We start from the raw sequence: 121,896 nt of genomic DNA, 5'->3' as shown, positions 1-121,896 counted from the left end.
ATCTTGCTGCGGCTCCTGATTTGGCTTTAATCCTTGACAGCACCGCACCTTTATCTCATAATTACCCTTAAGAAAATATACAGGGATCCTATCGGTTTGGGTAGGAATTAGAGGAAAGGCACAGAGAACGCTGTGCTGTGCAGACCCTGACAACCATCCAATCTTTGGATTATATAGTTAGAGAGAGGAATCAAAGACAAGCAGAGGATGATTCTGGGCAAATAAATGGATGTTTAAAAAAAAAAAAAAAAAGTAACCAGTGCTTGAGGATTATTGGACTTGAATATAGAAGTTGTAGTGTGACTATATCACCTGTTCCAAATCATCAGGCAGAAAAAAAATGAAAGCAAAAGTGACACTTTTATTACTTTACTTTTTTAGCAAAAGAAAACAACTTAATATCTGTTCAGTAACATAATTCCTTCCCTAATTGTATTCAAAGCACAGCCTTCCAGGTTATGGTTACAAACTTTTGATTTAATTAAAAAAAAAAAAAAAAAAAAAAAAAAATATGAATGATACGAACAATACATTGCCTTAATTATTCGAACAGCAGTTAGAACGCACAACACATGAACAATTAAAAAGCTGAGAATACATCTTTAAGAGACATCCTCTCCAAAAGCACACCCCTTATGTGAATACCACAAAGCCCAAATGAAATCCAAAAGGCACACACAAGAACCATCAATAGGTACAGTATGTGAACATGAAATGTGCAACTAGTGACTAGATTGATTTTCATGACTACTAATTGTGGATAGCTACTGAATGCTGCTTGCCAAACGCCTAGGGTCAAGAAATAGTGATGAAAAGTCTGAAATGTTTTGGAATACATTCCCTTGGCACAAGATATTTCTGTGTTGATGGGTCACTAACAATGTCTGCTTGGGATGCATCAATATCACCCTTTCACTGCCGATTTTTTGATCCATTAACTTTCACCGAGCAGTAAAGACAGAGACAATTATGTTGTTTTTGGTGGGCAAATATCTGAATTAAACAAACATTCTCCAACTGAGATTTAATCAGAATCAACCTGTTTTGCTTTATATAAACATGTCAGAAAATGGCTCTCGGTATTGTCTCTGTTCAGTGCATCCTTGGCATCTACTGTGCAGTTTCTGCAAAAACACACCACACAAACCATGTTTTGCCAACAACAACCAAATTAACATAATAGCCAAAAACACATACTTTATTTCAAACTGCTGCAACAGGGGCACTAAAAACAAACTGCAGAGAAACACTCGGGGCCCCAGGTGAAACTCACTTTGATAGAAAACATTTTTTGATTAAAAGTCATGATTAAAATGAAAGCACAGGAGAACATATGGTAGACGCAAAGATTTGGAACATAGCATATCATGTAGCCTCAAAGAGCTAACAGAAAAAAAGGAACACTTATTAGATTATAAGAGCACAGTTTGGTGCGGCCTTCTAACCCTTCAAAAATAGAACATTTAGTGAGCTTTCAGGAATAAATAGAAAAGGAACACTGCCTCGCCCAACCAAAAACACTATTCTATTTTCTATTTTCCTTAAAACATTTGAGATTATAGGGTGTCCAAAAAAAATGAGCAAGTAAACTTCTTAAAAAAAAAAAAATTACTTGTGACGACAAACAACACACACATGCGTGCACACTCACCACATGCATGTTCAGTCATTCTCTCACTCTCACACACACAAAGGAGCACGCTACTGATTAACTTGACTGACTGATTTCACGACACATTGATAAACTGACAGTGCAAATCTTCAGACGGCTGCAAAGAACTAAATTAAGAGCAAGAGGATACACCAACAGGAAAAAAAAAAACTTTCAGCTGGTAATGAAATTTTGTACAGTTCTTTATCCACTGACAGTTTTATCTTCTTTTTTTTTGTCCCATCTGTAAAGTGTTCTGCTGAAGATAGGATGAAGCTCCAAAGAAGCAGTGTGGAAAAACAAACCGTGTTTTTGGACTCAGCACTCTTCAGAAGATTAAATAAATGCCTACACACATTGTTGTATTGATTATGTTATCAGTAGATCTGAATTGAGTTTACCCTTCATCAAACAAATATTATTATTTTAAAATGTTTTAAAACGATAGTGTGGGTTGTTTACTACATAAAACACTCTAGGGCACCAGTATCAAATAGATGGATGGAAACTTTAAATCTGATCAAAACTGGTGGCATGGATCAGAGAAATGGAATTATGATCTAAAAACAAAAACAAAAACAAACAAAAAAAAAATGTAGGAGCAAAACGCTGATTCTGGCCATTCTAAAGGCAGCAATCTTGACTGGTGGCACTAAGTTTTGACTTTAATGTAGACAAGTCAATCCAGTCAACCGACTACAGTGCATTATGGAAGTGTTCCTTTTTCATTTGCAGGGTTTTACTTGATGATCTCTGACCTCCCGTGGTGGGGCAGGTCAGGTCACCCTGGTCCACTACACCTGTACGGATGTGAAAGTACCAATGGAAGTGAATTCAGACAGGAAAGGGCGGACAAGCCTGGGAAAACAAACACAACAACAAAAAAAAAAGCTATGTTCACAGGCTTTCCGTTTCCCTGGAGGTCTCTCATCCCGCAAGGCTAGTTGGGTGTCACTGACAACACCCGGGTTTTACAGTACCTCACAGTCTTTTGGATTTGTCAGAGGTCTCAGAGACTCGGAGCAGGTTTCCTAAAATTATTCCAGTCACAGGATATGGAAGGATATTAATGTCCATGTTAACTGGATAGAAGTATTACAGAGTTCCTGCTCCTGTCCCTTAATGTGTTTTTCTTTTTTTTTCCCTACTTCACCATTCGGCATCCCCAATGGCTTTGGAGAAGACATAGTCTCTCCCGTTTAAATTCATGATCCCGTCCTTCAGGTGGAATTTCCATTTGTTCTTACTTCTGTGGATCTGGGGAGTAAGAAAAAGGAAATGAATGGCGTGGGTGTCAAGGGAAGACAGACACTGTTACCGCTCACAGTGCACTTACCGTACTTGCATGCACACACACTCAGTCAAGGGCCAGACAGTTATAATGGGACACTGGGATATCATCCAGCATTGTCCTACAGCTCTTTACTGGCATCAGATCAATGCTCTCGTATACAGTTATTTATACTATAATGAAATATATAAAGCCAGATCTCCTTTCCCATTCAAATAGGAAAATAACATGTGGAGAACTATTTAATTTACCCCCCCAAAAAAGAGTATCAGGACCTGTTTTTTTTTTGTTGGTTTTTTTATATGAATGTAATCTGCTGTTTGCATTTGTTTAGGTGTTAAGTGTTATCTGGGAGCCTGTTTTGCTTTGGAAGTGAAGAGAATAGTGGAGAGATAGAAATACATTATTCTAGATAAGCAGCCATGGGTTGCACAGAGTAACTAATGAGGATATTTCGCCACCATGTGGAATCATCAAACCCAGGTAAAGATATGATGCAATACTCTACCAAGTTCAGTTTTGCTTTTTTTTTTTTTTTTTTAACTTTAGCATATGCATGTAAAGTATGTACAGAGCCAACACGGCATGACAGCGCTTTGTTTCATCTCTCTGTCTCTCTTTCTAACACACCCTAGGCTTATGACAGTGTGCTGCATCTCTTACCTTGTCGTACTGGCACACCACTACATTCTCTGTATCAAACAGCTCCTGGTCCTCCTCGTCACTCACATCGTCCCCACTGTTCAGCGGCTCCTGACAAGGGAACAAAAGGACTGGTTTGAACCAAGCACATGTAAAATGTTTCTTGGTCAGGTGAAAAAGTATCTGAAACAGAATCTGGTCTATGCAACACTGAAATACCAACTGAAACAGAGTTTGGCTTTCTATATGAAGTGTTGCTCTAATTTCTTTTCTTCAAACAGAAACACTGAGTGAGAGCAACACTCACCAAAACAACGCCAAAATAAAGCCAACTACAGTTTCTGCTGATTTACAGCGTACATATTGTAAATCACAATATTGGCAAAGTCCTTGGCAACATCCACAGGATCTACTGTTCAGCATTAAAACAAGTGTTGACTTTCCACCAAAGCTTTATGGTTTCTCCATTGCCTACCTCCTCCACCTGCCCGTCCTCTCCACCATCCTTATCCTTCTCCTCCTCCTCGTCTTCATCATACTCCTCCTCTTCATCCTCGTCCTCTTCTGAGGAGGTGTCGCCGGGTCCATCCACCTGCAGCATCATGGGCGGCTGCTGCGGCTGTGGCTGTGGTTGGGCCTGAGGCTGAGGCTGCTGCTGTGCCTGTGGCTGCACTGCAGCCTGCGGTGCAGCTGCACCCTGGGCCTGCTGGACCTGAGCTGCTGTCGCTGCCTGGCCGGGCTGAGGCGCCATGGCTGCCGCCGCCTGCATCACCTAGCAGACAGAGGGGGTATATATGTCACTCGATTATACAGGGTCCAAAATTAACATCTGTCAAATGCCAAATACCAGCTCAATTAACACAAATAAATCAATAAGGGTCACACACCACACGCTGGCCAGCAACCTTTTAAGACAACATTTAAATGCTTCAGCTGTAGAGGTCTCTCTTTTATTTTCACACTTTGTCCCTGTGAATCATGGTTCACACATGACCGCTGCACTGTGCGTCTGTGTGTTGAGCTTCCTGAGAAATTACAAACATCACCAGCTCTTAAGGTAAACAAGTTTTAAAATGGATAGAATTATATTTCTACCATGGTATATCTTTTTCATTTCTGCTGATATAAATAATTGCTGCTAGATTTTGTTTTTATGTTTCCCAGCCATGGGCGGGTGAGTCAAAACATTAAAGTGGACACACATGCTGCATATTTATTGCTTTTGTTTCTACAAATATCAATGCCCACAATATAAATTCATTCACAAACATTTCTAGTCACAAACTAGAAATGTCCTGCCATAAAGTAGCAGTAGATTGTGCAGGTGAACCTAATATAGTGGCCACTGAATGTATATATATTTTAATGACATAATCAGGACAAGAAAAAAAGGCAGGAGATATGGCAGGGCAACAGTGATATCTATTAGAGAGGAATCAATGTTATGTTGCAAAATTTCCAGAAAGAAGCAATTAAATCAGGTATTATAATGAACACTGACCTGTGTATTGCCCTGGACCTTATTTCCTGGAGTGAGAACGATCTGCTGGGGCTGGATAATGACTCCTGTTTGCTGTGGGAGGCCTCCCTGGAGAGGAGCCAGCACCTGGACAGATAATTAATACAAAGAATTATTATTTTTCCCCAGAATAACAATACCAAGGGTTCAACTGCCACTTACTAGGAGATTTTCAGGGCATTACAGAAGAGCAAAGATGGCACAAAGATTTATTTTATGTCAAAAGCCTCATCACTCTAATCTGCAAGCAGCAGTGCCATTTTGAAAGCAGTGAAGTGTCATTTATTGTGTTAAGATGCTTTTCAAACTGCATTTTATTATTGTTTGTAAGATTGAAGATGCTACTGATAAACAGTTTCAGAGACTGTGATTCTTTAGGGAAAAGAGGAGAGTTTTGGATGTCGGTGCCTTTCTGATTTTCTAGAATTACTTTGAGTTTTCCGAGGCATTTATTTTCCCATGTTTCAGGTTTATTTTTCCATAATTTGGTTCTTCCACTAATTCAACACCAGAGGACCCACCACTATGTTCGTTTTCCCAGCCAACAGTTTAATTCATCGGTCTGTCATGGACAAGTTTTGTGCTAATTAGATAGAGGATATCTCTTAAATCCTAAGAACTGCTAGTTGTGCTTCAATCATTTTTTTTTTTTTTTTTTTTTACCCGTGTTACAACAACATGCCAACATGGTACAACATGAAGAGTTTTGGATTTCCAGCTCCCAGAAAGCACTCTGGGAGATTTTTTTGTTTGTTTGTTTGTTTAAAAAAAAGCTGAGTACCCTGAATTGGTGTGTCTGTGTAATGGGACACACCTGTTGTATGACGGGGGCCTGCACGCCACCAGGCTGCATCTGCTGCTGCAACAGGATCTGCTGCTGGGGCTGCTGGATGATGTACTGAGCTCCATTGGGAGCACGGACCACCTGCAGGATCTGGCCTGATAGACAGAGAAGAAGAGGGGACCAAGAGGTTATCTCTCAGCTTAGCTTCAACTTGCTAATGTAACTCATCTCAGTTCAATACCATGTATTTTTCAATACAACAGTAACAATCACAGAACATGGAAATGAAATGTGCAGAGGGTCTGTAACTGAAAAATTGAAAAGCACAAGGAATTTGAGGCTATTTTTTATTCTGCCAGAGGAGTCTGAATGAGGTTTAGATTTAAACTTCCGTCTGTTTACTGGTCAACATATCAGCTAAATAACTCGAAATGTGTGGATGTGGCTACATTTTGGTGAACATACAGGCTTTTGCCTATTGGTGGAGATCCAGGTCTGTTATTTTTAAATGGGGTGGGGGGATGAGGGGGTTCAGGTTTCATAAAACATTGACTTTAAGTGAATTTAGTTCAAATTTGCCCCATAACTGCTCTTTGTTCATCAGCATTCCTCATTTGTGTGACACAACCAAAGAGGATGTAGGGGTAAGGTGAACACCTCTAAATTAAACCAACTAGTCAATAAATACGCTTGAGGGGGACAAAAGGTCAAATAGATTTGGAAACTGAATCGAATTTATTATTGACTTCTAATAAATAACTGTCAAATCTGTGGAAAAGTGTGCAGGTTCACTTTGTTTCTATTACTGACATGTATTCAACCCAGCAACTACTCTGACATGCATGGACCAGCTCAGAATGAATTCAGGACAATGAGGTGTGTTACACAAAACGTATATGTGGATCTGAGCATATGATTGTGATAAATCCATAAGATTAACAGGTGTTAGCAAACTGTGAGGACACTAATCTAAAGACTGGAGATTTAGGAATGATTCATAGTAGACCACACACGTAAAAAGCATCATTCAATTTATGAATTTATCGGGTCAATTTGCTTTAAGTGTGTATGTGTGTATGTGTATTTTACCTTGGCTGGTGATGAGCTGTTGGTATGGGGTGACTCCTGTGGGCAAAGCAAGGGTTGCTGCAGTAGCTGCTGCACTCTAGAGGAGAAAAGAGGAACATACAACAAGACCCGTAAAAAAGTGTAATAGACACATAAGCACATACACTTAAAAGCATAAAACCTGGGGCAGAATAATATATCTGAATATAGCCTCAAGCATAAATTCCAGTGTACAAGAACGATGGAGGAGGAACGTTAAAGATTTAAGGCTGTCAAGGGTGAAAAACTCTACAGATGTTAAAAACTCACAGGTGTTGTTGGCAGTTACAAATTTCATGGTGATACACGCATTCCTGCAAAAATATACTAACACTAATGAGAACTGATTAGCTCAACAATCAAAGTGATCATATTCATCTCGCCTTGGCTGATTCGTTAAAAGCAGGTACGTGTGTCCAACTGTGTTTGTGCACCTTTATTCATTAATTCTGTCTGCCAAGTTTAATAATGACAGGTATTATCATTCAGTTGGCTTGAAAGAGAAAGACATTAAAAAAGAAAATTAAGTGTTTTTATGAGAAAGCAAAAAATAAAACAGCAGAAGTAGAATTATGTGGTTACCTACACTGGCACAGATGTGAGCTTTGACACTAACAGATGGCTTGTGGAAGAGACATAATGTTGAGGAGGAAAAGACAAAAGGAAGACAAATCAAGACACTGCATGAGGGAGATACAGGGAGAAAGATAAAGGAAAAGGCTGTACGTTTATTTGTGCGTGTATGTGAGTGTGTGTATGTGTGTGTGTGTGTGTGTGTGTGTGCCTGTGTGTGTGTGTGAGGGAGGGAGAGAAAGGGAGCGTGTAAGAGGATGAGATGCTCTCAGCTTTATATCTGTGCTGTAATCCAGTCCAGAGCCTACGGCCCCCGCTAAACGATTTCCTGAAGGTCCTCCCTCTCCTCTACTCTCGCCTTCTGTCCCCTCCTGCTCCTCCATCTGTCCCCCTGCTAGACGAGGCCCAGTCACGCTCAGGCCTGCAGAGACGCTGCAGGATCCTTAGTTGGCTACTTCTTCTCTTTGGCTGACTAATCGGGTATGTTTTTGGGAAAAAATGGTAATTATTTTGCACTCTTGCCCATTTTTCAATAAAAAATGAAAATCCGATGAGAACAGAAAAGTGCTCTGTGTTATAGGGTGCTCTTCAATTTTTTCTGGTATTTTGGAGCACAAGTGCAACTAAGTTAAAAAAAAAAAAAAAGAGAGAGAGAGGCCTCTATAGTGTCTACAGGCATCGAGAATTAAATTAAATGTTTCATAAAACCTTTTCAAGGCTTTTGTAATTAAATTTAAGACTGATTTTTACATTTGTCTTCCTTATATCAGTATTTGCCGTGTACATAGGTAAATGCTGTATATTTTGTCCAGTGCAGAGGTAAGTTTTAGTTTGGAATGTGGTTTTTACTTGAGATGATTCTACTAACTGTTATTATAAATGCTTTATTTAGATAAGACAGCAACTATACAAAACGATTTATTACGATTTATTGCACAGGTGAAGTGCAATATTTTCTTAAAATTATCTCCACGGGTAAGTGTAACTGATAAGCATAAAGTGAGATGGATTCATTTTCAATAGGCATATTCCCAAAGGTAGCAGGTAAGGCTAGGGACGAGGAACAGGTCCATTGGTGGGCTCAGAGTTTTACAACATCAAAAATATTGATCGGATGCAATGATCCAAAAACTTTTACGTTGGGATTAATACCTCATACATTCAAATACGAGACTACTGAATGACTTTTAATGCCTAATACTTAGAAAAACAAATTTAAGACACATTGAGACTTTTTAAGGATCTAATGGGGATATGCGATTGGTTGTACTTCTTCCTTACCACTGCCAAATCACAGATATTATCATTCAGTTGGCTCTCTACACCCTGTATGTACATTCACTTACCATCCCTGTTGCACTCATATGCTGCAGAATCTTGGGATCCTGAACAATGACTTGCTGCTGGGGAGCTGGGGAGAGAAACATCATGTTCAGCCAATGCAATTATGTGCATCAATACCACTGATAAATCCTGTGCAAATTAACTAATTTCATCCGTCTTCTTTCATCGAGTCATATTTTGATACTGTTGATCTGCCTTATTCTTCTTTGTCTCAAAATAATGACACTAGTTTCTAGAAAATTCCTGAAACAACTTGCATTGCGGGATTGTCTCACCCATAATGGCACTACGAGATTAAATGATGCTCAGATTGACATTTCTGCTGATGACAGTTGTAATTATGGTTACAGTGCAGCAGTGCCAGCAGTGACCAACCTTGCGGCTGTGGAGGCAGGAGGACTTGCTGGGTCTGTGCTGGCTGAGTGACCTGCTGGACTTGCTGGACCTGCTGCTGCTGCTGCTGCTGTTGCTGCTGCTGCTGAGCGGCCTGCAGGGCTGCCTGCTCCTCAGTGTGGAAGCCCTCCACCGCCTTGGACTGCATCAGTTTGTTCTCCCATAGCTGGAGTACAACGAGCGAGCCACAGTGGTATATTTTGAGACTGTGTCAGGGCATTTCAGATTTATTCAACAGTGATTCAACACACAGGAAAGATGCAAAGCTACACTGGTCAGAAAACAGTCTCAAAATCACAAGCCAGGTCATGAACTTTAGGGCACTGGGCAACCAGCATATCCAAAGACACCCACACAAAGCAAAAAAAAAAAAATGTAAGACTGAGCGAAAGCTTATTCCTTATATAATAAATGTCATATTGATGTAAGCCTTTTTGACTCTCGGGTTAGAAAAAACTGGGAAATGCAGATGAAATGAGCATAGTTTCCTACTCCTTCAACAGCTACAGTGCAAACCAATAAGAAAGGGGATTTAATGAGTTGTCCTCTTATGCTTCACAGCTTAGTAGTTACACTTATGTAACACTTGTGTAATGGCAAGAGGCTTTAAGTCATTACAATGTAATTACAATTATAAAAAACTGAAATTATACAGTTCTTAGACAAACTAGTTAAAAACAGAAGCATTACTAGAAACATTTAGCCATGGAGGTTAAGTAAACTTCCACTGGCATCAATTTTGCAAAACAAAAAATGCATTATTATTATAATATACTAATAATGGCTACACTTGCTGTCACAATGTTGCAAATACTTCTAAGTTTCTCCTCTTGTTTACATTTTTGTGAATTACACTTTCACTGGATGACAATATACGCAACTACAGCTTTATTCAAATGAGGTATTCTTTAGTAATCGCTGCAAAAATTTCTAGGATGTAAAGTTTGGGTGTTGTGGAAACACAGTAAATGCTTGAAAACCCTTGCACTGAATAGGAAAACGTTGTACAGCTCATCAAATTTCACTAGAGAGGATTCCGATGGTCCAATACCTGTTCCTTTGCTATCACACAATGCTACAGCTTAGCAAGTTTAGCATTCACTATAAATGATTTGGAGATGACAAGCTCTCCCATAAGTAAAAGCAGTAAAGGTAGTGGTGGTGGTTACCGTCTTCAGCTCCAGTAGCACCTGCTCATCAACTCCCTCATCCAGGAACAGCTCACGCACTTCATTGATCACATCCTCAATCACAGACTTATAGAGTTTAGGCTAAAAGGTAGGAAAGAAAACACATTGCCAAATGAGTGCGTGCTCCAGCTTACTCTTAAACTCTGAAAAAAAAGGCTTTGAAAATGAAACAAGCCTTTGATACTATCATTGTTTATTCATTGGAACTTGCTTTCATTTTTTAAAAAAAGATGTTTTTTGGCTGTGCTAAAATGTGTTTCACTGATAGAAATCAGCCTTGAGAAATATGTTCCTTTAATCTGCTGACACAAGTGCAGGGAATAACAAATATGTAGGGTCTGTTTTTTTTTTTTTTTTTTTTTTTTAAATATCCCCTGTCCTCTGGGGGAAAACAATCCCAGATAAAGCCTTTGAAAATACAATACGGTTAATATCTGCTGTTAAAATATGTGGCCGGTAGTTCAGCACTGAACGCGGTTCATGCAGTACAGCCCTGTGCAGCTTTTACACGGCTTGCAGAAGTTAGTGCGCTTTCAGCTACCATACGGTCACACGCGGCTGGTAAATATCACGACCGTCCAGGTATAAAATCGGCATTTTGGTTGCCTCCAGAGATAACGCGGCCTGTACTGCGCATAACACAACACAACACAACACACCCATGGCGTTTAAATCGCTGCCACGGGACAACAGTCGCGGTCGCTCGCCACAAGGAAGCGGGCCCGACACATGCGACATGGGCCACTGCACTGCGCTGTCCCCGGTGTCCGCAGCACGGACCTCGGTCTCTCCTTCCCTCCCCCTCGCACTGTCTGCTCCTCCACTATTTAAAGCACACTCTGGTGTTTATATGTAGAGCCGGTGACGTAGCGTCGAGTAGCACCTTCCCATCCCGGCCAGTCTATATTAGAGAGCCAATATGGCTGTATAAAACCAGGCAGCGGAAAGGAGGAGGGCCAGAACCGTAGAGAGGGGAGACGTGGAAGCCATTTTACGGAGCGGCAACCTAACGCCCGGCAGCCTTGAGCATGAACTTTGTGGCGAATTATGGAGGATAACTGCGGTGTAAAATCTTTATGTGTGCTCGGCTTTAACTAAGTATTGTGGTTGTTGTCGATGGGGGAGCAGGATATCACTGGTATGAGATGGGTAAAAGTGGTGGTTTGGGACGGCTACCCTTGCCTTCTGGTCGTGGAATGGTGGACAATGAGGCTTTTGGCTGAGCATTTGAGAACAAGCAAGACGACTTTTCTGCTAAATGTATATATATATATATTTTTTTTTTTTTAATTTCCACGAACGAGTTGATTCATTCGCTGTGGATGAGAAGGTGCTTGGCGTAACATCTGTAAATTTACATTACTGCAAACTACTCAGCTAAAGTTGACCGGTTTGTCCCACTAAGGCTAAGTTAACATTACACTCCTGCCACCAAAAAGCAACCCAGCTTGAATATCCAACGCTAAATAATACACTAATGTCACACGCCGACGACAAAATGGACAAAAACTTGCTCGTTGACTTACTTAAGATAACGTTAAGTTATACTCAACCATAGGAAACCCTCTCTTAATTCCCATAAGCCAACTAACACTCAAACTCCCTAAAACCTTCAATCTCACAAACAGCCCGTACAGCTTAGAAACTGCAGTCTCATCTTTCCAGAATGATACGCCTCTAATTTGCACAATTCACCTATTTTCTGACTATTTTCAGCTCTTTTGATCGTCGGTCCTGACCAGATTGTTTGATCTGCCACAACTGTCTAGTTTCGAAAACTGGTTAAAATGGCCGATTGTCAATAGGTATCCTTTTTTATTATTATTATTAGAGAGACAATAGTGAAGTGTTTGCAAATACAGCTCACTTGTACTGCACTCAATAAAAAGCAGCTCGTCGACAGTTTTCCCATTTTTACTTTACCCCCATTTTCCCCACTGACAATCCTTAGAGATTGATCCTTACCACTGGGTTCGAGTTAGCCGAGCTCGCCATTATACGCGTAGTGTAAGAACCACACGGAAAATAGGCGAGAAATAGAGCCAAAAAACAACAAAAACGGTTTAAAACAACTGGGAACGATATTTTAAAATAGCCGGCATTACTTTTGTAAATAAAACACAGTTTTTGGCGGTCTTATTTACAATCCCGGGCTGCGCCTCCCCAGCCGTCCTTCCTCCGTCGTTGTCCTCCTTTATATACTGAGCGATGGAGCTGCGAATGCGCGAGACATAGGGCAGGGTCAAGCCGGTCATCACGCGAGATTTAGCGCGGGGTTTGAGTACCGATCCACGTCGCTACTGCTGGGAAATGTAGTTTAAATGCAACCTGGTGCACAAAAGCGGGACAGATGATCCTGTTGCGCAGACTTGACTTCATGACAGTAAATTTAACCTCTATGTAAACTGTGTGGTCTAAGCAGTATCTCACACATGTGGGTCACTTGTTATACATTATAACAATATACTATGATGGGAAAATTGTAAGGCCTGTCTATTACTTCAAAATAATAATAAAAAAGGACACTGAACATTCACTTTGTAGCAGGACACAGTATTGTGTTGCCACCATTTTACACGAGCAATGATCACTGTTCATTTTTTCTATGAGTTACTTTACATACTTCTTTTTGCCCATGCTATAAAATCATGGTGTGGTGGGGGGGCTCCTTGCAGTGTGTTGCAGTGTTAAACAGTTACACTGATTGGCTTAATGGGGGCACTCTAATTGAGGTCAAGCTTTGCGATTCAAATGTGACACCTCAGACACCACTGGGGGTAGCCTATTTCATTAACAACCATGGTGCGGAAGTGGTGTAATGTCCTTGCGTCACAAAGGTACGAAATGCTGGAATACTAAGCAGGCCTATGGGGAGTGATTTTATTCCAGCCTCAAAACAGAAACTTCCTCAAAAAAATAGAGAAATGAAAATAGTATCAGAATCAGAGTCATAAGAACGGTGACAAAAAAGTAATGATCAGCCTTCGGTGATGTTAAAGCCTTAACTGTTTTAACAAAGCTTGGATGAATTTTCAATCTATATATTGGCACTGTGGTTTGGAGTAAAAAAAAAAAAAATAGGATTAGCCTGAAGGGGACACTATAATAAAAGGTCAATATTTCCAACTTTGAAAGGTCATTACTGCTGCAGGAGCGCTCTGATTTTGCTGACACTCCTGATGCTGCATCTGGTTCCTGATTGGCCTAAAGGCACAAGGGGGGGCAGGATGACGTCTGCTTGTCCTAATTAGATTTTTACAGCAATAATTTCATTCCGCCTTGGGTCAAATTCCAGCACAAGGACCAGCTCTTGTACTTGTGTGGGATATTTCGGTACCCTCTCCACCTCTGTGCCATCCTGTGCGTTTGTGCTCACCTACATTTATGTCAAAAGCAAATTTCATGTAATAGCTCGGCTGTGCCACAAGAGTGTGATCACAGTACATACCACAACACTGGAGCTTAAGATCTCATTTTCTCATTCCATGACACACACACACACACAATCCATTCACTTTGTATAAGGTGAGCATTTCAACATAAAATTCAATAATGGAGAACTTATGTGCATCGCTCGATGAGTCATGGACTGTCCTGTAACCAAAAATGCACCTGTCCTGAGCAGCAGGGGAAAATTCCCAAAAACCATAAAGCTGTGCAATAAATGAGAGCTGACAAGAGAACCTTACCTCCACTTCTGTCTCCATGGAAACTTGCCTCAATGGTCATTCTGTGGATATGGATGATATAGACCACGGAACACACAGCCCTCTCTGCATCAATCCGCTTAATAGCCTACTTCAATCTACCTTCTCCAAGATGGTGTGTGAATGCCATAAACCAGAGAATTCATTTGATTTATGTCATTGGGAGGAAAATAAAGGCCTATGCCACACATTGACAAAAATGTGCTTTTGGATTTCACAGCGTAACCTATTTCTTTATCACAGTGAAAAAAGGGAAAAATTGAAAAATCTTTAAAATTTAACCAGCATGACAAGAAAGTGCATTTGCAGACTGGTGCCAAGATGATGACTGCTTCTGCAACTGTGAGATGTGAGCAGACATAACGCTGTCTTATCTAAGGCATGTCGCTACCTTTGAGTCTCACTCTCAGTAACTGAGTAGTATGATGCCCCCTAAAGATGTGGAGAATGCACCCCTCCCCTCCCCTTTCTTTGCTGTAGTTGCATAGCAACAGAGGAGCTGCTAGCTCCAGTTGTGTTGGTGATGGGAACGCGCAGCACAGGGGAGGCACTGGCTCATGATTAAGCCTGTCTCGGCTTCAATTATGAATGGGCTTCCACTGCCACATGGCTCCAAAATGGCAGCACTCAGATTGATAAGGCATTAAGGAACTCTATGGTACACTTAACTCTTCTACTTCTTTCCCTAAGGGGCAAGCAGAGTTTGACTTTCATCAAAAGTATTGGACTTGATGATTAGAGGAAGTAAATGAATAATTAACTGGTGGAAGAGGCCTGGTTATGATAAGACCCTTGTTGATGGGAATACGTGAGGTTAATGATTGGGGTCACTCTTGAGAGCAAATTAAAGAGTCTCCATTCTCACAAAGCTAGCACTTTACCAGTAAATGGGGGTAACTGTGTATTGAAATGTTATGTCTTATGCTGATGTGGTAAAATGAGGAGTTGAAATCCTCTTTGTTGTTACACAATATTAAGTCCTTGCCATATTTCGCTATACATTTTAGTGAGAAAGCGTGTTAAATTTGATTTAACAAGTCATACAATGCCTGCTAGTTCACTTGTACTGCCAACCAATGATGTCTCATAATTAACACAATGTCTGTATGCAGGATAGATTAGGCACAATTAGTTCCCATTTCTCATCATGTCTCTGTTATTATACTGTTTTTATTTGATCCGAGTCATAAAGGAGTCATAAAGGACAGCCAAACTAATCTTCTGCAACTTGTATTTTTTATTATTGCAACCAACTGGAAGACAATACATCACATAAACATCATTGTAGTTTTTCAGAAAAATGGAAAACAAAATAAAACAACATTTATATTTTTTTGCCACAGTATTGGACAACGTTGATATTTACATGTAGTGATGAAATAGTCTGAAATCGTTCTTTGGCAATATGATTGCACAATAAGGAGAGAATTGAACATTTACTGAAAAACCAACACCTGGGTGCACTCTGCATCACATCTCACATATCAATAATAGTTTTGCATGTTGACATCTCTAACCTATGGCTTTCAAATACTCAGCTCATACAGTCACCAAAAAGAACGGCAGTATTGTAGGTATTTTTGTCAGAGAAAAAACAAAACACAAAAATGAAAACGCTCATAAAAACATCAACAAATAAAATGGCAACCATTTTACAGAGTGCTGCACTGTACGTTTGGCAGATTTGAAAGAAACACTTGTTTTTTTGGGGGGGGTGGGGGGCTTTTCAGGCAGTGAAGTATATTTCCTTTGCTTAAATGTCCTACTTTTTGTGTTGCTCTATTTTTCCAGGACTCGTGGGTCAGGAGTTCATTTTTCCTGCATGTCACCGAGTGAGTCAGAGGAAAAAAGGTGGTTGCTAAAGCAACACATTCTCTCCTTGACATGCCTCTTGCTGACTGAACACATTATTAGTCACCACAACAGTGGTTTGTTACCGCAAATACAGCAGAGCGCTTGACCTGGCCTGTGGGAGCACTGAGATATCAGACGGATATCAGACGAAAAACGAATGGCACACAGCAAGGACACAGACAGCATCTCCTTCAGCCTTTTTTTTTTTTTTTTTTTTTTTTTTTTTTAAACGTTGGCATGGATACCATACAAAATGCAAAGCCAGTGATGCATGCTACAGGTGGTAAGACTGTACCGATGGATGGGACATGCGAGAAATGTCTGCATTTGTTTGCCTGCTTGGCTCACTGACAATCATTCAGCATCTATTCAGCTCAAACAAAACCACGTCTGACTCTGCTGCTACACCACTGCACATAATCTCCAACCAAACCCAGCGTATGCTTTCTCCCACAAAGATGTTATTCCATTCAGTTGATCCAGCTCAACTGTATATTATATGTACTGTATCTCCGGAGGTGAGGGAAAGAAATTATAGTTTAATGCATTTTTTGTTACAGCTTAAGCATACCAAGTAGTGGCAGTGCAGTAATTGTAACATATCACTTTTGACACTTGCTACTCGCTACTGCCCCTGGGAATTTCAATCAAGTCAGCTTCCCATGACCATAAATGAGATACACATACACACTTGTACAGCGAGTCTAAAAGGTAACCTGTAGCAAAACTGATAAAGAAATGCACCTCAGATCTCCAGGTTTCACCCTTTCAAGATAAATATGTGATAAACTATGCAAAATTCACATCCATGTCCCTTTCGTTTTAATTTAAGAGTTACAATATGGAGGTGTAAATAAGATATATATATATATTTTTTTTAAATTTAAGCCATCTTTTCCATTCCTCCTCCTTTTCCGTTCTGTCCAAGTGGCCTTTTCAGAGGTATGAGGTTCCTTCAGGACACCAACAAATGCAGGCTCCCATGCACAGCTGTTCCATACATTTACACTGAACAATGCCAAATGGAAAATAAGGACACATATACATTTACACAGAGGAGAAAATAACAATACTGTTATAAATAAAGACAAGAAACATTCTGTCAAAACATGTCAGAGACATGACAACAGAGGTATTGAGGGCAGGCAGGCAGGCACAATGTTAAAGGGTGTGTGTTCCTTGGTACGCAAACTCACACACTCTACAGACATGTTTTGAAATAACACTGGGATTAACATTGAACACCTATGTCACTGTACAGGCAGAAGAAGACTGAAGCCCACCCCTAAAGGGTGATTCAGCTGGCCTACATAGCCTGAATTGAAGCCCAGAGGTGGCACCCTTGGGCCTCCAATTGCAGAGTGATCGCCCACGTTCCTCCCTGAAGATGTGTCTTTGAAAGCCCGCTCAGAAAAAAAAAAAGAAAAGAAAAAAAAAAATCAAAATAAAATTTGAACGTAATCGAGGGTATAAGAATTGGCGGCAAAACTTTTTTTTTCTTTCCTCTAGGATCAAGGTTTATATGAAAATAAGTCATGCTTCATGCTAAATACATTGTTTATCTTACATGATCTTTGAATAAAAAAGATTTGCTTTTTATCTTATTTACAAGCACCCATGCAATATAACTGAGAAAGTCCTGCAGGTCAAATTGCTTCAATTAAGAAAGGAAAAAAATAAAATATTTTCTAACCTTTTTACAGAGTTGTCCACAGGGGACAAATTGCTTATATATTTATGAGGGTAGAGTGAGGGTAAACGGATACAAACAGAAATCTAAACCCACAGTTCATGTATATAGTTCTCTGACACTGTAAAATGAATAGGCAGGTGTGGTAGCTACTGATAGCTACTATATCTATACCAGGTATCTACGTCTATGGACAGAAGTACTGGAAAAGTTTTAGGGACGTTTACATTATGCAACAACAACGACAAAATGAAGGAGATATTGCCTCAGACCCGGCACACTATCCATCTCTATGGTGATAAACATGACCATGTTTTTTCTTTAATATAACTATTCTTAAATACTATGAGTGCTCTCGAAATAAACCATGTCTTTACCCATGATGCTTTTATTCTAAGTGGCGTAAAATAATCTGAAGTGCATGAATATATCACATTGGGTTTTACAATTATTTTGACACTTTCGGTCGTTTTTCTCTATTCTAGCTCTCTGACTTTACTATGCCTTCTGTTTTATTATTATTATTATTATTATTATTATTGTTATTATCATTATTATTATCATGAATATTATTATTATTATCATCATCATTATTATTTTAGCTGTCATATCGGCTACATGAAGCAACCTGGTCGCTTATCTTTGGCACAGTCTCACATTTGTGCTCATGGATGTAGAGAGTGATGCAAGTGAGCAGCCAAGAGAGCTCTACGTCTGTTAAATAGGCTTGTCTCACTGGCTCGGCTTTCTTGCTGGCATCACTGCAAGATTGCTACAGATTCACATATAAATAAACAATAAGACAAAGAGCCATCTTCTGTTCATATACGCTCCTCAATGTGATTCAGTTTTGTCATGTCCGACTCGTTCTAATTAATGACAAAACATGCTTTTGTATGGCTTTCATCCCCTTTTAAACAACAAAAACAACAAAGACGCATGAGAAATACCCCACTGATGTTAGTGTTGCTGAACATGTAGGAAAACAGAGATTTTTGATATTGCCACAAAGAAGTAGGATTCACCTAATGCCCTGCAGATAGATAGAGATAGAGGGAGATGAGAAGTGTCCGTTGAGACTAATGCTTCAGTAACATTACCTGTTGGCCTGTGTTTGTGCATGTGTCCATGTGTGTGTGTTATTCTGTGTGTGTCTGCATGTGTTTGCATGACTATATACTATATGTATGTCTTTGTATGTGTGTGTCTGTCCGTGCATGTGTGTGTCTTAGTTTCTCAGGGCCTCTTTCTGCTCCTTCTGGCCCTTGGCGGTGCGGTTTGTGATGTTGTTGAGGCAGGCTCTGACCCCTGCCAGGTGGAGCAGCGACCCCGCCGCCTCCTTCATCTCCTCGTCGTCGCTCTCCGGCGGTTTCTCCACCGCTGCCGCGCGCCGCTTCTTCAGCGGCAGCGTGTCGCTAATGCCCTTCATTCGGTTTTTGGTCCAGGGCAAACTGCTTCCCGCCAGTGTCCCTGCTCCCAGCCCTGAAGTGCGTCTCTGTCCCCGTGGGGGCTGCTGGGAAATGTAGGTAGCGGCGGCAGTGGTGACGTGTGAATCCAGCGGGATCTCCCGTGGCTCGGGTTTCACGTCAGACTGGATCTCGACAGCGATGATGTCGTCATCGTCCAGGGGAGAGGAGGGGGCGGCGACCTGGGAGGAGCACAGCCTGCTGGGGGATTTGGCGGTGCTGTAGGTGTGGTCATCCTGGAGGTCCTCGCCGCAGGGCGGGGGGGAGTAGCAGGATGCACTGTCCTCTCCTCGGCTTAGATAATCTCCCAGGGCTGATCTGCACCAAGCAAGGACACATAGCGGAACAGAGTATTGTTATCCCTGCTGTCAAACTGCAAGCCAGGTGGCCTGCCTATACACTGCAAAAAAATCTCCATCTTAACAAAACATCTAGTCTCATATGAAGGCCTAAAACCTTGTTTGTCTTAAAACAATTTCAAAAAATCTTCCAGTGGGATGAGATCATCCCCGTTTCCACTACAGTTTCAGGGATTTTTTTTTTTTTCAGGAAAAAGTATAAATACATTGAAACAAGGCAGAATAAGGCACATGAGCCCACAAGTATCGAGAAAATGACACTTGATTCAAGAAAATTCTGAAAACAAGTGGGAGTATTTCATCCCACTAGCAGATTTTTTTGGACTTGTTATGACAAAAACAAGATTTTAACACTAAATATAAGCCTAAATGACTTATTTCCAGACACGTTTGGCAGTTCATATTCACTGGCCAGGAAGTTAAAAAAAAAAAAAAAAAAAGTTGAGGTAATAATCTATCACATTTCAAATAGTCCCTGCAGGCCTGATCTACATAATTCTGATGTCAAATTAAAACCATGCATCTCCAATAAGCCAGCCTTTTAGCAAGGAGGGAGAAGCAGCCTAGTTTTGAGATTGCCGCCTTTGCATTTTCCAAATTATACAGTGCACTTTGAGTAGGTCTCATGGTCCCTAAGGTTGCGGATCTTGCTCAGCACATTAGGGACCTTGTAAAATTTCTAGTCAACACCACAGAATGATGGATCTGCCATGAAGCTATTTAATCACTGTACGCTACACATCAGGCTCAGCTCCTGTACATTACGCTGCATTTTTTTGTGCTGTTAGTTAGTCAAAAGACACTTTTCTTCTCAAAGGCATTAAGAACATGGGTGCATTCTGACACCCTATAAATCAAAAGGAGATCCAGCAGTCTGCCCTGTCCCCTGGACATCGACTCCTTTCAGAATGAAAGGGTTAGCATATTAATATCTTATAAGAAAAACATGCACCCCTCCCAGTGATCAAATATTCACTGCGTACCTTTAGTGAGCCTTTGGGTATGTTTAATTCATTATGCGGTGTGGGCCATCATACTTGTATGCTCCTGTGATGGATGTGCATGTCCATGCATGCTCCCAATGTTCTTTGAATCATGAGGCTTCTCCCACTAATAAACTGTGTTTGTGTGAGCGCATGTGTGTGTGCCTGCGTGAGACCATTATATAAACACACCTGGATAAAATGTTCTGAAGTGGGGGGGAGTGTGTGAACGCCTTTGACTCTCACACACAATAAAGATGTGATGATGTAAACTATGAGTGGAAAATTCTTGTGTCTGTTTTATTTGTGTGTGTGTGTGTGTGTGTGTGTGTGTGTGTGTGTTTGAAGACTACTGTATGTGTGTATGTGGGTGTGTCTGCGTGTGTGTTTGTGTCTGAAGGAATGTGTTTGTGTAGGAAAAACCCTGACTGACATAATTACATGGTTGAGGGCAAAAGGAGCAAAGTTTACCAACCTTATGGCCGAGGTTCTGCTCCCCACAGGGCTTATGGGTAGGGGTCTTATGACAGGAAACAGTGCCTGGCTCCTGACACGGGCGCCATTTTGGATCACACCCCGAGGAACTAGAGACAGAGCAGCAGACAAAAGGACTTACACAGAGCGATACACGCTGGCTGCCACACTAATCCACACCCTGAACAGAATCCACACACACCGAAATCAGTTTCAGAGTTAAGGCCGAGGAAGGGAGGGAAACGCCGAGGAAACTTCTCCAAAACAGAATCAGACCTTAACAAGACCTGGGAACAGCTCGATGAGCATTCACTGACCGTCTGAGAGGGCCGACAGGGCAGTATTGATGAGCAAGGCAAGGTTAAATTGAGCGGGAAAGCGTCATAAATGAGTTAAGACCGCTGCGAATCATTCAATTACCAACGACCGCTGGGCTCGGCTGAATCCAGCCTGTCTGATGCTGCGGGTTGAGCAGCAGGCACTCGGAACTTAAGGCAGAATACCACACAATTTGAGAATTTGTATACATCATTCCTGTGGTCGAGGGTAGTCCAATTAACATTTGTGAATGTAAATCATGCCCTCCCAAAGCCAGAGAGCAGAGAACTTTTCGGGTCAAACTTGCGACGACACTATTCCTGGAGATGCTCGTAACATTTTCCGGCGAGGAACTAAAAATGCCATAACATAAACCTCACTTGGGAGTAAAAACAAACCTTCAGTGCCTCCAATAATCACTTGTTTCTGATCCAACTCCAAGATTTTCCATCTAAATGTTATCACAGGTTGGTTTCTCAATTCTCTGCTTTCCAGCTTTGGCAAAGAGCTTCCCGTCTTCACAAATAACGACTCTCTTTATTCCAGGAGTTGTGGAATGCATGTATGTGTGTATCTGTGATGAACATTTGGGGGAAAAAAAAAAAAAAAAAAGAGAAAACACGGCTGGAAAAACTGTAGCTGGCTTAAGCTCAGTCTGCCCAACTTAGGCAGCTCTGACTCTCTTTTTCTGAGTTGAAAAAGAGGGGAAATGAATAGAGGAAGAGAAGAGAAGAGAAGAGAAGAGAAGAGAAGAGAAGAGAAGTGCATAACTGAGCCAAAAGCTCTAGTTATTCAAGGCTGGCTGCTCACCACAGCCATCCCCGTTCACTAAAACAGCTGTCATTTTCATCTCAAGGGTCAGTTTGCATTTCACAAAAAAAAAAGAGATGACCTGCTGCTTGCTTTGTCTGCAGCATGACAGTGTTTTTTTAGGTGAAAATTTTTTTGCCTCAAGCATTCATTGCCACAGCATCACCGAGGCTGAAGCAGACCCTGTTCATGAAGCTTTGGTTTTACGTCCTGGTCCATAAGTTTGTGATTGATGTTACACAGACATGTTTAAGCCAAATGAGAAATTGATGTTGGCCCCGGGAATCGCAAGCTCATTAAAACATACTAGTGCTCCTGTCATGAGGAGACCCACCCCTGAAAAAAAAAAAAAAAAAGAGCTCATTTTCGGCGCCAAGCCAAGGAACAATCGTAAAAGTTGTGTTTGTTATTTGTCATTGTTGATGTGTATCTGCTGGCTTCTGCGAGCTGCCTGTGTCCACAGTAATCTTATTGACTCCAGTTAGCGTGGGTCTGCCCCTGATATCTCCAGCTCTGCTCTCCATAACCTTATAAGTAAGTCCCTGCACAGAGTCTCTTTTGTAATCTTGATCATTCGCTGCATGCTTGTGTGTGCATGTGCGCGCGGTGCATTAGGTCTCCTTGGGTTGACATGCGCACCCCCAACAGCCCCACACTTCCCCTGGCCCTGCCTCCCCGCCTCCTCTCCTTCCCCACCTCTTGCTCCAGTCAGGCTTTGGGTTGCCATAGCAACGGCTCCCCTTCCACATGCCACAGAGTGGTAGATCATGCATCAGCAGAGAGTGATAGAGAGAGGGAGAAAGAGAGGGAGAGAGGGAGAGGAAATACCAAGCTCTGTTTGACATGGCCTCTCATAGCATAGCGACACGCTCCTGACCACCTCTGTTTACCCTAGATACACACACACACACACACACACACACACACACACACACACACACACACTGCTAGCACAAGTACAGACAACTCTCCTCTCTTTTCCCTGGTGTATGTGTGAGTGTCTCTGTATCTTCCTTCACCTCCTTCCTTTGTTCTTTGACTTCTTCAGCATATACCTCTCTTTGTCTTTCTCATTCCGCTCCCCCCTTGATTCTCTCTGTTGATTTTCCTCTCTCTCCCTCCCTCGCTCTTCCACTCTACTTCTATCAGTCTCACTGTCATTCTATGTGTACTGGTGACTCATATCTTCCAACTTAGCATGCACGCCATCTCTGCAGGTAAAAAGCCTGGGACATATGCTGAGGAGGTGAAGTGACGGACTGTAGATGGGAGAGAGCAGGCAAGTGCTCCCGTAGCCCATCCTCACTCGCTGAGATTGAGTAATACATTTTATGAGCTCAAAGCAATAAAAAAAGACAAAAAAAACAAAACAAAAACGCTTGGTTGCAGAAAGCAGGGCGCATGCAGAAAACAATATTGTAAATACTGGAAATAGGGGCGCGTGAGAAAGAGAGAAAGGCGACGGGGTGCGTTTTTCTGTCTGCCTCTCTGCTGGAGAGGAAATCTTCTCCTCCGTCTCCTTTCCTACGTCTGGTCAGCTGCTCTGCCTTTCTGTCTGCCTCCTACGTCTTCGCCTGCCGCCTGTCTCCCTGCCTGCCTGTTTTCCAGGGCAAAGCAAAGCCCTCGGCTCCCTCCCTCTCCGCTCTCATGTGCCGAACACACTCAGCCTCCTCTGCTCTTCTGTTAAATGAGTTCCACATGGCCCTGCAGGCTGCAGGCTCTGCACGGCCAGAGGAGGAGCGCAGCAGACACACACACACACGCACATAACTACACACGCTCACTGAACTCACACAGTCCAGAGCCAGGGGTTCAAAGGTCACTCCCAGCAGACCTTGAGAAAGCAACCGTTTCAAAGTGGCCTCTCACTCCGTCAAAACACCCCCCCTTGTATATCGTGCCTGCCCGGGTGCCGTGTGTTAGAGTGAATGCAGAGGCTGAGGGCAGGACGCATACAAATGTTGACTGGCTGACTGACTGGCTGACTGTGATGCTGGTGGTCTGAAATGCCTGCACATTCACTACACGGCTCGTTGGCTTGTTTGTTTGTCTGTTTGCCGCCGTGACTGACTGTCTGACTGGCTGCTGGACTGGTTTGTGCTATGACTTACTTAAAGGGGATTTGAGATTTGGTCCGAACGCTGGCCTGCACACGCCGAGTTTCAGGATCAGTCACACACTCACATCCACGTTCTGAACGTTGACAGTTTCGGTTTCAGGTATCGCGCCATTCACTCTTCCGTGTCAAACACAAAGGTTGAATTGAGTCATGATGATTCAGACTCAACTGACAAACATGTGGAATGAGCATAATAACAGCAATAATTTATCAGTGTGTCAGGCTGACCATGAGAACCATGTACTCTCAACCTTCAAATTTTGTGTTTATTCCACTTTTTTTTGTGAATTATTTCTAAAGGGTCCTCACTTTGATGCAATTTTACATAGAGCACCTTTAAAGCATTATCAAAAAAAGAAGTTGCACTTTTGTGATACTTTCCGAAGTTTATATTGACCTTGTGTACTTTCTAGGCTAGTCAATTTTCTCTGCGTCACAACACAAGGCTGTGTTAAATGGTTTCTAGCAAGCTATCTGGCTTGCTTCGTTTACAGTGCAGTGCAATTTTGACCAATAGGATCAAGCCCTACTGGTGGATGACTGTATTACCTGTGTAGAACTCATGCACAGTCTTTTAAAATTAGAGCAAAAATTTGCTCTAGTTTGTTTTTGAGGCTGAGTTTGTGAAACACAATGGAGTGAATGGGAAGTTAATTAAAACTGGAATCATCAATACTTTAAGTGATGGTGTAGGTGATTGACAACTATGGCTTTATATCACAAAAAGTCCACATTCCTTTAAGTTGAAAACAGGTGAGGTTTACTATACATTTAGGCTGGCTGATTCATTGATATTGTATGTATACTGTGATTAATGGCAGCATATATTTGGGTATCCTGATATTGTGATAAGGTGAAAGTGTAGTCTTCTCCTGGTGTTAAAGAATGCAGGGCAGCAAATTATGCAATTTCCTTTACTTAGTCTCTTCCAGCTGTTCTTTTATTTGCCTCTACCTGCTTGCTCATCATAGCCGCGTCACTAAGGATTGTTTATCAAGCATCTCTTGCGTGTGACCACCTTTTGAAAGCACCAATAATTATATCTTCCGTATCATCACAACATCAATATCGAGGCAAGCGGTCAAAGATATTGTGATATACGATTTTGCCCATAATGCCCAGCCCTTCTGCGAGGTAATCATTAGTGAATTGAACTAATTGAAGCAAACAGACTCAAACCCAATATCTGACTGAACCTCCGGAGTGCCAATGCGTACTATAAACACCGCAATTACACTAAACAGCCAGTCGGTTTTTTTTTTTGGACAAACTCATTCACAGCCAGCATGTAAATTCCAAAAGGACAACACTGAAACACAACAAATTATAGTACTCTTTAAATGTTGCAGGTAACAAGTGCACGGGTATGTAATAATAATAACAACACTTCCGAACAGGGGGGATTCTCTATAATTTAGAGCTGCTGAATGATAGGCAGTGGGTGATGGTTGGGTGAAGGACATGGCTGCTGTTGTCCCAATGTACCGTCCTGAGCTACTTGGGGCCGTAGGAGAGAAAAGGGAGGCTTCAGACCGAATCAGCTCATAGCGGAGCAGCTCTGAAAGCTCTGGGAATGGGAAATGGAAGTAATAACAGATGCCCCGAACAGCTTCAACCCCACTCCCTCTCCCTCTCTCTCTCTCTCTCTCTTTCTCTTTCTCTCTGCCAGGCCACCTCTTCCCCTTTTTCTACTTTGACTTTGCCTCTGGCAGTTTCTTTCTTGCCTCTTTCTTGCTTCCTCATACGATGCCCACATATTACACATTAATTTTTTTCGCCTCCATCACCTCTTGCGCTCCGAGACAGCTTCTTAAGTCCCTTCCCTCCTCCTCCCACCTGTCTCCCCCTCCTTCTATCTATTCATGTATCCATCTATCTGTCCAGCGGCTCAGCCATCCAGACACATCACTCTCAGACAGTGTGTGTGTGTGTGTGTGTGTGTGTGTGTGTGTGTGTGTGTGTGTGTGTGTGTCTATGGGGAGTCCAGGTTTTCAGACACTCTCTCCAACCTCGGCTCCTTGACCATTACTACTCCATTATCAGCGGCGATGGAGGGCGCGCCGCAGACGCCTAATGTATCCATTTCCCCCTCCATTTAGGACTCGGCAGCCCAGCGAGCTCCCGGAGTGCTCCCTGATTGGGATTGAATGTCCATTTAAACTACCGTCCGGCCACCAGGGAGGAGAGGAGAGGAGAGGAATAGGGGAGAGAGGTGAGTTGAGGAGAGAAGAGGAAGAGAGGGAAAGGAAGAGAATGAGAGGTGATGAAAGGAAAATGAAAGGAAAGGAATACAGAAGAATAGGAGGGAAGACAGGGATGTGTGAAAGAAAGAGTGCGAGAGAGCGAGTGCATGTTTGTGTGCTGAATGAACAGGGGAGGCAGGGGGGGGGGTTGCTCCCCAGCCTCTGATTTAGAGCTGAGATTTTCTATCGCTTTCTCTCTCTCTGTGTCTGTTTCCCTCTCTCTATCTCTCTCTCTATTGCTTTTTTTTTTTGGTTAAACTTTCAAATACGCCTCCTCGGAAAAGCATCCTCCTCTGGCACCGAGCCAAGTGTCAGAACTCGGCACTTGGTATTCTCAAGGTGCGCTTCTAAAAAGAGGGATTTGGAATTGAGATGATTGGAGCTGGCACATCCATAGAGGAGGACGAGGAGGGGAGGGGGGGGTAAGAGAAAGACAGTGAGAGAAAGAGTGAGAGAGAAAGAAAAGGAGGGACAGGGAAAGAGAGAGAGAGAGAGAGAGAGAGAGACAGGCAAGAGATCACACGCAAACAAGACTGGCGGAGGCGAAACAGTACCTTGTAGGAGAACTCCTCCATTCTTTCTGAAGAGGGGACTCCCCGACCACAGTGGAGGGCTGCAAAAGGGAGGAGGGATGTCGGGAGAGGGCGGAGGGAAAAAAAAAAAGAAGAAGAAGAGAAAGAAAGAGAGAGAGAAACTGGTCAATCATTTGATCATGTTGCAGCAGCAAACCAGTCCTGCAGGCTTCATTGCGAGGCAGATAGCAAAGCAGGAATTTGAGCCCATAAGCCGGCGCGCCTGATTATAGTGATTAGATTCCCGGGTGTCCCACTGTTGCCATTATTCCCTGTGATTACCTCGGAGAATTACAGCCTCGCTGCTGTAGTCCATGGGGGTAATTTCTCATGACAACCCCCCACCACCCACCACCGGCCCATTCACACGCATTCAAACACCCCTAATCAACACACACACACGCATTCAAACACACATATTCGCACTTTAAGACAGCTGCGCGTATGCACATATTTAAACAGAGGCTCGCGTACAGTCGTTCCCATGCAGCAAGGAGACACACAAGCACGCACACACACACACACACACACACAGCCGGCGACTCCGTTTAGGTGATCATTGCAGCACTAATGAGGGAGGTAATGATGGCATTTCTCACATAGACAGAGACGTCTTCACATGCACTCACTCACTCACGCAGCCGCACAGTTCACCCTCTGCTTATCTGGAATTTTTAAAGAGAAAGAAAGAGATGTAAAGAGAGAGAGAGAGGGATATAGCCTGTAAGGGCTTTTCCAGGTTGAGTGGTCTTTAGTTCCCTATTAGACAACACGTCTGACTGCTCGTGCCTTTCTCTGTCTTTCTCTCTCAGTAGCTAGAGGGGCTGTTCTCTGCTGTTTCACACACCATAAACTGTTAGGGCTTTATATTGTGACAGGTAGGACCGACATATAGCAAGAGGGAGGGAGAGAGAGACAAAAATAGACAAGACAAAGATTCAGATAACCAGCCAGAAACACACACACACACAAACACAAACACAAACACACACACATATGATTCCCAAAGCTGGTGGATGCTGAAAAATAACCCATTCATTTACACTAATCAGGAATGGAGCTCGAGAGAGTCCCGTTTGTAATATGAGTCTGGTTTTATGTCGAGCTAAGCTGCTGAATTAGAGGATTTGGACGTCTGCACTTGTGATGTAGCTCTCACCTCGCCAGATGCAGAGGGAGAGACGGACTTGAAACACGGCACAGACGCGTGTGCGGGCAAACACACACACACACACACACACACACACATACACACACACAAAAAGCAAAAGCAACGAACGCAAATTTCAGCCCTGAGCCACCTGCTGTTGCCATGGAGAGTTGCCACATTGCGTTGCCACGGCGATAACATATTTTTCCTGCGCTAACAGCCTGTCTGTTTTCCCCGCTTCCCCCCACCCCTCTCTTTCCCTGCCCATCTCATTCCCCCCACTCTACCCCGCTCTCTCTCTCACCCTCTCTCACCCTCTTTTCTCTCTCCTCCTTCTCTCTCTCTCCCTCTCTTTCTCTGACTCTCTCTCTCTCTCCCTCTCTCTCTCTCTCTCTCTCTCTCACTCTTTACCCTCTCAGCAAATAGCTTCATGGTGCGACGGCACCTGCCTTATACTACATGTGTTGCCATGGCGGCGTTCCCGTTGTCAAGGCAACCCCATGCATTTAATGTAGTGGGCGACGGGCTAAACTCATGGCAGACGTTCGTTCAATTCGCCCCCCCCACTCCTCCACCCCCACCCCCACCCCACCCCACCGCACCCCCCACATTACCCCTCATCTTTCTTTCCCAGGCAAGGCGAGAGGGAGGGAGGGTGGCTGAGCAAGATCTAGAGAGAGGAAGCGAGAGAGAGAGAGAGAGAGAGAGAGAGGGAGAGCGCTCCTCCCCATCCCCCTTGAGACACCCATTTCTCCTTCACTCCTTCCTCCCTCCATCCATTCTTCTCTCCCCTCCTCCTCCTCTCATCCAGATGCTGATGGGGTGTGAAGGAATGCACCATGGAGCTGACCTCCTACCCAGCATGCTCTCTCTCTCCTTCTCCCCCTTCACACACACACACACTCACACACACACACACACCTGTGCGCACACACACCTATCTCATGGAAATTCTCTGCATGTCTTGCATATGTCAGTGACGAATGAATTATATGCACGCGCGCACATGCATGGACTCCAACGCATGCATGCACTCAAACGCATGCACATGTACTTTGAACTGAAGCGCATGCACGCACACTGTACATGCGCATCTACACATACACACACCTACAAAGACTACACACACACAGAGGTTGGACCTACACGCATAAATGCACAAACACACACACTTACACATACAGATGCACACATAAATGCATCGATGTGTGCACATACACACACACACACACACACACTTTACAGGAGCAAAATGCAGGTGGGGGTTGACTGGTGTGGTGTGAGTTATTATGGTCCATGAAAATCGGAGAGGTGTGAGAGACAAGGAGAGCGGACAAAGAAGCCTCGTTTCTCTCCCTTTCTTTCTCTCTCCCACTCTTTCCCTCCCTCACCCAGGCTTAAATCCCTCCTTCTCTCCCTCTTTATTACCCCTCCCTCCATCACCCCCCGCCCACTCCCTCTCTCTCTCTCTCTCTCACTTTCAGTCCCTCTCTCTCCTTCTCCTCTCTATCCTCAATCATCTTCCGTTTTCCAGTTGCATAGAACTGCTCACGACAGTCCTTGACCTTAACAAAATAGACATGCTGTGCAACCATTCACGGTCATTACACTTCATATAATAATATCCTTGACTCTACTCGCCGAGTGCTGCACTTGAGAGAGATATTGTGCTATATTGATTTGACGCAAAGAGCTCCATGCGGCACATAAAGACGCCTGTTTGAATACTTTGTCCATGCTCCGGCACATGCATGCCTGCAGACAGACGTGAGCCGACGAGAGCGCACACGTACACAAACACGCACGTCAGTCTTGGAATAGATGTGAGGACCATTCATTGACTTCATCCATTCTCTCCATTCTCTTACCCTCTAACCCTGACCCTCAACTCTACACACCTGATCTAATCTCGCATTCAACTGGGGAAAAATGGACTCCCACAAGAAGACGGAACGTTGCATTTTCCTCCAGAGGGGATGCCAAAAGTGTATTTGCTTAACCCGCAGTCAAATGCTCTTATACTGATTTAGTGCTTATTGTAAACAACAAAAGGCGATTTGCTTTCTGGCATTTCTGATGTGCTCTTTTTGTTGTGCACTTCAGCTGAAATCAGATAAAGCGGAGCTCTGACACGACACCTGAATTTCCGAGTGCGAGCTGGATGACTGATCAGTGTGTCTTTGCGCAGCCCAGCCTCGTTTTCGCCGAGGTCCGCGTCGACACGAACGCAACACGAATCCTAATTCTAAACCTCACCCAAACCCTAAACCTCAGAAGTGAAGACTGTCTGAGATCATCTCGCTTTGCATGGGCGTCCTAACTCCAAAGCTGCAAAACTCGAACCCAGTTCTCAGTAGGACAACAAAACCACAACAGAAACACACACACACACACACACACACACACATGTATGCTGTCAGGGCCCTGTGTCACCAGAGACCCCGCACTCGACTCTAACCAGGAAATGGACTCTCCTCTCTTACTCTCCTCATTTCCCACTGAGTGTTACAATGCAAATGAACCCCCCCTCACCACCACCACCACCACCACCCCTGCTGCAACACCTCCCCGCCATCACACACACCCCTCCCTCCATGTTCCGAATCCGGCCTCTAATTTGTTCCACTTCCCCATACCTCATTGTTCAAAATGACACTTTTACATTTTACGGTGAACCAATTATTCTGTCTTACACAGTCCGCTGGCTCTGCAAGCCAACCTGCCCAGCTCAACTAGGGGGGCTGGTGGTGGGGGGTGGGGGGTTCAGGGAAAGCGAGAGAGGGTGAGAAAGAAAGGGAGAGAAAGCGAGAGAGATAGAGAGAGCGAGAGAGAACAAGACAAAGTAGAAGAAGGAATGGACAACTAATAGCACCTCTCGCTGACATATCCTCAGGGATGGACGAAGGAGCTGGAAAACGAGAAGTTAGAAGACAGAGAGAGTGCGGGGGTGGGGGGCAGGGGTCGGGGAAAGGAGTGAAGGTAGACAAAGGAGGGTTTAATTGAATGATAAAGTGGCAGAGAGAGAGAGAGAGTCCAAAGAGTGGAGAGAGAGAGAGAGAGCGAGAAGGGGGTGGGGGGGGGGGGGGGGTGGATAAATCACAAAGGGGATAAATAAAGAAGACGAAGCACTGGGTGCTCCTCTATTTGTGATATACGCCTGAGGATGAGCAGGAGGCTGTGTGGGATATTAGAAGAGGAGAGAAAGGGAATGAGAGGAGCGGAACGGAACGGAAGAGTGTGATGTGCCAGAGGAGAGGAATGCGAAGAGAAGAGGAGGATGGACGGAGCAAGATGAACGCAAAAACGAGAGTGGAATTAAGAGAATGAGAGTCCACAACAACAGATTGAAAACAAGACTCAGAAACAAGTAGAGAGCACGGAGTAAAGTGCGGGAGGTGTGGTGGTGGTGTGCGGTGTTTGTTTGTGTGTGTGTGTGTGTGTGTATGTGTGTGTGTGGGGGGGGTGTAAATAGAGAGAGAGCGACGAAAGAGGCCTGGGGGGCAGGAGAGGCTGGAGTGAGGGTGAGGGAGTGAACAAGTGAACAAGAGGGGGGAAGAAAAAAAAAACGGCAACTGAAGTCATATCGCTTTTACCTGTGATGTGCCGGAGGGTGAGGGAGATATAGGAGGAGAGATGGAAGGGTTGTTGCATAAAAACGGCGTGCAGAAAGACTTTAGGCGGGGATGGGGTGGGTAAGCTGTATAAAGCCTAAGGCTGGGTGGGTGGAGAGAGAGAGAGAGAGAGGAAGAGAGAGAGAGAGAAAGACGGAAAGAGAGCGAGGTGGCGCGCTGGGTGGACGTGAACAAAAGCAGAGTGTTTTATCTTATATGTGCCTGAGGTGAGGGAGAGGGAGGAGGATGCAAAGAGCCAGAGATGTAGTGTTAGGTACAACAGATATGAGTGATTCCATTTTTTTTTTTTTTAAAGTATTTCGCTTTAACAGGTAGACACAGCGAAGAGAGGCGGCGTGGACTGGAGAAAGGGGGTTATGACCTGCAACAAGGGTCCCATGCCAGGTCTGATAGTTCCCAACGAAGCCCCCAGCAGTGTTGGGGAACGTTACTTGTAAAACTTACTTGTTGCATTACGACATTGCTGCCATACTAAAATAACCACTACTACAGTGTTATCTATTCAGAACAGTAACACGTTAGTGCTGCTAAAAATAGAGCCCCGTTTACGATGTCTTGCACATGTTGATTATTCTTACTACTTACACGTCTTAACACTATAATCAATGTATTGCATAGCCGTCTGAGGCCCATAATTAACTCTGCGGGGTAATTACAGGAATAACAGACTTGTCCTTTTCACCAACAAATTCAAACAGTGGGAATACTTCCATGGTGTTAAAGGACCGTACCAGTGATTGTGCATGTTGAGCGTAATACCAACAACATGAATTTATTTCATATTTCTGATCATTTTTTTCCCCCAAAGTAAGCAGTTGTATTTTACAAGTCCGATAAATACTTTTTCCTCCCTTTAATACAGCCGTTGGTGTCCATTCGTTCCATTATGATATGAAGAATCACTTTCAGAGACTTCAGACTTTCTCAAGAGCAGTATTCCATCACCGTATTAAAGTCGTCGACAGTAGTTTTCCACTGTTGTGTTTTGATGACTTGACATTGAGTGTCAAGTGAGTGAAACGGCCCCTCCGCCAGAAAATAGTCCCCAGGGAAACATTTACTTTATGCAGCAATTATGAGTTCCTTAGCTTATGAAGGCAGTGACTTCGTTAGCTGCAGAGGTAGAACATTGTAAGGTGGGTGTTTCAAGCAAAAAATCCAAATTTGGAAATCGAAGGATTTTAATTATTAGATATTAATTTAGTATTGCAGCATGATTGGTAAAATGGTTTGCTGCAATGTAAGACATTCAAAGTCACTGGCTGGGTCCTTTAAGTGTCCTTCATGCCTGCCATGAGCATTTGCTGTTAAACGCAGGTGTAATCTACAACAAACCTACAGAGCCTTGGTGTACAGACAACAGTTGGGAATTATGTTTATATTTATTTTTGTACCACAAAAGAATCAGAATAAATGATCATCTAAAGTTGTGTACTTGAAAAAGCAACTACGTTCTGGATTACTTGAACGGAGAAACGCACACTTGAGGGAACTAGCTGCCACAAAAAAGTAATCCAGTGTGCTTCTTTGTGTTGTGTAACCCTCAACACTGGGCACCAGGATTCTCCGCATGCTTTGTAACCAACCAACTAAAAATCCATCAGTCAATCAGTCATCCTTGTTCCATTAATTCTATCTATTCTGTTATTAGTCTTGGCATCAACTTGAGGGGTTTTATCATTTGTCAGCATCATCCTTAAAATTAGTCAACAAAGTGCTCTGCCCTGCCGTTTGAAGTGGCACAGTCTGCCGTTAAATCAACGCTTGACTTGCTTAGTGTTAATCAATCAATCAATCAATCAATCAATCGCATCACATCATGGCCTTACCTGTGGTGATATGTCTGAGGCAGGGTGGGCGGGGAGGTGGAGGGGGTGGCGAGGCCGGGCGAGTAGGGGTGATACGGCGTCTTCTTCAGCGCCTGGATCAGGTTGTGCCTGTACTCGGGATCTATGGACCACAGAGAGCCTTTACCTATGCTCTGAGAGAGAGAGGGAGATAAAGAAAGAAAAGAAAGAAAGAGAAAGAAAGATAGAACGGAAGATAGAAAGAAAGAAAAAGACAGGGGCGGAGAGAGGAGAGTGGTGTTATTGGAGGTGCCGCTCAAAGCACATCACAAACACAGCACGGTACACTGAGCCAACAAGTCCAAAGCACAAACACAAGCTCAAAGTCCAGACCTTCTGTCGAATTCTTATGTACACAACCACCTGTACACACGGCAGTGCCGCATTCCCACAGAGGAAGACCTTGAGAAGGAAAGCAGTCTCTGCATCTGCTGATTGAAACACCAACAGATTACTACCTCCTCCTCCTCCTCCCCCAAAAAATCTAAAACTAAAACGTCGACCTTGTGTCCCACACAAACATTCGCATATTCCCACAGAATATAACACTCGGAGGAATGAGAATTAATACATTCGCAGTGCCGCCTCCCTCGATTTTCTCCCTATCTTCCTCTCCTCTAAAAAACCATGAAGCTTTTTTGATTAAGACACAGGGAAACTCTTTAACTTTTTCCACTCCAGGGGAGATGATGGTGTGTATTTTTAGATCAAAGCAGCTTCCCCCTCACCTAATGAAGCTGTCGGCTCCCCATCTTAGCGGAGCCGGCCTATAGATTATAGACAGGGGAGGGATCTCAGACAAGCCGGCATGAAAAAACATTACTCTCTCTCTCTCTCTGTCTCCATCCCTCACAGCCTACACTGCTCTTTCATCTGCCTTGTCAACTGCGTTTGGTAAAATCTGGGAGTTTGTGTTAGTGTGCGTATGGAAGAGAGACAGAATGGTAGGAAGAGAGAGAGAGAGAGAGAGAGAGAGCACATAGTAAATATAAAATTAAAGCCCTCCTGCCTCATGATCAGTACACTTTGTTGTGCTCTGTGATATGATACAGGTACAGCGATGGGGTGGAGAGATGTCATGACTGCGTGGTTTCGTCGCTCCGCGTGCACCGCGAGGAATCTCTAAAGAAGTAAGTGTCAGATGCGTCAGAGCCATGTGGGTGAGCATTAATTGGAGGCAAACTTTCAAAGCCTGCAGCAGAATTCGTATTTTAGCGGATGGGAAAATCCATACCTTAATGCTTCAAATGCATCCTACCTCGGCACCAAATTTAATTTGTCATCCAATTTACTTGCTAATGTTTTGGGGGCAAATTTTAATAAAACGTCGACCGAAAACTAGTCTTTGGGATGTGAAAGGAATGCTAGATTTTCTTCGTTACCTGACAGAATAATGCTATTGGAGTTAACTTTATTTACCCTTAAGTACTTTTTGAAGACAGTAGCTGCGTTTACATGGACTCTAATATTCCACTAATCATCAAAATAACAGCCCAATCAGAATAAAAATGCCTTGAGTAACTACCTCAACCAGAGGAGCCTGGCCCAATCTGGCCTGACTGGAGGGAAATTCAATCGGGCTGGAATGGGTGGTGTAAACCTTTGATAATCCGTTCAATAGGAAAATATTAGTGCCTAATAACCATGTAAAAGCTTGATCTGATCGTTTCTCCCCGGTTGGAATAAATCTGTTCTTTCTGCACATGTTTGCTCCACGTGGGGTTAACATTAAGTGACGTGACAAGTTTCCTGGAGGGACAGAAACATGGCGGTAGCAAAACACAAGTGGTCTGTGGCTGATAAAGCTTTTTTTTTTTTGTTGGAAAGATCAAATCTTTAAAGGATCGTTGAAAGGCTCGAAACCACCAGTTGTTCAAACAAGTATTTGAAAAGATGAACGAAGCTGGAATCCACTTACTCAGCAACCAGATCAAAAACCGCAGGAAAGGTTTGAAGGCTGCGCGTTACAAGGCTAAAAGTCGAAACGGCAAAAAATGGTTCCGACCGAGCCGGTTTTCATTTCACAGTGTTGTGCACGACCTGATGTTAGAGCGACCGTTGGCAAACATGACTCAGCCTATATTTTCTTTATATTTCCGTCAGATTAGACTCTTCCAAGCAAAAAACACTTTGCACATGTCAAAAAACTTCCATTCTGATTAAATGTTTTGGGGTCTTATCATGTAAACAGTTAAGGTGGAATTGCTAATCATAATGATTTCAATGGGGATGAAGAAATATTGTTCATGTAACAGCCGCTAGTGTTTGCTTTGCTCCATTTTCCACCCCAATAATAAGTTAAGGGGTTGACACTTTTATTGATTAAAATTTACTAGAATACTAATGCAACACTGGCAAATAAACCACATAAAAAATTAGGGCTGCAACTAATCTATCACTTATTTTTTTGATTAATGAATTAATTATTTAGTCTGTAGAGTGTCAAAAATAATGACAAATGCTCATGGGAAGTTAGAGGGAAAAAGTCATATATCTTCAAATTGATTCCAGGGTCTGACCAGAAGCCAAAAAAACCCTGAAGTAGTAATTTTATAATGATATGAATGGAGAAAAGTAAGCAAATCTTAGCGTATTCGAGATATTAGTGAAGCTGCAATCAGCAAATGTTTGGCATTTTTACTTGATGAACGACTAAAACGATGAATCAGGTATGATGCGTTTTTCTGTGCAATGACTAATCAATTAATTGACCGATCATTTTAGTGCTAATAAGTTGCCGCTGGTGTCACTGCCAAGGTAGAGCATGTTTGAAACTCAGTCCTCTAAAAAAAAAAAAAATAAATAAAAAAAAAAAAAATCAACAGAAGCTGTGCCTCAGGCTTCAGAGATGTTTTTAAATTAACACTCATGGCTCCGGCATATCTGACATTTCTTCTTAATACATTCCTTCGCATACCGACTGCACTCCAGAGTGAATTATGACATATCTCGCGAGCCACAATAAAGAGCATGTTGTGTCTCTCTATCTGCATCCTGCTCCAAACATGGCTACTGAATGGGTCAACATCAGTCCACATTAGCCAGATACTGTGATACAACTCGTCGCTGCATCTGACCTTGTAGGAATATGAGAAGCTAATAGGATGTGTGTGTGTGTGTGTGTGTGTGTGTGTGTATTGTTGTTTTGTGTCTCCGCTGTCTGCTCTGCATTAGTATGTCAGTGTTGTAGTATACAGGCCATATGTGCTGTGTTTGGCTGTGTGTGTTTGTGTTTGTGTGTGTGCATGTGGGTGCGTGGGTGAGTGTGTGTGCCGAGTTCCCTACAGAGTGTGATATTACCCAGCGTGGTCTGCTCCTGGGAGTGCTTCTATTACTGCCAGCAACGCCTCTCCTGGAGAGCATGATATTACACACACATACACTCACTCCCACAGAGGTGACCCCCACTGGGCCAAATTTCCCCTTGCACCTCCAGCCGCCAGCCGTATGTGTGTGCGTGTGTTTGTGTGTGTGTGTGAGTGTGTGTGTGTGCCTACTGTCTGCCCGCTTGCCAGCCGATTAAATCAATGCTCTCTACAGAAGCACTGTCTGCTGGGCCCTTGCCATTGCCAACCCGCCAGCCAATCAAAACGCTCAATCTGTAACCCCCCCGGTCGATAGGCCAATCACAGGGCGCGACACACAGGAAGGGTCTGTCACCTGGGTTATAGCGGTCTCCTTGGCAACAGGCAACATCAGGGGTTGGAAGCAGGAGGAGGTGCAGCAGAATTTTCATTTTCTGGCAGATTCACAGAGTCGAGCAACATCTTTAAAAATCGATTATCACAAAAATTTGAGGTCGGAGCAGGGCATAAGGGTTTTTCGTAGGGTTAAAGTTTGGTTTAAGGTATAATTCACTTTTTAAAACTATGAGTACCCTGCTAATGCTGCAGCTTATCCAACAAAAAAATGACAATACTGAAAGGTTGAAGCGGGTAAACAACTGCGGCCTCGGATAATATTTGTGGATCTCCGTTTATATTTTTTCCTTTCTCTGTTCCCTCGATCCAATCTGATCTTTGTCTTCTGAGAGGAGCAGCAGCTTGGTTGTTGGAGGAGACTTTTATCTGTGTTCCCTCTACTTGCTGTGCCTTGGATCATAGCTGCATTATTCAAGTATTAGTAATAGCCGATGAGCTCAATTACAAAATTGCATTTGAAGGGTAACACCTACTTACACAACAGTTACACAATAGCTGTCTTTTCACCTTCCAATTAAAACATTTGCATTTCCACTGTTGTGCCGATAGCCCCGCAGTCTTGCCCTATGAGCCGCCCATCACACACTGCCTCAGAGCAAACACCACACACAACTTCAAAGCATGTGAATTGCAAGTAGGAAGTGAGTGGTTAAAGTCTGCATACCTGGCACCAACTAACTATTGAACTCCGTACCACAGGATTATTTCCGCTGGGACGCCACTTTGTGTGCTTTGTACTGAGATGTCAAGTTTTTTTCAGTTTTTTGCAGACCTGTCCCATTATGCGTCGGATCCCCTCTGCTGCCAGCTTTCTCGCCATATATTGCACAAGATCCTCATTTCAGCAAACACCGTCGATTTGGCGATGGACGTTATCCTCGGTCCAGATAGTGAGCAGAGCCCTAATGTCCTCATTTGACCAGTACTGCCGGTTGTTCTCCATTTTTCCTTTCTGCTATTTTTCTGCTACAAGAGCAAGCTGCTGTGCTGACATCTGTACTTATCAGCTGCACCCGTCTCCCCACCAATAACCCTTAACTCCGCCTCAGGCCTCGGTTAGCCCCGTCTGGCCCATGGGTATTTGGTGGGCCGTTAGCACCTAGAAACTGACCCCGACAGTGCCAGGCGCGATCAAAGATTGGAAGTGACAATGGAAACGCAACTGGCCTTGGCACACACCAGCACGCCTGCATTTGGCGCGACAGTGGAAAGTCGGCGAGTCATCTCTGATATAAAAGGCGAACTCAAAAAGGCATTGCATCACTCACAGCACTGTGGGCTACAGCTATCATTACAGCACATAATTATCTGTATTTGGATATATCAAAGTAACAAACATCCAACACCAGTTTTTTTAAAAAGTTATGTAAAACAATTTGGAAAGAACCCCTCCACTTCAGCCTTACCATGTCACTGGTTGTGTTGTTATTATCGGCAGCAGAGACAGTAGCAGTTGTGATTTAGAGGCTGGGGATTTTATACACCTCTGTGTTGTAAAGCCACAGAATCTTCTCCTGTTTGTAATGAGAAACTCAGTGCATCAACATGGAACAAACGCATGCATGTGCACACACGCACAGAGACACATAAACACACATTAAAAAAAAAAAAAAAACACACTGAACTTGCCTGGGGCACCTCGAAGATAGAGACTGAGAGAAAGACAAAGGGAAAGACAGGAGGGAGAGGGAGAGAGAGAGAGAGAGAGAGAGAGAGAGAGAGAGAGAGAGAGAGAAAAGAGTGAGTGTGTGTGTTGATTGTCTGTGTTGCCAACATCTGTTTCCTGTGTTATATAAGCTGTGGGGGCTGGTCTCCCTTGGAAATGGGAGATATTAAAAAGTCCTGCTGCCACTGACCTTACTACTAATACTATGTTACTGCTGCTACATTCTTAACACCAGTGCAATAGGCTCATATACATTCAGCGACCATTAACACCATTAACCTATACCTAGACAATATTCCATGCATAACTCATCATTTCCAATAAAGGAAAAATCCACTAGAAGGCAGTCCTCCTCATCTTGCACTCGTAAACCACCAGAAATACTTAAATTAAACAATACTGAGAGAACCACATTCATAACAGTAATTCTGCGTTCATCCCAACTCGGGACTTGGAATTTCCGTCTTACACATTTCTGCACTGCGATGACATCACGTTCATGGGAAAAAACGGATGACGAGGAAACTGCATTTTCCTCCAGGTGAGAATATCAAAACTGTATGCAGCAGGATTCACTTAACCCTATAAAGCAGAACTATGAAAGAACTGGCAGAAAATTCCATTTTTTTTTTAAAATTGAACCCTTTATTTAGTCCTATAACAAAAAATATATATATGTAAAAAAAAATTCAAAAACTATGTTATTACACAACCTTTCTGGTGTATGATATATGATATGTACAAGTGCCAATGGTATGGTCCAGGGTGAACAGGGGAAGTCTTCAAAGGTATGCAACAGTATTTTGGTCAAGTATTGATTAAACTGAAAACGAAAAGCGGAATTGAAAATGTGTATCATGTATGATACGAATGGCGTTATAGGGTTAAACACTCTTATTTTGATTCAGTTATTACCATTGACAACAAAAGACAATGTGAAATGACACCCAAATTTCTAACTCCCAGTTAGATAACAACATCAGAGCTCGTTTTTTGTTTTATGAATTGAGGTGAACGCTGCATAACCAAGCTGACACTCACTCTCTATGCAAAGAGTAATTTAGCAAATTTTACTCTTATCATCGTTAACTGTTCAAGCAACTAAAAATGTACCACTGCTATAATTAGAACGTCGCCATATAAAGCCTTTATTTATTGCTAATCCAACACCACATAACACCATTTTAACCGTTTGTGCAGGCAACAGCGAGGAGGCCAAATGGGATGAAACAAGGCATAAAACTAGAATCACTCAACTATGACCCTCTAATGTAAGAGCACGGAAACATTACAAGGCATCAGCACAAGAGGCTTACTTGTACGTTTCAGTGCACTATCAATTTGACTTGACCTATACCATTTGGCGTGTACTTTAATCTAAAGCACCTTACAAGTGCAATGAATGTACACGGGCGTCTACGTTTCAAATGAAAGCATTAACCCAGGCGGTGCTAATCCACCGTGGTACAAGGAGCCATCAATGCTTGCACACAGAGATAGTCAGACAATATAATAAAGGGTGTAACAATATGAGTATACAGCTGGACTAATACACTGTGGACCAGGTAAACATTTGAACTTCAATTAAGACATACAGTACAGTACCGAACCTATTTTCTGTGTGCCCATTAGTTTTAATTTAGTCCAAAGTATGCAATTCCCAAAGCCCCCGTGGTATTTTGTCATTTAGCATGTTAATTTCAGAACTCTTTATTTTTCCCATCTCCCATATCGGTTCCAGTGGATGTGCACAATGTTTTTTTTTTTTTTTTCCTCTCCTTATTGCTGTAGCATTACTGAAACAGACTAATTTGGGTTTTGGGTTCCATGTTTATTTTATCTTATTTTAATCCCAGTGTTTGTCCCAGTTTTTGTTGGGATGCAGGATCCTTCAAAATGATGCAGAGGTAACAATGTTTTGAGGGAAAATGCCATTAAATTCTATACTTTTTTCCTACATTTTCTTCAAGCAGCAGAAGGAGTTTTGTCGCTCTTGTGACCTCCTGGTGCTCAATGAGTATAGACTTAACCTTGACTTGTCAAACTTTAGCTTACTGTAAACACTGTGGTTTCACAAAGGCCAGAGTTAAACTGCAAAAAGAAGCGAGGGCGCGTCCCGTCTGAAGAAGGCGAGGGTGAGTTAGGGGTGACACAACAGTGAAGCGCAGCACCAAGAACATTCATAGCGTGATTACAAAACTGCCTGTTCTCTCCACTGTGCTTTCATAAGAGGCTTTGAGTGATGTATTGCTGTGTGTGTGTGTGTGCGTGCGTGCGTGTATGTGTGTGTGTGTGTGTGCGGCTGTTATAACATTGATCTTCAGCGCTGATCCAGAAGTCTGAGGGCAACAACACTTGTCGTTCAGCACTGAGAAGAATCCTGTTTGTAAACAATGCCATGGCAACCGTGGGACTCACACTCTCTCACGCTCCCTCACAAGTTTGCACGGAAGCACGCACGCGCACGCACACACACACACATGCACACACACACACACAGGAACACACATCACACAGCAGCATGCTTATTCTAAACTAGTCCCCCATCTTGTCATCTGCCTGGATATGACCCAGAAATACAGTCACTGGAACAAATAGGCCACTGTCATATTAATCTCCACCTCTGTAAATTGATGGAAATATGATTTGGTGCATTCACAGTAAGCTGTGCACCCCCCCCACCCCTCTACTTCTCCATGTCTCTTGGTCTGTCCTTAAAAAAAAAAAAAAAAAAAACAAGTAATTGACCTCCCCTTAACCAAATTCCTTGTCTTTCTCCCTTTCCACAAAGCGCAATGAGTAAACAACATAATCCAACATAAAAAAAAAAAAAAAAAATTCTTAGGCCCTGTAATTGCATGCTCAATTCCAAAGGAGAGATAAACAGGTAGGGGGAAAAAGCCAAGCGGGGAGAAAAAAGGAGGAGTATTCAGATGCAGATAGAGTCTCAGTGAAAAGCTTTGAATGGCGGAGTCTGACTAAAATTACAGAGATTCTGTAATTGCTGCTTCAGATAAAGCAAGGCGCTTGGCAGGTAGAGTAGGAGTCTGCAGAGATGCGCCCTCATTTCTACTCAGAGGCAGCACTTTTGTGTGTGTGTGTGTGTGTATGTGTGTGTGCGTGTGTGTGAGTGTTTGTGTCCTTTATGGCGCTCATGCGTGCATACGAGCGCGTGAACCCATGCGCATTATTTGTGTACTTGTTTGTTTGTGTGTTTTTGTAAGTATGTGCTGTCCATGTCTGCCTTCTGACATGACTGTGTGTGTGTGTGTGTGTGTGTGTGAGAGAGAGAGAGTGTGTGTGTGTGTATGTGTGTGTGTGTGTGTGTGTGTGTGCCATAGCTGAGGCGGGTGAATAAGTCTGAAGGGTTAATTAGCATGCTGTCTTAAATGGTGCACAGTGACAGAAAGACAAGACAGCCTGTCCTTGGTAAAATCACCTCTCTACACATGTTCCTACGCTTTTTACAAACACACACACAAACACACACAGGAAGACACATATGTGTACATGCACAAAAAAACGCAAGAGGCAGACACATACACATACTCTCTCTCCCACACTAAAACTCGGCACCTCAATGCCCATCTAAAGCTTGTGCACACACTCACATATTTTCACAGACACACAAACGCGCGTGCATGCACACACACACATGCACACACACACATGCACACACACACATGCACACACACACACACACACACACACACACACACATATATACACGCCCAAGTCAGTAAAGCCAAATCAGTTTTCCTGTTGCTACAGCAACAGCATACTTTTATGTCAACTGCAACCTAGTTACTATGGAGATATGTATACAAGGCAAACTCTGTGCTGTTGTAGTCAAGGGCCAGATGACAGCATAGTATGAGGGTGTGCGCACACACACACACACACACACACACACGCACACACACCACGTTGTCCTTTTCATCCTTCATCCATTTTTTTCCCCCCGACACACACCCACAGCTTGCCGAAAAGGGAAAGTATAGGTTCACACGCTGGTCAAGGAAAGCATAAAGAGCCGCCTATACCCTGCAGTATAATCTCAATCAAGTTCTTCAAAACCCAAAGCCAGGCTTGATCCAAGCTGTTTGTCCCCCACCCCCAACACCCTCAGGGAAGATGAAATCTAAAGTCTCCTGGCATCAGTGTTATTAAATCCTCCAGTATTAATTTACTACTAATTGAGTGAGGGATTCACTCCCCGTTTACCATGACTCTTTAATGGAGTAAAATCTGGATCTGAAGGCCCATATAAGAGACTGTATAAAGACTTAAATCAAAAGCGAAATGCTGTTCCCAACTGGGAAAAAGCAGAACGTCTGAGTGAAAGAGAACTATGAAAGCAGAGATCATCAACTATTGATAAGGCCGAATCTGGTACAGCTGTAGACAAAATACAGAATATGTTTGACTTCAAGCTGGATATGCCTGCAAAAAGCTGATAACTGACTCGCTGCGGAGTGAGTCAGATGACTTCTGATGAAGTCAGCCACACCTGACAAACGGGTTCAAATGTGAGGTCCCTGTGTTCACCGTGCAGCCGCAACACTACCATGAGACTGCAGAGCATGGCTGCTGCACATTTAAAAGTACCACGGGTTGAAGAATTACAATTAGGGATGTCACCAATAACCAATACCAGTGAAATTCCTCAATTCTCCATACCTGATCTGGTACCATGTACACCAAGTATTTAAACATATAGGTGACATTAGAATAAGACCCCTGAGTTTCAAGTACAGCACTGGCCTGTAGCCTTCAAGAAGAAATCAAAGCAGCTCAACAAAATGCTAATTTCACATCAGAGCAACTGTATGAAATAGCTGTGGCATTAAATGCAAAGGTGTCACTATGTGCTCTCACTTTTATTTACACTCCTGTTGGCTACAACTCTAACTATTTAAACACAAACGGTGAAGATGCATTAGAATAAGAACCCAGCCACTAAGCGAGGGATCACGTTGCCTCAATACTAACAACGCTAGTATTGGCACCGCATTGACTTGGCACCAAGTATCGACTGTTGTGACATCCGCATTGACATTGTTATCCAACATTTTACGTCACAAAGCTGCTCTTTACCTGGCTCCTGTCTTTATCCACCTTCTTGAAGCACTTGTTGAGGGACAGATTGTGGCGCACCGAGTTCTTCCAGCCTGTGGGGGCGCTGGCGAAATAGGGGAAGTGCTCCAGGATCCAGCCATAGATATCCTTCACTGGCAGCCGCTTGTTTGGCGCATCCTCGATGGCCATGAAAATCAGACAGCTGAAGGAGTACGGCGGCTTCCGGTTGGCCCCCGCCGCAAGGTCGTACGGAGAGTGGCCGTCACCTAGCAGGGGGTCATCGGGGGAGGGAGACAAGGAGGAGGGCGAGCGGGGTCGCTGGCCGTCGGGGTCCTGCAGAGGTGAGACGCTACGCAGCCCCGAGTGGCTGAAGCTGTTGAGGAGGTCAGTGCTCTCGTGGAGCCAGGACAGGCTCGTGAGCTCCTCGTCCTCGGCCTTGGAGAAGGAGGCCGACAGGGACAGGGAGAGGTCGGCTGCCTCTGCCTCGGAGGCTGCCGTGGCACCGTCCCCCTGCCGGTATGGAGGGCTCAGGCCCTGTGAGGCACTGGCTCCACTACTGGGGCTCTGGGCCTTCTTACTGGGGGGCATGGTGGGTCCCATCCAGCCCAGGGCTCGCTCCTACACAGAGGGAGAGAGACAGGGGAGAGAGTGGAAAGAGGAGAGAGAGGGAGAGCGCCAGAAGAATGGAGAGGGCAGCAAAAAAGGAAGGGAGGGAGAGAGAGAGAGAGCGAGGGATGGGGTGGAGAGAAGGAAGAGCAGGGACAGAAAGGCGGAGGAAGAGAGAGGACGGGGGGAAGGAGAGAGAGAGGAAACGAGGTCAGCTCATGAAATACTGTTGGCTTCTCACATAAGCCTTGATTTTTGTTAAAGGCCAAAGGGTGGAGGCAAGACCTTCACCACATCCCCAATTAGGCTGTGTTAGATCTGAGGGGAAAAGTATACATCATCATTTTTTTCTCTGGAGCTTTCTAACCAATTTCGACTGGGATGGCAAATTTAGTGCTTCATTGGCTGAGGAAATCTTGCCTTGTACAAGCGCCCTTTAATTATTAGAGTAACAGCAAAGTATTGACATTACACAGGGATGAACATAGTGTATGAGGACTGGTAGAGTTATAGATCCAGGGTCACAGACAGTGTACAAACGCTTCAGTGGGGGAAGATGTTGTAATTATCAAGGAGGAGCGCTGATCATTTATTTTCCTTTGTTAATTTTCAACTGGAATGCAAGCAGTTTGTAGGATCACGTTTTTCCTCACTAAATCTAAAACCAGAAGCCCCATTCTTTCAATGACAGCTGGTCGAATCTCGTGACCAAGACACCCAACATTACAAGTATGGCTTTGGTTTTGATTTATTTAAAAAAAAAAAAAAAAAAAAAACACGAGTAGGGCTGTCGTATGGTAAAAGAGAAGAGAGAAAAAGAGAAAAATATGGCTAACAAGCCACATTAGAATTATTTTGACAGATGTTGTTGTGATATGATTATGATTTTACCTTTAATGATGATCTTGTATCATAATTTTCACTTTCAATTAAAATGATAGTCTAAATGTATTTTTTTTTTTTTTTTTTTTTTTTTTGCTGGCATCTGTACCAAACTAACATGCTGTCTTACATCTGGACAACAAGATTTGTAGGTCTGGGCATCTCCATAGGACCACAATAATTCATTTATAATGGTATTCTGTCATATTTTGGATATTTCACTTGGCTGCATTGCAGTTTGGATAATAAGCCTATTTTGATTAATTATTCAGCTCTAATTACAAGCAACCAATAGTAAAGTGTGCAAGGTCAGACATAGTGCCTTGGCAACATTCCTGTGACCAAGATAGGGAAAAAATGCCAAGAACAGAAAAAAAAAGTAGATATGAGGAAGAGAGGAAGAATCACTTTTTTTTTTTTTTTAAACTTCAGTTCAGTACTATCCCTACTTTAATTACACCATTATTCCACAAACATAAGAGCAACGCTGTGCTCATTAGACACAGGCAGAGTGTGTTAATTGAAGGGGAATGGGCCCGAGTATCACAGTACAATCAGGAGGCTTACAACCAGGCCTTTGATTGTCCTCTAGCACAGACAGCTGTGGAAAGGACCGGGCAGCAGCCACAGCAAAATGTAATCTGCTCCACTCGCTCTGTGAACATGTTTCAGAGTCAGGACACACACACACACACACACACGCATACATGTGCGCACACAAACATTGGCAAAAAGCATTAACAGACACACATACATGCACACAAACAAATGCAAGCGAGTGCACGCGTGCTGGCAAAGAGGGATAAATTTAAATGCGCGTGCACACACACATGCACACAAATAAATAAAATCACACACACACACACACACACACACACTAGGGAGCAGCGCCATTAGGACATGGGGATTAAGTCCAGATATGTTCTGGCTGGCCCCTGTGTGGTGTGATCGCTCTCTAATCCAAGGTGATCATCGGCCGATCTGTCCCCTCACTCTGCCTGATTGACTGACAGCTGTCACCCGTGGCAACCCGCTGTGCCGTGACAACTGTCAGTTCACCACAGCTCTGGCCACTGTGTCGCCATGGCAACAGAGCAAAACAACACACAGCTCCGCTCTCGTTCTATTTTTTTTCCCCCACTCTCTGTTCCTGTTGTCTCTCTCTCTCTCTCTCTCTCTCTCTCTCTCTCTCTCTGTGTGTCTCTCTTCCTATCTCTGGCTTTTTCTCTCTCGCTCTTTCTACCAGCGCCCGATAACTCTGCTTAACAGTGTTGATAGGCTGTAGTGGAAGGACTGCGCTAAATATAGCATTGTGATGTATAGCTACTGTGCTGTTGCTCCATGTAGTCGGCCAGCCTATATAGATAGTCACCCCACTCCTCCGTTCCCGACTATCTCTCCCTCTCTCCCTCTCTCTCTTCAGTGCAGGAAACCTTCATTGGAGCTCAGATGTCTTTGATCTCGTCTCCTCTCTTTTCCCTCTCTTCTCTTCTCACGCCGTACTCTTTCTGACAGCAAGCACGCTCATTCAACAAGCTGTACCTGTCTGAGGTGCGCCATTGTTGCACCAATATTGACATTGAGCGTAATGAATTCAAATTGCCCCAGTGACGATAACACCGTAGCTGAAAATAGTGAGCGCATAATCAAAGGGATGGGCGAGGTGGAAAGTGTATTTGACAGGCTTTTCAAGGTGTGTGTGTGTGTGTGTGTGTGTGTGCGTGGGTGTGTGAGACTCTGTTTATGAGTGTGTGTGTGTGTGTGTTTGACAGGCTTGTCACGGTGCATGTGTGTTTGTCTTAGGAAGGAGGGAAGGGCACCGGAGTGACATTGTTCCTAGTGGGAGTCCAGTGGAATGCAGAGATGGCTCTGATGCTCTCTCTCACTCTCTCTCTCTCTCTCTCCTTCTCTTCTTCCTCCTCCTTGTTATGTTGCCATAGCGGCGAGGGGGCCATGAAACATTACGGCTGACAGTAAAGTCATCTCATTTTACTGTTGCTATGACAACAAGCTCCTCACTGTTGGTTGGGGCCAGTGCGAGCTGCCGCCCGAGCCTTGTGCCTCACTGTGTGTGTGTGTGTGTGTGTATGTGTGTGTGTGTGTGCACGCGCGCATGTGTGTGTGTGTGTGTGAATGTGCGCGTGTGCCACCACGTCTCCCATGGGTTCTCATAAAGCTTAACACACTTGCTCAGCTCTAAACAAACTTTCATGCAACTTCTACAGTGCCCCCTCAGGACCAACTGCTAAAGGACAGAGGCAAATATCGCTCAAGTTCAGACTAAATGATGCTTGCTCTGTGTGTGTATGTGTGTGTGTGTGTGAGCGCACGCGCACGTGTGTGTGTGTGTGTGTGAGGGAGAAGCATCCTCACATTTGTTTGACAGATGGGACTGTGCTATTCTCTCTGTCTTCCTCATTCTCTGGATCTCTTTTTTGTGTTTGTATGCTTTGTTTTGATTTGTGTTCGTTTCTGTTTGGCATGTCCATATTTGGCTCAGCCTGTGCATGTGTTTCTTTCTGTGTATGTGTGTCGGCATCTGACTACTTTTCTATATAACTATGGTCCCTGTGGATGTGTCCATGCATACTAATGCATTTTAGCCCAGCTCCAACCTGTGTTGTGCATGCTTCTGTTCCCACTGTGACCCTGGCACCATGCCGGTTATGTTTGCACTCCATACCCTAAGAGCCTGAACCTTACAGGACGCCACTGCATTAGAACAAATAGCAAGGCTTTCTCGCTTCAGATCACCACTGCTGAATGGCAATTTGGTTGGCTCCAGCTTAACTAATCATTACGCTGTCATATATATTTAGTCCGTAAGTCTCCGAGTGCTGACAGGTTATGATGGCTTAACATCACTGCGGCAACATTCGAACTTCCTGAGTTGTCTGTGCAGCAGACCACAGATGAAACAATGCTCTATTCTGTGGGAGTATTATAGTTATTCTGTGACAGCCATCTTACACAACAGGGGGAATTACCATGATGAACCCACGTGTCCTCTGTATCTCCTCAAGTGTTGTGAGGGACACACTGCGATCAGAGTTTCTGTCAGTGCATTAAAAGCCCGGTGAGGCGCCGGGCCAAAGCATCATGAGAAAATGAATTGGGTGCGGGAACGGCGGGTGCTGCAGGACCCGGAGAGCTGGTGAATTTCCCAAACTATACTGTCCTACGGTCCCTGAATGCTACACATTCTGAAATTTCCTTATGTCAAAACCATAGTTCTTGACTGAGGCTAATTCAAACAACAGTAACAAATGGCAGACAGATGGTTAGCTGCCTATCTCTAGGTCAACGCAGAATTTCATCCTGCCCCGTCCTGAATTTTTCTAGGATGGCCACAGAATTTTGAATTGACTCACATTTATTCTCTATAGCCCTTCCCTAACTTTAGCCATAACATTGACTGTGTAGATAAGACAGAAAGTAGAGTAAAGAGACCCACAAGTTACAGTTTCCATCAAACATTCCTAGCCACACGTGGACACCATGCCAACATCTAAAATATACAAATTACCTAACGTAGTGCTTGTTGTGCCTGCAAAAAACATCTCCGCTTCCAAAACTCCTCTTCAGCCCTCCACAAGCACACTGAAGTAAGTGGGACATTGGCTAAACTAGTTCCTGTTTCATTTATGAAGTTGTTGTTGTTGTTTTATTTAATTTGTCCACTCTGAGACAAAGAGGGCGAGTAGAAAGGAGAAAGCAGGAGACTGATGATATAATATAGGAACATATCATATAATAACATGATCTATGTATTTCAATTCTAGGCTAAAGATCTTTATTTGTTTGGATCTGGCTGCTTCTCAATTTATTCTAAAAATGTTTTATGTTTCTCATACACACAAAGTAATATTAAAATTCAAAGCAACTTGTAAAAATCCCCAACCGCCACTTTGCCACCGGGCTTAACTTCTTTTTTTTTTTTTTTTCTTGAGGAAACCCTGACTGCAGTCATTTCACAGCCTTAAACATCAAAAGTGTCTCTAGCCACTTTCTAGGTAGGTATAACATTCCTAAAAAACAGAGGTAAAATTTATTTTCCAGACTGTCACCTTGAACTTGTAAAATGCATACCGGAAGACGTAAATTGAGTTGTATTTTTGGAACAATTCCACTAATTGCCGGCATTGACGTGTCACCAGGAAGATATTGACTAAAAACCTAAAGCTCCTTGTGCTTTTCAATGTCACACGCCCCGGTTTATTTACAGCACGTTACACCAGCCTGCTGCTTGGTCCCAGCCTCATCTAACATGCCGCACTATTTACAGCAAAACATTTTTTAAATCATTTACTGCTGTCATCACATTTGTGAAAAGGGGAGAGGGAAGACTGGTTTCCAAGGTATTTCACATTCATACCGCGAGCGATAATGCAACACTAAACAGTATCCGATCACAAATCAGATATTTCGTGTTGCACTGAGGATCAGTCAATCACATTTCAGGTTAACCACCACGGAGACCTTGATGTAATTGCAAGCTTACCTGACAAACGATACACGACTAAAAACAAACCCGGCAAATCTGCATCTGTGCTCATTTTTGACGAAATGTCAATGACTTTGAAGTAACCCCGCTGACCTCCCCTCACCTCGCAGTCCTCTGAAGGCAGAAGCCACTCGTGTTTCTGTGGAGGGGAGAAGGTTAAACTGCTCTGAGGGGTGGGGGAGGAATGTAATCCATAGACTCTAATTGATAGCATTATAATTTCTACACTGTGCTGAACCTCTCGGATACTTGTCTACATCACGCATGTCATGTTTACGTAATCCCTGAAGATCTTCATAATACCGACGACACAGACTTATAAGGCAACATTTATGCTTATGGGCCGCCGATGTTTAAAGGAACAGTTTTCCCCAATATACAAAAAAAAGATATTTCCCCACTTCATCCCTAAGGCACTCCATCCATGCTGATAGTTTAATTTTAAATTTGGCAAGGTTTCCAGTCTGCCACGGTCTTCCCTTGCCCCCAACGAGCATGAATTAGAGGTGGGTAGATACAGTTAGCCCGTGTTCTTCCACAGGACATAGCTCCCAATTAAATGTGTCGCCAACGAGGGCTGTGGACTACATTGGGTATCTGTGTCAGTGTTTTTTGGAGAGAGCTGTTGCTGCTGAGTTTTTCATGAGTTTTTTTTTTTTTTTGACAGTTTGAGCGCCACAAACGAATACCCATCCAGGCCCATTATACTGGGGCGAAGGGAGACAGACCAAAACACACAGAAACTGTCTGGATGAATAGCTTGCACCAGGAGAAAGTGGGGAAAAAGTCATTTTTATTCAATATTTAAGAGCTAACTGTTCCGTTAACATCTTCATTTTAATGATTTTTCCAAACTAGTGCGAGTGACAGTGTACAAGAGTCTGGATCTTGGCTGATGCTATTTTAGCCAAACTTGGCAACCTCAGCATCGGTTTTTATATCGGACTTTAAGTGAAATCTCCAGGTTGCAAATGCACAGAGCCCGGAACCACATTAATGCAGCAACATTCAAATAAAACTACCAAGACAGGCTCATGACATTCTGTCAACAGCCCTGTAGGCTTTGCTGTGGGCCTCAGTGGATTAAGCATATACCATTACAATTTTGTCAGCTTGATCGCAGATATGTTGCATGTCGCTCCCCACTGCCGCACCCCCACGCCCCCTCCTCGCTTTCCCGCCAGTCTTTGCAGGCCAATAAAGCCAATGCCATGAAAATAATCCCCCTGCCCCAGAAAAAAACAGTTCATTGAGGTTGAATGAAGTAGTAATAGTAGTATAGGAGATAGCATGGAAGAATGGAATAGTAGCTGGTAGGAGTTATTACTTTGCAGAGGGGTGAGCTGAACCTTGTGGCTCCTCTGGCCACAGTGATAAAGCAGAGACTCAGATGCACCGAGGCAAAACTAATCTGGAGTTTTGATGACAAAAGGACGACCTTTATCCCTCCTACACATACTCTGGATGGATGGAAGAGCAGAGGAAGAGAGAGAATGAGAAAATGAGAACGCTCTCAGAGACTGGAAAAATAATAACTTCTGGTACATATATGTCAACACCGCTTGTAGGAAGCCTTGTGATTTTCTCCGTTTTCAGCCCCATGAAATCATTTTCCCTCTGTATTTCCTGCTTTTCCCGGCGACAAATATCAGGGTTCCACAGGGCATTAGGGAAGCAGTGCCGGACCAATCAGGTCCGACCGTGTCTCTCTTTTATGTCGTCCGCAGCAGCAAAGACTTATGGAATAGGGGTCAGAGGTCACGGTGTCCCAAGGGACTGCTGCTGACCCGCAGTTCTAGCTGCTGCTCTCTGCTGCCTGGCAAGTCTCACACACACACACACACACACACACACACACACACACACACACTTTCATTGCTTTTTCCCTGCGAGGATTAGCTTGGTCTCTGCAGAAAACAACAATATACAACAGCAACACTTGATGGTTTTAAACTTCTAAAGCAGGCATTTAAAAACTTAAAGCATCTCAAAATAATGAAGAATCTCACTCGAGTCAAATATCACACAAATCTCCGGGGGGTACAATGTATTGTGTGTATAATGTAGCATAAGATCCTCTGGAAGGCCAGGGAATTATATGAAGAGCTACTGGAAGTGATTGGCTGTAATTTGTTGTGACTAAAACAGATGCGCTAAAAGTCCAAAATCAGACCCAGTGTATACTGCATCAAGTGTAATAAACTCTAATACTGGGGTACATGGTAAGTGGGTCAAGACGCTTATCTTGCGCCCTCAATGTTCCAAGTTTAAGTTCACAGCTTGTCCTGCTATCGCATGTCATCCCCTCTCCTTCCGACTTTATCCCACTTACTGGCTAACCAATAAAGCAGAAAATAAGCTCATAATATATTGTATATGTAGGGGTATTAAGCTCAAGAACTCCCGAAAGGAAAACACAAGGCAGAAGATTAGGGCTACTGTTTATAATGTCTATTTCTCTCCCCATAACACTAGAATGAGCCATTACAACTTTTTTTTTTTTTTTTTACAAGGAAATATAGTAATGTTAGATGCAGTCATTTCGTTTAAATAAGGAGAAAATCAAACAGAGGTGATTAAATCAACACAACACACATACACCGCCTCTCTTCACAGTGGGCTGGCCAGCGCAGCAAACAGACATTTGCATCTGGCAAACAGGAGAGGTAAGTTTGGTATGATTCATCAGCAGCCAGCGATCATGAAGTCACGCTCTCCCTCACCTCTCTGAGGATAGTGAACAATCAGACTCGGACTTGCACGCACACGCACACACACACACACACACACACACACACACACACACACTCACTCACGCGCGCGTACGCTGAGGTTGCGAGCGTGGACGGCTGAAGGTGACTTGTGAGTGTGCAGCCCGGGGGACCCTCGGTGGAGTGCAGGGGAGGTGGGGAGGGGGAGGGGAGAAGGGTAGACTGGCTGCGACAGTCAGGTCAAGCTTAAAAAAGCCCAGGCCCAGGGCCCTACACTTCCATGGTAATGGCCATGACACACTACGGACTACCCACGTCCAGTCACACGTTCACCCACGCACGGCCATGTGCACGTGTGTTCCCTCGCTCGCTTCATGCGCTTGCTCGGCGGGTCAGTCCTCCGTCACTCACTCACTCACTCACTCACTCACTCACTCACCTCGTTTGTTTTCTCAATTCAATTCAAGTTGGCGTGCGCTACGGCGGCGACATTTGACATGTTGCCAGAGCAAGTTAAAAATACCATTATACCACTTTCACTTCATATGGTATTTACTCTAAGTACCATCCTCCGGGTTTCACATCAGCATCCAACTGGTAATTCGGACAAAGATTCTCAAATTTTTCTGAAAGCTCTGATATATCTCACTAGGTGGTATCTTGAAATAGCATCCTCAGCTTAATTTCAACCACTGTTGAAGGTAAATAAATCCGAATATGTTGCTGCTTTTACCATGCACTATGGTACTGCCTACCACAAAACGGAACAGATTTTGTGATAATTCAGTGAATTATTCATGATGTAATAGTGTTACCTTTTGATGATGAATCATAACGTTACCTTACTTTACTTCACTCGTGGTCAACTTTCCACTTTTCCTGATGTGTGCACTTTTAAGCCGCAGAGATGACACTCTTTACTATCTCTACCTTCCTTCCCACGGCATTACCACTACGTCTAGAGCCCAATAACAGTAATAACAGTGATAGACCACCTTTAATCTTTCACTACAGCCACTCCAACCCACCCACCTTTCCCTCTCGTCCTCCTTCCACAGTTTGCTCCCTCTAAGGCCCCCTGTCTTTTCTCTTTGACAGTGAGCAGGTCCCTGCTGGTGCTCTGTGCTCTTTTACAATATTGTGGGAAAGGAGACAGGGAGTGAGAGAGAGAGAAGGAAAAAAAGACAGAAAGAAAGAAAGAAAGAGGGAGACTGCCAGAAACACTAGAGAATATCAAAGCCGCCAATGTGCAGCCAACGGAGCTTTGATAGCGAGGGGGGGGCTTAGGGTCAGACAAACGCAAGGAGAAGGGGCTTGCTGCTCTGCTGAAACGAGGGGGTGGGAGTGTGGGGCTAAACTATCTGGAGTCCGATGTTGGACGAGTGAGAGAAAGTGAGGAAAGGAGATAGAGAGAGAAGGCGGTGAAGGTTTGGATGAAGCTTTGAGATAGTGAGCGTTTTTCTGTTGGAAAAGCTGGATGTCCTGCAGTCAATAGGAAAAAAAAAAAAAAAGAAGCCGAGTTCTCTCTCTCTCTCTGTGTCTGTCTGTCTCTCTGCCTTTCTCTCTTCCCTCTGGCTTCACCACTTATCTTTAACAAACAGCAGCTCAGGCTCTCAGCCACTGGCCGACAGTTTGTCCCGACAACAAAAAACCATGGCAACAACCACTGGAAGGGCCCGTCCGGTTCCAAGGGTCCGCCCTCTCTGGCTCCCTAAACTCTCTCTGCTCTTTGAGCCTGTTTGCAGGATCAGTTAAAACTGTCGATTGGAATCAATAAGAGCGCCACATCAAACTTGGTCATGATAGCCGCTTGGAATCAGAGACCTATAGGCCTACTGCCTCATATCAGGTTGGGAATAAAAGAGCACATTAGCTCAACTTTGGCTGAGTGATGAAAAGCGCGCTTGGCTCCGTTTCGGATGAGAGAGTATATTGGGAATTTTAGAAAAGTGAAGAAGGTGCTAGAGAGCGAGGCAATAGTTTGTCAGTAGCCCATTGAGTCCTCTCGGGCCTCCCTTTGCTGATGATACTCGCGGCGCTTCCTGCTGATGATACAACTCTGCTTACATCCTTCACTCCTCCCTCCCACTCCTACAAGCTGTTTTAACACTGCACACGATACCTTATGTCAACTGAAACGTGTTTTGAATGCTGACAAAACAAAATTCATGCTGTTTACAAACTCAAAGAACAGGCCAAAAAAAAAAAAAAAAAAACTACCTATGGTATGCAAACTGATTGAATCTATTGAATCCTACTAGAATGGGAGTTTCAGCTGGTGACTGCTTTTTTTCTTCAGCCCACATATTCAACACATTTCTGAGAAACTGAAGCTGGGATTTTATTGAATAAAGGGTACCTCCAGCAACAACTGCTATTCACTGACTGTTTTACATCGCCAGGTAGATAATATTCCTGGGCTTTTATCGTGTTGTGAGATTTTTTGGGGAGATAATTTTCCTGAGCTTTTATTGTGTTGTGAGATTTTTCTTGTATTCCCTCATCTTAGCTGTTTTTCCAATTAAACAGGCCTACTTTGAAATATATGCTGTCAAAATATTATGAAGTGCTGGTAAAAAAAAAAAAAAAAAAGAGGGTTCTGCTTGCCTCGGCTCTACTTGCTTTATTTTTCTGGATTACGTTGTCCATTTGCAGATAGCATCTCCTCACGGTGAAGCCCCGCCAGTCGCTTGTGGGCATGTTGACTGGTTTTTCCTCCTTTCCAGTGCCCCACAAGAGTTTTATTTTCAAGACCAACTCGAAATGGTGGCTCCACAAGAACAATATTAGTATAAGAGATTCACTGAATTATTATTATTATTATTATTTTTTTTTACATGGATAGTAAATTAACTACAACACAAGTTTTGCAACTCTCTCTGTGGTATTTCCTGGTTGCAAGTAGCATCTGCAGTGTTTGCAGTGTTTCATATCATATTTTAGTATCTGCTTAGCTCACTTGGAACCTCAAAAACAGTGTCCGGTGCCGCATACCATCCCAAACGTTTGTCTAATGGGAAACAAAAAAAAAAACAAACATAAAAAGTGGATAGAGCCGAGGCAAGTAGATCCAATACCATGTAATGGAAAAGGGGTGTTAAAGAACTGGCACCAACCGAGGCAGACGGTCTGACAGCTTTGTGGCACCGCTTCTGATAGAAACCGCCCATGAACACACCGCACCGGCTACAGCTGATGGGTGACATGCAGCACGTCTGCGGGAGAGGAAATAACTCTCCATACCAGGGGGGTGCAATAGCCTCCGACAAGAAACCCGTAGGCCTCAGGATCGCGGAAAGATAGAGAAACAAACTAGCATTTGCCCTACTTTCTCACACCACTCTGAATTTGTTCAGATGGTTTAGTTATACAAATCGGGCATATGTCTGATGAGAAGCTGAACTGGCAGTGGCGCTGTCAGTCTCAAGGTCTTTTGCTCATGAAAGAAAGCTGTCTCAATAAGTAGCTGGTTAGCATAACAATAGCGTATTTCTCTTCTCATGCCCTGATTCGCTTGGGATTTGCTGATTTGACAAGCTAAATTGGCCGGTGACAAGAGCTAACGAGTGCCAACGACACGAGAAGCACCACAAAAACTAGGGCCGATCGTCTGCCGTAGTTTCTCAACAGAGGTCAACAGCCGATGGTCAGCTTGCTGTGTCAGTTTATGGCGTGATATTAACATTTTCAACTTTGCAAAATACCACTCTTGGATCACTTTTACCAAACTAATTAGAAGATTCTGATTTGTTTTCTATGTTGTTTGGAAGTGGGTGGGAGTGAATGAACCCAAGAGATCAGGCAAAACTCATTTGAAATTAAAATATCTTTAATTGTGGCACACGTATGTAAAATCACGCTGAAGCTGCCCTATGCGGAACAAGGCTTTTTTCACTTTTTGCAGCCAAAGTGACTGCTTGCTGCCACTGTCGTGAGTGCACTTTTTTTTTTTTTTTTTTTTGTGCTGATGTTTTATATTCATAAGGCACCTCCCAATGTGCCTCAGCCACTGTACATCAGGGCTTTGTGGTTTATTACTGACTGTAAAGCTCTCTCTCATCAGTGTAACTCCTGCTTGCGCTGACTGATGTGCCTTGTCCAGCGGAAAAAAAACGTATTCACTGGTACATTTCTACCTGCAACGCCATTTTGGGTCTGGTTATTGACTGTTTGCTTTCTTACATCTCTGAAGAAATGCTGGTGGAAATTACTGTTTGCGGTCACAGGATTTGTTTTTGTTATCTGTCCCTAAAGTCAGAAGTGAATTAGGCAAAAGTGCCTTTATACACTGGGCTGCCTCTTCATGGAGCTCCCTGCAAAATTATTTACAGCCCGAAATCGCTGCTCTGTCTCGGTGAGTTTATACTGTTAATGAAGGTTCTTGTGGCAGACTGAATAAGGAGCTGTCTTTCCATTGTTTAGTCAAGATTTAAATAGGTTTGGCAATGAGCCTGCTGGTTTCATGTGTAAGTATTGACTATTGGAGTGCCTATTAAGCACTTGGTCTCTCTCTCCCTCTTCTCTATGTGATTTTGATTATATTTAGCCATTCTGTCTGCAACCTTTGTGTTTGTCTTGATGTTGCTTTTTTGGCAGGGTCTTCCTTAAAAAGAGATTCTTAATCTTGTAGCTATGTAACCTTAAATAAAGGTTACATAAAAAATGTTGTTCCCCACGTCCTGCCCCCATCCAGTTCTCTCTCTCTCTCTCTCCCTAACCTGAGTATCTTTTTCTTTCATTCATTCTCTCCCGTCTCCTTTCTTCCTCTATATGATGAGCCGCAAACGAAAAACCCACCTCTCTCACTCTTACTTTCCCTATCTATCACTCTTTCTCACACCCCCTCCCTCGCTTTTTAAGCCATCAGATAGGCCTACAGAGAATGGGAATGAACAAGATAGAGATTTAGAGGGAGAGCAGAGGACAGGAGTGGACAGGGAAGTGAGAGATGCAGACTGAGAGAGAGAGTGAGGGGGAGTAAAAGACAGAGAGACAGAGTAGCGATATCCTAGGGTCATTAGCAGCATTTCAAAGTCACCCCGTCTTTCAGCGTATGCTGTTTGACAGAACCTGCCAACAGAATTAGGGATGAGGGATGATGGTGCCGTGATTAGATGTGGAACTCAAGGGAAAGACAGGGCCTGATCCATGGGTACAAGTACGCCCTCTCTCTCTCTCTCTCTCTCTCCCACACACACACACACACACACACACACACACACACACAAATACACACATGCTGTCATTCACATGCACCAGCACCCCATGACTGTCTCCCCTGTTGGCGTTGTAAACAGCCCTCCAGGACAACCTGACTGACCTGCTATGGGAAGTTACCATGCGGAAAAAAAAATAAGAATAATTTTGTCTAATCACATTAATAGAGTGGTCAAGCAGTAGTGTGGCTGCGTGTGTGTGCATGTGCATGTGTTTGTGTGTGTGTGCGCTGGAGAATTACATAGGTACACCAAAAAAGTAGTGGGCTACAATGGACTCCCATACAGAGACACTTATTTGAAAGCACTGTAGCTGTTTAAACAGGAGGGCTGAATGCCATATCCAAGTCCTAATACCCTTGCAATTTGTGTGGGACGTCTTTACATAATAAAGGTTTTTGAAGAGCAATACCTCTATTTTTGTATTGACCCTAATGATATTTCATGCCAAAATCCAATATTGTTACATTTTTCATGCCATGTTTCCTCCAAAGAAAACTTTCTTGAAAGACTGGAAAACCACTGAAAACTGCATTTAGACCATGACATGAAACTGAAATCCATAGTAATTTTTTTTAGGGTTAGCAACCCTTCAGGGCAGGGTGACACCTCCCACTTATTCAGTATCTATAAAAGCTCTTGGACAGATTACTTACCATTAAATTCACAACAAATGAAAAATGACTCGTAGCTAATTTTCCATGGCAGATTATTGACCTATTTAACAATAAATGTTTACAACAAGAATTTACAACACTGTAATTTATTTGTAATTTTTCGGACTAAAATCCATTGCCTCTACCCTCTGGGAAATGGTTGTATTTTTAATGGTAACGTCATGCTGAACCAGTTGGCGTAAACAAAGTTTTTGAAATAATCACGCTCCTTTCATCAAATACAACTGTCTTCCCCTCCCTAACCGATCCTTCATTGGTTTACAACTTTGAAAGATTTTCTGTGTTATGCTCTGCCCCAACAATAGGACATACAACAGATTAATTCATTATAGTGAATTAAATGTTATTGAACAAATTCATGAATACATTTGATTAGTTATTGTTTTAGGTGGCTGTGATTAAAGGGAAACTTCCATGTTAGCCTCTATGATATTGGCAGTCGGTGACTTGACTTATCAATATCCAACATTTACTGAAAGGCCCGTTTTCTTAAGATGTGGCGTAGTCAGTTGTTAATCAGGTTTCTAAAAATCCCTCCCGCTCATGTGGCCATCTGATGCCAGTTGGCCTGAAAAAGCACCACAAGACCGGCTCTCCTGCCTCCCTGTATGAGTGCAATGGGCTTAAGATAGCATACCTGACTAAATTGAGCTCAAACCCCTTTGTAGATATTCATCAAAGGCTGCACCTCCTGATGCAAAGAACACAGGAGATGGGAAGCAGGAGAACAACACACAATGTGCTTCACAGGGCCTCTGGTCTTGTATCTCGAGTCCCTCGTTTTCCGCTACATTCCTTTAGCCAGGGGTGATGTGTGGGCAAAGAAGGGGGGCTGGCATCCTCAGTGCCAGTGCAAAATATGTGGAGAAGCCTCCTTGTTAAGCTGCAAATTTCTGCAGGGGGGAGGGGGAAGCGGGGGACAAGTGATGCTTTATCTTGTACGTCTGCAACCCTCTACTGTGCCACAACATGAGTGAAGGCAGAGCTTGGCGGGATCTTACATGCGTCAACGGCATGTGCCTCTGGATTTCTCCACAGTAAGCTGCTTCGAGCCTCACGCTGCATACCTGCACTTCATCTTGCAGCCTCTTTTTTTTTTTTTTTTTCTACCTGACCTCACAATACTCTGAAGCTGTGTCCGTAATTACCCCATTGCATGCCAAGCGCAAAACACTGTTAAAATTAGTCTTTCGCGGATAAACAAACAAAGGGTTGGTCACTGTTAAATCTCCATGATGGTAAAATGTGAATGCCTTTGTTGATATACTGTCTTCTGTTTTGCCTGCTGTCAAACTGTGAAACTCCATTTCAAACCTCTTATAATCTGAATTCAGCTGCACCTCATGAAACTTGAGCCACAGTAAAATTTAGTGAGCAAAAAAAAAAAAAAAAAAAAAAAAAAGCTAACACACAGTGCTGATTGTTTGAATGAAATGACACTGAAAATGAGTAGGGAGCCATATTTCTATAAAAATATATATTAATTATATGGTAGTGGTATTTTAACCAGGAAAAAAATTCTTGGCAGGCATGTTTTTTTTCTCCAATTACCAACCCTCGACGGGTTAGGCAAAAAGTTAATTGCAGACGCTGCCCTGAAGTCTTCAAACCACCAACAGAGGACTAGACAGACAGCTCCTCCAAGGAAAAACCCAACCCAAAACATTGCTCAATCATTTTTTGTTTCATTATTTATTTTTTACTTTCGCAATGTGTACCACTTTACAATAAGACTACCCATATAAAGGGTTTATAAATGGCTTATAATTAGATTGTAAATGCTTTAATAAATAATTAATAAATTAATAAGCAATTATTTCATACATTGATGCAGGCTCACTATTTGGTAAGATAAAGTTTCTGCTGCACTATTTTGTGACACCTCAGATCTTGCTAGTTGCTTGGCTCACTCATGTGATGAAGCTGACAGGCATGACTGCTGGCTGAGAGAGAAGACAAAGAAAGCGCAGTATCCACTGAGATGAAGCTTAACAGTACAGGTAAATGTGGGTTCACTATTTGGCAAGCAACAGGTCACCACAGGCCCTTTTTATCTAATGTGTTATAACAGCACATTAGTACATTCATAAAGTGCTCACAACCTAATCAATAAACGAATTAGAAACCACTTATAAATCCTTGTGGGATGAAGGGTCTTGTTGTAAAGCGGGACCCAAATGGGTCAGAGGTCAAGGTGGGACATCGTAGATTACAAGGCGACAACACATATACACCAAAACGGCATGTGGTGTGTGTGTACAGCATCTCTCTGAGGGCATTTCTAGCTCTGGAAACTCTTGCTTTGCTCTTCCTGTTCTCATTATCGCTCGTTCCACCTTGACATAAAACTTGAAAAATGAGTTCAGGCACCTTCTCTAGCCTTGAAAAGGCATTCTGGGACATGAGGCAGAAGCCGATGAAGCAGGCTGAAAGAAAGCGGATACTGCAAATAGGAAAATTACGACACTTAATCACAAAGTAAGTCCTGGAATGTGTCGAGTGTAACAAACTGATTCTATGTGACAGTGTCAGAGCTTCCTCCCTTACGGTGGGGCGTCCCGGGTCCCACCCTGCACCACGACACAGCGGGGGGAAACTCCAGTGCTGACACTTGAAAGTGTGGCTCGCACATGCACACGTGCACGCTTGCATATCTGCCCAAACACACACGTAAAACCAGAATTTAATCCAGAAGACATGCACATACATTTAGACTTGCTCTCTCTCTCTCTCTCTCTCTCTCTCTCTCTCTCGCTCTCCTCCTCCCCTCCACTGTCTTACAGCGGTCTTGCGTGCACACTGTCTACCTCTCATGGTACATTCAGAGCATGAACACCCGGAGTCAGCAAGTCTGGACGCAGCTGCTGAATATTCAGTGCCCTCTCTCTTTTCCTCGTGCGTTCTCTCTCTTCCCCTCTCTCCCACCCTATCTCTCTTTTTTCTCATTCTCCGCGCTCATCCTCCTCTTCGTTTTTCCCCTCCCTCACTCCCAACCTCGCGCTCGCTCTACCTCTTCCTCTTGAGATACAGAGAGAGACAGCTCTCTCCGTCTCTGTATCTCTCTACAGCTCTGCCGCCGCTCTCCGTGCTCCACTTTCATTAAGGGGCTCTCCTCTGATAGCCCTTCATATAACACTTAATCATCATAACAATAAGAGCGCTCTCTCTAACGAATCACCTCAAGGGGCCGGTGTTAAAGACCCTCCGCTAACTGATGTCATTAAGTGTCGGCTTTCTGATTGGCTCGATAGGCGCGGGAGAGCCCGCCCTCATGCGTTTGACGGAGGGCTCAGTGGGAGTACGCAGGTCGGACAGGCCAAGGACGTTCCTCTTATGGAGAGGAACGGAGAAAATACACATCCACGCGCGCACACACACACACATACACACACTGGCTCCTGCCAGGAAGCAGAAGACAAGGCGTGTTTGGTTTTTTCAGTCAAGAGAGAGATGAATAAGACTATTGAACAGGGGGGAGGGAGGTTTGAATAACAGTATTTTACATGAATGGATCTTCAGGGAAATGACTGCTCCGTTGCTCCCTCCAGTCTCTATTTTCGGCTGCGAGTCGACAATAGGGTTGAGTGAGGGGCATTTTGGCTGATTGAGTCTATGCTGCTGTCGCGCTGTGTGACTGACAGTGTGCTATGTTATGTTGTCCTCTGTGTGTGTGTGTGTGTGTGTGTGTAAAGATGAACGGTGACTGCATTTCACACAGAAACATAAACACACCAACAGAGCCACACACATGCACACACACACACACACACACTCATGTCCGAGCAACGGTGAAATCACAGCTGTTCTCAGTTGCTATGCGGCAGTCAGGCCATCGTCTCAGATGACACACACACACACACGCACACACACAAACATGTGAGATGGGGACAGCAACACCAGACTTGGCAGGGTTGGAAGGTCACAGGGGTATCATGACAAAGTTGCCTAGCAACAAACACATTACGCATACAATTTCCAGTATGTTCTCTGACGTGTGTGGCAGAATGGATTCAAATCCAATTAGACAAATATATTGACACTCGGTTATTTTTGTTCACCTGACATTCAACATTTGTCAGGAAAAAAAAGGCGTACTGGCACGTCACAATAGCCCGCAATAAATCTTTTTTTTTTTGCATTGTTAGTGCCCCTCACTGAGGCCAAACGGTGCAGCTAGCGCGTTTGCTCGCAGCTCGTGGTGTTTATGGGTTTAAATGACTCACAAGATTAATTAACTGAACATGAGATAGTTTCAAAATAAAATACCTGTCCTGTCAAATCATGAATTCAGACTGCAACAAACTGATTTCTACACAGCAGTAAGGGAGCATGCCATCCAGAGAAAGGAGGACATTTCTGTTTGTTTTGGTTGTTTTTTTTTTTTTTTTTTTTTTTGTTATGTTTTTTTTTTTCTTGTCAAAAACTCTTATTTGTTTGGTATAAAGCAGCCACAAACTCACTGTGTGGGCAACCATGTGCGGTTTGCTGACTTTACATTACATACGGTGTTCATCAGTGTCCTAACATTTTTAAATTTCAAAAATATGAGACATTTATAGGATTCTTAAAACTTTTTTTGTGACTCAAATTCAGACAATTTCTACAAGAAAAACACAAAAAATTCAAGTTTCAAAACGTGTCATCGGCCCAGCACTCTACGAAAGCAATGCTATGATGATTTCCGGCAGTTTCAAGCACTTAGGGTTAGTTTGAACGGTTTTAAATAAGGTGGTGTGAGATCCTGACTGATGGTGATATAAGCTCTGCCAGTGAGTCCTCTGGTTGAAGCTCTCTCTCCCAATCCCAGTTTGGAGGGACGACAGCCGCAGCGCACAGGGTCAACTGACTAAACATTTTAAACCACAACAGCCAGAGGACTCGCTGCCTGACGTCGTATCTATGCAGTGATATCACCACTGCTAATAACTCACACACACTTACATCAACAATTCTGAACTTTCCCTGAAAAGGCAAAGGCTGTCCGAGACACTGTAAGTGAGTTTGACATTTTTTCATGTGTGTAATATACAGTATATACGGAGTGTGTGCAAGTATGTCACACTCAACTGAATAATGTAGGACATCCCGAAGGCTCAATAATTATATCGTGTATATGCAAATAATAAAAACATGTATCATACTTCTGAAAACAGACTGAAAAAGTGCTGGATACACACTAAAAAACTAAAAAAAAAAAAAAAAAAAAAAAGCTTGTTCAATAAGATTATTAAAATGTTTTTTTTTTTTTTTTTTTTTTTTTAAAAAAAAGGCCTCAAGTAATTTTATTTTATTTTTATTTTAGTTACCTAAGCCCGCACACTCCATCCCACCCCCACCCCCCCGCTGGTTCCCTCTCTCTTTCCGCTGCGTGCTGTGGAACGAAGCAGAAATGCCCCAGAAACTGATCTTTATAAAGAGCCATACAGCTTTGTGGAACAGTTCGGAAAACTGTCACAGGGAACATAAAAAGCAGTGAGTGAGAATCCTATCCCAGAGAATACCACTCACACACACACACACACACACACACACACACACACAGGGACTTTGGTGTTTACATCATATGGGAAGGTATTTTTTCCCCTCATACTGCCAGGGAACAGGCCCACGCATGGACACACAGACGCTGACTAAGACCCTGAGACTCCTGGGGGGTGGGGGTGAGGGTGTGTGTGTGTGTGTGTGTGTGTGCGTGTGTGTGTGTGTGTTTGTGTGTGTGGGCTGCACTGTAGGTGTATATCAACACCATTGTTTTCAGCTGTTGCTTATGTGAAGAGTTGAAGTTTAGACATCTTGCTCTCTGTGTCTAATTTGTGAATAAATGTGTACGGCTTTGTGTTTCCGTGCATTTCTATGTGTGTGTGTGTGCGCGTGCGTGTGCATGTGGGTGTATGTGGTGGTATCAAATCATCCTGTTCACTGTTAAGCTGTTGTGTGGTTAGTGGGTGGTGGTAGTGGATTGTACAGTAGACTGTTGCGTGGTTTGGCCTTAGCGAGGCTAAACTAATGGTAATCAGTTTATTAGGAAAATCTGCATATTTTGGCGTGTGCGTGCGTGCCTGTGTATGTGTGTGTGTGTGTGTGTGAGTGTGTGTGTTGTTTTGGCCCAGTGCAGCTCAGTTCACAAACTAAGGGTTAAGTCAGTATGTGGTGTGATTTCCTTTGGGTTTGGGGTTTGAGGTTAGGTTGAGAGAGAAAAGGCAAGAGAGAAGGGCAGAGAGACAAAGTGGCGTGTTTGTGTGTATGTCTCTCTGTGTGTGTGTGTGTGTGTGCGTGCCCATGTGTGTCCAGGTCAGTTAAATGGTCCCAGCTCCCCCAGCCAGTGCTGGATGCCTGATGTTCAGAGCTGCAACCACAACGCTGTACGAATACAACAGGCAGCCTATTCACCCCAAGACACAAATAGAGCATTCTTGCTCTCTGCTGAAAAAACCCATAGCTTAAACACGGGGCTGGAGACTGTTATTTCTATTTTGGAGTGCTGAGGAAGGCCAAACACTCACTCGCTCCTGCTCCATGAGGCGGTGTTTTCTCTTTTACCAATATAGGAACTGGCACGTATGCGCGTGGATACAAGCAGACAGCATGGCATCAATCTCGCCCCTTGTTTCACAGGCCGTCTCCCCGCGATTGTTTCTGCTTCCCCGACGAGAACCAACAAAGGTCAGACGGTCGCAGACGGAGGCGGACGGAGAGACAACGGGGCGATAGAGTTACCTGCTACGAGACACTCGGATATCCATTTCAAAGACGAGTCGCCCCCGGGGGACCCCGCGTGCACGGCGGGCGGCGAGCGTGTTGTTAAACGCCTCACGCGGGCGAGAACGGCAAACCAAGACCAATAAAGTATCTATTAGCCGCAAAAAAGTCTCTCTAATTTAACGAGTGGGAAAGAGAGAGGAAGGAAGGGGGGAAGAGGAAAGCAAAGGGGCAGAAGCAAACACATTATATAAATCAGATGGTTCCTGAGGTAATTTTGCTCTCCACGCATGCATGCACACCAACACACACTCTTGTGGATGGCTGCATCCACTTATGACATCACTGTAACTAGCCAGAAAGACAGGAGAGTAAAAGAGAGCCAACAGAGGCGAGCTGACGTCATCCCATTCACTCAATGTCAATTACGTAATCATGGGGCCCAACGCCTGCAGGACAGACGTGCTGTGTGTTTGTGTGTGTGTTTATGTTTGTGTGTGCGTGTCGGCGTGAGCACGCATAATTGCAATCTCATGTGTGAGAGGAGACATAAAATGAGGCATGTTGATGACATCATTAGTGCGAGCCGGCCCGACACGGGGGCCGTGACATGGTGAGAGTGTTTGGGTGGAGGGGAAGGAGTCAGAGCGCTCTGAACAGACCAGAGGAGTTATGCAACGCAAATCAAACCCAACAGACTAGAAAGGGCCTATTTTGCCTTTTCCCTGTGTGCGTGTGCGTGTGTGTATGTATTAACTACGTGTGTGTGTGTGTGTGTGTGTGTCTTAAGTGACTTTTCTGTTAGCACTTTCACTCGAGGCTCAGAGCGCATCAAAAAAAAACCACGCAGGCACTCAAGCATACCGCTGAAACAGACACACACAGAAATCTGCACACACATGCATATACATACACACTCACCCCCCCAACACACCCCCCACACACACACACCCTCCCACCCCCCCCCACATTCCCCACACACACTTATGAACAAAGCTTCCTAAGGACAGGAAATCCTTCCACCCACGTTCCTGTGTTGCTTGGCAACGGGAGCGGCGTCACCGTGTGCATGCCTCCACCATCACACACACACACACACACACACACACACACACAAACACAACAAACCCAGCGGAGACACAAACGTGCACATAAACTTCAGCCTTGTGCACTTTTTTTTTTAAAACGCCATTTAAAAGTAGCGCATGAAAAAAAAACAACGAATAAATAAAAAAGAGAGGGAGAGAGAGATAGCCGAGCCAAAGCAAAGCAGCCTGACACCAACCGCAGCTGCCCTCCAATTCGTCAGCGATGGATCGAAACCAAACATGACATCACTCCTTGTAAATATAAAACACTTTTTTTCCCCATTTATAAGCTCTATTTTTACACACATTGACGTCTTTGTGCGTGCGCGCGCGGGTCCACGCTTGTGCAGCCGTCTCTGTATGGATGCGTGCGTGTGTGTCTGTGTGCGCTCACTCGGACGCGTGCGCTCGTGTGCCATTGTGCGAGGATGCGACTCGAAATAGCGCAGCGCGGCTAAGTAGAGAAAGGCTAATTGAGCAGAGGTGCCCAGCGCTGTGGACAATGAGTCCATTTCAGATCAGCAGGAGGGCTATTGAAGACAATTATAACCTGGGGGACACAGAGGAGCATTATTCTTATAAGCCATCTTGGCCACTTAGGCTGGCTGTGTTTGCACCGCAACTTAAAACCCTGGTGTTACCACAGCTTCAATCGCTTTAACACACTGAGCAAGCATATTAAAGGAATAGTTCACCCCGAATCAAATTTCTGTTCTTAGCCGCTAATCCGCATGTCAGTCAAAACTAGAGAGAAGTTGAAATCCAAACACAGAGCCAGTTAGCTGGCCCCTGTCGTTCCATCGCAGCCCTCCTCCCAACTAAAGAGGATAATGCAGCCATATTTTTGCGGCTATAAAAAGCACAAAATATGAACTTTCTTCAAACAGCTCATGTAACATAATAAACCTTTTTGACTACCAAGGATAATCCAAAAGTTTTCAGAACTCGTCACGTCCTCCTGCCATTGGCTTTTGGTTCCATTTCCACCAAAGAACCAACTGTGAAGATTATGTGTATCAAAAAAAAAGAAAAAAAAAAAAAAAAAGAAGAAGAAGCACTGCAACTTACACTACCTACATGAAGGCATGCACCTCTTCAGTGTCTGTTGTTTGGTGCTGGCTTCTTCATATTGTAACCCTCTAATTATAGCACGTTTACAGAAGTGTCGTCACGGCGATGCTTGACTAATCAAGATGGACATCACTGCTAGCTCCTCCTCAAGGTCCGCGGTACTCATATTTTAATATCAGTCCTCAAACAGGGCCAAAATTAGATTGCTGTTGAAAAAGTCGCAAAATTTACTTTAATTATTGTGTCAAAGTGATGTCCTTGACAAAACTCTAGAAGAGAATGGGTCACATACTGAATTTTTGAACCCAAAGTGTTGGCTGTGAAACACTTGGATTACTGCACGAGCTACCAGTTTCATGGACATTTTATGTTTTTTTTTTTTTTTTTAACCTGTAAAACAATGGCTCTGGAAGCCGGCTGAGATGAAATGACTATTTCTTTAACCGTGCCTTTAACATAACATGCCATTTGGTGGATGCTTCCCTGCAACACTGGCTGTAGTACAGTGTTTATGTATATTTTTAGTGTGCCTGGATCCAGTGGGAACCAAGCCCCTAACAATGGCAGTGGCAGTGCCATGATCTCACCCCCACTGAGGCAGAGCAGTGCCCCCGCTGCCGCTTTACAGTGCAAGAGGCTGTATTGTTTTAACTGTAGCTTGGCCGAGAGACACATTTAACAGCAACAATTACAAACTGCGATTTGTGTTACAGAAAAAAATACATTAAAGTAGCTCAGGGGCTGACAGATATATCGATATTATATGATATCTAGTCTCCGATATCATAGGAGACTAGATATATTACAGTACAGGGATCCAACTTCCTGGATTTATTACTATTTTTCCTCTACCTACTTGGCACATTATCAAAAATCTTGTGTGTAAATGTCTTACGAACACACCATTAGTCATCCGTACAATATTGTCACAATTTCAGTATTGAGATAATTGGTTAAAATAATGTGGTATTTGATTTTGTCTATCTTGCCCAGGCCTAAAGCAGCAGGTAAGAACACTTAATGGTGCAGCACTCTGAGCATGAAGAATGCAACCTGGATATGTCTATGCTCTGAGAAGGTGAATGGACTAGCTGAAAGGATTATAGTCCTCTGTAGGTATGGTGTAGGCGTGCACCATACGCTAGGAATGGGGAATGGGGAGGAACTACATGCTGTGATGATGGCCGCAACAACTGTGACCAATCAGCGTGGTAGCATCCTACACATTTTCTTTTTTCCAGTTGAGTGAACCATGGTCGAAATCAAGGAGATTAATTGAGAAAGTTCGCAAACATCTACATTTGTACGACTCGTCTTCACAACACTAGAAAGACTCCCAGATGGCAGCAAACTCCAGCAAAGAAATTTCTCTTAACATAAAAATCAGCTGCAACAGCTCCCTATGGGGCAACTGAAGGGCAGGGAAGGAACTGCAGGAACCTCCGAAATTATGGATGACATTGTGCTTGATCCCAGGTTGTAATGAGCAGTTTTCGGTGCTGACTTTCAGTGCCGTTCAACATTTATTAGCTCCAACTCCAACATGATCGGCTCAGTTTCAGACGCCATTGTTTTAGGTACTTGCAGAAACTTTTGCGACTGTCGAGAAACTTAACACGGAAACCCCACTGCCAACTAGCGTGTCGGCGGTATAATTGCAGAGCGGCGCAGACACGCCAACGCACAAGTATGAATGCTCAGAACAGCGTGGGCCACTCTGCGGCTCTGGGTAGATCAATGGAGAGGCACAAATGGGCCTTTGGATGAATAGGCTGGTTGACTTTGTTTAGTCTCTGTAGCACTGACTGACACTCTCAACACTGTTCTGTTTATATCCTAATAATGTCCTACAAGGGCAAGTCTATCATACAGTTATTATTATACATTTATGCAGTTATTTTCTCTGCTGAAAAAGTACGCCTGTAGTACTTTTTTCCCCAAAAAGTTTGATTTGACATGAGCCATGGCTGACTGTTGCAGGGAGCAGTGGGCTTACGGAGCATGCATTAAAGGAGTACTTCACCCAAAAGGTATGTATTCCCTATGATGTACAAGTGACTTATTTAGGGCATTCATTTATATTTTAGTGGACATACATTGGTTTGGGATGTACTGAACATTCAAACGGAGAGTCAAGACGTGGATTACGCCGCAAAAGGAGTCCGAGAATGTGAAACACCTGTTTTCATCTGCATTTCGCTGTTGTTAGTCAAAGTCGCCCATCAACTCCATTCTAACAGAAACTGTCACAGTGTTTACATCCTTTGTTCTCCATGAGCATGTCACTGAAAACTTGTATACTTACATTATTTAAAATAAACAGCTTTTGGGTGAAGTATTCCTTTAATAGGACAATCACATAATAACCATTTTCAGCAGTTTGTTTTATATATATCATGCCTTGGCATTTATACTTCTGTTAGTAATACAGGCTGTGTGACTCATTCATGCATATACATGAATTCTCTCATACATGCATTAAAGGAGTGTCTCAACACACACATGGCTGTGTTGATGGAATTTGACGAACCAGCTCAGCTATCCATACCAATTATGTGCATCTGGGGTGGAGTCGGGATTCAATATTCAGTTTACGAAACGCAACTCAATCTCAAATCAACTGGTCCAATTGAAAAGCTGCTCATTCTTAATTGGTCCCAGAAGAAGCGTCACTGGAAAAACGCTACAGCCTTTATGCAACATGAGATCTGAGAAGTTGAATCGAGTCAAAGTGGAAATGAAGTGGCACCCTGACTCGGGCTGTGGGGAGGGACTAAGTGAACGCCGCACCACGGGGTGTCCATTGAGAGACAGGGGGAGAGGTAGAAGGGCGAGAACTTCATTGAGTGCAGCGATGGGGGGTCAGTATGTGAATGAACATTTGCCATGGAGGTGAATTATGAATGAGCAGCACTCCGAGCACTCCTGGAGAGAGCATGTCAGCCTGTCTCCTTCACTCCGTCTCCCCTTCGCTCTCTCTCTCCACCCCGCTCCCTCTTTCCATTTGCTTTTTCCGCTGTCCAAAAATCTCCTGTTCTCCATCATTTTCCCTCTCTCTCTGTTTCACCTCTCTGTCCTGGATTAATCTTCTCATCTGCCTCTTTCTCGGTCATCTGATCACTTTCCCTTCCTCCAAACCTCCCCCTCTCTCTCTGTCTCTCTCTCTCTCTCTCTCTCTCTCTCTCTCTCTCTCTCTGTCAGAAACACAATAATAAGCCATCCAATCAGTCAGACTAGACCAGGGAGACGGAGGCAGACACACATTGTCTGACAAGGAGAAGAAAACATTCCTCCTCTGCAAATACATATTTACACAACCTTGGATGGACACACACACACACACACACACACACACACACACACACACACACAGTAGCATAAGATAATACAAAAGCAAACAGTCCTGCACGTGCAAAGGCAGATGCATGCATTAAGAGAAACGCTCTCAGGCACTGACACACACACTCACTTGTGCACACACACACACACACACATTTCTCCCAGCTGTTCTGCTGGCCACAGAGCTTGTGTGTGAATATGTGTGTGTGTGTGTATTCGTCTGTGTGTAATCCAATGTGCTGCTGCTCAGCCTGTGCCACACTCTCCCTCTCTCTCTCTCTCTCTCCACTGTTGCTGTGCGTCTGATCAGATCTGCCTCCCTCAACCTGTTTGCCGACTATTGCACACACACTCACGTGCACGCACCACACACACATTCGCACACACACACACATACGCGCACACACACACACAAACAAACAAAACTGCTACTACTCAAGCCTCATTCACTGTCAACCAGGTCTGTCGGAGCTTCAGAGAGCACAAAAAAAAAAAAAAAAAAACATTTATTGCTGCTTTGCCACCTCCAACCAAAGGCTGCCAAGGCTTCACATTGAATATTATCTGCAGGACTCGAAACTCTCTTTCACACTTTTGCACGCTCACACACACACACACACACACACACACACACACACACATAAATATAGGAGGAATGAAGGGGTAAAAATGGACCCTGCCTTCTTAAAAAAGGAGTGTTATTCTCTCTCTCTCCCTCTCTCTCTCAAGTTGAGTCCTGGGGAAGTGTGTGCGGTGGAATGGGATCGGGCTGTTCCCTAAAAAGTATGCACTCCTTTTGATCCCTTCACTCCAGTTCACAGTGGTCAGCTTACTTAGGCTACATACCACCCCCCTCCTTTTTTTTTTTTTTTTTTTTTTTTTTTTTTTATTCTTAAGCACGTCGATAAACAAGCCAAAAACTCAACTCAGTGGCACACACACCTAGATATGTACACACACAGTCATACAGACCCCCCCTCCACCCCCCCCACCCCACACACACACATTCACACACCCTACCTTTAAGTGCAGAGCAACGCACCACATGTCAACACCCCCCCACCACCACCACCTTTCCCACCACACACACACATACACACACACACACTCACACACACCTCTGACCAGACCTGAATACAGCCGTGAAAGCACCATGAAAGAAGTCACCTTAGGATCCTTCTGTGTTCCAGACGAGCCCCTTCTTCACACTCTTCCTCTCCTCTGTCAGACTTCTCTCTCTCCCTCTACCTCTCTCTCTCTTTCTCTCTCTCTCCGTCTCTGTAGCTCCGTCAATTTCCAGCGCTGTGCCCGAGCCCCTCCATTTCCGCCCCAGCAGCAGTCGTTTCTACCACGGAGCGCAACGCAAACACACACACACACACAAACACACGCACACAAGCCACTGCGTTCCTATAGTCTCTCTCGCTCCCTCTGTTTATCCCTCTCTGCGCGCTCGCTCTCCACTCCGCGAGCAGGGCTCCGTGTGTATGTGTGTGTGCGCATGTGTGTATACGTGTGTATGTGCGTGTATGCGAGTGTGTTGCCGTGCTCTGCTTTGCCTTGCCCCGCCAGCAGCATAGGACTTCCCCCGGCGCCCGCCCTGGGTCCTAGCGCCAGTTGCGTACACTGAAAGAATGCTATTGTACAGTGACGGTAGCGCCGAAGATTGTCTATGTTTTTGAGAAGATGATTCACTCAATACTTTAAAGGGAAAAAATGACGTTTTGTCATGACCACCAATCTGGTACAGATCCGATTTTTTTTTTGCATTTATATAAAAAAATCAAAAAATTACATTTTTACCATAAGAACAAGAATGTACTGGTAACCTGTCCACTGGTCTCCTCACCCGTGTACACTGTGATACCCCTCAGCCCCTATGACCTTGAAAAAGACAAGCCTAGAGCAGCATTTTATATTCAAATGTGTTATAAACTGCAAATGTAAAGAATGCAGTGGGGCTCACATTGAAGCTTGAATACTTGCGTGGGGATTTTCAGCGAGTCATTGAAGTCCCTACTCAAGCATCCTCCTAGAATTAACCAATCATAGTGACCTTGTGCAGACTGGACATGGATTTGAGGTTCTTGAGCGGGTTTGCAATGCCTATGCAGAGATCCTTTTCACCCCCAAATATGCATTTACACGCTGAGATGCACCTTACATGCACGTTAACTCATGCACGTAGGATATTTCAATTCAAGCTGCAATATACAAAATTGCTGAGGACTGATTTTATTTAGGACTGTCTGGTCTCAACTTGTGGAAAAACATGGAATAAGCATGTAATCTGATGGTTGAATCTATAATTTTTTTATCATAACTCTGAGTTACTGATAGGTGATGTAGTTGTGTCAGTTGATTTTTAGCAGCTTATGTATTCAGCATTTAAAGTATGAAAAAGAAGGAATGCACTGTAATATAATTAGCACACACATTTTTTAAAAGCAGGATATCTGCATTGATTTAAGTGTTTAATCAGCCCTCACTTAAATCACGGAGGAAGCATTTTGTTTATTTACAGATGTATGTTGCAAGGCACATAAATCAACATTACATTTCAATGTGGAAGAATCAGCAAACTGGCCAGCTTTTAACTTCAGTGCCCAAGCATGAAGGTTTAAAGTTATTACAAAGAAGTTAAAGTGTAAGAAAGCCGGGGATCTTTGCTGTGTGTTGCACTCCTATGTCTAGGTGTTGCAAACATCATTGCAAAGTGCAGCAGTACAAAACTCTGCAGAGCAAGCCAGCTCTCAATGTAAATCACCTTGAATAGAGAAATTGCAGAAACGATGAGGTTTCATTATATATTCCAGAAAAATCTAGTTCAATTACTAAACCAAAAGTACTGCACTATAGGTTTCATTGTCTATATTGTGGGAGAGAAAAAAAAAACTCTGAACAGAGTTTGTCCCAGATTGGTTGCTATGGTAACAGCACTACGCTTGCAGCAGAGGCAGAGACAGAGCAGCATGACTTTTTTCGAGTGAGTGATCATCTTTAACATAGTCAATCTTTGGCACCGCTACCTCCTTCCTCTTCTCCCGTCTGTCCCTCCCCCTCTCGCTCGCCCCCTCCCTCCCTCTCTCCCTCCCTGCCTCCCTCAGAGCGTCAGCAGGTTGCCATAGCAACGGCCCGCCTATGGGAGACAGAGATCAGATCATTATGGACCATAGGATCCGGTGACTGAAGGACTTTTTTTTCTGTGAACACAGGAAGTGGGAACCCAAAGCAGGAAAGCTTGAAGTCCTTTTTTTTGATAGTTAAACAGACACCCTCGTATTGTGTGGCTTTGCATACAGAAGTTTTGGTGAGCCGCAGCTGGGGTGAAAAGGAGTTTTGTTAAACCTCTTAAAAGCCTCATGGTAGCATCAAAGCATTTTTCCGAAATCTGACCAAAATTGAATAACGGCAGATTTAAAATGGGCTGCACTAAACGAGGCAAGCATTTTGGCTCCGAGTACGTACCGGTTAATCAGAACCTGCTCACGCCCCTCTGAATTAATGGATCTGACAGACATGGCATTGATAGGCTCGCTGAAAGCCCACAGTCAGGAAATCCAAATGTGCTCTCATCTTATTTATGGGCGGGGAAATCGAAAGGGAGGGAGAGTGCATTGCAGTCTGGTCAAGTTGAGAGATAGGAACACAAAACACACAGAGGAAACAGCGTTTTGTTTGATAAAGATCAAAGAGAATTGTTGGGAGAATGGAGTGTGTTTACGAGTTTTCCAATCCAGGCACCTTCTCTCTGCCCCTATTATTAGTGGGAAGCTGTGTTGGAGTGTGTGCATGTGTGTGTGTGTGTGTGTGTGTGTGTACTACGGGCCCAGAGGGCTGCATTAAGCTGAAGTGACAGTGGGGATCTTTAGGATGTCTTCTAAAGTTTGCCACTGAGCGTGATCTTATCTCTGAGCCCCTAAACAGCCTGGCAGAGCCAAGAGAGGAGAGGAGGAGACGAGGGGAAAATAGGGGAGAGAAAATGAGAGGAGGAGAGGAGACCAGAGGAGGAACGGCCAAGTGCAGGGAGAAGAAGGGAGGGGAGGACAAGAGGAAAGAAAATGGAAAAGAAGAGGCGAGAGGAAAAGAGAAAATGAAGAAAGCGTAGAGAGAGCAAGGCAGTGTCCAGGCACGACTCAGCGAAAACACCAAAGTGGATGAGCTGTTTATCTGCACAAAGAAATCAAGTTCACGTTTCAAATGGAGTGCAGCCTCTTCAGCTAATCTAATATGGTAAAGGTATGAAAATAGGACGTCATTAATTGTATTGATACATCCATTATGAATCCAGCTGATTCAACCGCATCGATCCGCTGAAAGAGATGAACAGAATGCATCGCTCTGACTTTGTCCTGAAGGAATATGAAACGTTTTGAATCGGATTATGCACAATTAAAACAAAGACCTGACTTTGTGGTGATCTAATGGAATACTGTGGACTGTATTCTGTCAGTATTCACATTTCATGGGAAAAAAGGACTTGCATTGTTGCACATGTTTATTTAATGGACATAAAATTTTGGTTAAAAGCGTTGACTAGACTTACAAATTCAGGTGTAAAGCACTATAAAAGCTCTCAGTTAATACTGTTTTAACTATTTATTGTGTTTGCGGTTCAAATACCATTTTTCTGCACAATTTTTTGGTCCAAAAAATAGGAAGCTTTTGCGATTCAGTTTAACTTTATGCCAAAACAAACAAAAAGCACTGGTCAATCTGTTAAGATTAAGAAAAACACGGATGTGGGTTTGAAATGCAGAGCTCAGCATGCACACATACTGTACACACACACACACACACACACCTGTCAGTACATACATACATGTACGCATACACGCCAAAAGAGACATATATAGGCCTGGGGGGCACCCATCCATTCATGATCCTTCATTCCTTAAATGGGGCTGCCATCTCACCCTGTCTACCCAGAGGCCTGAGCCAGACAGAGGGGTGGGTCAGCAATCACATCTTTGACAGGAAACAGGCGGGCTCATTGGCTGTCAATCAAACAGCCACTTTACTCCCTCTCCCTTTCTCTCTCTCTGCTTCTTCTCCTTTTCTCTCTCCCCACCTCTTTTCTACTCCCCAGGTCTCCCTCAAATCTGTCAAGCAAAGATTCTCACTTACTTGAGAGAGAAAAAACAAGAGCGAGAGGTGTAAGAGTCTCCCTGTTTCCTTTGCCGTTGCCCCCCCTCCTTCTCTCTCTCTCTCTCTCTTTTTGTCTCTCACATGTCTGAACGACAGCTCGCACTGGTTTGTCATTGTAACACCTTAGTGGCCCGTGTTTCCAAATCATCCCTTGCACTTTTTCTACAGACGAGCAGACGCGTAACATTCCTCAGAAGACAAGCTGAAAGAAAGAGAGAGAGAGAGAGAGAGAGTCAGTGTAGATACTCTCTCCCTCTCCCTCCTCTCTTTCCAAATGCAGCTGAGTGCTCCACACGGATCGATAGTAATTCTCGGTGGGAGCCGTTTATTTTGGAATGTGTGTGAGGCCTGGCGGTTGACAGAATCCACATTCACACACACACACACACACACACACACAGACGCACACACACGTGCACACACACATGCGTGCAACACTGTAAATCTTCCTGCAGCAGCTGGGACTGGAGTTGGAGTTGGAGTTGGAGTCGGAGACATAGTTGGTGCCGGTGCTGGGCTCACACACATAAGCACAATACTGCATACACTGATGCAGACAGACTGACACACAAACGTGCACAGGACGACAAGTGCACACTCAACATGCTCAGGGCCTGACAAGCAAAGCCTCCCGTTGGGCTGGCTGCGCTCTCTTCTCTCCTCCACTGAGCACAACTCACAGACCTCCAGGATGGAGGGAAGGTCCCAGGATGGATGTGTGCCATCCCCTGCCAAGGTCTCTGTTTCTGGGGATGGCAGCTCTCAGCAGCTGGCCGGGCTGGAGCTGTCTGTCTGCAGACTCCGAGCCGCTGGCTGTGCAGCCCTGCCAGGATTTTTCAATTCTGCAATCACAGAAAAAACTTTTGTTTTTCCCTCAACAATCTTTTTTTTAAATAAATTATACATTCTTGGAAAAGGCACAGTCTGTGATTTTTACAGTGGCAATTTTGACACAGTAAGCAAGCTAATCAAAGCACTGCTCAAGTTATTGACATCATAACTTTGCCTCTGCATTTCCATCAGCACTTTTCATCAATCATCACCTGCTTCCTGCATATAAATAAAGAAATTACAGAAATCTGGATTCTACATTTTTAGATAAGATGTTGGAAGTGATGTATTTTCAATCCAATCATAACACAAAAAGCTCTGGGGTTTTGGCTTGTCTGGGCCAGACTTTTTGGTAATCACTTTGGGGGTCTCTGAAAGGTTCCCCTCTGAGGCAGCCAGGCAGGCTTGCACACACACACACACACACACACACACACACACACACACACCTGCACTTTGCCTGAAATCACTGCATTGTACAAGTCCTCTCTCGCTGTGCCTAGAACCCCACTGCCATTTCTGCAGAACAGAGTGAGAGCAGCAAAATGCACAGAAGCTGGCGAAAGGCGTGAAAAGTTGAAAAATAGTAATGCGGGCAAGTAAAATAGCAAGGTACGGGAACACAGGCTGCAGCAAACATTAATCAACAAACAGATCTTTGCTAACACAGGATACAATGCACACCTCCTCAGCATTTAACATTCATGCGTTCAGCTGATGCTCTCACACTCAGTCAGCAGCAGAATTTGACTGAAATGGGTTTTTGAAGGCTTACACTGATATTACTGAAAAACATTTATTTATTTTATACTGGATGTTACATTCTATATAAAATAAAGGTGTAGTCAAACAAATTTCATCATATCTGGTATATCACAGATGGATGACTGGTCACTGCCTTGCTCTTAATAAAAGGCCATCACACCAGCTGGAGGACGTCCATTAAATCTACATGTATATAAAGACACCTCAAAGATAGTTATTGTCAGAATTTTAATCCACCGTCCTACATCAGCGATTACTTATAGGCCTCTTTAACTTATATTCCACTTATTGCAGCCAACCACAACACTGATAAACTAATGGATACACTGACAAGTTGCTCTTTTTTTTTTTTTTTTTTTTTTTTTTTTAAAGTATTGTGATTATTTTCCAGCAGTTGACAATGTTGTAAAGATAGCACCAACACTGAGGTGGCCAAGCATTTTTTTCTGTAGATATGTGCCAGATTTTATCCATTTGGACAAAATCCACATAATCTTCATGTTGAATAACACTGAATCAGCTGGTAGTGTCCCCATTGCGAGGCAGTTCCAGGTATTAGTCAGACCCATGTGAAAACAGTAGGCAGAAAAAAAACTATTTTCACAGCATTCTGCTTCCTAAATTAATTAACTCACGCTTTTTTGTCATTGTTGGCCAGAAGCAATAATATAATGACATGCTGCTCCACCTTTTCCATTAATTCTGAACATCTGGACATCTTGATGTATATTATGCAGGGGTGTTACTAGAGTCTGAAGACATCAGGGGCTTAGCTCACAGAATCACTGGGAGCTGTCAAAAACCTTGTGATGCAATAATATAACAATACAGAGGCCTTATGACAGGCACCACAATGCACATAAACACAATACACACTATTTATTATAAACTCCGATGCCGGTTACACTTCCTTAGGAGAGGTACTGATCACAAGTTGAAGTTTGTTAACATTGGACCAGGAAACAGCAAAGTATACACTGTGCTGTAGACACACCTTGAACCAAAACGCCAGTCTCTTCAGCAAAGAATAAAGTTTGTGCTTCTCTTTAATGTGGTGATGGCTTTTAATTGATTTTAATTTAATAAGTTTTTACTGTTTTTACTGTTTCCTAGTCCAGTACAATCGTTACAGTGCCAAAAATTGGCCAAGTCATTTAGAGACAGACTGGAAAAAAAAAAAAAAAATATGCCTAGTCTTCTGACTGGACTGGCCCAATACAGTCTGCCAGACATTGCCTTGGTGCTATATGAAAAATGTATATGAATGTATATGAAAAAAAAAAAAGTTAGTAAATGTGCGTAGGTATACTATTAATATACTAAAAACGAACTGCTAGGCCTGTATGTGGATTTCCTTTTTTTTTTTTTTTTTTTTTTTTTTTAAGATTTTATTCACAATATTCATTTTTATCTAAACATTTCAAACCTTTATAACTGAACAAGATGTGTGATAACTGGTAAGAGATCAAGCAAATTATTGGCAAATTTATTAGGGCAAGTGAGTTTATATAATAGGCAGACATTTGTCTCCAGCTGTTTCTTATTATTTAGCCTGTTATATACTAAAAGGCTTTGGATTGATGCACACACACACACACACACACACACACACTGATCTGCCAGCTCAGCTGACTCCACCTCTGTGCATAGAATACATTTTTTATATTAAATAATTAATAATTACAATATCATTTTTATAAATATAAAGACAGCATACATCTCTACAGACAAAAATGTATTGATTTAATTTGCCTCTCATTTGGTTAAATCTTTGTGCAATGTGTTTAATGTCACCCGTTTAACCTTTATTGACAATGGGTGGACTTGCTGAGCACAGATGTACATTTTCAGCAAAGCCCTGCTTCACAATCTCACCTTAACACACATACAAATATACACACACACACACACACACACACGCACACGCACACACACAAGAAGATGTGTATGTACTGTGTACACAGAAAGAGATATGATGAACAACCCGCTCTTGCCAGGTGCTGACTGGTCAAACTGTTTTTCTTCTCCACAAAGTGTTCTCCTCAAGCCCTCTCGAGTCCTGTGTCTTCATCCTTCCTCTGGTCTTAAAGCTGCTGTGCCAGTGGGAGCACTCGTGCTGCTCTTTTGTTCACCGCTTTATTACGTCCCCCTTTTGCCGAGGCGCCGAAGTAAAGTTCTACCCCGTTACATTAAAATGCCAACTTTTTCCAAAATGAAAGAAACATTTGTGGCTGGCATGAAGACATCTGGAGCTGCGGTCCTGGATGCCTAGGCCTAACAACGCCACTGATGTCACTTACATATCAACCCACGGATAAATCACATTCACTGTAAAAGAAAAAAAAACAGTCTCTTGCTTGAGGACACTTTGACAGGACACATGACTTTGGCACAAGCCCAGTCTGGGAACTTTCCACCACAGGACGGCCTCTCTCTGTCTAACCTCTAAGCCACCCTGCTGACCTTAAACAGTTGTGCTGCGCTTCAATCTGGGGGCAGCGGAAGCACGGGACCTGCAGTCCAGCAGTCAGCAATACACCCACCTCCTCAGCAATAAAGCAAACTCAATGGTGTAGCTCCTTCTAAGGAGTACAGCGCTTTCTCAGCAGCATAATCACCTCGCCTTGGCACCCTTACCTCCTTAAGAGCCCATCTACCTCCGCAAATACCCTTACACCAAAAAAAAAATGAAGACGTTAGAGAGGAAGGGATTTGCAGGGAGCGAAGCATTTCCTCTGCTGGGTCTGTGATGCTCAGTGATGCCGCGGCTGGAACACCTGGGAAGTTTGGGGATCTCTTACAGATACCGTCAAATGAGCACAGCAGAGCAATGGGCTGGGGCTCAGCGTGTCGCAGAGCTGGTTGGAAAGGTTTCCGTTGTTCATAAGGGGCACACTGAGGCGTGGCGCAGCAAAACGGTAAAACGTGCTGAAGGATTTAAATGTCAGCGCAGCATACAAGGCGACAACTGTGAGGTCGTCTGTGAGGCTCCATGTGGGACAGTTGCGAATCACAATGCACGTTCGCTGCGAGTAAATGGCTGCGAACAACTTTAGGAATGTGATATTGTAAATGACAACACGGCACATCAAACATATGCCATTAGCTTAGGATTTAAGTAAAAGGTGAGTATGAAAATGTGCTGTGCCATGTTTTTTTTTTTTTTTTTTCCCTCCGATGCTCTATAAGAAAATAAATAATTTTTCCCCCTGTTCGTTGTTATGTAGACTCCTGCACTCTCCCATCCGTTCTCCACATTCCGCTCCCTTTCTCCTCCCTCTCGCTCTCTCCCTGGGTGGGATGAGTCATGAAGAGAGAGGAGAAGAAAGGAGAGGAGGTGTATGCGTGCATATTGTATTCGTGTGTGTGTGAGTGTGTGTGTGTCTGTGTGTCGTTCCATTCCTCCTGAGGTGCTGTGCCCTTCACACTCCTTCTCAGCTTCATGTCAACCTTGCTGTTAGAGTGCAGGCATGAGCTTCAAAGGTACACACAGAGACACACACACACACACACACATGCACACACAAATACACATACACACATACATATATTAAACCTGCAACATTTGAAGGGTTTCGTTCCAAAAAGCTCCATATGCATTTAAGAATAGTGACTTTTACTTCGGTACCACCAGGCATTTTGTGAGAGAAAATGGCAATATTTATTATGTGGTGAAGTGCAGCTCCTCATTTGGGGCAACCTGAATTGAAACCACCTACGTTGTGACCACCTACATTTTTTCCTTTGTTTCTTGTCGACAACAAAGTCACCCACAAGGATTTTACATAATTTACAGTTCTGATCCTTAACAAACAGGCAAGACACAGTAAAAAAAAAAAAAAAAAACATGTTAAGAGGAATTTTTCTCATTCCCAAGTGAAAAAAAAAATTAGTGGATTAGATCATTTACTGACTTCAAGACGACCTGTTTCTTGTTTAAAGAACATTAAGTGAAATTCTACTGACAAGAAGTGAAATGATCTCATGCTGAAAAGAAAGAATGCAAAACATTTTATTTGAAGAAAATGAAGATTTTTAAGACTCAATACGAGATGAAATGACTTGCCAGGGTGATAAACTTTGCGGTGTGTTACTCGTCTTCATTGCATTTCCATTAAAATTTGCTATCACCATAAAGCACGGATACGGAGCAAAAAAAGTACAGAAAATAGCTTTGACTTTTTGAAGTTCCTGTGGTTCAACTCAAACATCTGCATAAGTGGTGATATTAAGCAGAGCCAAGCTTTATTATACGTGTTATGTCACTGTGTAAGATGCAACGAGAGACACACAAACGGTGCGGAAATGAGGATAAACACTTGAAATATGCACCGATGTGCTAAAGGGGGGGGGGCAATACATCTTTGTCACTTTACCACCTGCGTTGTTGCCCGTTTTGGGTGAAATTTATCTGTCCTGTCAAGCCACACAAAACAGGCACTTGATGGACTGGTGCTTTTCAAAGTGTCGTTTCAAAGGTGCTTTCCGACCAGACAGTTCTGGGGACTTTTTCGAGAGAACCAGCCGCTGGAGAGGTTCCCCGAGAACTGCGAACCGTCAAGGTTTTTTTTTAATGTTTGCATTCACACTGCCAGAAATGCTTAAGTGACGAAAGCTGGCGCTTAGTATAACAAAGTAATTTCTGCATGCAATACATCAAAATAACATTGTATCTTGTATCCGTTGCATAGGCTCAGAGAACCCTGGACTTCACTGTCAGTCCATTTGTCTGTGTTTTGCTCTATTTTTTTTTTTTTTAACACACATCTTAAACAGGCTTTTACTAATGACGGTTACCTGTGCTGCACCGGCTCATGTGGTCGACCAATCACTGTACACGTGTGTCACTCAAGGTTCCTCTTTTTTCTTGGAAAATACCTAGGAGCTAAAAAAGCTAAAAAAGTCCCTCAAAATGTAGTTCTAAGAACTACTATTGTTCCCAGTTCCTGCAGTGTGTACACACATAAAATAAGAGGGGGAATTTTCTCAGACAGTTCTTAGAAATATGAAAAATTTCTTCCGGTCAGAAAACGCCTAAAGGTGCATATCACAGCTGCTAATGTAATAGCTGCCAGATAATGTGATTGTCATAATGTAATAAAATGTCCCTGTCAGTGGATTGAAAATGAAACAAAACCAATTCATGTAATGAATTCCTGGATAATGTAATATCACCACATCATATTTTCAACTACTGATGTAATATAATGTCTTGTAAGAGTGAGAAAAATGCACGTTATTACATCACCGGTCAATATCATTTCAGCTTTTGTAAAATATCTGTACAGTTCATACGATTTAATAATCGCTGGTTAAGGTTATTACACTATCAGGAGATTTATTACATTATGAAGTTGTTACACTGTTGACACTCAGAGGGGCATTGTAATGACATTTTGATAAGCTGTTAAAGCCACACAACTGGACTTGAGGTACACTATGAAACATTATTCCAACCATTGATGCTGTTTTATTCTTTTTTCTTGGTTATCAGGTATAGTGACTCTCAGATACAGTCAAATGTTACATATGGAGAGATACACCTTGGTTACTCTTACTGAACAATCCAGTAAGCCCTATTAATTGAATTTGCTGGGCACAAAAATAAATAAATGAATGAATAACTAAATAAATAAAAAACAAAGACCTGAAATATACATATGACATGGAATAAAACTGGGATGCAAGCACTTCGTTTTGTCCTCTTTGTTGTGGAAATGTTTTCTTGGAATAGTATTAACAATGCTTTCTGTGCGGCTGTGATCATCTCGTGGCTACATTTCCTCAGTCTGGCTCGGCCACTGATGGTCCGGAGATAAGAAAGCAAACATGCATCATTGACGAGGAGTGGGCTATGCTCTCTGATGACTTATGCACCCTCATTTATTTTGGAGACTGCTCATTTCATGCAGTGTCAACGTTTCCTGTGCAGCTGCGGCTGTTGGAGGCGAATCAGTCCAAATACTCTATGATAGGGAGGCTGATCTGATTGGGCTGTCACGGAGTGGTCTGCAGGGACAGGCAGACGGACGGAGAGATGGACACCCTGGTGCTTTGAACCTCTCTCTCTCTCTCTCTCTCTCTCTCTCTCTCTCTCTCTCTCTCTCTCTCTCTCTCTCCCTCTCTCTCTCAGACAGCCAAAGTGGATCGGCTGTAAGATATTTGGCTTTCATTTGCAGTGACAGGCCGGCCTCTGTGCACCCCTGCCAAATGTCCCTTCCTCGTGTGCAGCGGAGTCCCAGCTCACTCCGATTCCAGTGATAGGGACTCAGTGGTGCAGCTCAACTCGTTGCCTCCCATCATGACGAATCACACACACACACACACACACATGCACACGTGGATGCACACACACACGCCCCTCGGTGTGCACATGCACGACTGCAGACACAGGCTGATACTGTATGCATGCATGTGTGCTCTCAAATCCCTGTGTGTATACGCACACAAAAATACACATGGACACCCGTGCACGCACATACATACATACAGGCGCAGCAGCACGCAGACATACACACAACACATACACCACATATTAAGCAACTGAGCGCCATGCAGCCCTCTAGAGTGCTGTACTGTCATTTCCATAAATACTCTTAAAAAGTGCAGCCAAAACCATGGAAGGGTGCGATTGCCTCTCGGCTAGAGATGCACAAAAAAGCTCTTTTCTCTTTCAAGAGACCGTAGGAGAGGATGACCCACTTAATCGAACAATTTGGAGCACTTCTGTGTGTGTGTGTGTGTGTGTGTGTGTGTGCGTGTGTGTGCGTGTGTGTGTATAAAGGCCTCCCAATGCCCGGAGACAAACAATAAACAAAACCAACGAGCTTATGGTATTGCAGAGACGTGGTGTGATGGCTGTCTTGCGAGAGTTACATGTGTGAGTGTGTGTGTGTGCGTGTGTGTGTGTGTGTGTGTGAGTGCAGAGGAGAAATGCGTTGTGTATGCTTTCTACATTCATGAGTCACAGCTTTTATGACTCCATCTACTGTACGTGCATGTGTAATAAGGAAGGGAGAGGGAGCACGGAGCAGGGCAGAGATTTTATCAGTGCTTTAGGTGTGTCTGTATGCGTGTGTGTGTGTGTGCGCGTGTGTGTGTTTGTTAGTCTGACAGTCAGAGCTGTAGCAATAATGATGCTTTCCATCTGCCGCTTGGAGCCGAATAGAGTGGAGTGGAGCAAGGGTGGGGGAAGTGTATGTATGTGTGCGTCTGTGTGTGTGTGTGTGTGTGTGTGTGTGTGTGTGGCTGGGGCAGGGAGGAGAGGAGTTCAGTCTGGGTTTCGCCCCTATTGCGCCTGATGTCAACTACGTCAACTTTTTTTTTTTTTTTTTTTTTTGGCTTCTGTACCTTCCCCTTCTTTCTTATCCAGCAGACAAAAGTAATGGTCCACTTTCATTACTGGCTGATGAAAAGCATCCAGTTAATGAGGAGGCATCATGTTATGGACATCACTGGAGTGGACCGTCTCCTCCTCTCGCTGTCTCTCTCTTTTATCCCCTCTCATCCTCTTGTTCTTCTTCTTTTCCTCTGTCGCTCAAAGTCCCCTTCTCCAGCCATTCAGATCCACTTTCATCTCCTTACATAAAGCCATGAAACATTGGGCAGAGGCATAAATCTAACATGCGACTGCTCTAATGACCAGGAACTGCAGCATCCTGACTGACAAATGGATGGCAACATAAGCCTGAAGAAGTGTAGGAGTCGCACACACACACACACACACACACACACACACACACACACACAGAGGGTCACAACTGCCTCTGCATGTTGTACACAGTGCTGTATCTCTGCCACACAGAACATACAGTAATGCAATTGAGCCCAGCAATTGAGTCTCAACATAGCTGGCTAGTTGACATGCCACACAGGCACGCAATGCACAAGACATAACATGGTGGGGCAAATCTCACTGCCCGGATAGGTCTGTATAAACATCCAAAGACCCAGGGCTGAATAGAGCACTAATGCAATTCAATTTTCTTGGTTCTCCAGAGCCTCGATGTAGCCCATACACAACACAACACAGTATCACTCACAGCGACGCGCAACACAGAGAGCCATTCAGAAGAGTGGGGACAATGAATGTGGGCCTTTTAAACGGCTCATCTTCCTACACTCTGTAAAATTTCATAGAAAGATGTGCACTTCATAAACCCAGCGCCGGAGTCCCTGAGAAACCTTGTATCTCGCCAAAGACAGCTTTTCAGGAACTGAGAAAAAAAATGCCAAGGAGCTGGTCGGATAAAATCTGTAATCTACCACTGTATGCATTTATTTTTTTTCACTCTTGCATTAGTTACTTGTCAATGTTTTTTTTTTTTTTTTTCAGTGACTGTTACATGGCACATTTTAAAACCCAACTCTTGTGTCCCTAAACCAGTTAGTTACCACCCTGCCATACATTCCTACAGCTGAAAAGTGTGAATACCTGATTTTTTCCAAACAATTCCTCTTTAAGCTGGAGTCTCCGGGTGCAGTGGCATTTCAGCAAGGAGCAACTAAAGAAGTGGGACTTCAACAATAGCTGCATGCATACAAGGTTTCCGCCAGACGTGGTCAGAATACAAAAACACCATTGATAGAACTGAACAGAACATTCCTTCAGACCATTTGGTCTGCATTAGTAAACAATCATTACTGTCTCACACTCAGAAACAAGTGTTACATGCTATTCTTGCCCTTTTTTTGTTGTATAGGCAGTATAGTGGAAAAGATGACTGTGTCAACACTCAGTTCTGCCCTAAAACACATTAACACTCTGACAGCAAATGTGGCAATACATATTGCGTTTCAGGAGCGCCTTTGTTCTACAAGGATATATTCACATATTTCCAGTGGGTAAGTGGCCAATTGCATTGCACATAGAGAGCAGCTGCAGCTACAATGGAGTTCAATAGGAGGCAAAAGTGAGCTTTCCCTCTTCTTCGCTGGATTTCTCCCTGTATGTTTGTTTAATATCCCTGCAATCGAGTGAGTCTACAAATTGAACACCATTGTAACTGTGCTGAGAATATCACCCAGTGATATGTGTGGATTCACTTTTGGCTAGTTGCCTGCGAAATAACAAAAACACAACATCAAAAAACAAAACGGCACCAGAAACACAATGAAGATCATGTGTCTACTGCTTTTACGTGTCATGATACATTTTCTGATTACACACTACTTATATGCAAATAAATAAGGACAAAACAGCTAATTTTAGATGTCTTAGATAGTCAGAGAAGTTTCCTTGGTTGTAACAAAATTCTTAAAATGGGTGGTATTTCCCTTTAAGTGGAGCTAGGACAACATACATTTCCTTTGAAATGCTGTAATGGGTTTGGTTGTGTGAGCGTTAAGTGCATCCCCATTGAGACAGGCCCGACCCTGGCGGCAGGGCCGAGGGCTGTACATCACTGTGACCTTTCTAAGCGCTGCCGCAGCCTGCTGCCTTTGTTCACCCAATGGGCCCCACACAAAGCGCCGTTTGACCAAGAACAGAGAGAGAAGGAGGGCAGAGATGGAGAGATAGCGACAGAGAAGAGGGATGAATGGATGATGGGACAGCCGTCGGCTGGAGATCCATGCTAATGGTCCCTGTGTGTTTTGTAATCAGGAGTGGTGTCAGGAGACAGAAGGTAAGGGGGGGTTCAGAAAGTAGGTAAAGAGAGGGAGACAGAGAGAAAACCGAGAGAGGATAGATATCCAGACAGACAGAATAAAGCCAGGAATAAAGAGAGGGGAAGCAAGAGAACACAAAGAGGAAGAGGCAAGGGGCCAATTAAGAGAGAGCTGGAGAGGTTGACATCTAAAGGGAGAAATGAGGAGAACGCACTCCCATCATCTGATCATTAACTGACCTTGTGCCATTGTGCCTCTTTTCATGTGTGTGTGCGCGCATGTGTGGATGTGTGTGTATATACGTTTGTGTGTGTGTGTGTGTGTGTGTGTGTGTGTGTGTGTGTGGAGGCGGGTGGCCCTGATTTGTGGTTTATGAATGGACCTCTCATTCCATTAGAACATCGGGCAGCATTTTCTGGAGGGGAATTTATCAACCGAGCACAGAGAATACTGACAAGCGGAGCACACGTTGTTATCTCGCATTCAGACTTATCTGCTTGCTTACTTTGAAATTTATGTCATGTTGTCTTGCCATGCTGACAGTTACCAGAAAAATTCACTTGTTTCATGATAAAATAAGCCGATTCAAGACGTTTACTTGAGACAAGCGAGGGTGTCTTGATGCTCCTTGTTGCAAGACTTCTTTTTTATTAATAGACATGTAATTTGCTCTTGATAGACATGAGATTCCACATAACCACTGTAATTATCTAACAGTGCAGTATAATTTGATATCTTGGCTTTCTTAATAACTGTTGCTAAACTTGCCTTTTCTGGGAGTGTAAGTGCCTGTATCTGACAAAAATATTAAATTCAGTGCTCCTGAATATATCCATTGCTGTGCATGAGATATTAGGAAAAATATGTACATCACACCGGCTGTGGAAGTGAATATTGTAACTTAAATGTTGTGAAACTCACTTTGAAACTATTTCTAGAGATTTGTGGTTTGCCGTCAACTCCTGCATTATGCATTTAAATGCAAACTTACAGTAAATATTGCTCTTGTGATCTGTCTCAAAGGATTATTTTTTATTTTAGCGTTGTTACATCTCCAATAAACCCTCAACATTTCAGACTTTCACTCTCCAGACAATGCTCCGAGCATTACTTAAATTTAATTAACTCTAATTTACCTAGTAATCATTGTCTCCCTTAGCGATGCCGTGTTTGTAATGACATGAGAAGTTCTCAGAATGGCAAAGATCTCCCAAACCAGGAAATTTGGAGGAACAGAGTTGTTTCAAAGGTCAGATTTGTCGCGTGCATGGTGTCTGATTTGTCTGCGTGACCCTCACGATGCTTTAAGTCTATGTGTTTTGTGAAAATGGACTACAAACAGGATTGCATGTTTAAAATATTCCATTTTCAAAACCAGTGGAACATCGAATGAGTCTAGATTTACTCTCACATCACATTGGCTAATCTGGTGGTGATTCCCGTCTTGAAACATAACCAAGCCCGAGCTACGGTAGAATGTGTCTGAAGCCCAGCGTATTCTCTCACTTCTAAAACTGCCAGCTAACCAGTGAAGTACTTGTTCTCTTTGTCTATTGTGCACACATACATGGTTTTATGTTGCAGGCTTGTGCTTTTGTGCGTGGGAGTGCACGTGATTGTCTTTGTATATGCATGCGTTGGGTGCACATGCGATGAGGGATGGACATCACCAGGGCAACGCTACAAGTAAACGCGGAGGATCAGTCAAAGACTTAAAGCCCGGCTCCCCAACGGAGGAACCAACGGGCTTTGATGTTGATGTGAACAAATAAAAGGAAGCCAAAATGAGTGGAATGGGCCATTATCTGCTATGGAGAGGTCCTCCCATGGAACTGTGCCTGCCTGCTTTGCTTCCACTCAGAGGGGGGGCTTGGGATTGAGGAAGATGGAGAGAAAAAGAGGAGAGAGAGTGTGTGAGAGAAAGACACAGAAAAAGACTGAGAGAGAGAGAGAGAGGGGGTAGGGGGTCCAGAATCCTATTGATTTCACTCTTGTGCTAAACCCAAATACCGCAGTGTTCTATATTTGCTGGTGTGTGCAGCCCTCTGCAAAGGACATTTGTATATGCAATGGCCCCTTTAACACGACAAGGGCCGAGTGAAGCTGATCAGCGCCAGAGCATATGCTCAAAATGGTTTGGACTATGATCAAATACTATTTAAGCTATAGGGATCAAACGTTCAAAGTACTGTATAACCCCAAGTGAAAATTATCTCCATCAGCAGATAAAAAATGCAAAAGACATCGCTGCAATGCCTCAACGGGGGTAATTTTAATGACATTAATAACAAGACTTGGCTTGCCATTAACACTGCTGATATAACCTCTCCGAAATAAATATAAGGTCCTTTCCCAAAGCTAAAAAAAAAAAAAAAAAATCTAGAAATAAAAGCTGTATTTGGCTGTTGCCAAAGCTGCAAGTGGTGAAATAAACTATCAATACCCACATTAAATGATTGCGTACAGCAGAAGTAGGCCACCTAATTCTATTACTACTGTATCTTTCTCGTGGACCAATTCAGACGCAGACTTTGCCAAGAGCAGGAGCAGCATGCAAAAAAGCCCATTCATTCCACAAATGAATAGAGGAATATTTAAAGGCACACTGAACTTGTTTGCACAAGCTGACACATGTTAACCATCCTTTGTACTGGCTGGAAAAACTGGGTCAGACACACGAGAGCAATATGTACAGGGCTAACAGAGAGAAAGAGCGAGCAAGAGAGGCACTGAGACAGAGATTCATGCAACGCTGACTCACAGAGAAAAGTTATTCCTTCTTCGAAAGAAGTGGCATATAGAGCGTGGTCACAGTATATCATTAGTGCCAACAGCTGCAGCATGTGTCCATTTGAAAAGGAAAGGTCTCCAAAAAGAAGTTTATTTGGTGTTAAGCAACAGAATGACAAGGCTAGGTTGAGTTGCCCATATCCCAGTGGTTGGTTAGTATCCAAATAGGTCAGGGTTTTTTTTTTTTTTTTTTCTGCCTCAGGAGTTGTTTGGTGTCACTGCGATCTAATTCAATACACCGTCTTGATCCACAAGCGGAGGTAACCACTTTCATTATCTATCAGCTAACACAGGACAGTTTTACAGGCAAATCCAAGAGTCACACCAGAAGAAATAGGTGGACAAGCCCTTGGTAATAAAATTAATGAGAGGAACAAAAGCAAATAAGAGATATAAATTTTTTAAAAAAGTGCAAAGGTAAAATGACATGGGTGGTTAAATTTTCAGTCATTTTTTTTTTCAAGAGGTTAAATGATATTCTCGAGACAGCGGTAATGCAGAAAATGAGATAATGAATTGTTGAGGCACTGGCTGCGAAAGCACAGAGCTTCACTCATAACGACTCCCTTTCAATCTATTGTCTTAATGGAAATGATAATGATTTTAAAACATGCCATTTAAAACACAAGTTGTTTCCCTCAATAAGCTATACTGACCGGGAAGATGCGCTTTTGGCTGAAGATGACTGCTTGACTGACTTGTTTGCCACATATAAAGGAGCAATACGTGATTTTTACACAATAAAATTTGAAAAAACAAAAACAAAAAAAAACTGCATTTATTCTGTTAAATGTGTTTTCCATAATATACACTGATATAAGCTGATGGTTCAAATTGTTTTGTAGGCCTAGAATAGGATGTTTTACTGTACATGATGCAGGTTGCAGTATCGCAGTATTGATTTTAGCGACATATTGCCTCCTCATCAGCGTGCTACTGCCACCACCTGTCCATGATGCATACTAAAGGCGTGTGTGTGTGTGTGTGTGTGTGTGTGTGTGTGTGTGTGTGTGTGTGTGTGTGAGTGTGTGTATGTGCGTGTGTTATGGTAACAAGTGTTTATGCTTGTCCCTTTACTAACTTACTTTATTGTCTTTGTTCTGTGCATTGTTGGCTAGCTAGTGAGTTTTCTACAGGACAAGTAACTAACATAATAAAACATTTTTGTTTACTCATATTTCTCTAAAGTCTAGCTTTTCTCACAGTGCAATCAATGGCCAATGAAATGACAGATCGATCAGTGTATACTACAGCAAGGTCATTTATGTAGTATCATTTTTTTTGTACTTCACCACTTTTATGGTAGCAGATTGGCTACAGTGTAAACAAGCCTTTTCAACCCGGCTAACTGTTAATCAGCACCAGCTGTTAAGAGGCAGCCTTTTATTGGAATGCGTTTTCTCTGATTTTATCCTGCTATTTTGATCATGATATTGGGTCTTAGACTGTCACGTGGTTGATCTATTGAATTGTGTAGGAAATATAGGAAAAATGACATCTTTGGATAAAATCTCATTCAGTTGTGATTATAGGTATGATAAGGGGGCACCATCCATCGCTACCTTTATGAAATGGCATGTAATTGGCTGTGTGGTACTCGTTGTTTTTCATATCTTCCATGTCAAGCACCCAAGTGAATGGGTGTCGACATAGAGTTTTAAGAACATGGTTATATTGGCTGTTTTTGAATTTAAAGAAGCACACTTGGAGCAAAACCGCCATTTTCAAGAAGCTTATGGCTCCTGTAAAACTTTTTTTGCATTATGCTGTATTTTATTGCATTTTCATACACTGGATGTACCAATCCACACTTCCATCATTTCAATTGAGTGTGCATGTCCTGTGAGCTCTAGTGACATCCTAGTGACAGCAGTGTCCACCAGCTCTTCAAGGCCCCATGACAGGGAATGGCGGATTGGGGGCATTAGCAGCTGAAAGTTGTAATTAGTTTGCAATGCTGCATCTGCTGAAGGGCAGTCATCTTTAATGAACATCACCAGCCGTAATGGAGCGTAAAATGACACTTGAAAATACAAGATGTCGTGGTCAACAAGGGAATGGCTACATCAGTCAGGGCCCTCACTCCGTTATACACTGTGCGCTTCAGTTTGGAAGGACAGTTCAGTGACAAAGATGGAGCGTTCGCAGGTCTGCATCTCCCTCCATCTATCTCACCTGTCTCCGTTTTCCTCTTTAACCCTCCTGTTATGTTCAAATTTGGCTAACACCCCTTATGTTTGGGGTCAATTTGACCCCAGCAGTTTAAACCTCAACAAAATTATTATAATTAAAATTGTTACCAAAATTTTTGTGTCAGGTACTTTAGGTTTCTTTGTTGACTACCTAAATAGTCCTTTAAATAAAACATAACTCCCCCCAACCCCCACCTATACATCCAGTTTTCCTATTACGCAACTATGGAAAAATATGCAAATCACCATAAAATCTCACTGATTGACCTAAAATTGGAAATAAATATATTTTTGGTGTTTTAATGGTTTTATATTATTTCTAAGAACAGATTTTTGTTATCTATAATATTTGGGAAAGAAAAACAATTTCTATTATCAAGGATAGTAACATGTCTTATATTCGGGGTCAATTTGACCCCAGGAAAAAGAAACACAACTTCTGAGTGAGTAACCCAATGTAGGCCTGCAAATGGGTCACATCCAAGTCTTTCCAGCTGTCCCCATAAACACACTTCCCCTCTAAGTTTGTCATCACAAGTATATCCCCACCTGATGGTGTTACAAAGAGCTCAAATGCTGATTTTATGTCTTGAACATGGCTGACAGCGTATCTGCTGGGGCCTGGAACCATTTTGATGACATTAGCAGCACTAAGTCTACCCTGTTGTTCATGTGGGGAGAGAGACCATGATACCTCTCCATTTTTGGAAGGTAACGTGTCTGCTGGTGGTTGAGAGACAACAGGAGGGTCAACACTGAGGGTTTCATTCTCATCAGAGGAGGATGCCTCATAACCAGGGTCCTCCTCAACATGATCCTCTGTCTCAGACACATTCTCCTCTGTGTCACTTTCACTGTCAAAGAGCTGTGACAAAACCTCACTGGCAGAAAACCTTTGCTTCGCGTTCATATTCAACTGAGAGAGAGCATAAAGTGAGAGTACACAGAGCAACAAGAGAAATGATTTAGAAGGCTGCTGTGCAAGCTTCTATATGTTTGCTCCTGCCCCATGTGGTGGGAACTATCAACGTCCTTGTGGGAACCATATTTCCCCACCCTCACAGCACGGGAAATATCGAAGTTGTTGTAGGTATTATGTTTTCCCCTCCCCAATATCTCCCCCTATATCCCCCATATGAGTGGTTCCCATACTACTTCAGGTATGGTTATGTTAGCTTAGGGCCCTAAAGCAGAGGGAAGTTTTTTGAAGATTATCAAATTGCATGTTATAGTGAACTCAATATCATCCAAAAAAAAACCCAAAAATGTGTGTAAAACGGTGTTTTTACAGCTAAAACAGCCTGGGGTCAAATTGACCCCAAACACCACCGATGCGTACAAAATGCATACAGGACACTGAAAACATATCATTGTGTGAATTTCATGTTTACCCGGTAGTATCCATTAAATTAGGAAAAGTCATAAAATATGAAGCAAAAAAAATGATGTTAAGCATTTATTTAGAGATGTGAGATATACAATTTGGTGCACTCCATTTATTCTCCTCTCTCCTCTCCTCTGTCTCACTTTCATTCTTTTAATAACTTTAAATAATGTTTCTCCTGCTTTTCTGTTGTGAAGTTCTGCTGTAGAACGCAGAGCTTGGTTTATTCATGAGGTTCAATGAGAAGGCCTTTGAAGTCCATGAATAATTTAAAGGCAACACTTTTTTGAATAATCCTTCACTTTGGTAAATACTGCCCTGCACAGCCCCACCAAGTCCTCCTCATTATAATGAAGCTGTGGTGTTTAGAGGAATGATGACACCTTGACAGATATGAAAGACAAAAGTACAATGAATCACCAGCCGGATGCACGTACAATAAAGCAAATCACCGTGTAACAGAAAGGCTTGACAGCTGTAGAAAAGGGTGACGCTGTCCACAGCTGACAAGGCCCGAGGCTCTGTGTGTTCAAACGTGGCTCATACTATGCTGTCCTATTTCCCACTTGTCTTTTTCCTCTTACACATTTTCTCAGCTAATGTCAGCATTTCTTCTCTCCAAACCAATTCCTTTCCCTGTATTCTCCTAAAAAAAACATAATTTGTTCTAATTTGGTACCATCAATCGTTTTGCAAGAGATGTTGTCTCTTTTTCCCCAAATGGTAGATATCTCATGGTGGGACCAAACGTGTCATTTCAAATTTTGTGTGCTCGAGTGGTTTATCAATACCCAGGTGAATATATTTTTTTGTGTGACAAGCCCATAGACTGAAACTCAAGAAAATCATCATGAACCTTTGGCTCATGGCAGGTGGATGTATTTCTAGGTGATTCCTTTACCCAGGGCAACCGCGTCAGAAGAAGATGTCATTAATATAGTGAAGGCAGCAACCATACTGGAGATCCAGGCTGAGCAAGCCTCACGCTTGGTAATGGAAAACGTGCTCTGTCTGAAAATAATTTTGCCGCCTTTGCTTTTAGTCAAGTACAAAACATTGGTTTTAGGCTGGTGGCTTTGTCATAACATTATTTTACAAATTTGTTAACAATAGCACAGCTAATTAGGAATATGTAGTATCATAACCATACTTTGAGAGTAACTAAACCCCAAACCAAAATCTGTGTGAAGCCGGACCTCTGATGGGGAAAGCTGGGTGCCTGGTCCTGGGTGGCAGGTGATGCCATTGCCCAGTGAACAGGTAGTGACATCATCGGCCACCAAAGACCAGGCACCCTGCTTTTCACCTTCAGAGGTTAGGCTTCGCTGATATTTGGGTTTGGGTCATTAATTAGTTTTTTAAATTTCCGGGATTTAACATTACTGGATTGATAACTAGGGAAAGATTCATAAAATTGTTAGTCAACAGATAAATGAATGCCATTTTTCCAGTGCCATCAAAATAATTTACTACATTTGGACACTATATTGAAAAAAAAAAAAAAAAAAAAAAAAAAAAATTGCTGATTTTTTTATAATCTGACAGAGATTGGTGTAAGTTTTTAAAATTCAAATCGCTAACGGCATATCAAGCGGCATTTGCAAAAGTACATCCACTTGTTAGAGTTATTTTGTAATGCTTTACACCATTTTGTAGACGTGTGTATGTTTGGCATTTTTATGCCTGAGTCGCGAGCTAGAATGATTGTAATGTGAAATTTAAGCAACGACAGTCAGAGGTCACCGAGCTCTGAAGTATGCAACGTGCACAGCAGTCTTTTTGTATGCAAAATATTATTGGGTTGGAAAACAGCAGCAAAATCCAGTGAATCCAGTCACATTAAAGAGAAGTGTGCAGATACAGTTTTCCTGTAAATGTGATCTTAACTCACAGATTGTGACAGGAAAGATTATGGCAAAACCCCATGGATTTTCCTCACGGAGAAAACGCGTATGACACAGGAATCCATATCCGTGCGACAGTTTTGTTCCATGTTTCGTGTGACTCCTGAGGCTTACGAAAGACTTACGATATCAGTACCACAGTGACATCTAGTGGCCAAAACCACACCGCAGCATCTTTGTTCAAATCACTTGTGTAGCCAAGATACGTATCTTGCATTCCCAATAACCGTATGATTGGAAGATCTGTAAATGTGGATGAGACGCTGGAAGAGTCAATAAAGTTATCAAAAGATGGATGACACTTAAGCCCCACTCCCTCCCAAGCAGGAACTGAATGCCACTGCTATACTCCACCTCTGTAAAATATACAGCAGATGGTATACAAACTGAGATGTCTACTGGAGAAAGCTGTGATATTGTATGTGTAGTCAGTAAGGCTGGTGGATGTGGAATAGCTGGGACCCCCTGCTGGTCCCCAAGGCTATGTCCAGCCAGCATCAGTGGAGCTGCCAACTAATCTCAGCTAGTCTCTCATTTGTTCAGCGAGTAGTCACAGAGTCCTTGTCTAATATCAGATGGCGAAAGAAACCACCGCGCCTGTCATGTAGCTGGAGCCTTCCTCTATTTGCTCTGGTGGTTCCCTCTCCTCCTCAGTTTCTCATTCACATTCCAGTGCAACACACACACACACACACACACACACATCTCCTCTCTGTCTTTCAGCAGTGTTGTTAAACAATACCACCGCGCAGTGTAGTGTGAGGGCAGCGGAGAGAGCAGTGAGCAGGATCCTCACCCAGCCACACTCTGCTGTTTTACCCCATGCAGTGGCACCGAGCGCAGGCAGGAGTGATATAATTAGAATGGAAATTACAGAAAGTTACAGGCAAGCTAAATCCCCCCGCGCATCGCGTGGCTAAAAATGTCCCGGGCAACGCCAGTGGATGTATCACCATAGCAACAGCCTTCTTCTGCACTCTATTTTCAGACTGAAAAGGGAGAACCATCCAGAGAAAGAGAGAGAGCGGGGGAGAGAGAGAGCGAGAGAGAGACAGAGAGAGAGAGAGAGAGAGAGAAGGAGAGAGAGAAATGCAAACATTGCTGTTTCTGTAGAAATTGATACATTATTCAAGTAGGGAAAACATCTCGGAGTGAGTGCTGGCTCGACAGAGGGCTGTGCCGTATACTTGGCAGAGCTAAGCCGGACTGTCTTGGGGGCATTAGTGTGACGGTCATACAAGGACAATGGGGTGCTGTGGGGTTGACTTACACATTTCAGCAGAGGTCAATGCTGAAATCTACACCGCCAGTCAAAGACATTAACATCAATGCAGCAGTGATGAGGCTTCCTCACCGTGGCGTGCTGGGTTCGGTTTTAATCAATCACACATCAAATGGGAGAGGATGAACTGCTGAGGAAAGTGAATTATCCTACAGAGGAAATGGAGCAAATTGGGCATTAGGAGTGTGCTTTAATGAATCTGAGCGCGCTCGACATTTAAGTTCAATACCGTGTCAAGGGCACAGTGTCATTCCTCAAAGGACTATACCGACTCAATCGAGAGTCAGACACCTGATTTGTTTTGGCATGGTTCATGTTAATTGGCCAGAATAGGTCTGAAAATGACATGTTGATCAGATTAACAGAGAGGCCGCCGTCCGCATGCACTTTTTCTCTCGTTCTCAATTCAGTTCACTTCAGTTCAGTTCAATTCATTTCAACTCAATGTGCTTTATTGGCATGACAGCTGAGAATGAAATGCCAAAGCCTCATGATAAAAGAATATTTCTCTCTCTCTCTCTCTCTCTCTCTCTCTCTCTCTCTCTCTCTCTCTCTCTCTCACTGCTGGTTTTACCAGCTCTTACATGCAAGAGTGATCTCTCTCTCTCACTCTCTCTTTCTGTCACTTGCCTTTCTTGCCAGGTCATAGACACGAACATGCTCTTTCCTCTCTCACTCCATTTCTGTTTGCCTCTCTCTCTCTCTGTCTCTCACTCTCTCTCTCCCACACACACACACACATACACACACACACATGCACACACACCAATGTGTCCATCTCTCTCTCTCCTAATGTTTCTCTCTCCCCCCAGGGGGTCTGATTGAGCCGGCTGGGAGGCATGGATCTCTCCCTATCGATCTGCCTGCTGAATCACTTATCCCTTTTCCAATGGCCGTCATCACCACACTCACGTTTTAGCACTCTCTGCATGTGCAGGTCTCCTTCCTTGCACAGCCAAGATCGGGTGATGGAAAGAAATGCATCACAGGCGACGGGACTACAGTAATTGGGTTGCAAAGAAATTGCTAACGGTAACTATTTGCAGTTGATTAAAAAAGAAACCTGGAAAACACTCTGATCAGGCGGCAAATTCCAAGAATAAGATAAGATGGACATTATTGATTCCCAAGGATAAACTGGGTCATTGCAGCAGAAAATAACAGAAAAATCAATAAAATCAAATATGTTGTTGATCAAAGACAGAGCAGCCATGCTAATGGCAACAACAACAACAACAAAAATTGCTGTGTTGACTATTGACATATGTAAAGATTTACAGATGTTTGCAGAAGGAGCAAAGGTGCATCAATGTATTGTTTACAGATGGAAGTACATTTTAGACAGAAGTGTACGAAAATATGCAGCCTTATGTACAGAGATATGGCCAGAAAAAATGCCCAGGTAAAGTGTAATGTGGTGTGACAGAATAATGCAGATGGAAGAACAAGAAACCACAGTGTCATCATGTGGAGTCAGATCTGCAGAGTCTCTTTTTCGCTTTGGTGAAATATGCCTCTGCAAATGTCGAGTAACCTCCGGTGCTGACTTCCTGTGGCATTCTGCGCTGATGGTGTCCGCGCTGTCCAAAGTGGACAACAAACTTTGGGTGTGGGAAAAAAAAAAAAAAAAAAAAAAAAAAACTTTTCCAAGCTACGCAGCCTGATGAAATCAGAAGGTCATGACGTGATACTTTTAAATATTTGCTTCATTTCCCTTTAAATATATTTTAAATCTCAGATTATGATAACCATACCTTAAAATGCCTCGGGTAATATTTCTCTGGTTTAAAAGTCACGGACCTTTGCTTACATTTTTTTTTTTTTTTTAGGTACTCGTTCTTTTTTCCTTCTTGGTTGTCAACTGGAGTAAGTATTAATTTTTTTTTTTTTTTTTTGGAAAGCAAGAAACTGAAAGAAACTGAATCCAGATAAACTTTTTTTATGAGCTGCACATTTGCTTATCTGGTTTGATTTCCTGACCAAATAGAAAACGAACATGCTTGTTCTCTAACTTTGTCAAGTCCTTGATATCGGGGCTTCTCACCGGCATGTGAACGCATCAGAAGGCATGTAAACTTTCCAGACAATAAACACGATGTTAAAGTAACTTTGACAAATATAAACCTGGGCACACAGGATGCTCCACTGTGATGGATTTGGGTGTCTCAAGAAAGTTTCGAGTCTCTACAAGGGGATTTCTATCCAGTACTGAAATGAGTGGAAATGAATGGCTGCCTGAAAGGTTTGAAAACTCATTCGAACATCTATTAAAGTGCAGTTTGCTTTGAAAAATGGTTGGCAGTAAGGTAAATGTGGCTTGTAATATTGCAGAAACACAGGTATTACAATTCAACAAAACACTGAAAAAACAACAACAACAAAAAAACCAAAAACAAAACAAAACAAACAAACAAACAAACAAACAAACAAACAAACCAAAAAAAAACATGGAAGCCGAATAGCTAGTAATAATAAAATAAATAACTTGCAACCACAGACAGTTATAAGATCATAGCACTGAGACTGAGAGAACTGATTTGTGCACCAAAAATGATACTATATGTATTCCTTACTGTGAGCGTGAAACTGTGCACACAAAGCAAAACAGATGCATATATTTACGTGCCATGCTATATAGGGTGCTGGAGATCATGTGAATGGCGCTGTGGCCTCTGCAAACCTCTTATTATCACCATTTATCAACTTGTCAAGCATCTTTTTTTTTTTTTTTTTTTGCTTTAGTTGAAGTTTCTCAAAATCCTGCTGTTCTGATTGCCCCTGATTTGAGCTGCAGAGGTCAAACAATTATTCATTCAATATAAAGAGAAACAGGCAAAAAAAAACAAACAAACAAACAAAAAAAAAAAACAACCAACCAACCAAACAAAAAAATAACAAAGCTTCTCATAGGTTCAAAGCCTTAGAGCCTGCGTCCACCGAGCATCTCTTATTTTTAGTCAGCAGTGCTCAGCAGATGCTTTGAGCTTAGCACTATTTTGTCTGTGCAGATTTAGACTAATGTAAACCTGTTTTAAAGCCGCGTGGTTTTGAGGAAGTTGAAATGTTTTCAACTTTCAGCACCTGGCACATGGTGCACTAAAAATATCTTTGGCTCCGTGGGAATGCGCAAAATCATGTTCTTACCATTGAAAACAACAAGAAAAAGAGGCCAACACTGTAAACACAGGTCCCCGGTGGACATGCAGCTTTTTGCTATGTCAACCAGATGCCTGTGGGCTGATACGGAGGCTTTCATTCTCATAGCAGGATGGACTCACAAACACCGCCAGCCTCTGTACGTGCAAAACAAGCCCCTGCATCCGTCCAAGATAACACCTATATCGGCCTGTTTTTCTCTCGGCTGTTTCACTTTCTGTGTGTGCCACTCACTCACTATCTTTCTTCAACTCTCTCTCTCTCTCACTGTCTCTTTCTGTCTCTTATTCTTCCTCCTTTTTTTGTCTCCCCCACTTCCGTGTTTGTGTTTAACTTTATTTTTGTCATCAAAGACGATGATTTGTCACTGTCGGCACAATGTGCTTCGACCTCCAGTGTGGTACGTCACTTTGAACCCCCACTGTCCTTCTGCAGCGATGACTCACACAGACAGAGAGAAGAGAGAGAGAGAGGGAGAGAGAGAGCCAAAATGAGAGTGGACGAATACTGAAAATGAACATTTAGCACCCCCCCAAAAACATGACCTTCTGAGCCACCTCTCAGCCAGGAGTCCCATTCAAAGACGCCTGTGCAGGGCGGACTGTAACATAAAATGATACAGGTGCATGTAACATGCCATAGCAGCTTGTGTGTGAGTGCAGCAGGGTCATACACTATTGAATATCAGTTTAGTAATGCCTGCATAAGATCTATTTCTGGCTGCCAATGTAGCACTAAATGTAACACGTGACATACAAACACAGGCATACGTATCTATGGTATTTCAGCTTGGGTTAACAGCTGTCATTCAATTATAGATATAGGTCAAATAAGCAGACGGTTGGGCGATAATGTTAGACTCGCAGCTCCATAATAGCAGGCTGTGGTATCTGGGACTGCCATGGAGAGCCAATGGGAGAGCAGAGAGTAGAGCTCACACAACAGAGAAGAACAAAAAAGACAAGAAAGAAAGAAGAAAAGTAAGAAAGAAAGAGAGAGAGAAGAAAGAACAGAGCACAGCGCACTCAGCCAGCGAGAATGGATCTTTTCGAATGCGCCCTGAAAGTGGCTGAATTTGAATATGCTGGTCTAACTCTGAGGTGTGGACAGGGAACGGACAATATCAAAAATGCATGATGGTCACGTGATCACACTCGGGTGACAGCCAGGAGTAAAAGCAGTTCAGCTTCATTGCATGTCCAGAGAAGGAGGTCTGGCTTGCTCTTGTTTTGTTTCGTCATTTTCAACCCCTGTTCATGGATCCAAAGACTTTCTTGTACTTTGCTGGTGGTGGATCCGGCGACTCGAGTTCAAGTCCCGTGTCAAGCAACAGCGGTGTTTGTTTTTAGTTTACGGTACTTTGCATTATGTTTTTCGCTGTCGTTGACGTTTTCGGTGCCTTAACCTAACCACATGACACTGAGAAACTGTAAAAACAAGAAAGAAATATCCATAAGAATCTATGCTTCCTACTAAATGTCCTGAAGAGTGCAGTTTAGTTATATGGGAATATACATTTTTTTCGCCTCACAGCCCACTGTGTTTCCGTGGGTTTCCACCAGGTGCTCCAGTTTCCTCCCACAGTCTGAGGACATGCGGGTTAGGTGAACTGGACACTTGAAATGCACATGTGTGTGTTTGTGTGTCTGTATTATCCATGTGATGGACTGGCGACACGTCCATGGTGTTTTCCTATGCATGCTGGCATAGGCTCATGCCCCGGGCCCCCTCGCTACCCTGACTGATATCAGTGAGTATAGAAAATAGATGGATGGATAATTCTAGCCCTGCTCATACGTTCCCAATGTCGCTCTGACATCTAAAAGCCTTTTGAAAGGCTTGTGACGAGAGCAGGGGTTATCTCACCACAAGTCACTATGTCACCCCCAGATGAGTGGGTGTTTTGAAAGGACTGTGGAATCACATAGCACCTATTTTGCTGTAATCGGGCTCATATGATGGAGATAAAAAGGTTAAGTGAAGCAAGGATCTGTCTCTCTGTGTGTCGGTGTGTTTTGTTTGCACCAGGATTTCTCCCTAGGTTGTTGAAAGGCACTAGTTATAAGGCTATCAGGTTTTTTTTTTGGTTTTGGTACAGTAAGTAGGCCTGCCTAGCTGATATGATATGGATGATGTGGTAATTGTAAATCTTGCAGAGTACATATAAACTCAGCTCCATAAAAAAAAAAAAAAAAAAAAGAGAGCCGGCAAATTAAGCTGTTCATTTTCTTATCATCTGCTGCTTTTTATTATGTCGCACAATGTGAATATGGTAACGACACAAGTTCTCACTGCGCAGTTTCACATCATGAACGATGGCAGTGATTGACACCTATCAGTCAAAAATGTGATCGCAACACCAGGAACCTGGAGTGTTTGGAGGGGAATAGAGCTTATATTCATATATTTTAACATTCCCCAAACTGATATATTATTTAGAAAAATGTCAGCTCTAGGTTAAGCTTTGTAGAAGACCACATTCCCAGCTCAAGAGGATTACCATGAGAAGAATCACATATTTGCTCAGAGATTATTGTTTTGTTTTCCTTTTTTTTTTTTTTTGAGTGGTTTCCTATTCTCACTTTATTTAGTGGAGTAAGTAATGTTTGTTCATCTCAGTTTATTGACAATGCTTTGATTTGCCTCCACACACACTCATATGATTATAAATCCTTCAAATTAGATACTGCATCCACGGCGTCCACTGGTAGTTCAATATTGAATGTATAGTAAACTGGCACAGAAAGTGTGATATTGTAGCGGAATGATGCTATACAGTTTAATTACATTTAGGTTGCTGCGGTTTAACACTCACACATTCGTGTACACGTGTGCGAAATCTTATTTTACCAAAATGAAAATCTGGCAACCCATGTCTCCATTTAGTTTGTAGGCAGAAACTAAGCCAAACTTTTTTTTTTTTTTTTTTTTTTTTTTAACTGAAATAAAAAATAAAGACTAGACTTTAGGAAAAAACGAAAACTAACTGAAATGATACGTCGAAATGTTTTGTCAGTTTGGTCAAATTTGTCAACACAACGAGCATGAGGAGGTACTCGTGCTGATGTTTATTGAGAGTGGGACATTTACATGACTGAGAGCCAACTGCATTTACAAAGTGTTATGTTTGTATCATAAAACCCCCACAAGCAACCCCCCATATCATCATGAAAAAACAATAACTAAAACTAATTTAATTAGAAGGAAAAATGCAAAACCATAATAACCATGGAGATGCATTGATATCAAGCTTGCCATCAAACAGCAGCTAGCCTATGTTTGATCTCTCTCTCTCTGACACACACACACACACACACACACACAAGCAAACTTAGATAGATAGACTTTAATATTAGGGAGCATTCTTCACCGGTCGAATTTCATCACCCTCTAATTACATTGTGTGCGTTTATGTGTGTGCAAAGTATAATGCTGCACATGACTGAGTGAACTGTACAGTACACGAATGCATGAATGCATGCTGGAGTGTCAATAGAGGACGCTTCTTACATGATTAGCGAGGGCTGAGTGATGGGTAGAGGGAGACAGAGAGAGAGAGGATGTGGCAGAGTGACGGAGGGAGTGACAGACAAATGAACAAAGGATAATGACTCACACATCACTCAGGTGCACTCCGCATTGGCAGCTTAGGTCGTGCTGACGGGCTGAGTCTACCTGTGGCCGTACACCGCTCAGCTTTTGTTCGCCTTTTGTGTCTCTGAGACACAAAAGGGCTGCTGAGGGAGCACGCATCGCACCGAACACGCAGACAAACAAGCAGCTATATTAACCAATCTGCTGCTCCTAATTAGATGTGAAACCCTTTGCACTTGGTGAGCAAACACAAGCGAAGGCGTACGCACACACAGACTGCCCCTATGCACATCACATACATATATGAATGACTGGCCATAGGTTTTCCTGCTGCTCTATAATGTAGGCTACTTAACCTCATCCCAGGGCTTCCCAGAGAAAAAGAGGGGCGCACACACACACACGCATACACACAAACACACAAATACACACACGTTGGCAGCAGCAGATGACTTCAGATATGTTGGGATTTAATCCATGCCTGGGGTGCTGCAGAGGTATTATGGACAACAAAGGGCTGATAAAGATGCCATTTTAGTCAATTTAGCTCCAGGATATGATTAGTACCGACCCACACCAGGTGAGATGCCTCAGGCTACTGTACTGCCACGCCGATAATGAGAGAGGCAGAGAGAGAGAGAGAGAGAGAGAGAGGGAGAGACAGATTGTAAATGAGTAGAGAGTCCACGATTGGTCAGCGTGTACAGGAAAAAAAAAAAAAAATTGGTCCCAAAACATTTACTTGTGTGTGTACAACATGAAAGAGTGTGCACAATGTATAAAATGTGTGTTTGAGTTGCCGAGCAAGTGTTCAAAAAGGCAATTATGCACACGTAATATTGAACATATCCGGCCAATGACACCTGCTGCTTTTTTTGAGACGTAGTACTGAGGGCTCTAATCATTATAAAGTATATCCCTGAAAATTTCTAGCAACAATAATTGCTCCATAGTAGCTTGAACCCTGTTTTTTTTTTTTTTTTTACATGCAGTGATAAGTAATGCACTTTATCCATGACACCTAAGTACATCTTTTTTCACCATTATATCAAGCTAATTAAGCCAAATAAATCAATGCAATAAACTTAGTTCAACTAATTAAGACGAGTGGACAGCATCAAACATTAACAAGAGCTCAGGGCGTAAATGCCCCTTTAAGTTTCTAGCATGTTTGTGAAATTAAAATCATGTATTTATATTTCACCTGTTCGTATTTTTTCATTGAGTCATCCCATATTCACGCATGGATGCGGCCACTTCTCCCTGTAGGCAACAGGAGCTAATTCCTGGTAGCTCATGACTGGGTGATGCTTTCCAGTGTTTTCTAGGCAAAAAAAAAAAAAAAAAAAAGTAGAGCCACTTTTGATCAGACTACAACCACACACGCAGCCTGAAGCAGTAGAAAATGTGACCACACAGCCAGTGTAGGAAAATGCCAGTCTCACATCATTCACTGCCACAACCGGTTAAAGACTCGAGAGCTGGTGAGAACACGGTGCAGCCGTCCTCTGTGACGCCTGCCACCAGTTTGTAGCGGTGAGAAAAATATTGAAATAAAACTCGGTGGGCACAATTCAACCTTTCTATGACACAAATGTACTGTTTCATGCATGCTTTGCTGAATGTTAATACATTTTTCTCATTAATTTAAGCACATCCGCAAATGGATCAACAGGTTGCGTCTCACGAGTATCACTTTGTGCCTTAGATGTAGTATGTACATTTTTTTTTTCCTGTGTGGTTTGAGAGAGGGAAAGTGAGATGGAGGATTTGGGAAGACAAAAACCTGAACCACCCAATGTGGGTGGGACACAGAAAAACAGACACGAGCTGATCACGGAGAAATACAGCCATGATAAAGACGAGGAGCAGGGAGAAAAGATGAAAGCCTATGGCTGGTAACAACAGAACATGTGAGCCCACAGTTACATTGATTCAAATTCAAAACAGATGGGGAAAAATGGAGCCAAATTAAAAGAGCCTGGCCGACGGGGGAAAAGGAAACGGTGAAAGAGAAAAAGGACTATGAATGAGGGGGGGAAGAGGAGATAGCGGCAGCTCTCTGTTGGGCACAGCAGGTTAATTTGCTCTTGTCAGAACGAGGGCTTTCCCTCTAGCTGTCCTTATCTTTGTTGTCCTCCTGGTTGTTGGTGTCGAACTGAGAGGCGGTGTGCGGATCCGGCCTCGGCATTGTCACCTCGTCGGTTGGGGCCTAGGAGTGACAGAGAGGCGGCTTTACGCTGTAATCCTCTAATTATGTCAATTAAAGGGCTGAAGAATGGAGGGGGGGGGGGGCTCCATTCACTCTGAATTCTCCTTGTAAAGAGGGGAGAGTAAAACTGCACACTCACAGGTGTGCAGCCTATCAGCATGCAGGTACACAGCGACACACACACACACACACACACACACACACACAGACACACCACAGGAGGCAGAGGAATATGCATGCTCCGTCAGTCGTGCTCAGTTGATCAATGAAGCTTAGAGAGAGATTTTCTGATTGGTTAAGAAAGATCCAACCACCGTTGCAAAGCCAGTTTTTGAACAGTGTCCTCCATTTTGACATCACTGAGAGCTACCGCAGGGACAGCGGTTTCAGACTGGATCACGAAGAAAAGCAAAATGCAAATATTCGGGATGAGTGTCAGGCTCGAAGACTTAGGGAGCCTTAAAGTGTTGTACATTACCGCAAATAGGATTTACAGCAGACACAGTGGGAGATTACACAATAACGCAGAGTACACAGTCATGTACTAATCATGTACATGTCAAAGTCCCATGGAGGACCACTGTTTTGCTACTTCCACAGGCACCCCGGAAAATTGTTACACACAAATGCGTGTAGAAATAGCAGAAGTCGTCTGAATGGTGTGCTGACAGGCGGGACGATCGCTTTGCAAGAGGCCTGTTGCGCGCCGACTGTAACAAAAGCAAAGTAAATAAAACTTAGTGTAAAACTGAGCGTAAAACCTGTGTTTTATACTCAGTACTCCTCTGCATGGCAGAAATTCAATTTTTCTCTCTAAGTGAGAAATAAATGTTGAGAGGTTCCATTAGTTTTGCTCCATGGGATGTGAAAATTTTAAACACTCAATATCTCAAAACAAATTGAATGCAAGTGAAACATTCCAATTCCTAAGCCCTCCGCACAGTGCAGTTTGGAGTGTGAACTCAGTGTATCAATAAAGACAAACCAGGCATTATTCATGTCCATTCATTTTGCTCATTTCACCAACCAGTGAGTCTGGTTATTTGAGGCTTTTACTGTGTGTGTGTGTGTGTGTGTGTGTGTGTGTTTCTGTAATACTGAGGCTGGTGGTGGCTGTGGGGAGCGGGTCCCTTGTCAGCCCTCAACTGGAAGACATGGGCCCAAGTCCCTGTGCTGGCAAGCGTCCATCCTCTTGAAGATCCCTTGGGCAAGATACTGAATTCTTACAGGCTGGCTGGACAGGAGAGGTTTGACATCCACTGAGTGCAAAGGATTTTATTGCACTGTCGGGAATAAAGTAAAATAAACACAGATATTCTTACATCCAAGTGACAGGATGCAAGAACACCCTTCACCTCCACCTGATGCATTAATTCCCTATTAGGACTCCTTGGAGTGCATTATTGCACTTACCAACATTTTTAAAAAAGCAAGAGCTAATTATTTAGACTATAAATTAAAAAAAAAGAAAAAAAAGGCTGCACTATTTTCATACAGGTCAGATTGATCTGGAGCAGCTTAGCAAAGAACACGCTATTAGTCTTCTTCAGCTCGAGCTGTAGGAGACATCATCTCCTGCAGCTCATGGCATATATTTACACAAAAGTGGCTTTTCCAACTCAGTATTGGTGTTAACTATTGTTAACAGCTGGAAATGAAGCTCAATAGTTTTGAGCAGCGTGCATTAGTGAGTATTGATATTGAATGGTACATTTAACTGTTGACAGGGACTATGTTTGACGTGTCTTGATAAACAGTATGGCCTGAGTGGACGCCCCTCCAGCCAATCAGATTCAAGCATTCGCAACAGTGCGAACAACGTTATCCTTGTTTCCCCCTGCAGCTCCGCAGGATCCCTAACTCCTCCACATCCGCCGCCAGCAACAAACCCCAAAGAACACGTCCCTCACTGATGACATCACGTCTCAGCGTGGGAAGTTGATGGATTCCCCGCCATTTTGGTGCCCGGGGGTTTGATGAAGTGGTGAGCAGGTAGCTGAAAGGGGGGGGGTTGGGGAGGTTGGGGTGGTGAGGGTGACTGCCAAAAACACCCATAGCGCTTTGTCAACGTCAGCGAGGTGCACTCAGGGTCCCCACGCAGCCCAGACAGAGATTAAGGGCAGGGAGGATAGTGGAAGTGATGTGTGTGTGCGTGTGTTTGTGCGCGCGCGTGTGCCTGTGTGTGAGTTTGTGCATGTACGCTCCATCATCAGATATATCAGGTTATCTCACCACACCGCCATCTATTATATAGTGAGATATCTACTCATGATTCACGATGCTAGTGGCTGGGATATTAAGTCACGCTGCAGTTAGGAGCCTGTTCCTCCCCTGCCGTGATTTTCTCCAGCACTCCTTGAACCTTTAGCCTATGAACCAGCTCAAGGTAAAGAGTCACAGGGGGGAAGACAAGTGGAGGGAGAAAACTAGGGAGGATAGATGGAGTCTGTTCTGTTCCTGTGCCTGTGAACGTACAGAGCCTCTGTTCTTCAAATGCTTTCGTTTCATTTTAGTCTTCAGCGGGAACAGAGCGGCACAGGGAAGTTAGCTGTGAACACATACAGTCAAAATGTAATTATGTGTGTTTGGATGAAAACACATTTATTTGTGCGTTGGAAGGTGTGCTCTTCCACATGTCTGCGTAAATGCCTAATTGCGTGCAGGCATATGCATATATGTATGTGTGTGTGTGTGAATGTGGATGGGGTAGGATGTAGGATGGGGGTGTGGGGCCTGCAGCCTTATTTCTATCAAGGGCAAATCAGACCTGTCAAAAAGCATCAAGCCGTGCTGCCATGGCAACGACGTTAGCACCCGCGAAGGTCACAAGATGGAATATGTGTTCCCTCCCTGTTGGGGACCTGTCATACATGACACACAACTACAGCCACACACACACACAGACAACATACTACTACACAGAGCAGCGTTTATCACAGACTTGCTCTTGTTACACACGTGCGACGCAAAGTGCAAACAGCGATTGTGCTCGCTCCTGTTTGTCTCCGTCTGTCCCCGTGCCGGCAACTGGTGCTGATTTGATCCACTCAGTATCAAACTTTGCAGAAGTTGTCATAGTTTGGCAGAATCCTGGAAATAAGTGGTACTATTACTAGTAATAGTAAAGTTCCTTGGCTGTGTTGGAGCCTGCTCTGGATGTAATGCTGTCATTGTAGCATGTAATGTCTTGAGAAAGGTCTACAGACTGAAACGTCGAGTCAACACAGATACAGTCACCACATGCAAGTCTACACTCACTTTTTTCCTCCTTTTTGTGATGTGCATTAGCCCTGCATCCACTGTAGAGATTTAGTTTGGCAAACTCTGTATTTTACATTTAACGTGATTGCAAGGGAAAAACGTTATCCACAAAATCTTTAAGCATATAATAATAATTTGTAGTTATAATGAAATCAACAGGCCAAATATCTTCAATTCTTTTTGCAAAAATAATTATTTCGGGATGAGTTAAGTGGTCAGACAAAACAACTATATGGTTGCTATGGATGTATGGATATTTTCTGGTTGTCATCCAGCCATTCTGGGCGCAGCTCCATTGTCAGAAAAATTGCATTTGTTTTTGGATGTAACATGTCAGTGTGAGTTCCCGCTGTCTCACTGAGGGAGCGTTTGTCAGGAGATGCATCAGTTTCACTAACAGGCTATAGGCTGCAAATGGCAGGCTGACACTATAAAACCTTTCACACACTACAATCACAATACACAGGTCAAAATCCTTCAACCCTTCAGTTTCTTTAAATACAAGCAGTGTGTGTGTGTGTGTGTCTGTGTGTGTGTGTGTGTATTTGTGTGTGTGTGTGTGTGTGTAGTCTGTAGAAAGAGGGAAAGAAGTAGGGTTGCATGTTACCTGGAGGGACAGCTGATGTTATTCCCAGTTATGGTTCAGACAAAGTTGAATCCAATTTATATTTATATTTATATTTATGGTTATATTTATATTCAGAGGATATGAACAGTTTGGGACACATCACTCTGAAAGGTGTTCTATTTTTTATGAGTCTTGGGATACGAATTACATGTTTGAAGGGATAAAAGTGTGTACACATTGAGGTAAACACTTGCATGGGCAGTGTGTGCAGATGACACACACACACACACACACTTACATTCACACTCCGACTCTCTCTCTCTCTCTCACACATACACACACACTTCTCAGCAGGTTCCAACAGGCTCATTAGTTTTCCCAGATGTCTAGAGAGGATTGTGAGATGTCGCCCATCACTTATCACAACTACATAGAGATCTAACACCATCAGCTGCACGCATGCACACATGCACACACACACACACACACACACACACACACACACACACACACACACACGCGTGCACTTATGTGGCACCATAAGCAAATCTGGGCTCAGAGCAATGTGCATTGTCTTTTCCACAGGGCTTGCTGCTGGCTAGATGATGAATGTGCTGCTCTGCTGTGTGTCCTCCCTTTGTTAATAGAGTGATAGAACCACAGTGGCACCCTGTGCTCTCCATCTCACCTCTCTGTTGCACCCAGGAAGTGGTCATAAATAGGCACATAAAAACCACAAAGCCCTTGGCATCTGAATAGGGTCAGAGATGCTTTGTAATTTTTACCTCATTACAAAGCTGGAACCGTTTTTGTGCTGCGGTGCCCTTGGGATGAAGTCCTCTGCCTTAATGTGATAATCACTTACTTAAAAGTATACACCAAAATGAGGGCTTACAAGCTCTTTGACCATCTTAACCGCTGTGGGAGCAGATGATTGGTACAAATTTTACCTCTGGGCCTTCAGTGTAAAAAAGTCTTTTTCATGTATACTGTATGCAATAGCATTTAAAAGCCACAATGCAATACTTGAGGCAAGAAGTAGGCCTATGCTTTACCTAGTATTTAAAGTCAGTACTGAAAGTTAGCGTGAAGCTGAGGTAACCTGTAAAGTGTAAAATGTAAAGCGCCAATTTCAAGGAAATGGTGGGATTTAAGCAGATACGCTCAGAGTCAGAGACACTGATTTAAAGTGTGTATAAGTCCTATTTATTATGTATGGCTGTTTTGATGTGGAAAGGAAGCATATTGTAGTTTTAAACACACTGTTTTGCTGTTGTTCAATGTTTAATTGATGGTAGTAGTTAGCATAATATCAAAAGCGGCTTTTTTGAGGCTGCACTCTGCACCCTCTGCCCGGAATAGCTTACTGAGTGATTTAAGACTTAATGAATTAGTTTCACTGAATGTTTTTAAATAAAAAAATGAAAGAGTTGGAGTTTTTTTTTTTTTTTTTTTTTTTTTTTTTTTAGTGCTTATGTTGCTAACTGTAGCTAGCAGCATTACTGGTATTTTCCCCTTAAACAAAATAAAATCATAGTTTTGATATGCAAGTAGTTTCTCTTGGAGAATTTATCTCAGTGTGAAACAAGCGAGCCTGTCATTCATGAAAGGGGTTCATGTGATTTTGGAGAGGTGTGCGCCTCCGTCCACTAACACAGGGAAAATAGCACAATGCACATCACTATCACTGAGACCTGCTTTTGGTTGGTAAAGGCAAAGGCGATAATTAATACCAAAGTGGCACCAAAATTACACAGCACCGCTGATCTGCATAACAAAACACACTGAGCTGCGCCGCTCCACCCATCTTTAGGTGGACTGGTTCACTTTAGACCATGAAAATCCCCAACTGGCAAAAAATGTGCCAAACTGGTTTAACACCAGATGAAATTTGCAGCTCTGAGGCATTAAGCCTGGTTAAAGCATGATGTCCAGTCACCGCTGGCTTGAAAATAGAGCCCACTGTTGCAGCTTTTTTTCATGTAACCTTCACACACAGTGCCTGGTTCATCACAGAAAGACTCTTATTGTTCACGAGTTATTATTTATGAGTCTGAGTCAAGTTTGGAGTCTGCGGGGATCGAATCTGACAAACCATTAAACCACAGTGATGTTTTGACTTTGCCTCATTTGGAGACCCAGTCAAAAAGCAAATTAGAAACACAATGTTTTGTCGGTAGTTTCTGTTTATAAATGTAAATTTTACAAACTGTCTGCACTTAACATTCGCACTGTAGAAAAAAGTTGTGCATGTGATACCAAAATGAACTTGGTGCCTTGCTGCACAATGGGTGGGTTGATCAAAGAACTTTTTTTTTTGCCAAAAAGTCAATTTATCTTTCTATTACAGCATTTTTTAATACCTGGCAGAGGCATTAATAGGAAATGTCACCAGTTATATGGCTATGCTTTCTAATAGTATAATATTGCCAATGTTGTCAGAGTGCTGCTGTTCCTCAGAGGCTGACGACTCAGTTGTGATCTTTCATCACCATTGGTGCCATGCTGTGTGTGTGACACACTTTCATCACAGTGTAGTTTAACTGTATTCCCTGTTGAACAAAACAAACCTTCTCAGCCTCAGGGGTTTTCATGTCTAAACATAGACCACAGAGGATTATTCTGATAGACTGCAGAGTTCCCAAGGTAGCTCTTTGGTTCTAGCCATGCTTTAGATACAGTGGCTGTGACCCAGGCCTGCATAATGCAAGAATAGAGAGATAAAGTAATAACTAGCAACATTTTAATATAAAATGATGCCTGTTTCTTTCTCCCTATCACTGGATTTGAAGCAGCAGTGACTTGACCTGCACCCCCGTCCATGAAAACTATTAAATTTGCTGCTTTGAACATTTATATGACGGTCGCTCTTTCTCAAGAAAAATCCTCCGGTGCGCAGGAAGTGATGCTTTTGATGTTTACAAAACCAGCAACAGCAATTTGTTTTGGCATAAGTGGAGAAAGGGAGTGGTTATGAGCAGCATTAGCCAGCATGGCTGAACAGAGAAAAAAAGTAAAAGGGAAAAAAAAGAGTGGTACTTGCTGAAACTCAAACAGCATCTACTTGAAACTTCAAGGAAAAAGAAAAGATTAATCACTCAGAGGATGGCAAACATGCTACAAATGAAAGCAACTGTCTGAGCGTCAATGTTGCCTCTCCAAGATGAAAAGCACTCAGAGATGAGAAGGGACTGAGGAGTGTTGCAATTGTGGCGCTTCTTCTTTTGAACTGGTAGGTTTTGCTGTCGCTGATTAGTTGAGATCTGCTTCATCATGATGTTAGGGCCAGGGCCTAATTGAAGCTGTAACTTGTTAACTGTATTGCTTAGCACCAGTATAGGTCTAGGCGTCGCTGCCTTGTCTGTATAATATCAGTTTTGATTGAAATGCACCATTAATGTCATAACATTGTTTTATAAAAACAGCTGATATATTTACATACTTCAGTTAATATGTGTGGGTACAGCTTCTTAGGCACTGGCTGTGTGTATGATGTATAATGTCTTCACAACATTCGAAAGTTGAAGGATAAAAAGACAAAAATGAATATAAGTTGTGGAAAATGCATGATCAGAGTCACACCTGTGTGAGGCCGGCTTCCCTGCTGTGAGCAAATACAAAGAAACAGCGTTGTACCATCAGCGTTATCAAATTGTTTTGTTTTCACTGTCCACACGACAAAAGGAAAACACCAGTTTCCAAAAGTTGCATTTTATTTTTTTTTTAATTTTAATTTTAAAATTCTGTTTTCATGTGGACAAAAAGCCAAAACAACAAGAAAAAGTTCAATTTACAAAGAAGAAAAAAAGACTCTGTGTGAACGGCCCATGCTTGTTCCTGTGGCGGTGTCAGGTGCTGCCAGTCCAGAGATTTCATTGTAATAGAAGAAACAAAGACATAGAAGGAGTTTATTGATATACTGGGATTTTCCACCTGAGGCTGTAGTCATTTTTGAGCTTGTTTGATTGAATATTTGTCACTGATATACATTTTTAGCACAGTTATTGAGTATTGATGGGGAAAAGAAACTCATTTTCTATTTGCCTAAATTCTGCCGAACCCTGACCTCCCTCCATGATGTTATGACATTAAATGCTAGTTATGACAGATAAAGAAAAAAGAAGTGATGACAATATTGTATTTATTGTTATAATGCAGCTTTTATCAGAGGTGACTGTTTCTCCCTGAATTATTATTATTACTTGGAACTCTTTAAATGCTCATTGTTTTCATTTTCCGGTCAGCCAGCAGGAAGCCATGCTACGTTCCAGACAACTCGGATAATCTGAATTTCCCTGTTTGCAGGTAGTGATTGCAGTTTTTGACGTGCTGCAGTTATTTCAAGGTCGGAAGTTTAAATTTCCCAGCTGCATCACTCTGTTACCATGGCGACGCCTGCCTCAGTGTCTGGCCAGGTAGGAGGAGAGGGAGAAATGGATGCTCATGAATATTTTGCAGAGAATCACTTTGCAATATTTCACAGAAACTGAGGGAGGGAAACAGCGAAGAGGGTTTGTTTTATACATGTATACATATACAGTTACACAGCTGTGTTTCTATAGCGTATTTTTCTTTGTAAATTGTTTGTTTACAGCATACTCTGCCTCTTGGGAAACTTAGGGGCTGACAAATCTGGCCACACAGAATTCCTACACAGAGTTGTGATTTAAAAGGCTGCTCCGTTGCGTTTTTCCCAGTTGAACGCTGGAAATTCTGACTTTCTGAGTTGTCCGGAACGCAGCATTAATGCTATCTGTGGTGACACTGATTTCAAGGGAAAACACTGCAGCAGTGACTGCTTAGCATCAAAGACACTGCCGGGGAAAAAAAAAAAGCAAAAACAAACACACAAAAAAGCAAGAACCCTGCAGATTATCACTTTAACACAAAGCACGCTAACACAAGCTTTACTGCAGCATTCTGCATGGCTGCTAATGCCTAAGCCCTTGTGAATCAGCGTCTTGTATTCGGTCTCATAGCCTCAGCTGGTTTTCCGGTTTGTGTGTCACGGCTCTGTGCTGGAGAGACACATGAGAAGATGATGCAGCAGAAGACATCTTGACGGACGACAAAACGAGCAGACACAACAAAAAGCGGCATGAGCACGTGCGCGCCTCTTGCGTCATGCGCTCAGGTCCGCTTTGCAACCTTTACAGCTGGCCTCTCCCTCTTCTATTTCACTCCTATCATCGCTGTCATTTTTTTTCCACAGTGCTACTGTTTAGTAGAGCAGAAATGCCAGAGAAAAATAACAGCAAAGGGGGGGGTGGGGTGGGAAATGGCTTTTCAAAGTTGTGATGTTTGACCTAGAAAAAATGCCTACGAGTTCTCTTTGAATTAGTGTTTGGAATTAGAAGTGGCAGCAGCACAAGATTTTACTTCAAAAACAAATGGATAATTGTCGAGTTCCGATTTTCAGGGTCAGACTCCCGCTTTATTTGCTGTGGCTGGTACATCCTCGTCTTTTAACCGCTGGCGTTGTGTTGATTTGGTATATTCCAATTAACAGCAGTGGAAGATGTTTGAGCAGCTCACTGATGTTTATCTGCTTTGAAGAGACCAAACGATGCACAGTCCACCGCCGCTGTAGGCCTGCAGCCACCGGGATGGAAGTCCACTGGCACGTTACTGTGTAATTCATCCAACACTGAATATCTGAACAAGCTGCCATCACACACACACATAGTACATACCTGAGCAGCTTGCATTACTAATGCCAGGGTACACACAAAAACCTGTGAAGGACATTGTATCTTCTTTATAGTGTGTTTGGAGTCACAAGAAAATTGTCTGCTGGCCCTCCTGTGCCACACACACACACACACACACACACACACACACACACACACAGGACTGATAAAATGATCAAATGACAGCAGAGCGCTGATTAGAAAGAGTGATTCACCATCAACAGATGTTGTGTGATCATAAACAAGAGGTTTTTTGTCAGAGCCATGAATCAAACTGCCTGCACTAATGCTGTTGTATGCGGCACAGAGCCTCATCAAGGTGCTATTATTATTCCAGGCAAACTTGTATCCCAGCTCCAAGTTGAGAACAACTGGCTAAACATAAAGCTCAGGGTGAGTCATGCCGGCTCTTTGATCACAAGTGAGAGTCTCAAACTTACTTCAAGACCTCAAACAAGCCCGAGATTACGGCTGCAACCATTATAATCTCTACTACAACCACCGCTCCTACTATTACCTCTATTACTAATACTGACACAGATACAACTACAGTACATTTATTACCACTACTGACTGGTAGTTAGTGTGCATGATTTGTTTGAATGATATTATTGTTGAAAATAACAATAAAAATAAATCCAAATTTCATTAAACTGGATCAAATTCTCTGATTAAAAGCCATTTCAATCAACATTGCTTTCCTTTTTTTTGGAGGTCTCTTTTCTTTTCCTTGATATTTGAGAAAAATTCTCCAGACACACCTGAGCTCACTCCATTACACACTTCTGTGATTTGCCACACCGGTTGAGAATTACTGATATACTTCAACGTGCTGTTCATTCGATTAGACTGCATTTGTGTGATATGCAAAGAAATGACACCGCATTCAAGAATGAATGACACCTCCTCCGTGATAAATGCATGGATAGACCATAATAGATCTTTATGGCGTGAGATAAAAACAGCGTATAAAAGTGCACCAGGAGCAAGGAGGAGGATTATTCTTCTGTGGACCAAACAAAAATGTCATTTTGCGGACTTTTATCTTGAGTGTGTATACATTTTGGGTGGCACCAGTGGTAATCAAACTCCTGTGCCTCCTGCCAGTTTGCAGCAGCCAGCAAAACACAGGCAAGATCTGACATTTATTGTTCATTTCTGATGTTATGTATTTAATTTTAAAGTCTGTGCTCATAGATTAGAAACAGTTGAAAATATTTGACTGCCTATGCTGTGCAATACCCCTCCTTTCCCTTTCAATATTATACTGTTTCATATAACTGGACACCAATAATACAAGTATAAGGCCTCCAGATCAGTGGCCTTCACTTTTACATAGGTTTTCATTTATTTCAAATATCCCTGATGTACTTGGTGCATCGTCCTCTAATTTAACAAATTCCTTAAATAAAGGCTTGCAGTCTGGTGGCCTGTTCATATGGTGTCTGGTTTATTGTATATTCCAGTTTTGCAGCAGGAAGTCCACATGAACACATTACTAAGTCGAACATGGAGTTTGGCAAGAAATTTGATCTGATAAAACCTCTATGAGCCACAGCTAAAAATGTCAAATGTCATATTTACTCCCCAAACTCTATCGTTCAAAACAATCAATAACCAAGTCCACTGAAGGTACAAATTGATTGTATGTAAAAATGTAAAGAAAAAGAATAGACAGAAAAAAGATAAAAGGACAAACACTTTTGTTTTATATCATGAATGACAAAAAAAAAAAAAAAAGTTCTAAATTGACACTGGTTGAGTGATGAACTTTTGATGCACTTGATAACAAATAGGTTTTCAGGCTTACTTTCAATTAATGACTAAAATAAAATATAGATGATCATCATGAGGAATTTTGACCTGTACTAATAATTCCTCAGACCCAAAAGCAGCTGATTTTTATCATCTTTGCTCAACTCAACGTTAAAAAGCTCAAGCACAAGCACTTCCTTCTAAATTATACAGTAAATTCTTATTATAGTAGCGGACCATATCAGTCTCATTTTGACTTTTCATCAACAGTTGTGATTGTATCTATCCATCACAAACATGGGTTGCATAAGTTTATACAGAAAATTTTTTGATAGCTTAGAGGTCAAAGCTAACTTACTCCCAGTGGCGGTTCTGTCCATGTTGCCGCCCTGGGCGAAATTACTGCCTTGCGCCCTTCCGTTCTAGCCGCGCGCGCGCGCAGCGAGAACTTCCAAGCGATAACGGCCGCTACCGGTGCCCCTCTGGCGGCTACACGCGCCTCTCCCAGAGCAGGGGCGCCAACACCTGCACAAATACCTTTTTTGGAAAAATACTTTTTATATGGACAAAATCTTGTTTGCATAAAAAAAAAGCCAGCCGGCTTGATGCTTACAGGTGCCGCCCGGTCAGGTCTGCCGGATCTGACAGGTGAGCAGCACACACATACTGCCATCCTCTCATGATAAATCAACTTTTGTTCATACGCGGCTGCAGCAGCACAACGGACAATGACACAGACAACATGGTTGATTATTGACTGCTCAATGCGGCCATTCGCCGGTAATTGCGGCATCAGGCGAGCCTACCTACTGGTTTATATGCAAGCACAATACATGTGTATTTGCTTAGACCCCAATATTAGACGAGGGCGTTTTTTCAGGGAATTTTCAATGGAAAAAATATTGTCTTATATTCAGATGAATACGGTAGTAGAAAACTGCTTTGCAGCGAGGATGATTTTTTTTTTTTTTTTTTGCGCTCATGCCGCCCCCCACGTGACATGAAAATATGCCGCCCCGGGCGGCTGCCCGCTTCGCCCGTGCCTAAAACCGCTACTGCTTACTCCAATTTACTCCCAAAGTGTTAAAAAAATGTGTAAAACTGCCCAATGAAACTTGAAAGTTGCTATGCAGAGGTAATTCCATCTTACATTTTCAAATCGTTCATTTGAAACGTGGTTCTTCATGCATCTTACAGCAAAATGCAGTTGAATCAGCTGCTTTTCAGCTTGAGCACGGCAAACTTCCAGAGGAAAAAGGGAACACTGGAGGACGCCGATGAATTCACAGCCTGTAATTGTACAAACACTGCTGTGTCTTCAACAGAGTCAAAGTGGACAGAAACATGAGGCAAACAACATTTACTGTCAACTAACTGCAGACCAAGTGCACAACTGTCATTGGATAATTGGTCGAACAGGGTGTGAAATCTATTGGATAATGAATACACGGGTGGGAGTTGCCATAGTCAGTGTCTAATTGCTACACCTGTAATGCCATGTGAGAAACACAAGAACACAGACCTCTCTCAGACGTCCAAAGATAAAAGTACAAAAAGTATAAATGCAAACATCAGTCTAGCAAGACAAATTAGGGGAAAAACTCAGTTCTTCATTTATGCCAAAGGGCTAACATCATGTCAGAAACAAAAGAACAAAAGAGCCCAGATCTCTCTTTAAGTTACAAAGATAAAAGTACAAGAACTACACGCACAAGCATCCATCGCATGTGACAAATTAGAGGAAACATGACAAATTGTGCTCTGGGCTCCACTGTTTCCAGAGTGTGAATCCACTAAGCCTCTCTGCGGAGCAACGAGGTGATGATGTCACCACCTCCAGGAGAGGGTGAATTGTTTTCTGCTCCCTGAAACTTTAATGATGCTGCAGCCACGGTTAGCCTCGGCGTCATGTCGAGCAGTAGAATAATCTATGTTTTGTGTACGTACTGCTGCCTTATGTTCAGATGAGCAAATCTTTAAAGCTCTTTTTTGTTTGTCCGACATAAACCAAACCACAGGGACATTTCACCCTATAGACAACATGTATGCATGCATGCATGGATGTGAAAAGTAATGATAATATTTTTGACCCTGCCTGCTGGAGGAGAAAAATTACCAGTGAGGACTCTAGTTTCCTTAACTAACATGGATTCCCTCTCTGTATGTAGGACCGAAGAGATATATGATGTAACATAAACCCTATGTTGAAAATGCGCTTTAATTTCTGGACATTTTTAACAATATTGCAGTTTCTGCCCAATCTCAAGAACTGACTAATAGGAATTTTGCAAATGATTTGTTTTGGGTGGTTACTCTATACTTTTATAAGTGTGTTTCTGCTTAACGGTTTTCAATAGATTGCAGTCTGAATAGCACCGTTGTTCCCCTTGTGAAGTGTTAGATATGGAAAGTGGACTAAGGTTTCATGCCGTTCCATAGAGAAAGAGAGGTAGTTAGTAGGAGAATTTCTATATTTCAGAAAATCAGACAGCTCTCCTCCATCACCTCTCCATATGACCACGATATCACCAGTGTCTCTTTTCCACAAAGCAGTCTTGGACAAAAAAATATGTTTTGGAGTGGGTTATTAGGGATGAATTTCTCTTCCTGTAGAGCTGACCCTTAGCAAGCACAAGCCCTGGATGGACCAAAAGCACTGCTCGTAGCTGTGCCATGGGATCGCAAGTAATAGGAATCCAAATATTTGAAGAAGTTCATGGTGAGAATCAGTTCTGACAGCGCATGTAGGAATTCATTAGGGGGGCGAAATCCCCCGTGGACGTTTGCTGAGGTAACGGGTATAGGGCATCAAGGCCTATTACATGAGATATGCATGTATACAGGCTCTGCATATCAAATCTTATCAGGATATCGGCTTGTTCATATTTGATCTCTTTAATAATATTAAGTATATCAACAGTGTCCCCAAGGAAGAGGGGAGGCACGAGGCAAATTTCTTGGCAAAGAAGTCAACAAATTGTGACAGGGGCTCAGTAACACGACCAATACTAGCCACAATTGGGCAGAGGGGGAATTGATAATGGACTTTAGGCAGGCCATAAAAGACAGAACATGTAAGGCACTCAACACACAGGAGGTCTTTTTCTGTTATCCAGCCCCCTTTGAAAGCAGAGTCAATATATTCATCAATTTGATTCTAAAAATTATCAGTAGGATTTGGCCTGACAGGCGTATAGCACTCTGCTTCAGATAGGTGATTTCTTATGCTAGAACTGTAAAACCCATAACCACAACTGACCCGCCTTTACCAGCTGATCTCTCAGTTCAGATCTATCAGTTCAGATTTATTTTGTTTTTGACAGCATGCAAACTCTTGTATACAATATTTATATATTTGCTGTAGGTGAGCATGGTACGGTTCAGATGAAGGCAAGACCAAAGATTTCTTTTTAAAGGGAGTCACTTCTCTGTTGATGTTATCAAAGTTTAAATCCCTGCTGGCAACATAGGACACTTGACCCGGTAGAGAAAAAGTGTTTCAGAAGCATCTGCTTCTGAAACATCATCACTTCTGAAAAAAAAATTGAATGCATTAACTTTTGGTTTAAATGGATCAATATTCATCGGGGAAAAGCTTAGACCCTAAGATCACTGTTGATCACTGTCTTTTCCTGTTGTGCTGAGAGCAGCAGATGATGGTGTCCTCTTGTGCCCGACTTTCAATCCGGTGATCTGAGTTTGAGTCCCGTATCAAGTGGTGTTCATTTTTAGCTTATGTTACATTACCTTAACCAAGTCAAATTTGGTGCCTAAACCTTGGTTTAGGCACCACCTTGGTTCTCTAACCTTAACCAGTAGTTTGGTGGTTAAACCTAACCACGTGACACAGGTGACACATGTCACACTCTAAAAGACGGACATTTCCTTCTATATGTAATTAATACTGCAGTATAGTCAACTGTGTTGGTAGTGGGTAGTTGTAAAAAAAAGATGAGATGATTTGGTCCGTTCTTGGATGTCACTCCCCCCTGATGACTCTCTTGCTGGCGGTGGAAAATGCTGGCTCTTTTGCTTGGGAGGAAGTAGGGGGTCATCTGTTGGAGAATTTCTTCTTAGCCCTGTGCCAGTCATGGAGTTTGCCCTCTGCACAGTCTTTTGTGTCACACTTGTGTTTTCTTATTTTGAGATCTCTTCGGAATGAGGTTAGGGATTCGGAGATCTTTTTTGTGAAAGAATCAAAAGTCTCTTGATTGACCTTGCCCATCAGCTCCTCTTTAAGTGTCTTGATCTCAGTGCTCACTTTGTCTTTTTCTGCTTTTGTTTTTGCAGTGTCCACAAGCATTAGATCTAAGGAGCATTTCTTCAAAATCTGTTCCCATTTCTGGAGGAATTCTTTGTCTTCTGAGCCAAAGGAAGGTGTTTTGTTGATCCTCGGGCCATGTGGAATGCATTTCGCTCTCTAGTATTCAACAAGAGTGATAGAATACCAGAAGAATCTCATTTCTTTGTTTTTGAGGTCTTCGAGGTCTCTGGTGAGAGACTGAGGAGATTGCCCCGATGGCTGGACAGTGTTGTTAAAAAGGGAACATGGGACTATAATGTTTCCATCTTGTGAATACTTGGCATGTAGCTTTCCTAAAATTACCATAAATGCATTAAAATTTGTGCAGTTGAACGGTGCATTGAAACTCTGCTCAGTGTCTCTCTTCTGCTTTGATGTAGGTGTTTGTGATTGGCAGCTCGGAGGACAGAAACTAAGTATAACAGAGGTCAACGAGGAGCTGAAAGTTGCACCATGAGAGAAGATACGTTCCTTACAAGTAAATCCTCTTGCTAG

The 121,896-nt window shown here is 43.0% G+C and overlaps 2 protein-coding genes across 2 annotated transcripts; both read right to left on the bottom strand.

The window, feature by feature from the left end:
- Positions 1-341: 341 nt before the first annotated feature.
- Positions 342-12,637, bottom strand: gtf2a1 (general transcription factor IIA, 1). The gene is made up of 10 exons (XM_030046756.1): positions 12,460-12,637; positions 10,474-10,575; positions 9,287-9,470; positions 8,914-8,978; positions 6,977-7,052; positions 5,918-6,042; positions 5,086-5,190; positions 4,060-4,356; positions 3,606-3,695; positions 342-2,908 (listed from the first exon to the last, which is right to left on the bottom strand). The coding sequence occupies exons 1-10, from the start codon at positions 12,487-12,489 to the stop codon at positions 2,801-2,803; spliced, it is 1,182 nt and encodes a 393-aa protein (XP_029902616.1). The 5' UTR covers positions 12,490-12,637; the 3' UTR covers positions 342-2,800.
- A 2,786-nt stretch (positions 12,638-15,423) lies between these two features.
- On the bottom strand, positions 15,424-72,474 carry ches1 (checkpoint suppressor 1). Its single transcript, XM_030047227.1, has 6 exons — positions 72,125-72,474; positions 44,183-44,782; positions 33,701-33,852; positions 27,072-27,130; positions 21,029-21,137; positions 15,424-19,529 (listed from the first exon to the last, which is right to left on the bottom strand). The coding sequence occupies exons 2-6, from the start codon at positions 44,762-44,764 to the stop codon at positions 18,974-18,976; spliced, it is 1,458 nt and encodes a 485-aa protein (XP_029903087.1). The 5' UTR covers positions 44,765-44,782; positions 72,125-72,474; the 3' UTR covers positions 15,424-18,973.
- Between the last annotated feature and the right edge of the window lie 49,422 nt (positions 72,475-121,896).

This window comes from Myripristis murdjan, chromosome 24 (genome assembly GCF_902150065.1).
Source record: "Myripristis murdjan chromosome 24, fMyrMur1.1, whole genome shotgun sequence".
Classification (NCBI taxonomy): Eukaryota; Metazoa; Chordata; class Actinopteri; order Holocentriformes; family Holocentridae; genus Myripristis; species Myripristis murdjan.
Note: the sequence above shows the minus strand (reverse complement) of the source record. Positions and strands in the feature narration are given on the sequence as shown.

Excerpts from the sequence above, each read along its gene's own strand:
- gtf2a1 (XM_030046756.1), bottom strand. The coding sequence starts at position 12,489 with ATGGCGAGCTCGGCTAACTCGAACCCAGTG. Across the intron at positions 7,053-8,913 it reads ATATGAGTGCAACAGGGATG|AGTGCAGCAGCTACTGCAGC; the intron begins GTAAGTGAATGT and ends TTTCTCCTCTAG. Across the intron at positions 3,696-4,059 it reads AGGACGGGCAGGTGGAGGAG|GAGCCGCTGAACAGTGGGGA; the intron begins GTAGGCAATGGA and ends TTCCCTTGTCAG.
- ches1 (XM_030047227.1), bottom strand. The coding sequence starts at position 44,764 with ATGGGACCCACCATGCCCCCCAGTAAGAAGGCCCAGAGCCCCAGTAGT. Across the intron at positions 21,138-27,071 it reads TGGAGGAGTTCTCCTACAAG|TTCCTCGGGGTGTGATCCAA; the intron begins GTACTGTTTCGC and ends CTCTGTCTCTAG. Across the intron at positions 19,530-21,028 it reads AGCAGAACCTCGGCCATAAG|ATCAGCCCTGGGAGATTATC; the intron begins GTTGGTAAACTT and ends TGCTTGGTGCAG.